Source organism: Copadichromis virginalis, linkage group LG17 (genome assembly GCF_057382275.1).
Source record: "Copadichromis virginalis isolate Kocher_CV1m ecotype Utaka linkage group LG17, C_Virginalis_male_GT1.1, whole genome shotgun sequence".
Lineage (NCBI taxonomy): Eukaryota > Metazoa > Chordata > Actinopteri > Cichliformes > Cichlidae > Copadichromis > Copadichromis virginalis.
The window spans coordinates 37485481-37608071 of NC_140634.1; the positions used below are offsets into that span (position 1 = coordinate 37485481).

Here is a 122591-nt window from a genome sequence, read left to right on the forward strand (position 1 = left end):
AGGAGTTAAAGAGCTTCCTGGGCTTGGCATCGTACTACAGACGGTTTGTAAGGGGTTTCTCCTGCATAGCCACGCCACTGTTCCACCTGCTCCAAAAGGGTGTGACCTTCCAGTGGACAGCAGGCTGCCAGGTAGCTTTCACCTCACTGCAGGAAGCCCTAGTGGGGGCCCCAGTGCTCTCTCCGCCTGACCCCACTCTGCCCTTTGTCCTTGACACAGATGCCAGCAGTGTCGGATCTGGTGCAGTGCTAGCCCAGGTGACACCCGGCGGGGAGAAAGTGGTGGCATACCATAGTCGGGCCTTCAACAAACCTGAGCGCCGCTATTGTGTCACAAGGCGGGAGCTGCTGGCAGTGGTATGTGCCATACGCCACTTTAAGTACTACCTCGGGGGCCTCCACTTTACGGTCAGAACTGACCATGCTGCCTTGCAGTGGCTCATGTCTTTCAAGGAGCCAGAGGGGCAGCTAGCACGCTGGATTGAGGACCTGCAGGCTTATGATTTTGCGGTCGTGCAACACAGAAACGCAGATGCGCTTTCCCGCAGACCCTGTGCCCAGGATGGATGCCACTACTGTGAGAGGAAGGAAGCTCAGGAGGAGGACCAATTGGTGCCCGATGTAAAGTGTGCTGTGACGGGGGTGGAGGAATGGCCATCCAGTCAGAGGCTGGTTGCTGTGGATGTAACGGAGTGGAGACGTCAACAGGAGGAGGATGCTGACATCAAGCCAGTGCTTGGGTGGATTAAGGAACAGCGACAACCCCAATGGGAGGAAATCGCCATGTTGTCACGGGCCACAAAGGGACTCTGGTCCATGTTTAATGCCTTGCGGCGGCACGATGGAGTGCTACAAAGGGGCTGGAAGGAACCGGCTACGGGCGAGACGAGGTGGCAGTTGGTTGTCCCGCGGGCCCTGCAGGAGATGGTGCTTCGCGCAGTGCATGGGGCCCCAGGGTCTGGCCACTTTGGTGTCACCAAAACACTCCGCCGCCTCCGGCAGGGGTTCTATTGGGCCCGACATAGATGGGATGTAGAGGACTTTTGCCGCCGCTGTGACAGCTGTACAGCACGGAAGGGACCCACAGCCAAATCCCATGCCCAACTGCAACAGTTTCCTTCAGGGTACCCTATGGGGTATCGTCTGTGTCTTCTGTCGAGGGACGCTACAATATTTATATTATGGAAGCAGATTTTTGACATTTTACCTTTTTCCCGTTTTCAGATAAAAAATAAAAAATAAAAAAAAAGATAAAATAAACACGCACAAACAAAAGCAAACGGCCAGAACACAAAGCTGGAAAATCCACCCGATTGACAAAAATCAACTCAAAATCCTCCCACACAACAGAACCACCTCTATTCCTCGCTGGCTCCAAATCTCTCAGTGGAATGATCAGTGGTTCGCTATCCGTCACCATCAAAACACTCCACAAATCCCGCGAATTATTCGCTTTCTTATAAACCATTGAATCAGATACCGAAGCAGTTAGGTTCTAAATGAAGCTTCGGACGTCACTAATCACGTGACTCTGGCCAAATGAATCAAGCTTCGATACAGTGCTTCTGAAGCAGTGTGTTGATTTTTTTGACACACGCACCGGAGTTTCAGCTTCAGCGGGCCATTACTACTTTCTACTGTTGTGTAATGGTTTCTGTGTGCTCTCTCTCCTGGCCTTCACTTTCTCCTCTTCTGCTTTGAAAAGTGTGAAAGACCATGGCCAAAAACTGAAGTTCTCAGGCTGTACAAAAATGTGAGTACACTGGTGTTAAAACAGAAAAGGCTGGGTGGTGTGCAATGCTGTAGAGCTTTAAAAATGTGTCTCTCATCTCCAAACAAGCTCCTGTATCTTGGCCGTAAATACCCTTGGGGAGCAGCGTACTACAGACAGTACCTGAAGCCAGCCTTCAATTTTCAATTCAATTTATTTTATTTATATAGCGCCAAACCACAACAACAGTCGCCTATAATATAATAATACATTCAGAGAAAAGGTTTTACTGATGTTACAGTTAGGGTCACCTGGTCCAGCCCTAACTATATGCTTTAGCAAAAAGGAAAGTTTTAAGCCTAATCTTGAAAGTAGAGATACTGTCTGTCCCCCGAATCCAAACTGGAAGCTGGTTCCACAGAAGAGGGGCCTGAAAACTGAGCGGCACCCGCAATGACGCCTCGCCGCCCTTAGCTTTGTTGACATTTGGGTTTCTTCCCACTGTAACCAAAGTACTTGGTAATATGGGGGTCATATTGTAGGGTTTACCTTGCAATATAAAGCACCTTGAAGCTGTTAGCTGTTGTTGTGATTTGGCGCTGTACAATAAATTTGAATTGGAATGTTTATCATGTGGCTTTTTATTAATAATTTGTTAATCTAAACAATAGAAACATGCAATCATCATGTACACAAGTAGATATTTGAAAGAAGTGCTTTCTACTTTTTACTGAATCACTGGAAAAATAAAAACATTATTTTCTCGCTGACAACTCAGTTCCTTTGGTCTCATTTCTTATGAAGTCAGATGAGTACAATCCTGGATTTGAGCTTTACAGCAGCTTTGTTGTGAAATTCTTCAGCTGTATCAGTCATTAAAAAGATGAGACACGGGTATTGTTGTCAAATTTCCCTACTGCAGGTTTATTGATTCCATCCTCCTTGTTTGGCTGACCAACATTGTCTGTTCCTCCCATGACCTAAGGAAGGAAAAGTACAAGACAGAATTGAGCGCCTGTCATCAGTCGGTTGCTTTTGATACCTTTGCTCTTCAGCACGTACCCCATCTTTGACACGTTTGAACAGGTGATAAGAAAGAGTGTCTTCTTTCATTAGCATAAGTCTTGGGTCCACCGTCTCCCTCAATCCCCCTGAAATGATGAGTGGAAGAACAAATACAAAAAGTCCTTATGAAATAATAAGAAAATGAGATCACAGATCCATTCCCAAGTACAGGTAATTAATGACAAAATCTTTATTTATTTTATTTCATTTGTTTTTTACCTGTCAAGAGACTGATGATTATTCCAACAATAACAGATGTTAAACCTCCAATGACACCGAAGTAAAGGTAGGATGGAGAGTGCCACTGAACCGCATGTCTGGTGGTGAGAGATTAGTAGATATCTTGTTAACAAATGTCTTATTAATGTAATTACACCATATTATGAAAGTATTCTGAAGGCTACAAAGGAATTTGTGAAGACAGTTTGCAAATGAAAAATATATTCAACAAGACTAGGGCACATTTATGCTTTCCACCAGGTTTATTATTATTATTATTATTATTATTATTAATGACCTCACAACATTGCCCCTTACTATATCACTTTTTTTTAAATCATATGGCCTTTTTTTTATTTTACTATACTTTCGTTCATTATAGGAAAGCTCCGTCATCCCATCTCACCAGATAATATTTCATTCATTCAAGACAGACCCGACCACACTTACATGTCATCAGTATTCTGTCCTGGGGTTGTGGTAAAAAGAGTTGGTTCTGTTGGCAGTGGGGTAGTCCAATTGAAACTGCTACCAGTAGTAAAGTTACAACCCTCAGTGCTCAGAAAGAGAGGTCGGGTCATCTCAGGAGGAGAAGGGGATATCATCCCTATAATGCTCACAGAGACAGCTGCAGCCAATCCTGTCACGAGACCACATAGACCTCCCTGTGGACAAATATCAGAATCAGAATCTTTATTGCCATTGCGCTTTTGAACAACAAAAACTGCATGTAAACCCATTCAGTACAAGTGGAAGGGGGCACTGTTAAGAGAAACAAGTATAGATGTACGATAAATTTTAAACAAAGAAAAAAAAATAGTATGTACAAGTCTGTCTGTGAAGGTTCTCAGTCATCCAGGTCATCGTAGTCAAAGGAGCTTGCAAAGAAAAGCGTCTGGACTTCTTTAAGTTGCTTGAAGACGTTTCACCTCTCATCCGAGAAGCTTCTTCAGTTCTAAGGTCAAATGGTGGGGAGTCCCAGATTTAAACCTAGTGGGAGTATCCCCCCGCAGAGGGACAAAAGGACCCCCTGATGATCCTCTAATCGCCTGAGCCAAGGTGTGAAACTGGGTGTGGGTCCCAATCAGCCAGGGTTTCGGGTGAGCTCGTTGCACCGGCTACATAGGGGATGACAATGTTGTTGCGTCTGTCCTTCTTATCAGAATCTTATCGGTGTATCAGAAAAACTCAGGAGAGTTTTCTCCAAGCATGACATCCCGGTGTATTTCAGACCCAGCAACACGCCCAGACAAAAACTGGTTCACCCCGAAAGACAACACCCCAAAACACAGACTTAACAATGTGGTGTATGCTGTACAGTGCAGCAAGGAATGCCCAGACCTCTACATTGGAGAGACCAAACAGCCACTTCACAAGCGCATGGCACAACATAGAAGAGCCACCTCCACACGACAAGACTCAGCAGTCCATCTGCATCTTAAGGACAAAGGTCACTCTTTTGAGGATGCCAATGTTCACATTTTGGACAGAGAGGACAGATGGTTTGAGAGAGGAGTGAAAGAAGCCATCTATGTCCACTGTGAGCGACCATCTTTGAACAGAGGCGGTGGTTTACGACACCAACTGTCTGCCATTTATAATCCAGTTTTGAGATCCCTCCCCAGACGCCTTAACGCCCACTCACATCCTGGGCCATCTGACCTCAGGAATTCGCATGATAAGGTGGGGCCAGGTTTCACAATGAACTCACCCGAAACCCTGGCTGATTGGGACCCACACCCAGTTTCACACCTTGGCTCAGGCGATTGGAGGATCATCAGGGGGTCCTTTTGTCCCTCTGCAGGGGGACACTACCACTAGGTTTAAATCTGGGACTCCCCACCATTTGACCTTAGAACTGAAGAAGCTTCTCAGATGAGAGGTGAAACTGTCACGGTGTCCTTCTGGATGCTGTAGGCTTTCCTGTGGCAGCAGGACCTGTACACCTCCTCCAGGGAAGAGTACAGCTCTTGATCACAGCTGATGATCCTCTGTGCTGTGTTGATGACCCTCTGGAGTGATGCTTACTCCTAAGCAGTACTGCTGGCAAACCACACTGGGATGCAGTGTGTCAGTGTACTTTCAATGGAGCACCTGTAGAAGGACACTAGCAGCTCCTTGGCTAAGGCGTTGTTCTTCAGGACGCTCAGGAAGTGGAGTCGCTGCTGTGCCTTCTTGATCATAGCTGTGGTGTTTGTTTTCCAGGATAGGTCACTACCCAGGTGCAGGCCCAGGAGTCAGAGACCCTCTCCAAACAGTCCCCATTAATGTGTATGGGCTGGGGGTCAGATTTGTTCCTTCTGAGGTCAACTACTATTTCTTTGGGGTTTTTTTGGTATTGACGACCAGATTGTTTCAGCTGCACCTTGATGACATATTTTCGACTTCATCCCTGTATGCAGACTCATCTCCCGTCATGATGAGCCCAATCACAGTTGTGTCATCAGCAAACTTGTTAAAGTTAATATTTACAGCATACGAATGTTGGGTGGGTGGGTGGGGGGTGCAGTCGTGAGTGTATAGAGCGTACAGCAGGGGACTCGGCACACATCCCTGAGTTTGGTCATTATTATTTTTATCCTGCTGTTAACATTTTTTTAAAAACATTAAGCATTTAATAAAGTGTTTTTTAATACTGTTAATAAGAAAAATGCTCCCGTACTATGTTATACGATGATAAATTGATGTTAGGTTGATTTAGGAAAATACCAAAATGAGAATGGACTTACTTTGGAGTTGACAAATGGACAGAGGACACCCAAACTGAACAGACCGAGTAAAGGACCCCCAGTGACCCCCCAAATGATGGACACTGCCTGTTTGAAGAGACCTGCAGCTCAAAAAACACTTTAAGAATGGTCGTATTTACTGAGGTGAAAAATTTACTTATTTACGTAACTAACATGCTTTCTAATAAACAACAACAACGTTCCTGGATGTGTTTGCCTGAACACATTGACAGCTCTGCATTAACAGATCCCTCTACCTGCATAATATGTCCCATGAGTGATGCCAGTCCAGCCATGGCAACGCATACAATTCCAAAAAACACACCTGCAAAAACATCACATCACAAAATGACATTTTTATCGACTACCAGCCGCATCCATGTAGCAGTAATTAATCTAATATAACATGCAGTCTGTGTTATAAACAAACAACAGGAAACTCGTTATTTACTCAGCCCTTTGGAGATTAAGAGAAGCTTTTTCTCAGATAGTTTAATGCGTGGTTTGATCAGGTCCTCCGTGGTCACTGCAGCCATTGCGTTGATTGAAGTAGAAACTGTGCTGAACATGAAGAAATGAACCATGTTTACTCTGGACTAATGGACATAACTGACACTTCAAATGTGGCACAGCTTTAAATGTTACATGCAACATGAATAAAAATATATCAAATTATGTTGTATGAACCTCAGAGAGGCACTATATACTGCAGCAAAAAATAGTCCTGGAAGACCTTGGTGATCTGCCAAGATATCCATCACCAAATAAGGCAACAGCTGTAAAGGAAAAAAAGATTTTTATTTTAAGATCATAAAATAACTTGAATAAAAACAAACATCCTGTGGTTTCTTTGTTTATGTGTATGGACCTGATCAGGTGATGAAACTTGTCCAGCTTTCCATGGGTCACAGTTCTTATAGAACGAATAAAGACACAGCCCTGAAATCACTGACGATGTCAGGGTGCAAGCTAGGCCTAACACGTTGATGAAGAGAGCTCTGAAAAAACACAACACGAAAAAGTGACGTATGCAAACAAAAATCAGTGTAGCATAGCAAATGAGATTATATTTCTTATCACTGTATGCTGATGATGTCTAAAACGATAACTCAATATGAAGAATGTGAATGAAGTTGGAGTTAATTGAATAAGGATCCATTATTTTTTGTTTCATTTATTTTATTTACTTATCTTTTCTCCTCGTTACTATGTGGAGTGTAGGGCCGTGCAGAGAGGTTTAAAGGGGCGGATGCTCAAAGTTAAAAAGGGGCACATTGAACCAGGTTGAATAACAACAACACACATTCATCAAGAATCTAATATGGGAAGGGCAGGGCTGTGTTGATCTGAGACTGTAGACATTAAAAAGTCCATAGGAGAGATGGTAGCTGATTAAACAAGTGTCATGAGATAATAACAAAATGCAAAGATTGGTGACAGCGCTTGGGACCATAAGGCAACAAAAAACTGTGAGAAATAATTTAGGCTCTGCCTGTGATTCACTCTTTGCTTCTCTTCTTCCTTCCATCCCATCATTTCATATATCACTCTCCACTTGCTGTCTATCTGAGAACAAGGCACAACTTGCTATTGCAATAAACTATAATCTAATTATCCACACCTAACAACTCTTGCACTTAATCTATAATAAAATGATGACAGAAAAATGTTATAGCACTGCCTTTAGTAGCCTCACACAGCTCCTGCTGTTTCCTCCTCATGTCCTTACCAGGCATGTCTGGACAATGTTATATCATGAGTAATATTTTTTTTAAAAATCCATCTAAATGAAACACACACATGCACGCACACACAATGACATTTTAGACCTTCTTCAGAATACTGTATATACTATGGGCATCATGGTGCTGATCCAGAATCTTTTTTTTTAATTTATTTATTACTAGAGCTACAATAATAAAGCAATGAGGAGGGGGAAGTAATAAATATGAAATAATGTCATTATGATGATTCCATTTGTTTCACTATCCACTCTGTGCAGGGGCAAAGCTTATTACATTTTTAAACTGTAGAGATACAATCATTTTACTGCTGTAAAATCCAAATTTTGTCTTATTTAAAATATAAATCTAATATAATCTGCTTCTTAATGTATGTTCTTTAAAATACAGCGTGTGTTTTTTTAATGTATTATAATTATTATAATGCATAATTATGTGGACATGCATATTAGATCGTTTTTTAGTGAAATATAATCCCTCCAGAAAGGCAGGAAAAGCCCGGAAACTTACTTTAAAACTAAATATGTTCTAAATACTTTAAAACTAAATATGTTCCCTAAAACGGTGACAGAGCTACAGACCCATGACAGCCTTACACAGGTAGCCAGCAGCTATGACCAGCACTACTTGTGCAGTTAATAAAAGGACAGGTAATGTTTGTCACGTTGTTGCACACACAGCACGCTCGTTTGTTTCAGTTCGTCATTTGACACAAGACATCTTACCAACGTGTACGTAATGAGCTAATACTCCTGGGTGCTACACACTACAGTGTACGCTGTACACCTACTTACTGGTTTTGTCGCATCAGTCTGTGTCTCTGAGTTAACTTGTGTTTCTCCTACAGCTCCGGACCACTAAAAATGCGCGTGCTCTTTGTGAGCTCGTTCCCGTCTCGTAACCAGCGCGTTCTGCCGTCGAGGGCGATCATTGGTTAAATGTGATCATGTGACTGATGCAAGCCAGATCCTTTTATTTAGCAAAACTGTGATTAATAGTTAAATATTATTGTTGAGGGGCACAGACAGGACTCCGCACGCACACACACATAAAAAAATAAATAATTTTTTTTAAAAAGTTGCCTTATCAAAAGGGCACCCATCAGGAAAGGGGCGGGTGCTCAAGCCCCTCTAGCCCCCCCTCTGCACGTGCCTGGTGGAGTGGTATATTCTGATTGTAAATTTGTTGTTTGGTTTGAGTTAGGACTGGAAATAAGTGTTAATGTTAGTTTGTTCCTTGACTTTTGGTGCCCACTTGCGAAATAAGTTGGATTGTAGATAGGGGGCAGGGTTTAATAAGAATATATTCTTCTGCCTGCTCCTTTTCACACGTGGTTGCAGTGCTTTACTGACAGAAAGTGTAGTTGGTTTGTTTGAAAGAACTAACTGTGGAAACTGTTGACCAAGTGTGAAATAATTAAATTAAATTAAATTAAATTAAATTAAATTAAATTAAATTAAATTAAATTAAATTAAATTATGTCATCATTTATAATAGCTTCATAGCTATCTTTTCCGAGTTTATGATAAGAACGTGTCATTTGCCAGCAAACCCCACCAATGTAGTGTCTTTGGCTGAATCAGAATTTACATAGATGTGGAAATAGACGTGTCATATATTGTTGCTTTTTAAAAAAAAAACTTTTTATTATTATTATTTTAATTATTAGTTTTGCAAGCTAAACAGGAAGGAAGGAATACATTCCTTTGAATCACTCACAATCTGGCATGTTTAATGCTCTTGCAGGAGTTGTATCTCTGAACTTGAGGTTGGTAGGTCCCATAAACTGCACTCCAACCAACTGTCCCTCCGATGACTAGTGTCCAAAAAGTGTGTCTTCTCAGAGGGTTTATGTCAAAGCTGGGATTACACAATGAAAGGATGATTTTAGTATAACACACACACACACACACACACACACACATACACATACACACACACACACACACACATATACTCACTCCACAAAGTTAATTCTTCCTCCTTCTTGGGCATCTGACAAGATAGTGGAGATTCCTCCTTTTAAGATCACACTTTTGATTATAACAGACATGTAGCCTGCAAACATTATTCCAATCTGGAAGAAAAATCAGAGATTTGTTTGGTTGGCAGATCTGTATTCTGTAACTATGTTGACAGATTTTGGTCCCAGTTATCAAATTCTTGCTAATTTACATGAATACTGCAAAGAATCAAGACATGACTCAAACGTGGTTGTGGTGTCGATAAAATTAGACTGAAACCTGATTGCAATTTAATTCAGTTTTACTTACATAGAATATGGAATATATTTATATGGTTCCAAATCATAACAAAAGGACATTATATTGTAAGATAAAGACGCTACAATCCAGAGAAAACGCCAGCAATCAAATGGCAGTGTGAACCAAAAAACTCCCTTTTAACAGGAAGAAACGTGAACGTCAGGAAGGGGCAGCCATCTACCACAACTATTTGGAGGCATTTGTGTATTTTTTTTTCGTTTTATTTGATCCAGAACCCTACCTGAACAACATCTGTCCACACCACAGCTTTCAGGCCACCCTGTAACAAACGCCACAAAACAAGAAAAATCTCTGTCAAAAAGGTTAGGAAGCTGTATTAATGAACAGAATGCATAACGTGGAAATATGTGACCGTATTCTGTAGTAGAACATTTTCAGAAAGCACAAGTGATGGGAATAACGGCGTCACTAACGACGTTACTTTTTTCAGTAACAAGTACATTAATAAGGGGGGGACAGGACAATGGACAGGCGAAGGAAAAGTGCCAGAGATTAATAACAACTAATGCATCCACAGGCAGCTGTATACCTCTGTTTAATCTGCAGTGGAGCAAAGTGAAAATTTGTCCTGTCTGAAGAGTCACATTTTTTGTGGAGACTGTTGAAAAGCTGAAGTCCTAGATTACCCATGAATGAGAAAACACTGTGCTCTGTAAACTACAGCAACTGGTTTCTAAGCTTTCAAATGTTTGCAGACTTTTAGAAAAAAAAAAAAAACAGGTGACGCAACACATTATGCAATCACGGTTTCAACTTTTGACCCTTAGTGATTGCAGGTGAAAACATCAAATTTTAAAAATGGGCACATATTTTTCATGAAACAAAACAAATCATTTGAATTAAATCATCCAAATGAAAACGTCAAGAAATCAGAGGTGATGTTAAATGAGAGATATTTTGTTTTAAAGGGTAAATGGGAAGGGGACCTCGTGAATTTTAGGAAAATGTAAATATTCTCATTTAATCTCTGCTGAATGTGAAAGTGGGGGTCTCTTAAGGTTCCTGGCTTAGTGATGCTCGATGAGGTTCGACTGACAATGTGATGCACTGCAGTGTGTGTGTCGTATGTAATAAATGTTTTACTAACCAGTGCACAATACAAAGTACAAACAGTGGCTGTTGAAATAATCCCACCCCACAGGTTCATACCAGTCACTGCAAAAAGAAGGGAAATTCATTAACAGGGGAAACACTCTTGTTCAAGATCCCTTCACGAACTTAACTGCTGTGAACTGGAGCTGACATACCTTGGTTCAAAGCCAGAGCTGGAGCATAAATTACAAGTCCAGTGTAGAGCAACTGTGGCAAAAAGTTAGAAAGTCACAGCAACAACATGTCTCTGCTGATACCAACGTAGTTTTATGTGCAGAAGTCAAAGCACTACAAAGATTGAACCACTGGCTTCTTACTGCGTTAAAAAAGAAGATCAGCATTCCCAGGAGACGAGTGGCTCTGCTGAAACGCAGCTCCAGATACTTGGCAGAGACCAGACAGAGAAAAGACGCATATTGATACTGATACATGAAACTTCTAGTTCCCCTCACTCCCTCCAATTCAAAGCTAGTACTTTGTACACTTACTGACAGGTGTAGCCCAGACAACAGTTTAAAATATAGCAAAAATAATGTTGAAAACAAAACCACAGTTACCTCATATGTGCTGTTGATGGCCAGTCTGTAGAAAACTGGGAGAAAGACTTCGGATGTGTACACCACTGCTATTACATAGGAAATACTTAAATAGCCAAATATGGCTCCGTAGCGATACACCTACGGACAGGTTGAAAAAGATTTATGGAAACACAAAATAGCAAAACAGCTGGTTGGCTGGTGAAACTTTGCCGGAGATCATTTGAAACGCTGATGCTGCTGATACTGAACGAGCTTTGGAGCAACATATGAACAGTGCTGAACTCTGGTGAGTAACACGAAGACTTTAAATTCGTTATTTGATTTGTTTGAAATTGAAAGCGGTGCACTCAAAGTAATGCTCGGTTAGCTGACTCCAGCCGTCTTCTAATGCACAGAAATCACAGTTTTACGCATTTTATAAAATTCTAATTTAAGCTCTGAATAAATGTTTGTGCGCTGAGGAAGCTGAGTGCAGATCCAGGACAGTCCCGACACGTTACCTCGGCTGGGTTGGAGAGCACAGTGACGGATGACATGTAGCTGGCAGTGAGGGACATGGAGACAGCCAGGGCATTGAGTTTTCGGCCCCCAGTTAAAAAGTCCCTGGAGGTTCCTTGTTTCCTGCTTCTCCAGGCGTAATAAAAACCAACAGCAGCAGACAGGAGCAGAACGACAGCAAACACCACATAGTCTGCTGCCACGAGCAAGTGAGCATCCCCGGACATTTTATCAGTCGGAGCAAAACTGAAATAAAGCTAAAGCGTTTATCAGGCAGTGCTTTGTAGATCACTGGGAAGGCGGTGTCATCACCTCCAGGTACTCTATTAAATTGTAAGATAAATTATTCCAGGCGGTGCGCGCACGCGTCCTTTCAGGTTAAGCTCAAAGTTAATGAATAAAGTTTAGAATTTCGAGTGTGAACCCAAACACATAAAACTTGGGTAACAATAGTGCTTTGTGCCACCACCAGAAAACTGGATGCATGTTTAAAGGACCTCTTTCTTGTGCTGTGGCTGGTGGATGTCAGATAGGGACGTGCTCTTTGTCCTGGGATTTGGGTCGTTTCTGCAGATTACGCTGTGTTTGCATTTGGAACACCATGTGTATTTGTTCTGGGCCCTCTGTGATATTGTGTTAAAGGTTTGATAATCAGTTATTGCAGACACACTGTTATAGTGTTAAGGTTCAAAATTGAGGAAGGAGAATACAAACCACCCATGGTCCAGGAGCTCTTGGTCAAACAATGATTTTAATGAATACACACGTGTGGGAAGAACACTCTGTACGCCGACAGCAAGTGATCTCCGACTTCCTCAAAGCATACACAGATTTTATACCGTCAGGACTTGTTTACTGACGCCCCTTCATGCGTCACAGATACATTTTATACATAGATCAGATCAACACCACAATGACTTTTAACCCAGAAGATCATCTTCTATTTTCATGGCTGGTACTTTCCGTTCTTGCCTTAAAGTGAATTGTTCCTCTTTCTTGCCGAGACACGACTAATCTCTCCTCTAAATAAATCTAACTCGTGTGTGTGTGTGTGTTGACCCCACATGCTCTTTGTGTCACCTCTTCACCTACTAACTGTCTGTGTCTCGTCCTCAAATGCTCTTTCTTAATTCACCTGTTGCACTTCTGACCTTTCACTAGACCAGAGGCTCACGGAGACTATGTGTATGTCTTCTACTAAATAAATGTTTTAACCAAGAACCTCTACTAAAACCTTAATATGAAATGACCTGATATATAAGTGTTTTGTAAGCATGTATTGCAATTCCTTCTATGGCTCCAAATCACTTGCACAATAGATTGTCCGGACATCGCGCCGAACAAAGCTTCCAACCCCCAATTAATTGACCGAGCTCCAACTCTTTAATAAGCACAGATATGCATTGTGTATAAAATAGTCATAACTGCACCTGAAATACAAAATTAACATCATCATAAACATCTTAAGGCCATCTTAAAGCTATCTGTTACATTGTTAAAGCCTCGTCTTAGCCTGCTGCTCAAAATAACTTCTTGCTTCTGCAAACTCTCTGCAAGCCTGTTTCCTGTCAGCCTGTGACTTTTAGCCTTTCTGAAAGACACACTGTTCAACCCCTGAATGCAATATAAACTCCAGATTATATTATTAATGCAATGGTAATGATGACAATTATTTAACAATAGCAGTAAAATAATTTCCCTGCTCCACAATAGCCTCCTAAGCGCCTTTATTGAACGTGTTTAAACATTGTGCTTCTCCAGTAAAAGTAAAACAAACAGACCAAACAGGACTTCCACTGACCTCACCGATGATTATTCTTCATCAAAACATCCTAAGTGAAACCTTAAATGCTTTATATACACACGCACATGTTTAAAAAGTCCAAGTGTTTGGTAGGCCACATTTAAGATTTATGTATTTTCATGTTGTGACTTGTATCAACAGATTCTCACTACCTGAGCAAGTAGTCCCATAAGTGATGCCAGGCCAGCCATAGAAACACACAACCCTCCAATACTGCAACCTGCAACAACTTCGTGTAAAAACTGACATTTTAATCATGAAGATTTATAACTAATTCAGCTTTAGCCTCAGTCACATACCAGTGCTCAAAGGACAGAGTTCACCATGTACTGTGAACAGATCAGGTACGTACTCAGTGCTCTGGAGATGTAAAGCAATTGTCTGTCAGTCAGTGTGACATTTGGCTTGATCAGGTCCTCTAGAGTCACTGCAGCCAATGTGTTGATGATTGATGAGACTGTGCTGAGCTTAATAAAAGTTATTAAAAGGTCTGCAACCATTCACGTAACATTTGACAATCATTTAACTGATGGAACCAGCTAGGAAACAAGATGCATTAAGTACAGGATGAGGCCCAGCTTTTGATGTTGGAAACTGCAATACTTTATTAGCAAATAAAAGTATAAAACCTTAAGGTGCCACTGTAAACTGCTGCAAGAAAGAGTCCTGGGAGGCCAGGGTAGCTTTTCAGGATATCCATTACCAAATATGGCAGCAGCTATGAAGAAACAAAGATCAACTTGTTGCTTGTAAAACCACAGGCAGATCCACTAGTACTTTAAGGGAATAAGTTATGACACAGAACCTCAATACCTGATCAGAAAAAGAAATTGTTCCAGCTGTCCATGGATCAGTCCTTATAGAAAGAGTAGAGGCACAATCCTGAAAACACTGCAGATCCCAGGAACAAAGAATAACTTACCACGCTGATGAACACAGCTCTGAAAGAGACCAGGTGAAACAGTTGAAAGGATAAATTTCCATTCTTGCCAGGCTGGCATTAAGAAAAATCTACACTTGTTTATGGATGCACTGTATCCGGGTCCCATTAGTTACAAGACTGAGGGTCCTTAAATCATACCAAGTCTAGACTTTGAGTATTCTATGGTCCTGCTTGCAAGTACACTGCACTTAATAGATTAGACAAGCAGAAAGTTGACTAGCACATTTTTACACTTCCATATGCAAGCCTGAAAATTTTCCACATTTTAAGTGATAGTATTGTTTCAGTTATAAAATCCTCCCATTAAATTATGACTCACATTCTGGCATGAGTGATACTCTTGCAGGAGTTGTATCTCTGAACCTGAGTCTGGCTAGTTCCACTGGTCATTGTCCAGCCGAGTGTCCCACCGATGGCTATGGTCCAAAATGTGTGCCGCCTCAGAGGGTTCAAGTCAAAACTGGGAAAACCGTATACCTATGAATCATCTAAAGTGAAGTGACAATTGTGCAACTTTATTCATATTTAAAAAACAGTAACTACAGACCCTAATGATTTCACGCAAATGCATCAATATGACCCGTAACTCCTTATATGACTGATGATGGATGACTAAGAGCCTACACAGATATGTCAATGAGGTTTCCAGGAAAAACTGGCCTGGTGTTTGTCACAAGACAATACTGTAGTGAAAAGGCAGAATAATATTTGCTCAGAAAAGTTAATGTGATTTTAAACCCCAGCACTGTAACATATTCAGCATCTTTGCAATCTATCCAAATAAGCCCGAGTAAGAGTAGATTAGAGTACGCTAATATGGTCAAACATGTCAGAAGTTGCTGCAGGGATGTCAAAGCCTTAGCACTGCAGGAGACATGGGCTGAACCAGTCACTTCCTTTCTGTACAGTTTAATTATACATTTAAATATAGCTGCAAATCCATCAATGGACCATCTTAAAATGTAAGAAATGTGTAAAGTTTAAAAATTGTTGGAGGTCTTTACTGTTGACCCACTTTTAAAAAAAATAATAATAATTGATTGTTCTTTCTTATCTACTTTGGTCAGAGTCTCTGGTAGACCAATTATGGCCCCTTGGCCTTACGTTTGACACCCCTGGGCTATTGAGTCATTTTGACTTATTCATTTAGAGCGGTTTAAAAAAAAATAAAAAAATGTTTGCCTTTACCTGGACAATCACTCCCTATATTGGGGTTCAGCCAGAGTTCTTTGGCTTATTTTCAGACTATAGTACAGAAGCAATTTGTTTCCAGAAGTTCAGTCTATCAACGTGCCTAGTTCAAGTACTGTGATTTAAATCCAAGTAAAGAAAGCAGTGCTTTTGTTGCACTCAGTTCCAACAGTGGGGCTCAAATACACACTTTAATGTACTGTACATTTCTATCATTTGAATTATGGTGCAAAATTGTACTCAATTTCCCAAAACAATTCCTCAGTATTGAAATGCAAGGGTTTGAATATGCAGGCTCTTAAAGTTACTTTACTTTCTTCCCTTATACTCACTCCAGAAAGTTCAGTCTTCCTCCTTGTGAATTGGACAGAATAGAGACTCCTAAGGAGAGACACTTGGATATGACACAGAAGGCCGGCTAACATTATTCCAACCTAGAAGATAAAAATCGGATTATATCAAGACATTTACCCCACTGCTACAACTAGAATTCAAGTTTAATTGTGATTTAGAATTAAAGCCAAATGTCCTGGCACTCGAAATTGACTCATTTGATATTCTTCTATGTAGGCTATGTAGCATTAACAGTAATCTTGCGTGTCGAAGCCTACCTGGAAAACATCTGTCCAAACCACTGCCTTCATTCCACCCTGAAATAATGAGCCCATTTAAATCCAGACAGTCAAAGCAAGAAACAGTTCAGTTTAAGGGAAATGTATAGCAGAGAGAGAGATGACTTTTGCAGCTTTTGTTGTTCCATACCAATGCGCAGTATGCCGTACAGACCATTCCTGTTACCACGATTACCACCCACAGATTCCAGCCAGTCACTGCAGAGAAGTGGGAACATTTAAGATACTGGTCACTCAAGTACCCACAAGTTTACTTGTGCAGTAATGTTTCCTGAACCTGTCAGCTTTGGCCTGACTATACCTTGATTTAATGCGAGGGCTGGAGCATAAATTGCAAGTCCAGACAAAAGGAGCTGTGGTAAAAAAAAAAAAAAAGGACAAATGGCCATCTGGTTACAGATATGTGGCCCTAGCCAAACACGTCTTAAAACTTGCTTACTGCCATACTCGCTGTTTGAATAATAGTGAGGAATGTTACCAGCAGACGGGTTACTTTGTTATAACGCAGCTCCAGATACTTGGTAGAGAAGACAGTTACTCATACAGCATCCAAACAGACTTTTTTTAAAAAACAAACAAACTAGTGGTGCATTTATTGTACCATAGAGCAGTCTAATTAAAAAACAAACAAACATTTTATTACACAATAAATCATAACTGGTTTAACCAGAAACCAAATAAACTGATATCTTCCCTTTAAATTACGGACGCGCTTCTGGTTATTGTACACAATCTGCAAAAAGCTACTACACATACCTGAAAAGTGCTGGTAATGGGCAGCCTGTAAAAGACTGGGAGAAAGATCTCACATGTGAACACCTGGGCCAGAAAATGCCCGAAGCAAGCATACCCTATGATGGCTCTATAGCGGTACACCTACAGACAAGCAGCGTTTCCAATTTAACAAACAGGAAAATGAGCAAGACCATGACACACATGCAGGTTTATAAAGTTTTAACAATTCACACAGTCGGGCTATTGGAGTTGGTGCAGTAGACTTGAAATACTAACAGGAGTCCAACCCTGAATAAATGTTTTTATTACAGCGTGGATATTAGATATTTTAGTATTATGGGAGCATTTACTGGGTACTTTTTTTGATGATATTAGACAGAAGATTCTGTGACTCAACAAGGCTCTTTATGTTACCGTCATTTTCTCTTGCTGTGTCAACTGAAGATTTTATGGTGTGAAAGTAGATACTAAGGTTTGAGGGAAAACACCAACAAATCACTCTTTTACTTATCACTCCCTTGCAGAAGATGTTTATGTGAAGACCATCTGGGTTGTGTCAGAACTCACGGATGTAGGAGACCTCTGTATAAGATTTATAGGCCTTGTGAGTGTATCTTTATTGCCCTTGCTGAACAAAGGATTCCAACTGTCGAAGGACACCACCCCACCCAGTGGGCAGGGTCTGAACTGAAACCTGTTGTCTGCCTATAAAAACTGCTGCACAAAAGAATAAACCGAGTTAGTTTGGGATGACAATCTAGAACAGTCTCCGCGTCTTCTTGTTCTTCCAAACTGCTCCCGGTACTCCGGCCGGTGCCGTAATTAACTGTTGATCATATTTGAGTGTTACTTGAGAATATTCTAATTGTTATAGGTTAAAGGCTGAACTCTGATGATGAAAGCCCAGGCCTCAAAGAAACCCAGAATGGAGTTTCTTAAAATTATCAAACTCATTTTTCATCGTGGGCCAAATGGACTGGACCAGTTAAACTACCGTCAGTGTAAAGACATGTAATGCACATTTCATCTGAGATATTTTAAATATAAAAGTCATACTTCCAATAATACAGCTTGGAATATTTTATTAGCTAACAGAATGTTTTTACTATAAACTCAAAGTTCTATGCAATTAGTTTTTCTGTTACTTAAATGTTGTATTAATTGCCACGAGGAAGGTCCTTATACTTATGCAAGTACAGTTTAAAGTCAAATATTCGCGGGGAAAGCCAATCACAGGAAAAAATGAAAGTGCAATGAGAGAATTTTAATCTGAGGCCAATCCCGCACATTACCTCTACCGGAATGGATATCAGTATGATGGACGACAGGTCGCTGGCGGTCAGTGACAGGGAGACGGGCAGAGCGGTGAGTTTTCGATCTCCGGTTAAGAATTCCTGGGTATTTTGCTGCCTTCTTCCGATCCAAGCGTAGTGTAAGCCGATGGTTGCGGACACCAGCAGCATCAACACAAAAACTGCATAGTCCGCTATGTGCAACGAGTCAGCTCCAGCCAAGTCCTCACACATTTTGTTACAAGTCAGAGCAAAACTAACTATAACGCCAGATAGGCCTTTACAAATCACTGCGAACCCTGCTCTCCATGACGCACAAACTCGCTATGTGTCCGAGCTCTTCAGCTTATATATTCCTAAACACCTATAGTTATGTTCGTTGTTAGCCACAACCTCCACAGGTGACGCTGATTAAGACTCCTGATTAAGGCCGTGCACTGATTGGAAACAGGCGGGTAATGAGGGAGAACATGTTTTGTTCGTTTCTACATGAGCTTTGTGTGATTTGATAAGTATCTGAGGCTGAGACCACAGGACTGTAAAACATGATTGCTGGGCTTCATATCTGTACTGAACAGTCATATAAGTAGTGATGGGAAGATGAAGCTTCATGAAGCACTGAAGCTTTTCATCCAATTGGTTCATCCCAGCGCAAAGCTTCTTGAAGCTTCATTTGCTCTAGTAGGAGACCTACTGGACGTAAAAATATTAGTTGGCATGAATTTGAAGAGTGTGGCCTTTTGCACACAGCCTGTAAATGTCAACAACACAAGGAGTGTGTAAAACATGTATATTGTAGTGATGGCAGGATACTGTGTATATTTATACTGGCAGTATGGAAAATGATTATTTGGAAATGCTTAAAATGGAAATGATCATTTACTGTGAGGTGTGGTTGGGGTGTGGACAGTAGTTGTGCTCCTCTTCTTAGCTGGCTCCATTCTCTCCTGACTTTCTCTCCTCACTCTCATAAACCTCCAAACTCTCACTAACCGCAACTCTCCATCAAACACCCACATTTTTGAATGAAGTCTGAGGGGTTTATATCGCTGTCATATCTCGCGGCAAAGTTCGAACCACTTCATGAACCAGTCACGTGGTACAGCCGGGCAGCGAGGCTTCGGACGTCATCATTTTCAGCTCCTCCCATAAATGAAGCAAGGCTCGATACGCGCATCGCGGAAACGCCCCCTCAATTACTCGACACATGCAGGCTTCGAAGCCTCGATACAGAACGTCACATCACTACATATAAGATTAGCTAGTAAATAACAATTAGTTAATGTTGTTCATGTTCACTAAAGTCAGTGTAAATATGAGATGACCAATACTATAGTTATTATATTAATCATTATAGGTTATTACAGCAGTGAGTTTGAACTCTCAAATCAAATCACTTCTATTGTGACATCACATGTGCAGGTACACTGGTACAGCACATGTGAGTGAAATTCATGTGAGTGAACTCTGTGTCAAATACTGAGCTTCAGTAAAGATTCAAGTTGCAGTTATTTATATGTCCTGTCACCTTAAATCTTCACTCAAAGACAATTATCTTTGACAGTGTATATGTATATGTATTATATTTAACCTCCTAAGACCCGAACTCTTCCATGACATGCATTTTTAATTTCTCTTTGATATCTGGGCATATTGGTGCCTGATGAATGTAAAAACAGAGAATTATCAGATTTTTTTTTACCTTATTTTTGTTTTTAAGAACAATAAGAGCCACATATGAGGATATCCGTTTAAAATATTTGATAGAACAGTGGCAGTATAATGTCCTCGTACGTGGATATCAGGCCCATGTAGAGCAAAATTGAGTATTTTGGTCTAAATAACCCAAAATGTGATGTCCACATGGGGCAGCACGGTGGCACGGTGGTTAGCACTGTTGCCGCACAGCAAGAAGGTCCTGAGTTCAATTCCACCATCAGGCCGGGGTCTTTCTGTGAATAGAATAGAATAGAATAGCCTTTATTGTCATTGTACAGAGTACAACGAAATTGGAGTGCCACTCCCTTGGTGCAAGTTTCAATAATAAATATAAATGTAAAATATAAAAAGTACAAAAAAAACAATCGTAAGTACTCAAACAATAGTATGTACAATATATACAGGATAGCAGCATTAATATAATGACAGTGACGGTATGGAATAGGTTCAGTTGTTTTTGTGCTTATTTACTACGGTGATAGCTCTGGGAAAGAAGCTATCCCTGAATCTGTTTGTCCTGGTTTTATGTGACCTGTACCGTCGGCCTGACGGTAATAGTTCAAACAGTTGGTTGCTGGGGTGAGAGTGGTCCTTGATGATATTGCCAGCTCTGCTGAGGTACCGAGAGTTTGCAGTGACCTCCAGGCTGGGCAGAGAGCAGCCAGTGATCTTCTGGGCTGTGTTGATGACCCTCTGCAGTACTTTCCTGTCTGCAGCTGAGCACCCTGCATACCATGTTGTTATGCCGTACGTTAGGATGCTCTCTATGGTGGCTCTGTAAAATGTCACCAGCAGCCTCTCCTCCAGGTTGTTCCTCCTGAGCACTCTCAGAAAGTGGAGACGCTGCTGGGCCTTTTTAACCACCGCTGTAGTATTTGCAGTCCAGGAGAGGTCATCAGATATCTGCACGCCCAGAAACCTCATGGAGTGTACCCTCTCCACACAGCTCCCGTGAATGTAAAGTGGGGCCGGGTCTGCTCTGCCCTTCCTGAAGTCCAAGATAAGTTCTTTAGTTTTTGTGGTGTTCAGTTGGAGGTTGTTAACTGAACACCACTCAGTCAGTCTGTTGACCTCATCTCTGTAGTCTGACTCATCCCCCCTTGAGATGAGTCCAACCACTGTGGTGTCATCCGCGAACTTTATGATGGTGTTTGAGAGATGGGTAGGGGAGCAGTCGGATGTGTAGAGCGTAAACAGGAGGGGACTCAAAACACATCCTTGTGGAGACCCGGTGCTGAGTGTGATGGTGCTGGACCGGTGGGGGCCGAGTCTGACAGACTGTGGTCTATTTGTCAGGAAGTCCTTGATCCAGAGGCAGATGGGGGTGGAGAGTCCCAGGTGAGACAGTTTCTGGACCAGGATCTCCGGGATGATATGATTGTGTGGAGTTTACATCAGAATCAGAATACTTTATTGATCCCTGGGGGAAATTATTTTTTGTTACAGTGCTCCATTTTAAACCAACATTAAGACAAGACAGACAATACGCTAACTAAGAATAGTACAATATATACATATATATACATACATACATACATACATAAGTCACTTATAAATAAATATTTGGAAAAGAAACATGTGTAGCTGTAGCAGCAAACAGTGTGTTAAGTGGATGCGTTGTACAGGGAGATGGCCACAGGCAGGAATGATTTCCTGTGTCGTTCAGTGGTGCTTTTCGGTAATCTCAGTCTCTCACTGAACGAGCTCCTGTGGCTGACCAACATGTCATGGAGTGGGTGGGAGGTGTTATCCAACATTGTCTTTATCTTGGACAGCATCCGCCTCTCCGACACCACCTTGAGGGAGTCCAGCTCCATCCCCACAACATTGCTGGCCTTACGGATCAGTTTATTAAGTCTGTTGGCATCTGCGACCCTCAGCCTGCTCCCCCAGCATGCAACAGCATAGAGGATCGCACTGGCCACAACAGACTCATAGAAAATCCTCAGCATTTTCTGGCAGATGTTGAAGGACCTCAGTCGCCTCAAAAAATAGAGACGACTCTGGCCCTTCCTGTAAAGTGCTGTGGTGTTTTTAGCCCAGTCCAGTTTATTGTCAATGTGTACTCCAAGGTATTTATAGTCCTCCACAATGTCAACACTGACCCCCTGGATTGAAACAGGGGTCAAGTGTTTCCTGGTCTTCCTGAAGTCCACGATCAGTTCCTTGGTCTTTGCCACGTTGAGCTGCAGATGATTCTGCTCACACCACGTGACAAAGGAGTCGACCACAGCCCGGTACTCTGTCTCATCATCCCTGCTGATGCATCCAACCACCGCAGAGTCATCAGAAAACTTCTGAAGATGGCAGGTCTCTGTGCAGTGGCTGAAGTCTGTGGTGTAGAGGGTGAAGAGGAAGGGGGAGAGGACAGTCCCCTGTGGTGCCCCTGTGTTGCTAATCACCTTGTCAGACACACACTGTGGGAGACGTACATATTGTGGTCTTCCTGTCAGGTAATCAACAATCCAGGACACCAGAGAAGCATCCACCTGCATCGCTGCTAACTTATCACCCAGGAGGGTCGGCCTGATGGTGTTGAAAGCACTGGAAAAGTCAAAAAACATGACCCTCACAGTGCTCGCCGGCTTACATGTTCTCCCCGTGTCTGCGTGGGTTCCCTCTGGGTACTCCGGCTTCCTCCCACCGTCCAAAGACATGCAGTTTGTGGGGATAGGTTAATTGGATAATCCAAATTGCCACTGAGTATGAATGGTTGTCTGTCCTTGTGTGTTAGCCCTGTGACAGACTGGCGACCTGTCCAGGGTGTACCCCGCCTCTCGCCCCATGACAGCTGGGATTGGCTCCAGCACCCCCCGCGACCCTGAAAAGGATAAGCGGTAGCGAATGGTAACACGTTCTCACTCCCAACTCGTCAAACGTGTGACGCATGGTCAGGCTCCCTCTGCTGCACTTATGGACGCGCAGGGTACCCCTCTCGCGTCGGGAATTGACGTGAAGGGTCCTCCGATTGAAGAGATTGCCGGGAAGTGCCTGTTGTCGGTATATTTAGACATTTTCCAAATCACATTGTAGTGACGTATACAGAACACAATAAATTATACAATGTAAACAACTACCTGAAAAACAGGTAGAACAATACTTTTGTATGGTTTATTGCATTTACGGAGGGAGTGATGTATGCTGGGTAATGGCACAGCTAGCGACTGGGTGACTTTATTCACCCGCTTCGGCTGTTATCAGTCCATACATTAGCGTTATTAGCACAAACCAGTCCCATAGATATGGGCCATCTCCTGCTAGATTGTTCAGAAGGTTGTTCTCATCCATCCAGATGGAGGATCACTAACAGGAGCGTGGGAAGACTCCAGAATCCACTCTGGCTGGAATCCGGTGGATATGCAGTGTGTACAGGTAAGACCATTTAAACGGACAGCATTTATAGAATGACTATTAAAAGTCAGCGAGTGTCAATAATGTTAATGTGGTTATGTTAGTAATACACCGAGTGCTAATATAACAGCTTTAAGATGCATTTGTAGATGTTATTACGTGTTTTACCGTCTTTATGGTGCTAGCTTAAAGTTACGGTGTAAACGTTAGCTTATATTGGAGGAAAGCTGTTACTGGTTAAACGATGTTAGCACAGAAATATTAGCTTCTGTCATGACTGATGAAGTTACTAGTTAATAAAGTTTCCAGTAAAGTGATTAATCGCAGCCACAGACTGACAGCAAATATCTCGATTAGCTTCAGTGCATCTATAATAAATATGTGCAAGTTTCAGTGCTTCGTTTAAACTGTATGATACTTATACTGACCCAGGGTCAGTGTAAAATACAATCCTAGCTGTGTGAACAAAGCCTGGCTCCTTTAATCCTGCATGACAAACCTCAGGATGCAGGTTATTATTACTCTTTCCTGCTGGCACACCTGTCACACCTGAGAGTCAGCTAGAAACGTACAGTGACGTGGACATCATGCAAAGACTGCCAGACTCTGTAATACTGCAAATGATCAGTGACTCAGGTTAACACTAAACTTTAAACAGTACCTCTGTGTCTCTGTGTGCTGAACATCTAGGATTGAGTCAGGCTGCATCAGCTGAAGCTGTTATTTGTATATATCAGTATTTTTTATTCAGGTGTGGGGAAAATACGTAAGACTGCAGTGAAGCGATGCACCAGATGAATCCCTGGCCAAAGGTATCGTACTTAAATCAGACTACTGATCCAGCCACATCAGCCTTTTGTGAGGTCTGTTTAAAGTAGACTAAAAGTGAACTGCAGGTTCCTGAGAGGTGGACTGTGAGCACAGAAACACATGTTCATACATACAGCTGCAGCAAACTTACATTAATTTTAAATAGATTTGTTACTCTGATGTCTGTCTCTGTGTTAGTCCTCTGACAGACTGGTGACCTGTCCAGGTGTGCTCTACCTGTGACTACTGGGACAGGCTCTAGCCTCTGTAATAGAAATGTTCTGTTATTCTCATTTTAAGTATTTAAGTGCTTATGCATATGCTTAGTTGTGACACTGTTATAGACTGTTCAGTGAAAGTTTCTAAAACTAGATGAACTTACTTCAGCGTCAGCAGTTTGAGAAAACAACTCCCTTTACAGGTGCTGATAAGGCCAAGGGCACAAAACAGCTTAACCATTGATCCGTTGAAGTGTGGTAGGATCAGTTTGTAACTTCCTCCCTTTTCCTTGGAATGCATAAAGGAGGAGGAGCACCACTTCTGTGGCAGCGCTGACATGACTGAACTGTGATGTTTGATGTGTGTTGGCGCAGTAATAAATAGCTTGATCACAGCTCTTTCTGTGTTGCAGACTTTATTTCAAAAATTCCACGACCCCCCCCCCCCCCCCCCCCCCCCCACCCTCCCACTGTGAACCTGAATTGAATATTCAGAAGACATTTGTTTAAATAGTTCTACAAATCTGAGCTGTCGGTGTGTCCTTGGATTGTGTGGTAATAATATTAGAGCCTGCAATCTTTCTTACTGAATCTCTACTATGAGTCATGTTACCTGAGATTAATTCTATGTTTACCTGTCAGCCTGGACGAATGTGCTGTGTGAAGGAAATTAAATTAAATCAGATCTGAACATTTGAGGAACCTGGTCATATTTAATTGAAATATGAACCAGTGATTTTTTTGATTGCTGATTCCAAGATAGTCTTTGTGGAAATCCTGTTTGGCTTTTTGTCATTTTAATTCTCTTCTCTGTTTTCCAGAACAGTTCTCCACAGTCGCTGTCCACATGGGTCAGTGGGACCAAGAAGCACTCTGCTAATGTGGGACTCTGACCAGCAACATCCAGCAGGACCCAGACAGCGTTTTCTATCTCCCAGCTGGAGTTTTTGTTTGTCAGTGACTGGAGAGTCAGATTTTTGTTGAGCTTCACACTTGCAGAGGTAAGTCAGTTTGCAGAGATCCCTCCCACCCTGGCTTTTATGTGCTAGATTTCTTATCTGAAACGGTAATATTTCAGTGACTGCTGCTTCTACACTCTACTGATCCCTGATGGGAGAATCATCAATTTTGGCAACAAAGAAGCCTGGTGGATGTTTGTTTACAGTCTGATGATGGGACATCATGCTCTGCATCTTCAAAGTTTGCCTCCTCATTATTATTCATACCCAGTAATGTGAAGTATGCTCATATCTACTATAACTGAACCAACCTGGTGCTCTTCATTTATGGAGGCTGTTGAGTCTGAATGTTGGATGTTGTGTATCTCGTGTTCTCTGGGCTTTGTTGTCCTCAGTCTTTTTGCAGGATCAGAAAACAAAACCAGGAGGCGCGTAAATGTTTCTTTTCCATGATGTTTCTTCAAATGTTTCTTCTGGATGATGATAAGACTGTGACACAGGATGCCACCTTTGGTCTTGTGATGAAGCAAAGCTCAGGAAGAAGTGTGATTAAATGGTACCCACATGTGTGCTGCTGAGAAGGATGTACAGGGGCACCTGCAGCCAAATCCAAGCTTCAGGTTAGTTGTAGTTGCAGAACGCTATAGACTGAGACAGCTGAGGCATCAAATGTTTGATTAAACGGATGAAAAAGAGAAGTTTCTTCCCTATAATTATCACTTCTTAAAATCTGTAGCAACTTCAAGTCTGTCAGCGTGCTGAGCATGCTCAGAATGTGACAATATATTTTTGTTCAATATTTAATTTCTTTCAGTTGCAATTGTTAAATGAAAAAAAAATAAAAATATATTCTTATAATTTAGCAAACTAATTTATCAAAAGAAATATACATATATCTGTATTAGTTTTAATAAATTAATTTGACAGCTGTATTGAAAATACCATATTGTATTCATACAGAATCAGTTTGGTATCATTGTTTGTCTGCTCACTGATTGTTGAAACTAAGAGCTACTTTGATCTGTTTAGATCTAAAGTATCCAAAGTTGAGCTCTGATGTTTCTTCACCCCTGTGTGTGTGATATGTGATTCCTACATGCTGGCAGAGCAGCAGTTTGTGCTCACAGATGGTGACGGTGTGGAGAGACGGTGGTGTTTCCTCAGAAGAACCAGCAGAGTCACTCGCTGACTGATGCTCGTCTGCACTGCACAGAGGAAATCAGCTGACCGAGGTTTGTCCAGTGACGTGTTATGAATGTATATTTGTTTTATGCTTACAGATATGTTTTTCTTGACAGAGGCTCTGCAGAGGTTAGACAAAGCAGAGAAAACATGTGCTTTACATTTTACTGTGATTTATTGAGATATTTGTTGCCTGATGTTCAGCAGGAATGGAGAAATGGAATCAAAGGGAGATGTTTTTGCTGTTTTTGTAATGATGTAAGTAAATCTTCAATATTATTTATTTGCTTGGTTATATTAGGAGTGTTTCTGAGTGAGGGGGGAGGAGTCATCATCCAGGTAAAGTGACGTGGATCAGTGGATACACTTGTCTCCCCTTTAAAGGAGACACTCTTAGAGAGAGACGATTAGAGTCATCCTTAAATGTTAGTGCTTTCAAATACACAAACATTTTTAAAGGACAAAAATGAACATCCAACTTTGACTGTAATACAAAATAAATCTTTGCATGTGTGTTTTCAAACTCTCAGATGGGCAGCATATCAGTCTTGGACTGTCTAACCTGCCGGAGCAGCACTGAATGACCACCACACATGAGCATGTTCCTGCAACATTCAGCATCTGATCCTTCATCTGTGTGCTGCTGCTTTTGGTAAGTAGAGTTACCCAACTACAGTAACTCTAAACACATGCCATCCATTTCTAATGGCCTGGTTACTTCCTGTCAGTTACTTTAGAAACCAAGTGGTCACCTGACCTAACACTGTTTCTTCTTCTTCCCCTTAATGTTCAAGTGTCACATGTCAAACAGCTGGAGAGGAAACTACACCAGTGTACTGGGATGTTTCACCAACACGTGCCAGATGCTGTTCCTTCATGGTGACATCACCAGAGACAGCCCCACCCACCTCAGGACCTCGCCATTGATCATGATGATTATAATGATGACAGCGAGCGGAACTAAGACTGTAAAAATCCACGACCAGAATGTTTCTTTCTAATTATTAATGAATACTGAGCCTCTTTCTGTGTTTTGTCTGTTTTGTTTTTTTTTACCTCATTTGTTACTAACAAAGTTCACAAACTCACACAGTTTACATTCTGTATGTTTCCATCTTTACCAGCCACACTCTAACTGCATTTAAGAAAATGATCCTTAGAAATCGTCCTTTTTCTCTTTTGTAATTGATGATAATTCAGTGAATATACTGCGCTGCTTCCTTCTATTGCGTCACACATTGCTTTATGTTTTTCAGTGTCCAGTTATTTTTTACTGCTGTTTGAATTCTCTGTATGTTTGACCCTGTAGACTGTTTGATGGACTGCTTGTCTTCCTGTTTGTAACCGCCGCCTGTTTTTTAATAAAGATTTGGATTTCTGACTTCAACACAGCCTCTGCGTGTCCTCCCTTTGTGTCCTCTTCCTCTGTGAATGTGTTGCATGTGTCACAGATTCATTTTATTAACAGCTTTCCCACAGTGAGTTGCATCAGCATTCATTCACAGCACATTTCAGAAGGATTCAGATTAATACAGTGATCTTACAGTCAGAATGATCCTGACAGAGTGCCACTGTAAATGATCTTTCATCAGGTAAATTTTAAAGTTCAGTATTTCAAAGCAGGAGTTATGAAGAATCATGCTGGCATTGGGACTAATAATATGTACTTAAAGTCAAAGTTTTTTAATTATGCTAGAATATTGGAAGACAATCAACTTTTAGTGTTTTCCACATATTAATTATTCTGAAATAGAGACGGTGACCCTAACTGTACAGAAGCACTAAACAACTGACAATCTAACAGACATCATTGGCCTGAGCTGTCATGCACAGTGAGTCTGATCCTTTGCTGTGAGAGTCTGACAAGCATGTTTCTGGTCAGTTTGGAAGAAATAATATCACAATGTTGATCTTTTTTCCAATATTCCTTCTCTTTTAAACTGTGATCAAAGGTACTTATGTTCACAGCATGTAATAATACTGACAGTCCAGGGCACTGTGGTCTGTTGAGCTAGGGTTAGGGTTAGCAATTCAGACATATGTAATCAATATTAAACGTCTCTGACGTGGGCCACTGTCTGCAGTGTTGGGAAATCCATACCAGGCTGGAACGAGTCAAGGTAAGTGAGCATCCACGAGAAGACACAGCAGATGCATCCTACTAATACTGACAGGACCAGGAGACTCCAGAAACCGAGCATCTTCTCTTCAGTGCCATCCTCTCCTGTCACCCTCTCTGCCCGCAGCTCTTTGAGTATGGGGTAGATAAGGGCGCAGAGAAACCCTTATTACTAATTCGTATTATAATTCAATTTTCATGAAATATTCATATTCAGTATCGGTCCTTTTATATTATAACCACGTATCCACCCAGGCTCATGGTGGGGCAGGGCTCTGTCCTGGGATGCTTGAGTACAAGGTAATGTACACCTGACCAGGTATCCAGTCTGTCAGAATTGTTTTCAATATTTGGTTCAAAAACACGAGTGACAACAAAAATCCAACTAGGATTCTTGCATATGATGAATGAAGTCTGACTTTGACTGTATTGTCCAGCTGATCCATCAAACCCCCAGCAGGTGAACCTTATTCATGACATAACACGGCAACAATGTAAAAAATTAAACAGCAACGGTCTAAATGTAAAGTGCATTCTAAAGTCCTCTTCAATAAATCATATGCAAAGAGTCATTCAGGACTGTAAAACGTGAACTACAGAACCCAGAGTCTTCATCATTAAATCTCTGGTTGCTTCATTTTTCTATCCTATATCAGATACTTTAAGGTTAGGTTAGGTAAAGTTGCATTCTCATGGTGAGGCAAATGCTTTATGTGTGTGTGTGTGCGTGTCATGAACGGCTATAAAAGGCCTATAATTAAAGAACAAAGTGGGGTTTGAGTTCGAGTTGCGGCAGACTGTCACTACTTGTAAATGGAACGCAGCCTTCCTGCGGCGGACAGCTAATAACAGGAATCGGACGCTGTCCAGCCAAGTCCACAGCAACCACCATAGCAACCGCCTAGCATGACCTTAAAAACATATTCTGTCTTCATAACGATCAAAAACATGAAATGATTTGCAAAGTGTTTAAGTGTTACAGCTGCAGAGAGCTATGGCGGTATCTTTGGAAGCTGTTTGCATAGCTAATAATATACGATGTAACCATGGAGACAGTCAGTCACGTGAGCTAGCGGTGCACGTTTACTACAGTGAATAAGGTGATTGTGTGCACAGCGTCCACACGCTGCAGAGGGTAAAGACATTACTTCAATATTGTTTTATATTTGCCTTCTGTTGACCATCACCATCAGGTTCACCATTACAGTTTCAGCAGACAGATGCACACTGTGTAAATATCAACACATTCAAAAACTCATGTCTCAGAAATAAGCACAGCTGTTCATGTTTGTCATTAGAGTTTTATTTGTAAGAAAATTATGAACTTCATATTGTGCATCAAATAAAAGAACATTTCACAACTCTGAGTCAACAGAAATGTCTCTAATGTAGACGTGTACAGTGTAGTGTAAGCATTAAAAGATCATAAAGGAAACACTAACATTCATGTGAAACTAATTGTAATAAAAAAATGAACAGGTGGTTTATAGATGTAAAAGAAAGAATCTGAAAACAACACTTTTTTGGTCTAAGTGATCAAAGTAGAAAACAGAACTGATGTTCAAGAACAAACCGTAGCTGCACTAATATTACACATCTCCATTGTTGTGGTGAACAGACATGTTGCTTTTAAAACCACATGCAGTGTGTGACCGTGACTGTTCACTGAGACCATGAACGCCACTTTGCTGAAGCCTTCGCCTTCTTCTTCTTCTTCTTCTAAATTGGAAGCAGAAGGAGCACGAGCTGCTTTGATCTACTGAAAGGAAAAAGCAGAACATCTGAGCTGAAACCATTAAGACAGGAACAATCATTCAATGCAGTGTCTCAGGTGGCTTAGCCTGTTACAACTGTTGATACAAGCTAAATACGGTTAACACACAGTGTCAGGGAGCTCCAGTGTGGGAACTAGTGGCTTTAGGTTTGTAGTCATTTAACTTTCATCCCTTCATTCATTTAATTCAGGAGGAAGAAATGTCAGGTTGATGCAGGCTGGTTACATGCATTTGGTCCCATGCTGTCTTTAACTAAATGACTTGGTTCATTTTATGGCTGGGCTGTATGTGGGGTTATATCATGTTATTTGGGCAGGAGTACCTGTCCCCTGTTAGACTTAGAAAGTTTCTCCATAAGTAGAGTTTCTAACTCTTCTAGCACATCTGTGGCTGACAGCTTTTTGGTGGCTCTTTTTACCCCACACTGGTTGTGAGTGTGTAAATAGCCCCACTAGTTCTTTTGGGTTGCAGTTAACTTGGGAGGAAGAGGTAGGTCTGCCATGACTAGATGTATAACAATTATCTGGGATACATAAATTTCATAATGCATGCATATATCTCTATAAACCTGCCTGAGGGCTGCCATTTTTTTACATTCAGTTATTTCTTTGTTGAATCTAAATAATGAATGTGTTACAGTTAAACTGACACTGATCAGTGTGAATGGCTCATTGGGACACAGAAACCTTTAAATTAAACCCATCACCTGATATCGAGTGTCAAACAATATCAAAGCTGTAAAAGCTGTTTACAGTCAGAATTTATAAAACTATGATTGTAAATTAATTCAAACAAGTGAGCTTTTCTCTTTGTGCTGAATATCAACACTGTGATTTCTTAGACTGTAAGCTTTACTTCAGCACAACCAGTTGTAGAAGCTGCCACTCCAAATGTCTTTTGATAACAAGAAAAAAATACCTTTTCAGTCCACGGCCTGAAGTTCTTCTCCGACATCTTCTGCCATCAGCTTTGTCTGCTGGTTTGAAGACAATAAACCACAAAAAAGATGATTTAGTCACTTTGTCTGCATCATGCAGCTCGAATGTGTCGTGTAACGATGTTGAATAGCCGTCGTTATCCCTCTGCTGTGTCAGCAGGATTGTACTGTACAGCATCTCATTGATATGTGAGGAATGCTAATGTAAACAGACTTACATCATTAAAATATAAAGTGCAGGAGATATTTAGATATTTTTATATTTATATTACATTTTATAGCTGACGGATATTACTAAATAGATAGAATTTACTAAATAGCTGGATGAACATGAAAAATATGTCTATAATAACAAATGACCATGAGAGCCAGTAGAATTAATTCAGCTGGACACTCGAAAGACGTCCTTAAATGCTCTTTAAGTGGCAGAACAAACGAACAAACACTTAATTGCTTACTTTAGATGAAATCTGCTCAGCTACTTTGAAAACAGCTTCTAACTGGTTCCTCCTGTAACAGGATGACTGCTCAGGGGTAAGGCCATCATGCAATCCAGCAACCTTTATGGTTCTGCTTTGATTCACCAGGAACTATTAGGGAAACCTTCCAGCGCCTCCTGTGAAAGACACAGGCATAAACACACAAACATTTATTAACATGTTCCACAGTGTTCCAGTTTGATTTTCTCATCCTGTGGACAACAACGTACATGGATGCAGGTTTATTGTTGACTTTTGGAAGGTTTATTTAGTGAACATATCCAGCTGCAGCTCCACTGTGGTCCTGAGCTGGATAAGCACTTAAGAAAATGTGTCAATAAATGGACATACATCAACTTACTATATTTATCCAAACAGACGGGACCAATAATGCTTCACTGAGTTAGAGACTTTAATGTCTCTTCTATGTAAGAAGATCTCGTGCTGATATACCAGCAAACTTGACAACAAAGGTTTTTCAGACTACATGTAGCTGTCCTCTATGTCAGCTCACACATTTACATTCATGTCACACTTATTTCTGCTTTCCCATTTTATAATTATTACTTACATTTTGATTATAAACCTTGAGTTTGTAAATGATCAGATTACATAATTGGAATACAATGTATCCAATTCAGGGTTGCGGGAGGATGAAGCCTATCCCAGCTGATACAGGACAGAGACAGGACAGGCTGCCAGTTTATTGCAGGGCTAACACAATATGTGTAACAGAAAATCCACTTAAATTTTTGATATTTCTTATAATAATCATAATTATGACTATTATTTAAAGGTTTCTTTATAAATACATTTTGATTTTTTATAACCTCTAAAATATAAACCTGAGCTGTTTCAGATTCTGACCTCTGACCTCACTGCAGCTCCCTCTTGGAAGTACGTCTGCTTCTTGTCTTCCCCCAGTGTTGACCGCCTGCCCTTGATATCACGTACTGTACCTGAGGAACAAAACAGGACAAACACTTGCCTTCATTTAAGAAGTACATTCATACAGAGGTAATCTATGGAAACACACTAGTTCAACCTTTGGCAGAAATCAGTTCCTGTGAAACATTTCTGTAAATGAACATCATGTGGAGAATGAATGAAATGAGTTCTTCAGGTGACTCAGCAGTCCCACACTGACAAATGAAATCTAGTTAAACTATTAAGCATATTTGCTCTTCTGAAATCTGTGTTAAACAACAACAAACATAAATTAGTAACAAAAATACAGCTGAGTAGAGGCTTTACAAACCACCAGCAGCCATAATGCTAAATTTTAATCTTCAAATGTTTCTGAGCCGTCTTCAACCTGCTTTTAACACATTAAAGTCCCACAGTCAATGCAGCCTGACTCAATCCTAAATGTTCAGCACACAGAGACACAGAGGTACTGTTTAAAGTTTAGTGTTAACCTGAGTCACTGATCATTTGCAGTATTACAGAGTCTGGCAGTCTTTGCATGATGTCCACGTCACTGTACGTTTCTAGCTGACTCTCAGGTGTGACAGGTGTGCCAGCAGGAAAGAGTAATAATAACCTGCATCCTGAGGTTTGTCATGCAGGATTAAAGGAGCCAGGCTTTGTTCACACAGCTAGGATTGTATTTTACACTGACCCTGGGTCAGTATAAGTATCATACAGTTTAAACGAAGCACTGAAACTTGCACATATTTATTACAGATGCACTGAAGCTAATCGAGATATTTGCTGTCAGTCTGTGGCTGCGATTAAACACTTCACTGGAAACTTTATTAACTAGTAACTTCGTCAGTCATGACAGAAGCTAATATTTCTGTGCTAACATCGTTTAAACAGTAACAGCTTTACTCCAATATAAGCTAACGTTTACACCGTAACTTTAAGCTAGCACCATAAAGACGGTAAAACACGTAATAACATCTACAAATGCATCTTAAAGCTGTTATATTAGCACTCGGTGTATTACTAACATAACCACATTAACATTATTGACACTCGCTGACTTTTAATAGTCATTCTATAAATGCTGTCCGTTTAAATGGTATTACCTGTACACACTGCATATCCACCGGATTCCAGCCAGAGTGGATTCTGGAGTCTTCCCACGCTCCTGTTAGTGATCCTCCATCTGGATGGATGAGAACAACCTTCTGAACAATCTAGCAGGAGATGGCCCATATCTATGGGACTGGTTTGTGCTAATAACGCTAATGTATGGACTGATAACAGCCGAAGCGGGTGAATAAAGTCACCCAGTCGCTAGCTGTGCCATTACCCAGCATACATCACTCCCTCCGTAAATGCAATAAACCATACAAAAGTATTGTTCTACCTGTTTTTCAGGTAGTTGTTTACATTATATAATTTATTGTGTTCTGTATACGTCACTACAATGTGATTTGGAAAATGTCTAAATATACCGACAACAGGCACTTCCCGGCAATCTCTTCAATCGGAGGACCCTTCACGTCAATTCCCGACGCGAGAGGGGTACCCTGCGCGTCCATAAGTGCAGCAGAGGGAGCCTGACCATGCGTCACACGTTTGACGAGTTGGGAGTGAGAACGTGTTGAATGGATGGATGGATGTGATGTCCACATATGTGGACGCCAGGTCCTAGGAGGTTAAGAGACAAATGTTCCTTCAGTATGTTGGCATTACTAAATTTGGCTCAATGCTTACATATATGTATAAAAAGAAAATGTACGAGCTGTGATAACTGTTTCTGATAAAATGAAGAGTAGACTGATATATTGAATATTTCTTTATTGGGTGAGAAAATCAGACCATGTCATAACTGCTTTAAGTCACACAGAATAGATATCAGAGCCTTAAACAGGCTGACTTCTGCTAAATGGGTCAAACTGGGCAGAAAGTATACAAACACATAACATCCTTATAGAATATGATGTAACACTATAGATCAACTTACCTCAGAATATATAAAGCATATAAACAATTACAGCAATATGATGCAACAAACACAGCAGTGCTACTAATCCAAAATACTCAAAGCTTCATAGAACTGGAACAAACATTTATTTTTAGGTCCATTCTGCTGCTGATACAGACTTTAGGTTTCTGAACATTAAACTTGGTGCTGCCTTTCATAGTGTGTAACTTGAAGGCCCTGAGTACTTTCTCCCACACTGAAAACACTGGAATGATGAAATCATTTGAACATTATCTAACAAGACTGATTCAGGACAGACAATTAATTATTTTGAACTTTCCTAACAGTCCTTCACAAACAGGGAACAGTCTGTCTATTCTCTCCATCTGTCAGCTGCTGCTGGCTCTTCCTCCTCCTCTTCCTCACACACTGCTGAGTTTGTCCTGGTGGATCATCAGGGCTGCAAAGCCTCACAGATGATGTGCAGCTGTGGGTCCCTCAGTCTGTCCTCACTCTGGACACTTGCAGTCGTCACACATGGAAATCAAATGTGTGATAAGCTGCAGGATTCAAACACAAGTGTAACTTATAAACACATGTTCATACTTTTATTACACAATCAGAGAGAAAGAAACAGAGAGAGAGTGCAGGACAGACAGACAGGTGACAGTCTCAGGTGTACACACTGCTACAAAACAGCACCAGAGAAGCAGGATTTAGTGTTTGTGTCATTACGAGTGTAAACAAGAAGAGTTCCCAGATGGTACAGTGGACACATGTGTGACTCCTGTGATTAAAGCATCTTTCTTTCAGCTTAACGAGTGAACCGTCAGCTCGTTTAAAGATGTGTAAGATGTGAGCCTCATCTTGGTGACTCCCATTTAGACCAAAATTATATGGCCAATTGCATTTTTCATATAACCTCTGGGATCTCCTGGTCTAACAACACTTTCAGTCAAAGGCTCTTGGGACACTTTTTCAATCCTTTGAGGCATCAAGTCTAGACGTGGCTCCTTAAAGAGCCAAGTTTCCAGCTATAAGGTTGCCCAAGTCTGTGATTGGTACCCTGTACAGGACATCAACTCTTACTCTCAATGTTACCATATTTATATATACATATTAAGCGGAACTTAATCTAGAAACTGAGGCTACAACCACTTTAAAAAATATTTTTAATAAGATTACAATAGAAGTGAGAATTTAATAATTTTTTATAAGCAGTCACACTAATGGCCACCACAAAAAAAATGCAGGTTTAATGCACTTACACACATTTAATTCATTTTTAAGACCTAAATGCCACGTTCATTCAGAAGAAGGGAAGAAGTAAGCAGGGTAGCCTCTGCAGAACTGCATGCACATTGGACATGGGGCTCTGCCCTATGGGCCACGTGGCACGGTGCATGTTCTGTCCTCACTAAGTGTTGTCCTCGTGAACGTAGACTCAGCTATACAGACAGCTAAACACTCTCCTAATCAAAATCCAAGGAACAGTTGAGTTGGATGATTTAATAAGGAAAAAGTGTGAAACTGTTGACAAAACCAGAAATAAACCAATAAAAATGTTGTATCAATATAAAATATAGCAAACACATATTCAAAGATATAAGAACACTATATTTATCTGCTTACTGAGTGGAATATGGTTGGAATATGGCATTTTGCAGTTAATTTGATGAATTTTCACTGGGCTCTGCTGTAGCCCAGGAAGACAGAGCTTGAAACATATCAGCATGGCATATTGGCACAATAGTAACATTTTCCACCAAGACTATGAAGATAGTTATTTTACTCCCATGGCACACAAGGGATCACACTGGAGAGAACCAGGCTGAGAACCTAGCTGTCTTTTCATGCCTCCGAAGCAATTCAAAAATACAGACTCTAATCAATTTAATTACATGTAATTTTATTACATAACAATATGTTAACTTTAATGGAATCTGATTACATGAAAAATGATTTAAAAACTTTATTACTTAAATAAATAGACCTTTGATTTTTATATATTTCTGTGGCATCATTTAAAATTATTGCTTCATATTTATTGCTGATTGATCAGTACATAATAACTATTGCACAATTTAAATTCAAACAAGTGCTAGTCTGCATTTGCAAAAAGTCCCACCACAATTCCTCTTCTACATTGCATTTCCTGTATAAGATCATAGAGAAACAAAGAAGCTTATACTTTAAAAAAGCAGCTACATTCTTAGGTGGAAATGCTGCTTTGTGGCAAATCCAGCTCAACATCACAGAAAGCAGGATTAGGATTGCCAAATGTCTTCTTCCTGTCCTTTTTCAGATCAAGCTTTCTTTTTCGTCTCATGGCCTAAAAAATGGGAAAACAGGGCAGAAACTCAGTAAGTTAACCTGTCATATATGACATTCGCTTACTGAAGCAGTACTTACTCTGTCTTTGATCAATTTAAACAAGTAGTAAAGACTTGTGTCTTCTTTTGTCAGCCTGAGCCTGGATTCTACATTCAGCTTCCGACCTCCTGAAATGTTCAATAACAACACACAAAAAGCATCAATGACCTCCTAAGAGGACAGCGTTAACCATAGTGCGCTGAATAAAGATGTTATTTACCTGTCAACACGCTGACTATCAGACCCACACTTATAGTTATTATAGTTCCAATTGGACTGAAGTAAAGGTAGGAGACTGAGTACCAGTCTGCCAGCGCAGGCCTGATGATGGGAGTCGTGAAACCAGAAGTGAAATCTTGCTCATACCATCAAAAGAACAATTGTCATCAAGATTTCTAATGTCTACTCATCAGTGTGCTAAATTTTTTTATAAATGTTCATCCAGGGCATTAAAAAAAAAGTTACTTTATGGATCTTTTCTATTAGCTACACTTACTTGCTATTGATAAGTACTGGGGCTGTTGTTGTGGAGCTCTGCAATGTTGGGACATGAGTGGAGGTCCAGCTGAAGCTGTCCGTCATTGTAAAGTTACAGCCTTCAGTGGTCAGTGACAGAGGCCGACTCATTTCAGGGGGAGGAGGGTATATCTGCGCTCCGATGGCCACCCAGAGAGACACAGCCAGCCCCAACACAACACCTGACAAAGCTCCCTGAAAAACATTTTAATGAGTGCAACATGAAAAAGTGTACAGTTCCATAGAAAAAGATACAAAGGATATGCAAACGTTTTCATTTCATTTCATTTTCATTTCATTTTTATTTATTTCACACTTGGTACTACAAATCAAACAAAACAACCACATCTTCTGTCAACAAAACACAACAACCATGTGTGAAAAGGAGCAGGAAGAAGAAAATATTCTTATTAAACCCTGCCCCCTATCTACCATCGAACTTATATCACCGGTGGGCACCAAAAAAATCAGGAACAAACTAATATTGACATTTCTCTCCGGTCGAATCCCAAACCAACATCACATTCATTCGCATTCTTCATACTGAGTTATCGTTTTAAACATATAACACTTTTTAAAACATTGTAAATTTATACAATTCTTTAAATTATAATGAAGTGAATTCCACAGTCTTATACCCCTAACCGTTGTGCTCATTAATCTTTGTGTAGTCCTGGCTAACTGATGTTTAAAATAAAATTTCCTTCTATTCTCTTCTCCCCTTGAACACATCAAAAATACTCTTTGTAACTTAAAAGGCAAAATATTATTTTTAGCCTTAAACATAATTAATAATGTCCGTAATTTCACTAAATCTCCTAATTTTAATAATTTTGATTCTATAAATAATTTGTTTGTATGTTCTCTATATTTAACATTATGAATTATTCGTATAACTTTCTTCTGTAATAGGTTTAAAGGTTTTATGGTATTCTCATATGTATTCCCCCAAACTTCAACACAATAGTTGATATATGAAAAAAACAAAGAAAAATATAAAATACGCATTGTTTTATAATTTAATAAATCTCTTATACTACCCAAAATATAAATACTTTTGACCATTTTCTTTCTAATATGTTCAATATGAGATTTCCATGTCAAATTCTCATCCACTATTACACCCAAAAAACGAAATTCAGTAACTCTTTCAATCAATTCTTCCTCTATAAACATAATGACTTTATCCTCCTTTACACGATTGCCAAATATCATATATTTCGTTTTTGTCAGATTCAAAGATAATTTATTTACATCAAACCATTTTTTTATTCTTAACATCTCAGAAGTCATAATTTCAACCAAGTCTTGCAAATTCTCTCCAGAGCAATAAAAATTTGTGTCATCTGCAAATAAAATCGAATTTAACCTTTTAGATACGTCACAAATATCATTAATATATAAATTAAAGAGTTTAGGTCCCAAAATAGAACCTTGAGGAACACCACATACAATCTTCAGTCTTTCAGAAGTATTGCCAAAATAATAAACATATTGCAACCTATTCTCTAAATAACTCATTAACCAATTCAATGCTACTCCTCTCACTCCATAGTTATACAATTTAGAAATCAAAATAGAATGTTGTATCGTATCAAAAGCTTTTTTTAAATCAACAAATACTCCCACTGTGTATTTATTATTATGTGTTGCAGATGAAATATCTTCAATAAAAGTCAACAACGCTAATGCCGTTGACCTATTTTTACGAAATCCAAATTGGTTTTCATGTATTAGTTGATATTTTTCAATAAAACTATCAAGTCTTTGTGCAAAGAGTTTTTCTAGCAATTTTGAAAACTGTGATAAAAGAGACACTGGCCTATAATTGTTAAAACTATGCTTATCTCCTGATTTATATAATGGTATTACTTTTGCCACTTTCATTCTGTCAGGGAATACTCCTGACTGTAGCGAAAGATTAAAAATATAACAAAGAGGAGTACTTATACAATCTATTGTCTTTTTAATTATGACCATGTCTATACCATCACAATCAGTAGATTTTTTATTTTTACAATTTTTTACGATTGCTACTATTTCTTTTATGGTAGTATCGGCTAAAAATATGGAATTAACCATTCTATTATCACCTATCCAGGCTTCCTCATCTCCTGGATCATCATTTTTCCTGATTAGATTTGCTAAAGTAAGTCCAACATTTACAAAAAAAGAATTGAATTCGTTTGCTACTTCGGTCTTATCTTTAACAACTTGATTATTATTAATAAAATAATTAGGCCGAACTATGGGTGTGTTCTTATTACCCAATACCTCTTTAAAAATATTCCAAATGCCCTTAATATTATTTTTGTTTTCCTGAAAAACTTTATTATAGTAATCTTTCTTAGCTTTCCTCAATATTAATACCAACTTATTTTTATATAGTTTATATTTCATTTCCGCATTTTTAGTTCTATATATTATATACTCCCTATATAAATTATTTTTCTTTTTACACGCATTTGCAAGACCCTTAGTTATCCAAGGTTTCCTATTTATATTCTTTTTCTTATGCTTAAATGATATCAATGGACAATGTTTATCATACAAGGCCAAATATATATTTAAAAATACTCCGTATGCAATGTTGACCTCATTAACATAAACCTCCTTCCAGTCCGTTTCCATGAGATCTTGTCTAAACCTATTAATTGCTTCATCATTTCTTAACCTTCTATAACTCACAAAACTAGCTTCTTTCTTTCTTTTCATTTTTAAATCGAAAATAAAAAAGACTGGTAGATGATCGCTTATATCATTTATGATGAGGCCACTTTCAATATTATTCTCCAAACTATTAATAAAAATATGATCAATTAATGTTTCTGATTTATCCGTTATTCTACTCGGCTTTATAATTAAAGGATAAAATCCTTTACCATATAATAATTCAAAAAAATCTGACGAAGCCTTATCATTTGTCACTTTACAAAGATCAATATTGTAATCACCACACAAACATACAGTCTTATTTCCCTTAACCTTACTCAATAAATTTTCTACTGCTTCTGTAAATAACTCAATCTGTGATCCCGGTTTCCTATATATACACGTTACAATTATATTACTTCTCTTTTCTATATCCAATTCTACTGTCACAGACTCCATTAAATCATCCATAACAACAGACATACATTCAACTTTTTTACATTTCAAATCACAATTAACGAAAAGTGCCACCCCTCCTGCCTTTGTCTTAATTCTATTCACAAAGTACAAATCGTATCCTTCAATACAAAAATTACAACCCTTATTCTCATCTAACCATGTTTCAGACAGAGCAATTATTTGAAACTTGCCTCTCAGACTATACAGAAAATCTTCAATCGAAGCAAAACTTCTATAAAGACTTCTGCAGTTAATATGAATTAAAGAAAATGTATTGACTATATCAACCTTATCCCTGAATTGCTCCTCTGTAAAATAATCACATGTGACATTAATTGTATTAAGCACATTCCTTTCAGGGTCAATACCTACTTCAAAATCATATGATTTATAATCTGTGTCGTCAAACATAATGCATAAATTATTCTAGCGCTATCTATTACCTCATAAGAAAGAGAAGGAAACAAAAAAAGAGAAAAGAAGGAGAAGAAAAAAAAAAAAAAAAAAAAAAACTGAAAAAGGAAAGAAAAGATCCTAAGCAATCTCACATTCATTTATCAACATATTTTAAAGTCCGTTGATCTTGTTATCTTCCATATCCAATTTTACAATTTCCTTTTGTCCTTTTCCTCCCGAGGTAGCATTTGACCTTGCCAAAAATAAACTAGTTATAGCCATAATTGGTCGCAACCATTTGTCTATCTTAATCATATTATCACGTATAATTGTCCAATTCCTCAAGTTCCTTAATCGTTACAACCTTGGCTTCTTCTGGTGTTCCATTCAGTTTAATCATCACTTTGCAATTCCTGGTCCAGGTTGCTTGAATCTTTTTCTCCTTCCGTAAAATACGAGCTTGTCTTGCAATATCTGCATTTCTTTTTGTAAGATGTTCATTCAGATATACTCCACTTCCTTTCAAAAGGCTGGACCGTCTCAGCAATTCTACTTTGTGTTTTCGATTAACAAATCTCACTACAATTGCTGGAGGAGCATTTTTGTGCCTTCTAGGAAGAGTATAGCATGCAGATATATTGTTACTATGCAGGGGAAGATTTTTACTCGAAAAGAATTCCACAACCTGCCGTTCCAACGATTGTAGCTCCTCCATCGGGGGCACGTCCTCTCCTCGTTTTGCACCAGTCCCAGATTCGGTAACTCTCGCATATGTTCTGTGTTTAGTTTCCAGACCTGTAATGACCATTTCCTCGAGTCGAGCCTGCTGTTCTAGGTCGTCCACCTTCCTTTCCAAAAAATGGATTGTCTTATCTTTCTCCTTGACCAGATCTTTTAGTTCTTTGATTTGCTCCATCATCGACATTAATATTCCTTGTTGCTTATTTACTTTTTCAATTTCCGACGTCAACGAATTAAGTGAATGCTTAATCTCTTCCAGATCTTCTTCGACTTTCTTCATCTTTGCCATTTTGTCTCTCTTTGATGTCAATTATTAGTACCTTTGTTTGCCCAAACAAAATCTAAAGGGACGATTAAAGATGAAGCCTTATTAAATAACAGGGATATATGTAGTATGAAGGTAGATAAAGTACTGTGGGGGTTTTAGCCTCTGTTGCTCTCAATTCAACTTTTTTGAGACGTGTTGCTGCTGTCAAGTTCAAAATGAGCTGTTATTTTTTTAAGAAATGGCACATTTTCTGGGTCTCTATGGTCTAATGTGACTAAAACTTTTTCCTGAATCATTTTTTTTAATCTGAATGTTTATTGACAGCCTTTTTTGGAATTAGGTGTAACAGGGATATACTTACTTTTGACGTGGCAAATGGACAGAGAATCCCCAAAGTGAACAGTCCAAGTAAAGGACCTCCAATGACCCCGGATATACTGATGACTGCCTGTTTAGAGGAAAGCACATACCAGCTAAGCTGCAGACAGCATATTCTATCATTAACAAATGCATAGATCCTGTAATAGTTTTCCTTTCTTGATTAAATAAACCGTGGAGTTTACACACTGACAGATTTGTACCTGGAAGATCGGTCCTAGAAGTGAGGCCAACCCAGCCATCCCAATGCATAAAACTCCATACAGGAGGCCTGCAAACAATAATGGTAAAATATTGGGCGTTCATTTGTTAATAATTTTTCATAATTGCTTTTTAGCGATGCCAGTCTTAAACTGAACACAGTGATTATCTACTTACTCGTTCCTTTTGAGATCCAGGCCAGTTGTCTCTCTGACATGCTGGCATATGGTTTGATTAGATCTTCCACTGTCACTGCAGCCAGTGCATTGATGCTAGAAGAGACTGTGCTATGGGTTGGAATAGTAGGAAACCCAAGAACAGTCGAGTCAAAAACAAGGCACGATACAACTAACCTGCCTTTTAGATAGCAATCACAGCATTATACTGCAAGCTGCTACAGTAAACACACTAAATTTTCATTGTGTACTTAATCTGTTGAAAGTATTATCTTAAATATTCAATAACCTTAAAGATCCACTAAATGCTGCTGCCACAAACAGACCAGGAAGGCCAGGATAGTCTCCCAAGACGTCCATCACCAAATAAGGCATCAACTACAGAGGAACAGTGAGACTGGGTTAATGGATCAAGAGGGCCAGAGAGTCATACCTTATACAAACTACTGATAATAATGATATTAAACTGTTAGTTCAACAGTATTCACACAGTTAAGTAATTAAGTAGCTACTATTTACCATTGATTAGTAATATTCAAATTTTTGTTACTTTGTAACTTTGTTACTTTTGTAAGGTTTTATCACTGATAAGACACACCCATGATTTCAAGTACTGTTTATTCAAAGATGATAGTGTCTCAAAGATTAACACAGGGTGTACTTTGGCACTGGTGCCATTACACATTTTTCATAACAATAGTGAGTCTAACTATCAAATGTTGATATAAGGGCCTTGGTTAGGACATTTTCATATTACAGTTTAATGAAGTGAATTCTCAGTCTTGAGACACTCCTCGTTTCTTTAAATGCTACTGGGAAAAAATGGGAAAAAACCATAAACCACGACTGTAGTTTTCTGTAGTTTCTTGGGCCTACCACTTTTTTATCATCTAACACCTAACACAGGCCTTTTGTTTCCACCCAAAAGAGCACTCTGCACACCATGCTGAGATGAAGTTTCTGACTAGTAGCTCTTTGGAAATCACCTTGTTGGTTGGAAAATACTATTTTTTGCCTGAGAAACTGTGTTAGTTTTGGGATTAAGCTAAAGAAACTAGGAAAATGATGTGTTTTTGGCACAAATTTCTGGTAATAGAGTGCCTAAAGATATCGTTTAAAATGGGTTCTTACTGGTTTATTTCTCAAATTAGGTGCCTTGATGCTTGTTGGGGCAGTTATATAAGAACTATAAGAAGTAATATGAGGTAAACTTTCTATCATGCGTGAGTGTAATTTGTTACAGTGTAACTCTCAGCTATGTCATACCTGATCAAGTGCAGAAAGCAGTCCAGATGTCCAGGGGTCGCAGCTTTTATAGATTGAGTAAAGACACATTCCCGCAAACACTGCACACAACAGTATCAACCACAGACCTAACAGGTTGATGAACAAAGAACTAAAGAAGAAAACAGAAAATAAATGTACTTGCATCCATTTATTTATATAAAAAAAAACATTTATATAATATATATATATTTTTTTATTATTATTATTATTTTTTTTTAATATAGCACCAAATTACAACAACAGGTGCCTCAAAACAGTTTATACTGTAAATACAATATACAATAATACATACAGAGAAAAACCCAACAATCACATGACCCCGTATGAGCAAGCGCTTTGGCAACAGTGGGAAGGAAAAACTCCCTTTTAACAGGAAGAAACCTCCAGCAGAACCAGGCTCAGGGAGGGGCGGGGCCATCTGCTGCGACCGGTTTGGGTGAGGGGAGGAAGACAGGATAAAGACATGCTGTGGAGGAGAGCCAGATTAATAATAACTAATAATTAAAGGCAGACAGGTATATGAACAAAAAGTGACTACAAAAGGTGACTGAAGAAGAAACACTAGACCTACTGCAGCATAGGAATGAAGGATTCGGGGTTACCTGATTCAGCCCTGACTGTGTTTTATGAAGAAGGAAAGCTTTAAGCCTAATCTTAAAAATACAGAGGATGCCTGTCTCCTGAATCCACACTGGAAGCTGGTTGCACAGAAGAGGAGCCTGAAAGCTGAAAGCTCTGCCTCCTCGTCTTTTAAATATGGATGAATTTCTATATTAGTCTCTGCAGTGTAACATATGACTGACCGCTAACTGGCATTTTTAAGGCAAGCTTTTTGTTGAGAAGCCCCCACCACCACCACCACCACCATACATACATCGTGCAATAAAACAAGACTCACAGTCTAGCATGAGCAATGCTCTTGCAGGAGATGTATCTCTGAACCTGCGACTGGTTGGTCCCATATATACTGGTCCAAAAAAATGTCCCTCCAATGGCAACAGTCCAAAAAGTGTGTCTTCTCAGAGGGTTTGTATCAAAGCTGATGAGACATAAAAAGGGAGAAATTTGAGTTTATTGATTGCTTCTGAATTCAAGAGGCTGGTTAGCTAATCTCCAATGTGCACCATTCACAAAAATGTGCTTTAAAGGAGTTTACAACAAGTGAAATCACTAGCAGTACACTGTGGGGATGAACAAAAAGTATTTGACCAGCATAATATAATCTGCAGTATGATCATTGCTTTAACAATGTAACAGATAGCTTTAAGATGGCCTTAAGATGTTATGCATATAGTTATTATGTTGACCTTGTATTTCAGGTGCAGTTATGACTATTTTATACACAATGCATATCTGTGCTTATTAAAGAGTTGGAGCTCGGTCAATTAATTGGGGGTTGGAAGCTTTGTTCGGCGCGATGTTCGGACAATCTATTGTGCAAGTGACTTGGAGCCATAGAAGGAATTGCAATACATGCTTACAAAACACTTATATATCAGATCATTTTATATTAAGGTTTTAGTAGAGGTTCTTGGTTAAAACATTTATTTAGTAGAAGACATACACATAGTCTCAGTGAGCTTCTGGTCTAGTGAAAGGTCAGAAGTGCAACAGGTGAATTGAGAAAGAGCATTTGAGGGCGAGACACAGAGTTAGTAGGTGAAGAGGTGACACAAAGAGCATGTGAGGTCAACACATACACACACATTAGTTAGATTTATTTAGAGGAGAGATTAGTCATGTCTCGACAAGAAAGAGGAACAATTCACTTTAAGATAAGAACGGAAAGTACCAGCCATGAAAATAGAAGATGATCTTCTGGGTTAAAAGTCATTGTGGTGTTGATCTGATCTATGTATAAAATGTACCTGTGACGCATGAAGGGGCGTCAGTAAACAAACCCTGATGTTATAAAATAATTGTTTGTGCTTTAGTTAGTCGGAGATCACTTGCTGTCGGCGTACAGAGTGTTCTTCCCACACGTGTGTATTCATTAAAATCATTGTTTGACCAAGAGCTTCTGGACCAAGGGTGGTTTGTACTCTCCCTCCTCAATTGTGAACCTTAACATTTGGGGGCTTCGTCCGGTGGTTGAGGAGGGGTAGATGGAGAAATTTGGTCTTAGGTGGTCTGACGGGCAGACATGAATTCCAGTGGTCGAAGTGAGTGGGCATAAGCCGGCTTATCCAAAAGGTAAGGCACTACCTGTTGAATTATTTCCAAAGTGTGCCAAATTGGATATGATAAAATTTAAGTCTACTCACTGAAGTTACTGGTGGATGTCTGTTTTGATTTTGATGAAAATTTCATGAGTTGAAGCAGTTAAGAGTCTGATAAGAAAAGTTTAAATACTGGGTTGAAGTCCCAAAGAAATTGAGTTAGAGTCTCAAGTAGTTTGGTAGGGAATTGGTTATTGTGTTGGTTAGAGTCCAAATTTGGTCATAAGAGTGGACCTGAGCGGTCATTTTGTGAGTTGGAGTCTCCATTGACCACTAGGTTGCACCTGCCTCAGTTATACACTTGTTTTGGGTGTTGATTGTTGTTTCAAAGTATTATAAATTATTTTAGAACGGAACCGTGGGGGTTCTAGGAAGCGCAGTGCTCAGAGGTAACGCTTGCCAATGCCAAGGACACTTAGGCATTGTCCTCGAAGAGGGATAGTCAGTTGGTCACTGTGGAGCTTGGGGCACTCCAGAATAACTAGGAGATAGAGTCTCCTTACCGTTTGGAACGGTAGTCTGCGCTTTTTTGGACAGGAGAAGTTGGACTTCGGGCGTGTAACTTTAACCTAACACTTCGGGGTAAGCCTTGGCTGTGAAACGCCAAAAATAGAGCTTCAGGCAAAGTTTGGGTTGGTTGACGCTTTTAAATTGAGTTAGGGATTTTAGAGATGAGGCCAGAAACAGTAGAGTCTGATACTGGTTAATTGGTCGCAAAAAACTCAGGGAGTTTATCCGCTGGGCGGTTATTTTAAATTTGTCGAAATTGTGTAGGCGCTAAAGCTGACAGATCTGACAGTGGTTGTAAATATAAGACGTCGTTGTAATATAGAATAAGAAAATTTGGTGTGAGAGGAGGCTGTGTGTCGAGTCAGCAATGCACTGACTGCCTGCTGCCATTTTTAGATGGAGAGTGTGTGTGCATGCAAATGAGGCAGCTGATGCAGAGCGCATGAGAGGACTATGCTTTCGGTTTTGTGTGTTATTCAGCTCTATAACTATTGTTTGCAAATGTGGATAAATGTCTGCGATTAAAATGCTGGCTTAGTATATAATAACATTGTAAATATATGAATGGTGACAGCGTTTCAAAGTAGAATATAAGAATTGTTTGTGTTTAAAACCAACGTTTAGGTAAGAAGATTTAAGGTGGATTTGAAGGCATAAACAAAAAATAAAAGGGTTACAGTCTGCAAGTGTTGTTAATTCATGAGCTGACTGGATGCAGAGTAAGTGGAGTGGTCATCCTGAGAGGATTGAATGATGCTCTAACTCTGTGGTCAAGTCAGACATAGGCTTTAAGCAACCATGAGCCACTAATAAGCGTGACAGATTAATGAGTATGTGTAAATTGAACTTGTTAAATAGCCTTAATAGAAGTAACTCAATGAACACGCAATAAAGTGGACTTTTTAGGGGTAGTTTACCACTGATACCATAAAAAGCAACTTAATTAGTAGTTCAATAACAAATTTTAAAGATAACCTTTGTTATTTGATAAGAGAGAAAAAATTCAGGTTACATATAGTAAATAAAAAAGGGAATGTTAATCTCTGCGTCATTCCACACTGAAATTTCAATTGTAGGGGATCATTTGGAGGTGAATTGTGTAGGACACGGGGAGACAGAAGAATCTCCCCATGAGTTTTCGGTGTGCATAGAAATTGAGGAGGCTGAACTGGAAGCCTGCCTGGGTCGTTGTTTTTGTTTATTTGAGGGTCTGCTGGAAATTTGTGAGAACGACCACCTTGATATGTGGGAGCCTTCTCGGGCAGCGATTTTTTTGTTAAACATGTGGCAGGCTGTGCAAAATGGAGAAAGCTTTGACACAATGACATAAAGGTGATTTCTTGGTTTTAAATTTATTAGTACGGGACAAGTTGAGGGACGCTTGAGGGTGTGTTGCTGTAAAGTATATAAGGGACGCGCAGCGCCGTTAATGGGTTTAAAATAAATGAAAAAATGAAAAAACACTAATCCGAGGAACTATTGGAGAGGTAAGTATACGGAGGTGAGCGCGTTGCGCATAAGGGTTGCTGGTGTCATATATTAACACTTTGAGGGCGAATAATTTTGATTGAGTGTCAACGCTTGAGAACGCGAGGACAGCGTCTAAAGTGCTGGGTTAAACTTTGTGTGTCACCGAGCAGGGGAAGAGGAGCCAGTGGTTGCGAGAACAGCGAGACGAAGACTGAAACCGAAAGTTAAGCGTGTCTGGGTGACCTAGACCTAGAAGGTGGAGTCGACCAACGCCATTGGAAGAGGTAAGTCTGTGTTTCAGAGAATGGCTGACAGCTCGGGTGCGACACCTAGTGGGAAAAGGGGATGCAAACCTCTGAAGGATCAGCTTGAACAGCTTAAGAAAGCTATTCGTTTGGCTTCCCCTGGAGTATTAAAATCAGCAGAGAAGGAGTGCCAAGCGATGGAGGTTGAGGTAAGCAAACTTATTACATCCCAACAGAAAGGGCTGGGTGATAAAATAGCTCTGAGCTTGGTGTTAAAAACTGAAGGAGAAGTGTATGGACAAATGCATGAGGCCCTACGTGCGTCAATAGAGGCATTAACGGCATTGGAGGTTATAAAGCAGAGAGTAATGCAGGGAGGGCCAGAAGAGGAGAATGAAGACCGTGCGACGTCATCAGAAGAAGAGGACGAGGAGGAGGACGAAGATGGAGGCGCTGAACCCCAACCAAGTACAAGCCTAATTTTGAGGAAAAGAAGTGTGAAGAGAGACCAAGCACAGAGACGGCCCATATTTAAGAGCTCAAAGGGAAAAGGAAAGTTGAGGAAGAGTAGAAAAGTGAGTTTTGAACAAGGAGCTCCTGACCCTGGTTTAAATCTGCCTCTAATAGCAGGTCCAAAGAACGAACCAGTTTATCACGCCTATAAGGTGAGAGATTTGGAAGCATTGGTTAAACAACTTCCACCAATAACCAAGGGAGAACATTGGGAAGGAGAAGAATTAGCGCTGGGCGATTTTCGCGCTTTGGCCGGACGTTGTATGCTGGGTGGTGGGTTAGCAGATGTAGAGCAGATAGCTCAAACAACCAGATATGCAAATGACCTGCCATACCATGAGGTGCAGAATGACTTAGCAGATGCAGTCCGGGAGAAGTACCCAACTCCTAACTCTGGAGCCATTCCAAAAATTATTTGGGATCCCAAAAACACACCCAGAGAGTGTTTAGCTAAAGCAAAGGAACAATGGTTGTTAGAAACAGGAATACATCCGGGGAAGGAGGGTGAAAGTAGAGCGTGGTTTCGTTCGGCAGTGCTGGCAGGGCTGCCCAACCAGGTTGCAGTTGACTTGGAAAAGAACCCAGATTTTGCCGTTGCAGACTCGGTGCAGTGGGATAGACATGTGACCCACAGACTTCAGCAGGAACAGGATTTGGCAAACAAACAAAAGAAAGAGTTGGAGGAAGCCCAGGCGTGGCTGGTTAAGTTGCAGCTGGCAGAAGCAAAAAACAAAGCAGGAGACAGAAAGAAAGAGGATAAAGAGAGCGCAAGGAAAATAATGGTGGCAAGGCCTCAGCCCGATCCTGTGCCTGACTTGCCAGATCAGGATCCGGGTCTCTACCCTGATGACCGTTGGCCCGCCAATGCACCAAGGCAGCGTCAACCAGTAGGGAATTGGGGGACCGGTGGACCGCAGAGAGGGCGTGGTGGATCCGTGAGGGGAGGACAAAGGGCTCGGAATCCAGGGAATCCTAACAATGTGTCTTGGACTGGCTGTTACAGCTGTGGAGCAGAAGGACACTGGTCCCGAGAATGCCCTGAATCGCTGCGAAATTATCAGAGGCGAGGCTATCAACCCCAGGCACGAGGAGGCCCAAGACAAAGAGCTGCTTACAGGGGAGCACATCAAGCTCCAAACCCGAATGCAGCACCAGTCGCCCAGTACCCAGTAGCTGACTGGGGCTGGGAGGGGGAGCAATACTGACGGAGCCCGGAGAAACTGAACAGCGTGGGGACGGCAGAACCCATGCTGTCAATGACCGTGGAAGGCACTGAATTGCCCTTCCTGGTGGAGACTGGAGCAACATACTCAACACTGAAAGACACACCAGACAGTGCGACACTTTCCTGTCACACAGTTAATGTGGTAGGCCTTTCCGGGATTCCAATGACACTGCCATTGACAGATCCAGCATTGACAAAGCTGGGAAAACAGACTTTGAAACACCAATATGTGGTGTCCTCACAGGTGCCTGCAAATCTCATGGGCAGGGACCTGCTTGTGAAACTGGGAGCCACAATCATGTGCTCACCAGATGGACTGATGGTTACTCTGCCTGGAGGAAAAGAATTCCCGTGCCTGGGATCACCTTCAAAAGACTCAATATCTAGTCCAGAACTCTGAACAATCCACTGCCGAAATCTACTGGGGGAGGCTGGTGGAAGAAGGCATTTTGAGACATTATCAGCTGTGGAAACCCTGGATAATGAGCCTGGCCGTCTATTCCCCCGCGAGATCCTTTCCACGTTACACTCTTTTATGATAGGGAAGATAACGATATCTATCGGGAACAGTTCCAGTCTGATCTTGAGGGACAGACGTGGAATGTGCGAACACATAACATTTATGTTGGACCAGAAGGTGTGGCCGCGGCTGTGAAATTTACTGATGAACAACTGCCTTGGTACAATGTGGGAGAGGATTCAGCCCCTCACATTACATTGGCGGTCCACGAGGGTCATGGGCCAAGAGATCTGGGACCGATGGTCAAGCGGGCGCTGGACAACGCCAGCTGGCAAAGCACCCAAATTCCAAATGTCTGGTATGCACCAAAATGTAAAATATATCGCATAACTTGTTTGTCCAACGATGCAGTGATCTTAGAACATAAAGAAATCTCCAGAATACATGGCAGGGAAAGAATGGATCATCCTGATGCAGTAGCTGAGCTCTCAAAATTGCCTGATACTTTGTGGTCCGCAGGGCCCACAGATGTAGGTTTAGCTAACTGTTCGCCTGTCCTGTTCCAGCTGAAGTCTGACACACCAATTAACAGACCACAATATAAGCACAAAACTGAAGCAGAAGAAGGTATAGCTGAAACCATTGAAGGGCTGTGGAAGGCAGGAGTGCTTGAGCCCTCATGGTCATTTTGGAACACACCTATTTTGCCAGTGGAAAAACATGGGACAGGGAAGTACCGTATGGCATATGATTTGAGAGCAATAAATGCCATACTGAGGACTGACACTGTGTCTGTACCAAATCCCTACACAGCTCTGACCGAAATTACTGGGGACCAAAAGTGGTTCACATGTATTGACCTAGCGAATGCATTTTTTGTCTCCCACTGCACGAGTCACTCAGAGACATTTTCTCTTTCACATACAGAGGCCGGAAATTTAGGTACACACGCCTACCACAAGGCTTTGCACTCTCACCAGGAATTTTCAATCAGGTGTTGAAAGAGGCATTGTCCCCATGTCAACTGCCAGAGGGCTGTACATTAATACAGTATGTTGATGATCTTCTTATTGCAGCCCCGTCAGCAGCGGCCTGTACGGCAGCATCGCTCGTGGTGTTGAACAGATTGGCGGAGTGTGGCTTCAAAGTGAGTAAAGAAAAACTGCAGTTGGTCCGGCCAGAGGTAACATTCCTGGGCCGGGTGATCGCACACAGATCAGTGGGGTTAATGAACACACACAGAGACCAAATTCTGACACATCCAAAACCAAGAACTGTGAAGGAGTTGCTTTCCTTTCTTGGCTTGACAGGTTACAGCAGGCAGTTCATTCCGAACTATGCGGGTAAAACTGCCCCTTTAAGGGACCTGATCAAGAAAGTTGGTGTTCGAAATCTGAAGGCTGAATTGCCTTGGACGCCGGACACAGAGACAGCGTTCATTTCGCTAAAACAGGATTTGTCAAGAGCCACAGATCTGGCCACACCTAACTATGATGAGGCATTTTATCTTGATGTTTCAGAAACAAAGGGAGTTGTGAATGGTGTGTTGTTTCAGAAAAAAGGGGGAGGTAGGGATGTACTTATGTATGTCAGCATAAGATTAAATTCAACAGAAGCAAGGCATCCCACATGCACACAACACGCAGCAGGAGTAGCAAAGATAATTCAGAAAACAGCACACATAGTGAGGGAACACCCACTGAAAGTGCTTACCACACACAGTGTAGTGGCCTATGTGAACTCACAGGTATTCACAATGACTCCACTGACGCAACAAAGGTTGAGCAAAATTTTAGAGGCGCCAAATTTGATATTCACACATGAAGGAATAAATATGGCAGACCTAATGGGGTCAGGAGAACCACATGACTGTATTAAGAAAGCCCAAGTTGAAGGAAAAATCAGGGAAGACCTGAAGGCAGAGCCCATATATGGAGCTGAGGATTGGTTCACAGATGGATGCTGCCACAGAGATGAAGAAGGATTAAAAGCCAGCTATGCAGTAGTCTGTAGAGTAGGAACTGAGTTTCAGGTGAAAGAAGCAGGAAAAATTGAGGGACAACAGTCGGCCCAGAGAGCTGAAGTGATAGCCCTAACTCGAGCCCTGAGGTTGGCTAAAAACATGAGAGTGAACATCTACACTGACTCAGCATATGCGTTTGGAGCAGCTCATGTGGAACTGGCTCAGTGGAAGAGAGCCGGGTTCAGAACGGCCACTAATGCACCCATCTGTCACAAAAAGGAAATGGAGGAACTGGAAAAGGCCCTGGAGGACCCAGACGAGGTAAGTATTATAAAATGCAAAGGCCACTCACAAGCAGACAGTATGGTGGCAAAAGGAAATCAGAAAGCTGATGAAGCCGCAAAGGAAGCAGCGGGCTACAAAGGACAGAGACAAATGGTGCAGGTAACCCCAGAAGAGGAGGTTAGCACTAACAGCATGGAAGAAGTTAGACAGGCTCAGGAGGAGACATCCCCAGAGGAAAAGGGGGTGTGGGAAAACAAAGGAGCCTGGCAAGATGGCGGTTTGTGGAGGGGGCCAGATGGGCGTCCCGCTTTAACGGCCAAAATGGCGGAACAGAAGGTGAATGAGGCTCACGGGCTTGGTCACATGGGAGTGAAACAGATGGAGAGAAATTTGTGCCGATGGTGGCATCCTGATTTGAGAAGGATGATACTGGAAAAGGCCAGAACGTGCCTAATTTGTGGGGCACACAATCCAAAGCCAGCAGTAAAACCTGAAGCTGGTAAGTTTCTCATGCCAGAAAGGCCAGGAGAAGAGGTCGTGATTGATTATACCGACATGATTGATACAGGCCCAGGTGGGGTGAGGTATTTGTTGGTGTGTGTGGATGTTCTGACTGGATGGCCCGAAGCATGGGCGACCAAACGTGAAGACGCGAAAAGCGTGATTAAGTGCTTAATCAATCATTACATTCCAAGGCATGGGTTTCCCAAGAGAATTAGATCAGACAATGGTACTCACTTCAAGAACAAAGATTTTCAAGAGGTAGAGAGGATGTTGGGAGTGTAACATAAGTTCGGGATGGTCTATCATCCTCAATCTCAAGGAAAGGTAGAGAGGATGAACCTAAATTTGAAAAACAAGTTGGCTAAAATCTGTGCGCAGACAGGGCTAAATTGGGTCGCAGCCCTGCCCATTGCTTTGAGGACCATAAGATGTTCTGTTAACCAATCCACAGGTTTCACCCCTTATGAGCTGCTGACTGGGAGACAGTTTCCAGTGCACCCGCACACGAGAGCTTGGTGGAGGAAAATTCGTCTTCAAAGAACGCAGGTGTCAAGGAACAGAGGCAGAATAAACCTCTTCACCTGTGCAACGGGCCGACCAGTAGTCCACCTGGAAGGCCGAAGAAAGAAGAGCAGCCTAGGAGGAGATCGCCGCGCCTACAGAAAGGAGTGGTAACAAATTGAGAGTTTGAAAAGGGGTGGTTTAAATAAAAAGAGTAAAAAAGGGAAAGTGGAAGGGGCTTGCTCTGTCAATTATGTTGTCTCTATCTGTATTGGTGGGTATTTTGGTGACCTGTGGTTGTTGTCTCATTCCTTGTGCCCGAAGGTTGGTAGAGAAGGTGATTGTAAAGGCAGTGGACCCTGGGGCGGTGGCCCCTATGTCCATGATGCCGATGATGGATCTGGAGGTAGTCGAGTGGACTGAGGAGTGAACAACAACCTATGTATCGACCTCTGGTGTGCCAGAGGTCGAAAGGGGGATTGTGGGGATGAACAAAAAGTATTTGACCAGCATAATATAATCTGCAGTATGATCATTGCTTTAACAATGTAACAGATAGCTTTAAGATGGCCTTAAGATGTTATGCATATAGTTATTATGTTGACCTTGTATTTCAGGTGCAGTTATGACTATTTTATACACAATGCATATCTGTGCTTATTAAAGAGTTGGAGCTCGGTCAATTAATTGGGGGTTGGAAGCTTTGTTCGGCGCGATGTTCGGACAATCTATTGTGCAAGTGACTTGGAGCCATAGAAGGAATTGCAATACATGCTTACAAAACACTTATATATCAGATCATTTTATATTAAGGTTTTAGTAGAGGTTCTTGGTTAAAACATTTATTTAGTAGAAGACATACACATAGTCTCAGTGAGCTTCTGGTCTAGTGAAAGGTCAGAAGTGCAACAGGTGAATTGAGAAAGAGCATTTGAGGACGAGACACAGACAGTTAGTAGGTGAAGAGGTGACACAAAGAGCATGTGAGGTCAACACATACACACACATTAGTTAGATTTATTTAGAGGAGAGATTAGTCATGTCTCGACAAGAAAGAGGAACAATTCACTTTAAGACAAGAACGGAAAGTACCAGCCATGAAAATAGAAGATGATCTTCTGGGTTAAAAGTCATTGTGGTGTTGATCTGATCTATGTATAAAATGTACCTGTGACGCATGAAGGGGCGTCAGTAAACAAACCCTGATGTTATAAAATAATTGTTTGTGCTTTAGTAAGTCGGAGATCACTTGCTGTCGGCGTACAGAGTGTTCTTCCCACACGTGTGTATTCATTAAAATCATTGTTTGACCAAGAGCTTCTGGACCAAGGGTGGTTTGTACTCTCCCTCCTCAATTGTGAACCTTAACAACACTAGGAATGCTCCACAGTATGAGACATTAAATTTCCACAGAACTGCTACGGTGCTTAGCTGCATTTGTGGAAAGAATTGTTCTTATTGCTGTGTATGTATATTGTTGTTGATTTAGTGATGATATACTGAGTCAACCCATAGCATGAAAACTGTCACTGTAAATTAGTGTTACTGTTCCTCTTCTGCCGACAGTTGACTCTTTTCCTGCTGCTAAATTGAACGTTCATTTTAATGTTTTGGTGAATACTCACTCCCAGAAGTTGATTCTCCCTCCGTGTTGTGAATCTGAAAAGATGTTGATGACTCCACCTTGTAGGATCACAGATGCGATGATGACAGACAGGAAACCTGCGATCATTACACCGAGCTGGAGGGAAAAAAATACCACTTTTAGTTTGCTTATTGAATGTTGATGGAAACGGTGATAAAAACTAGTGTTTGACTTGTAAAGAAGAGCAGAAAATGCTGGTGTTTTGAATGAAGCAAAACACCAGCATGCTGATGTGGTGTGCAGTTACTATTTATGAAACACCAGTGTACATTGTTGTCTCTCCAACCACAAGCAGCATGAGGCATAACGGGTGAGCTCTGATTTAGTCAGTACCACACCAACCACCTGGTGTGTTATTATTTCCCCGAGGAGCCTACCTGAAACACGTCTGTCCACACCACTGCCTTTAGACCACCCTGTAACAATGCAGACCAAAGTCAGATTTCACAAAGGGCTGCTGTATATTTCCATTTGGTGGTATGACTCTTTTAGACCTTCAAGAACCAATAACTGCAGATATAATACTGATTACAATTATTGAGTCAGACATTGCATTAAAAGAAGGTTGAAAAACTTCCACATGTGCATGAGTCTAGGGAAGCTTAAGTAGTGCACACTTTCTGAGGTTTCCTAGGTGTGCAGAAGTGTATCATCATGATGACACTGGGATCCTCTGATCGATGGTGATCGGGGCTGAGCTTGAATGAACCCATTTTCTCATTATTTAATCATTCTTGTCAAAATGCATTAAAAAATTGGGGACCGCAGAATTCATTCAATCAAATTTTGTTACATACCAGTGTGCAGTAAAATGTACAGACCACTCCCGTGGAAATGACCGCACCCCACAGATTCATCCCGGTCACTGAGGAATGAACCACTGGTCAGTCAACTGGATAAAACCGAGTACGCGTAAGTGCCCTCGTGCAGGAATGTTTTATGAATGTGACCACTGTGTTGGACCGCAAGCAAACATACCTTGGTTTAAAGCAAGAGCTGGAACATAAATGACAATTCCACTGTAGAGGATCTGTCACAGGAAAAAAAAAGTTCCCCGAGTGACTGATATGTGGTTTTACCTACACAGGTCAAAACCCTGTAATTATGTGTAGACAGGCCTCTTACTCACTGTTTGGACAATGAACAGCAGTGTGCCCAGCAGACGGGTTGCTCTGTTAAAACGCAGCTCCAGATACTTCATAGTGACAGAAGTAGAGAGACAAGATAAAAGTATGAGTAAGGTGATGCATTTCTATCAAGTCATAAAATGTTTTCGTCTCATGTTTACAAATTAACCAGCGCCTTAAAGTCGAACCCAATCACTCCCTTTACTCCTCTTTGGTTTGAATCTATCGATAATCTGTTTTTCATCTCCATGCACCATAGTTCATGACATAAAGTGAGACAAAAGCAACATCTGAAACTTGAAAACCACACACCATAATGTTTAGTAGCCGGGGCTCTCTTTACAAACCACTTTCGACTTTCTTTGACTTTTACCAAGTTACTTGGCCATATTGTATTTTATCTATCTCAGTCCACAAAAACGACGTGCTCTTTATTCTTTCAGTGTCATTCTTGTTTTGTTTTTTTACCAAGCCTAACACAGGCCTTTTGTTTGCACAGTAGTGCAACGGTGATCAAATGTCTCTGTCCCTTTCTCGATAACAGTTTGTGGCGTGAATAAGGCACGGCGGGACCACGGAGCAACGTTCAGAGCCAACTTTATTTAATTCACGTCACACCACACACCCACCAACCCCTGAGTCCCCGTGTTTTAACACGGCCGGCGTGATTGCGGATGCCGTGCAGGTGCGTCCGCACGGCACCGCAAACCACGCCCCACCACACAGTTCAAAATTATCTTTCACATGTAGACATTTCATTCCTGTGTAAACAGAGTCTGGTGGAATTGCAAAACAGAAATCAGACGATCCACACAGCACAGCACTGAAAAAAGGGGAAGAAAAAGTACTCTTACCTCAAAAGTGCTGGTGATTTCCAGCTTGTAGAAGATGGGGAGGAAGACCTCAGATGTGATCAGCATCGCCATTAAATAGGAGAGACCGTAAAATCCGATATTGGCTCCGTATTGGTAAACCTACAGAGGGATTGTATGAATTATTGTAGCTATTTAAAAAAAAAGAAAGTTCAGCCTTGCTTCCATTCAATAACCGTCACATTTTGGATTTGTCCCTTGTGAATCTGCGTTTTACCTTACCTCAGCTGGAAAGGACAGCACTGTGATGGCTGACATGAAGCTGGCGGTCAGGGACAGGGAGACGGGCAGAGCTGTCAGCTTGCGGCCTCCAGTTAAAAAGTTCCCGGGGTTTCTCCGGCTCCTGTCCACCCAGGCGTAGTAGATCCCCACAGCAGCGGACACCACCAGCATGAGAGCGAACACCACATAGTCCGCCAATGCGAAGGAGGTAACTGCCATTTTAGTCAAAGTTGGAAACAAAGCTTTGAGATTTATTCAGAAAGTTATTCAAACCTCCCCCATGTGTAGAAGTCCTGGCACATCACCATCTCACTGAACACTGAGCTGAGAGCAAAATCACACCGCTGTGGGTGTGTGTGAGGGAGGCAGGGAGGGAGGGAGACAGGTGGATATAGAGAGAGAGTTAGTTCCAGGGAAGTACAGTAGCTGCAATATATGAAAAATCCACAGGCCAGCAAATATTTGTGATATCAAGTCTTCGTGACCGCAGAAAAAGTGTTTTTTATCAACCCCATGCTTGTGTTTCAAGAGGTTTTTTTTGAGAAAACTGTGTGTTTTTGACAATGTTTTCGCCTTTTTATACTTCAATTTGCAGAAATACACACTTAAAAAAATGATCATGCCACTAACACAAGAAAATGATTTTTTAATTAAAATCTATTGCAGCGTGTCATAGAGACAAACGTTTATTATGTTTATCTTGCTCCTCATTGCTGCTGTTTCAGTATAAGAAAAAAGCCCCTCTTCAAATCATACTAAAAACACTACTGTCCACCAATGTAACAATAACCGGAGCTAGCAGAGCGTAACTTTTTGAGCGTGTCTGAAGAGTGTGTGGTAGTTTTTGATAAGGGATACACGGCTCAGAATTCAGCAAAGCAGATAAAAAGAGGGAAGGGACTTGAGAAGTTGTGTAAAGTGTGATTTTACTGGCAGTTTTGAGAATGTGGACTAGATTTTGAAAGTTATGGGACTGGATTTTTCTGGATTTGAATCCTTGTTGTTGCTGCAGCACCAGAGTCAGCTGGGCTACAGTTTATCAGACTTTATCTTTATCAAACCTTGTGTGGGATTCATTAATCATTTCAAAAATAGGAATATAGCAATATTCATTTTTCTAGAGTAGACTATGATATAAATGAAAATAATATCTTATGTTATTGTCTATAAATATATGCTATAGTAATGAAATGTCTGCACACGCACAGACTGTAAACACCTGGAGAATCAGAATCTTTAATTCAGACCTATATGTAATAAATGTTAATAAAGATAAATAAATGAATATGAAATAAAAAAAGAAAGACATTATATTCAAATGATGAGAAATATTGATCATTCCCTGTTTGAAACTCAGTAGGAGGTAACACATGCTTATTAAGTCCAACCCCTATTTAGCTGATTGTATATATCTGTTTTGATTATACAGTCTAATATATACATAGACATTATCCATAAATAAATTTACATTTTTTTTTATTTTACCACGTGTGACCTTAAAAATAATGAATGTTTGTGCTACAACCCTTGTTAACTATACTTAAGCACCCTTATTTCTATTTTGTATGACATGGTGTACTTTTGTAAATGGTAACCCAAATCTCCACATAGTAACTCAAGTATGATAAAAACCAGTGAACTACATCAGGTATGCAATGATCTTTGGGGAGTATATAAATGATTATATACATATCATCCTTTATATAAATTCACTCCCAACATAGTCCTCACAAAGGGGAAAATATGTGTTTTTGTATGAGGCTGTAAATAAGTTAATTTATGACTGAAGATGAACATTTTAAAATTGGGGACTGACTAACTTTTAAAGCCATCTTCAAATAGCCACTCAAGAAACTAAACTCTTTCCAAAAAAAGCGCCACTACCATGAAAAAATAATATAACTCTAACAATGTATACATTAATAATAAACCATAAAGTATGTTTTTTTCTGTTTACAGCAAGCCTCTCACTTTTGGTAAAGACTCAGATGTTATTAGTGTGAATAGTTGCTTGAGTGGCACGTTTACCAGTCTGGTCACGTCTTATTTGGATGGATGGGCAGATATGATGATGTCCTTTATGAAATAAAAATGTTGCATCCACCATAAATATTTTTTCTCCAGTCAATTAAACCTTTAAATGAAACATAACCCATAACGCTTACAATAATGTGAAAGTTTAGTGGACACCAAACTCTGTTGTCTTTGTTAAATGTAGGTAATCGGGATATGGTCATATGATTTGGACCCAGTGGCGCTCCGTAGAACGATTTCAGGCAGGTTTCAGTTAAATTATTTCAGATAAATACTGCTTTACTATTGTTTTCTTTGTGTCGAAGTCTATTCTGGCATGTCTAACAAAGTCTAAAAAAATCCTTATTTGTTCTTTTTTTGTGCATTTAGAACCTAAATAACTTGAGAAGCAGAGAGACGAGAGAGCACAAACGAAACCGGAAGTAACTATGGGTTACTTCTCTCGCCTTTTAGCTTGTCTTCGGTCTAACCACGCGGAGAGAGGAAAACTTCCCATAATTCTTTGCTCAGCATGGCTGCCTCCTGTTGTCGGCGTGTGTGTAAACAGTTGTAACATTAGCTAAAAGAAAGAAAGAAAAACAAAGTGCAGTTTTCATGAGTCTTTTAAGCCGCACACAGATCTCTGGAAATCCGCTCTTTTCTTATCAAGCGACGAGGCCAAGATGAAGATCAAATCCAAGTCTTCGTATCACAAATCTGAGAACACCTTCAGGGTAAGAGCCCACAAACACTGCGGCGTGTTAATAGTACAGCAGCAAAGACAGAGCTGGGGAAAAGCTAGTTTGGTATGACTCTGTCACATTTAGAATAATTTGTGTACCATCTGCAGCACGTTTAAAGTCATGTGATCTGGGTTTGTTTTGTTTGTTTGTTTGTTTTTGTCTTTTTTAAGTTTCTCACATTTGCTGAAAGACTCGCCAACGTCAACATCAACGTGATCCATCGCATTGACAGAACTGGATCTTACGCTGAGGTTTGGAATCAAAATGTTCCGCTTCTTATTACGAACACCACTCTCATCCATTCATCTGTGTCTTACTGGTGAGGACTGTTTTGCTCTCTTTGCAGGAAGTAGAAACATACTTCTCTGAAGGACTGACAAAATGGAGGGACCTCAACTTGACAGAACATTTCAGTATGTATAAGGAAACATGAAGTATCCCATACTCAGGGGGAGCTTGTGTGTTAGTATTTTATTGAAGAGATTTGCACACAAAGCTAATACTTTTCCTTCACAGCCACGTTTCTGAAAGAGGTTTCCAACAAGAGCCAGTCATTCAACATGCTGGTTTTCCATCAGAAGTCCATCGTGGAATCTCTGAAAACCCACCTGGCCGTCCAAAACAGTCTGGCCTACCAACCCCTGCTAGAGTAAGAAGTATTTTATGTTATTTTTTGTAGCTGTAGGCTTGCATAGAATCATCAGGCTGCAATCTAAGCGCCTAATTTCTTCCTCCAGCCTCGTGGTGCAGCTGGCCAGAGACCTGCAGACCGACTTTTACCCCCACTTCCCAGATTTCTTCCTTCTGATCACCTCACTGCTGGACACAAAGGACACAGAGCTCCTGGAGTGGAGTTTCACCTGCCTCTCCTACCTCTACAAGTACCTGTGGAGGCTTATGGTGAAGGACATGACCAATATCTACAGGTGAGGCATTACATAAAGTCAGAGGGGCGAGTGATTTTTATTTTTTAATGAAATTTGAGATAATCAGGAATCTATTTTTAAGACTTAAAACGACCTAAGGAGCTAGTTTTGGGAAGCAAAGTGGGTGAAAATGGGTGTATGCTTTGTAATTTGACCCTAGAAGTGCTCTGGTTTTCCTTCTGCATCCTTCGCAGGTTACTTGTGTTACTAGAGATCAGATGCACATATGATGGTTAAATGTGAAACCTCTTTCCACCCCACAGTTTGTATAGCAGCCTGCTGGCACACAAGAAGGAGCACATCCGCATGTTTGCAGCAGAAAGCTTCTCCTTTTTGATGCGAAAGGTTGGTGATTTGGGTTCATGTCTCCACTTCTTGTTACTTTTGATTTACTTGTCATCTGCTGCGATACATTTCCATTGAACATCTTCTATTATTATAGACGGTTCTTGTACAGCGCTTTTCTCCTGTCCACTCAGCACTTATTTCTACCTCTAAGTGCACCTTTATCTAACACTCACACACATTCACACGCCGATGTACTTGTTGGGAGGGACTTGGGTTAGCATCTTTCCCAAGGATAGGTTGGCATGCAGACTGGAGCATCCAGGGATCGAGCTGCCAAACTTCTGATTACCGATGACCTGCGTTAACTCCTGAGCTTGTAGCAGTTTCTTTCCTTCTACTGTATTTCTTTATTTGTTGTCGTTTTCCCCGATGAACTGGTGTATCACTTTGTCTGCAGGTTCCAGATCTCGATGCTCTGCTCACCCACGTGTTCTCCGACCTAGAGGAGCACCCTGAGAAGGTGGAGGGAACGGGCCAGCTGCTGTTTGAGATGTGCAAAGGAGTGCGAAACATGTTCCACTCCTGTGCTGCTAATGTGAGTTAACAGAGTGACTGCGCGGGATGGACGTCACTTAGGTTGAATTAAGCACTTTTAGGTGTTGTTTATATAACCTGATGTGTTAAGCAACCTTTTTATCTTTCCAGGCTTTCTCTGTGGCATTGCGTAAGCTTGGCCCAACAATGAGCCGTGGAGTCTCTCTCCCGTGGACCTCTGTTAGGGACGCTCTGGATCACATGGCCCAGGCAGCAGCCGATCACGTGGACAGAGAACACATGCTGGTTTTGTGGGAGTCCCTCCAGGTAAGGCTGGACTCTATTTTGTGTCTTTTCTGCGCCTTTTTCACGTGTTTTGATGGCGCCGTGTCCTCTTCTTAAGGCCAGCATGTCAGAGGTGCTGGATATTATGGAGGCAAAGGGGAAAGACGCAGACCCGGCAACAGAGCAGCTGGAGAGCCTTCTGTTCATTCTGCACACCCTGGCATCCCACAAGGGTGGAGCCAAGATTACCAAACCGGAGTCTGTCTGCCAGGTGAGAGGAGAATCTAAGAGATTGAATTATATATAGAAATGCGAGAAATTCCATGGATTATGTGCGGGCATATGAAGGTGGCGTCTCATGGTACGATCTCGTCCTCGCAGACGGTGTTGAGGCTGATTCAGAGCTCGTCTCTGTCAGCTTCCTGCTCCCGTCTTCTTCTCCAGATCACATCCTCTCTGCTCCTCGGGGAGAACGTCAGCCTGCCAAACTCACTCATCCAAGAGACTGTGCAAAAGGTTTGTGCATGTAAAGATGGGTTTTTTGCGTCTGGTGTCACAGTGTGCGTAAGGACTGCATTATAAACACGACCAGAAAGAGAAAGTTGCCCGTTGCTTACGTGCAGACTTTCTGGAAATCTTCTTTATTAGATATTTCGGAGCACTGTGGGGCACGATCTGATTCTGGAGTTCACCAAAGAGATGTTCACCATGAAACAGTTTGAGCAGGTGAGTTCACTTTTTATTTTCCTCTGTTTCTTTTAAATCTCGCGGACTAACTGGCTTCCTCCTCTGCTGTCCTCCAGCTCTTCCTCCCCACCCTGCTGCGCTTCACCACAGGGCTGTTCAACCAAGGTGATGCCCTCTCTCACCACAGCAGCCTGGATGTGCTGGTCAGTCTCATCCTCGCTAAAGCTCCGCCCCCCACAGATGGCTCCATGGCCTTTGAAACCTACCCACTGCTTTTCACCGGTCAGACAACAGGGTGAGATTCTACGGTGAAATGTTATTTTCTACTGTTGTCGTGTCATTTTCCACGAGGTAAATCTGTTTTCTCCTCCAGCAGAGTGTTTAGCAGGAAGGAGGAAATTCAGCGGAGCCATGCGGAGTCAGAGACACTAGCTGTGCCTGAGCTGGTGCTGTCAATGATCAAAATTCCCGATGAGCCGGACCAACCCGTCAGTAACCTCTCGCTGCCGTGGGCTGCACTTGTACTGCTGCCTCATCTCAGGTAACTCCTCCCTGCAGGCAGACTCCTTTTGGTCACGTGTGCAACAGCATTGGTCAAAATGAGGAGGTGGTCAGGAGAGAGCTACAACAGTGAGTGTCTACAGGCATTTGTAAAGCGTCTTAGAGGCTCTGTCATGGTTTGGGGCTTTTGTCAGCCAGTGCTGTTGGGATCTTGTCAAAATTGATAGAAATATGAACACAGAAGCACATCAGTCATGGATTGGCCTCCCCTGGAGCTCGAAGCTCAACGTTGTTTAAGTCATCTTAACCGAGAACAAAACAAAAGGCAGCCAACATCCAGAGAAGATGCCTGGAGAGGATTAGTTTTGGTCCTGCATTGTAGTTTCATACATTCCTTTTTCTCCTGTCTGTTCAATGCGTAAAACTGGCTTTTGTCTGGCTTTTGTGCTGGGAGCCTGTAGTTTGGACAAAGGTTGCTGTGAGCTAACTTTACTAGTTGTGGCTCAAAGTTGCTGCTGCCAGGGAGCAGAAGTGAGGCATTCAGGAGCCAGGGATCCATCACTTCCTCTGGATTTTCATGGCAAACCCGACCCGAGTGCTTAAAATAAAAACCGACCACACCTCAGAGGCAACCCAGAGCAGCGGTCCCCACCTTTTTTGCGCCACGGACCAGTTTATGTCCGTCAGTATTTTCACGAACCGGCCTTTAAGGTGTCGCAGATAAATATAACAAAATAAAACCAGTACCAAAAAACAAGAAGATTTAGTCGGCGTTGGGGGCCCCTGACCCAGAGAGTTGGGGAAAGTTTCAGTTTTTTCTTTGTCAGCTTACAGTGTATTCATACACAGGCAAAAAAAGAGAGAAACATGTTAAATGTTAATATTTACACTCTTTTGCTTCAGGCCTCTGGCTCCAGCCGCTGTCGTACCTGATGTGACAGCTTTCCTAAACCGCCTCCTGTGTGAGATCGAGGCAGAGAAACTAGGGAAAGGTTTGTGATTATTTGTGTGGTTGGTTTTTTATTAACACAAATGTTTTCATTTGGTTGCAGTTTCATACGGCTCAGTGGGGTAATTAACAAGTACATCCAGAGCAAATAAAATAAGGACTGGAATTAATCATTTACCAACAAGTTAGAATGACTGGTTGTGATTTTAGTTATTTTTTAAAAGTCTGAGTTAACCTTAAACTTCATGTCTGGGATTTCTACAACCCTAAATTTGGGCACCAAAACAAAAACAGATTAAATGAAGGAAAAAATTAAAATACTTTATATATTTAATCTCCCAAAATTTAATGAGGTTTTCCCCAAAACTGGTGAGGGGTGAAAAAGTAAACAATGATTTTTTTAAAATTGCAAATTGAGTGACTCCTTTCTTTCCTGTCCTCTCTCCAGCTGCTCTGTTCGTAGCCAGGCAAGCCCTGAGCTGCCTCCTGTCTCTGGACAGCTCTGCCCAGCTTCTCTCACTGGTCACGGTGGAAAAAGTCAACTCGATCCTACAGTAAGCTCTGCGTGTGCGACCTAAAACACATTTAGCACCCTTTCTCTGTTGCCGAATGAGTTTCCATCTATTGCATCAGATCAAAACACCTTTCAACAACCTGTAACCGCTGTCGTCGTGATTGTCACAGGAAATTTCCCACAGACCTGTCAGCTCTGCTGCTAGCAGACTTGTACTACACCCGTCTGTCACTCAGTGGGGTTTCAGAGCACCTATCCCACAATGCCTTGCTTGAACTCTACCAGATGCTGTACTGCAACCTCTCGTCCAACATTTCTAAGGTTTGTGCCAGATCACGGGACATTTCAGAATAGTTTAAAGACCAAATTTTCCCCCCTTAAAGTTAAGATATCTCACAACCTGAAGGCGCTGGTGGTTTGGGTGTTGGTGAAAACAGACATATTTAAACACAGTTTTGTTCTTTTTTTAAAATTCAGATTCGTCTGCTGACTCTGAGGCTCTTCTCTCAGTTCGATGCAGAGCTCCCTCCACAGACTGAGGTACAACACCCGCAGATTCTCATTAAACACATTTAAAGTTTGGAGTTATTGGAAATGTTGTTCGACTGTCTTCGTCCAGGGTGAGGATAATGTGGAGGTGCAGTCGGTGTTCGCAGTGTGTCTGCAGGCGCAGTTGGTGCCGGCTTCAGTGCACGACTACAGAGAGAAGCTGCTTCACCTCCGGAAGCTGAGACACGACCTGGTGCCGCGCAGCCTGCCCCGCGGACCTCCTGGCACCATCCAGCAGGTGTGGAGAAGAGCAGTGATGAAAACATGACAGGATGAATAATGATGCGTGTTCTTTATCATGTGATAAGTTTGTTTTTTTATTGTTGCAGAGAGTATAAATACAGTATGTTGGCATATATAATAATGTTACGGTGGCCCTGAGAGGCCAAATGGGCCGCAACTTAAGAAACACCAGCAATAAGATAAACGCTGCAAAAGCACAAAAACACAACGGAAATAGGAAAAAACAGTTTTCCAAAAGCACAAGGGAAGTGTTTCTGGGGAGACAGTAACCCTGACGGACCAGTTGTAGAGGATTCATCGGTTTTATGAGCAAAGTAAAGATGAGAGGCAAGTGTGTTAGCCTAACTATTAGCCTAAAAATCCATCATCAGCATTATGTGAATGATGTGATTAAAACACACTTACCTAGCATGTTTTGGTTCCTGCAACTGGTCCGTCAGATTATTGTCTCCCCAGAAACACTTCCCTTGTGCTTTTGGAAAACAGTTTTTTCTATTTCTGTTTTCTTTTTTCCTGTTTCCGCTGTGTTTTGTGTGCTTTTGCAGCGTTTATCTTATTGCTGGTGTTTTCTTAAGTTGCAGTCCGTTTGGCCTCTCAGAGCCACCGTATAATGTAGTTACAGAGAAGTTATACGAGTCCCGTTTATTTTTAGATGCTTGGGTGGATAACCTTCCTCTTGTTTGACTTCAGGTTCCTCTGCGGTACCTCATTGCAATGCTGTTTGTGAACTTCAGGCCACTGTGGGACCCAGTCATTGAACTTATTGTGTGAGTGTAAAATAATCACGCTTGTTTATACTTCAAGAACCATGTACGTTCCATCATCTATGCTCCAGTCTTGTTACTTGGGCCTTTCTAAATGAGTATGCTGCTATCGAATGCTGGGGATTTGCTCTAAGCTGGCCTTTCTGTCAAATTACAGACATTTGTCTGCATTTCCTTTAAAACTACATTGACACTTTGAGGTATCCATGGAAAACATTTGGTGTAAATGGGTTTCTGTCTTTCCTCGTTGCAGGAGCCATGCCAAAGGCATGGACAACAAGGACTTCTGGATGGTGTACCATGAACATCTGGAGATGGTGGCCGGGCTGGCAGGTAAGGCTGTTTGGTACTTGTGTCACAGCATGTAATTATAATGGCATTTATTTACCTATGAATCCCTTGAACTGCCAAAAACACGTTAAAAGGGAATTCTGCTTTCTGCATGTAACAGAGAAGGAATTGGAAGAAGAAGAAGACGATGATGATGAAGAAAAGCTCAGTGTTCAGAGCGAGCCAGGCTGTGATGTCATTGAAAGCGGGGATGTGGGGACTCTTTTCCTAGAGCAGCTGAAATTGGCCTCCGACCCCAGTGAAAGGACAGACTTCACTAACTTCCGCAGTTTACTGTGGCGCGCTATGGCCCAGTTTACCGACAGAGTGGAGCCACGCAGCCGGGAACTGACCCCGCTGCTGCTCAGGTTTATCAGGTCAGTGTCAGCTGATTGACCATTTTCCTTAAATTCCATCATAAGAATATGTTCTGTTATCTGATCTTAAACTCGGCGCTTGTTTGCAGGAATGAGTTTTATCTCACAGACCTGCTGGTGGCGCCCACTCAGGACCTGAGGAAGAGAAGCGATGCTGCCCTGGAGGATAAATCAGGGATGACTGAGCACATGGAAAAAGGGGAAGAGGAGGAGGAGGCAGAGGAAGGAAGCAAACAGCTGAGGAAGTCCCTTCCAAGAAGAGCAACGGCCAAGTAAGAAATATTTGTAATACTGCTGTCCTCAAAGCGATGACGTTGTTTTCAGGGTTCTGATTTGCAAGCTGTTTTTGATTTTACCATAATTGTTTTACCCACGTTATTGCTCTGATGTCAAAGCGATAGCTGCTTTATTATTTGTAGTTACTAGTGTCATGTCTGGTTTCCATTTTCACTTTAGACTTCATGTAAAGTGTGTTTAAGGTATTTAACTGCACAGCATTCAATTTATTTGTTGGATAATTGTCTAAAAATATCTCCCAAAAAGCCACCTAAGTTCCTTGTTATTAGAGACCACTCTCCTAGATTTCACCTTGATGTGGTTTAAAAGAGCAAGTTATAAAAATACATTTCTCTCCAGGTTTTATGGGGTTAAAAGTGACCAAGAGACCAAAAATGTGTTTGCACCAAACCTTTATCAGATGTTATTTCTGCTTTGACGTTTGGCATTTTACCATGGAAGTCTATGTGGATCGAGTCTCTTTTGGATTCAGCCTCAAGTGGCCAATCAGGGAACTGCAGCTTTTGCCACAATTTCTTTTTTTTTTCTTTTTTCTTTTTTTTTTTTTAGCTCTATGGGTTACCAGTTCAATTTAATTCAGCTTTATTTTTATAATTCCAAATCACAAAAACAGTTGCCATCTGGGGCTTTAGACTCTACAATAATAGAGAGAAAACCCCAGCAATCACACTTCCCCCCTATGAACAAGTACTAGGCGACAGTGGGAAGGAAAAACTCGCTTTTAACAGGAAAGAGCCTCCAGCAGACTCAGGGAGGGGCGGCCATGTGTTGCAAGTGCTTGGGCATGGGGGTAGTTTTTACCCAGTGTGCAGAATTAAATAAAGACTTCATAGAATAGAATAGAATTCAACTTTATTGTCATTGCACATGCACAGGTACAGTGCAACGAAATGCAGTTTGCATCCATCCAGAAGTGCTTTAGTGATATAGATATATTACAATATATATTAGCAATAATAAAGATATGTGAGTATATTACAGAAATGGGTCTATTATGGTATGTTATAATGTACACGGTATGAAGTATGTTCATCAACTTATATGTACCAGAAAACTTTCATTTTTTAAATAAAACTTTGATATAACTATAATATAATTCTAGTGTATTGTACAGTAAGTAGAAGAACATAATGAACTGAATTTGTCTTTTGTTTCTCAGACAGCTCATCGCTCATCTGAAAGTATTTGCCAAGTTCACCAACCCTCGAGCTCTCTATCTGGAAAGCAGCCTCCGTGAGCTCTATAATCAGGTAGTGCCCAAGTCTGTAGCACACCCTGTCCTTAAAACATACGAGTTGTTCCCTTACTCGAGTCATTTTTGAGGCAGTTGCTATTTTCTTGCAGTTGTATCACAGATTTCTTCTCTTATCTATCTGTTGTTCAGCTGCTCACCCATCAGGATCAGCAGATTCAGCAAGTGGCCCTGGAGTGTGTCATCACGTACAAGGACCCCAACATAGTTCCGTACAAGTAAGGAAACTACCTTAATCACCTCAGGAGACGGAGAGGACGTGATTACAGTGCAATTTCTCTTTGGCAGCAGCTCTCTCTCCCTCCGTCTCTTCTTCAGTGGTTTTATTGTTAAGGCTCTTATCATCAGCCCTCTGTGGTTACAGATGTAGGAATGCTGAGTTCCACCTCCGTGCTGTTTCTGTCTGACATTATGTTCTCTGCTGTCTGTTATCAAGATATCCATTTACCACACATTCAGCCAAGCTGCAGACAGACGGTCTGATCCAGGGGCCGTTAGCATTACAGACACGTGTGTGTGTGTGTGTGTGTGTGTTGCTTTGTTCAGGATCAGCCTGACACACTGAGCTGCTTTCAGAGTCTTAGTTACATTATTTTGTAGATGGAATTCTTATTCTTTCATATGACACATGTATTGTTTGTGCTTATGAAACTTATTACAATATGGAGAAGATATTTTAGCAAAGGTTCTGCAACACCTTTACAGAGTGATTAGACCTGCGTGTGTGTGTGTTTGCATTTTTTCAGGGAGAATCTTGAGAGGCTATTGGATGACAAACACTTCAAAGAGGAAATCGTCCATTTCAACATCTCTGAGGAGACCGGAGTGGTTGATGCTTCCCACAGAGGCAAACTTATACCGCTGCTCATGAGGTACTGTACAAGTTCCACTGTAAAGGTAGAGGCAGCATAAGCATGCATGAGCAATATCATCATTTTAATTTACCACACAACAACAACAAAGAGAAGGTGTTTTGCCCAAAACTTCTGACTCTTGCACAGTATTTTTACTTGGTTGTTAAATAAGGTTACATATTGCGTTTTTAGTTCATAGATGAACTCTGGTGTCCTCGAGAAAAAGAGGATGTTGCTTTTGTTCAGATTCTGGCTGTTGGTCTGATAACCTCCAGTTACTGAACATTTCTTCTGTGTTTTGCTTTTTTAATAGTGTGTCTGATAGCAATTACAGGGAACAAGCTTCTTGTTCTGCATTACATCCGTCCAGTGTTTTACATAAATCAGTATGATCACAGCTTCATGCTGTGGATTTGTGGAGAAGTAGTAAAACATTTTTACTACCTTTAACTTTCATTTCTACATTTATTTTGGCTTTAAGGGGAAAATTTCTTTCAGATAATCCCGTATTTTATCGTAAGTTTGTACAGCTCAGTGTTGTGTTGTGTACGACGCAGGATCCTGTTTGGTCGTCTGCGCTCCAAAGCAGGCAGCAAGTTTCAGGGGAAGGCGAGCGCTACCTACCGGTCCTCCATCATTCTACGCTTCCTGGCAGGATGTCAGGCTGAGGAGCTGGAGATGTTCATTGACCTGCTTTTTGAGTCAGTCAGCCATCACTGCCAAGGTAGGATATGAAAACGTCACAAGTAATTTATAAAAACAGACAGAGTGTCAACGGGTAGCAATTAATCCGAGTCAGTTTGTGGTAAAATGTGCATCTTGTCTGCAACGCATCGCTTTGTAGTGAGGGACTTGATTCAACTGGTGCATTCCTACATAAAAGGAAGGTTGCAGAGTGCCTGCATCTATTTACAGTTTATATATACATTTTCTATGTTTGTAGAACGGCGACAGATGCTCGACTTTTAAGGCTTTATTAGAAACAGATGCCATGTAGTTTTGTTGAGAGCCCGAAGTAATATTGGACAACATTGTTGCACATTATCAGATAATCCAAGCGAGATCATCTAGCAAAGTGCTTCCACAGACTATTTGGGTACAACAGGCACTCGCAGAGAGCTGCAAACCAATATTTCATTCATCGTTTCCTCCTCCTGTGTCCTCAGGTTCATGTCTGGCTGCAGTTCAGAGGGCGGTAGCAGAGACCGACCTGTGTGCTGTCCTGCCGCTGGGCCGTCTTCACAGCCTGCTGAACACTATAAATGTGGTGATCCAGAAACTGGGCCACCTCATCCACGTCTACCTGCCCAAAGTGCTGCAGATCCTAGTGTGTGTCACAGCGTCCGTGTCCACCATTTTGGACCAGAGAGAACAGGTAATCAGAATTATTCTTTCAGGGTTGAAGTTGTTTAATAGTCCTAACACTTTTTAACAGTCCTTATTACTTTCTGTAAAACATAAAAATAAAGAAGTTCGTATCTGCTTCCTCAGCTGCGAGCAGGCTGCATCAATCCTCTGAAGAACCTGAGGAGACTCGGGATCCTGAGGATCCTGGACTTCTTCAATTGCTTCGACACCTACAGCTTCAGGCCGGATGAGATTGATGCTGTCTTTGAGGCAGCGGTCTGGCCTCAGGTCAGAGAAAGATTTTTGTATTCTTACTGAGTATTTCTTTACTTTGTCCCGGCTTTCTGATGAGTTTAAATTTGTTTTTTATATGCAGGTGCGCCGTCTCCCAACAGAGAGCACCTACTCCCCCACCCCTCTGCTGAAACTTATCCATGTGTGGTCCAAAGATGCCAGGTCAGCATCCTTCACAAATGTTTCTGAGTGTCGGCTGAAAGCTTCATCCAGGCTTAGTAAAGCGTGCTCAAAGATATATTTTTTTTACCGTCTCAGGTACTTCCCCCTCCTTGCCAAGCAGAAGCCGGACCACCCAGAGTGCGACATCCTTCTAAATGTCTTCGCCCTCCTCTCAGCTAAGAAAGTATCTCCAGCAACCATCGCAGTAGTAATGGACATAGCCGAGTATTTGGCAACAGCTGCAGACTTTGTTGCCTCAGAAACTGAGACGGAGCTCAGTGTCAACGGCTGTGTGTTTCCACAGCCTGCAGAGGGAGCTCTCATCGCAGCAGGTTAGCAGATCGTGACAGGAATTTGATGGCGTTATTTTTGTGCTTCTATTCAGAGTGCATGTAAAAAAAGTTTGCAAGCACAAATGTTGCATTTTGAGGAGAAAATTATTTTGCGTGAAGAAAAGTTTAATTTGAGCAAACAAAATTAATTTCCGCGTGCAAGAAATGCATTTCAGTGTTTGCTATTATCCATATACACACATATACACACACAATAACAGCCCCTCTCGCTCAGTTGTTGCCACAAAACTAACCAATCACAGACTGGCAAAAATTCTGATTGGCTGTTACAGTCTCCGATCAGCTCGCTAGCTACTGCATTCCGGAAAGACGGTCCAAAATGTAGCTAAGTCAATTTTTTGGTTAATATGTTTAATTATTTTATTTTAAAGTATTCTAATTTTTTTAAGAGGATTGTTAGTTTTAATCTAGTTTAAACCCAACCACTCCACTGGACTTAGCTACATTCTAGGATGTAGAATAGGATTCATTTCCCTCTGCTGCTGATCACCGTTAAACGTGCACATGTTGTATCCTCCAGATTCACTTACTCAAGGCTCCAGATTGCTGCTGCCTCACATTCCCACGCTGCTGCGCTACTTCAGCGGAATTGTACGCAACACAGACAGACTCAAGAAGAAGAAGTTCAGGGCACAGGTGGCCAAAGAGCTCAACATCCTGTCCAAGTGAGTTGAATGTCAAGTGACTCATTTTGGGTTGAGATAAAGGTTATGATTATGATTGTGGTTGTGGTTATCGTTATACACGCGGTTGACTCTTCCCCAGCTAACAGTAGGATGTGTTACTCTCTCGCTGCCAGGGTCAGCCGATTCGTGAGCAGCAAGGAGCAGAGCTCGATGCTTATCAGCCTGCTGCTTCCTTACCTCCAGAAAGGCAACAAATCACAAGTAAGACTTACAACTGAGTTTGTTGAACCTTGAAATTACAGTCATTTAACAATCTGTAGTAATTAATTAATTAATTTATAAAAACTTTTACATAAAAGCCAGAGTTTTGCAGTGTTATGGTGTGTGCTCGAGAAGTTCCGCTCAAGATAAACTTTGTTTCAGGAGACAGAAATCGACCTCCTGGCCACCATACAGAACCTGCTGAGACAGTGTGACAAGCCCTCCGCCTTCCTCCGGCCGCTCAGCAAACTCTTCTCCATCATTCACAACAAGCTGCCAAGGCAGGCCCTCACCAACGTCTTCAAGGTACAGCAGAGAACTAATGCAGCGTTACGCTGTCTGGAACTTATAATATAGGCATGGTGAGATCAACCATCAGCCTGTGGACAGATGCAAAGCAGGCCAGAGCACTTAATCTCACCATTTTCTCCACCACAGTCCTGTTAGCCACTGTGTTGACATGTGTTTGGCTTTGGGTTATTTTTATTTATTTATTTATTCTTATTCATATCGGGGGGAGGTGGATGACTGTATTTGAAGTTACCAGCTAAGAGTAAATGATACTCAGCAAAAATAAAATAAAAATTCGACTACTTTTCCAGTTCACTGCACACCTAGCTAGCTAGCTGCTATAGCGGCCATGTGTTGGCTCCCGCCTGTCGTTCTGTCATTCAAAGCAGCCACGCCCCTATTTAGGCCTAATTTTAAGCCTTAGTTGAAAGAGGTGCATTATGTAAAAATTCAACACCCTGTCGGCTGTTATGAACTGAGAATTTTGTACCAGACATGTGAGTTGGTGAATTTATCATGAGAGTCTATGGGGATTGACTGGTTTTTTAGAGTCAGCCTCAAGTGGTCATTCAAGGAACTGCAGGTCTTTAAATTTCTTCTTGTTTTCACTTAGCTACACCGCACTGAATATCCTTTATGTTAGCTAAACTGTTCTGTGACAGTGCATCAAGCCACATAAAATAAAAAGAGAGATGTGTTCACTCCTGTACAACATTAGCTGTGGGAATTATTGTATGTCGTTACACTGGGTGTCCAAAAATAGCATAAAACAATGGTGTGAAACATAAGGCCTGGGGGCCAGAAGTGGCCCGGCACTGGAAAATGTGAAGGGGGAAATCAAATTTGAACTTTGAACTGTATTTTCACAAGTTTTGCAGATTTTTCTACTGATACAGAACTTTCCCATAACCATTCATACTACACTAATGTAATCCAGTAATAGATTTCTGTAATTTTAAATGTTTACTGCTTACAGTTTAAGCCGGTATTCCTTCATTGTGTAGAAAGTACTGCTGAAACTGCACTTCTTTTTCTAATAATAAAATATCTCAGGGATCGAATTTGTAGTTAAGCTTTTGTATACTGACAGAAAGTGGAGTTTGACCAGTCTGGTGGGCTGTATGTGGCCTGCGATGGCCAGTGTAAATGAAGAAAAATAACCAAAATAGCAAATAACCAATGTTCTTATAAAAAAGAGTTAAAAGAAAGTTGTTATTAGTTTTTGTAGCCCTTTTAATTGACTCCTCCTGTGCGCTGCTCTGTTCTCAGACTCTGTCGGATCTGGACCCTTCACTCACATACATCACTGACTTGGCAACAAAGGTGAGATGACTGTGATGAGGAACATTAGAGAGGAAATAATGTCCAACTTTTCTACAGGTCTGAACTGTAACCTCTGCCGTCATGTTCAGTCTGGGTCACGATACAAAGAGCAGCAGCTAACGGGCTTTTCCTGTGCTCACCTTTGCAGCTGAACGCGTTTGACAGTCGACACTTGGATGAGATCCATTTTGACGTGCGTCTGACGGCGTTCCAAGACGCCACCAGACGAGTTAAAGGCATGCAGACTCTGGACCTGGACTACATCAGCACTGTCATGCACAATTGTTTCCACACCTATGAGGTAAATAAATATTCACTGTTACACTTTAGAAGTTGTTTACCTTCAGGATAAACATTTCATTGGCTGATGTTTTGCTTCTATTCTCATCTCGCTCCTCCGATGCAGATCGGGGACATGTCACTGGGAGACAACGCCACCTTGTGTCTGTCTGCAGTGATCGCCCAGCTGGCAGCGGTCGGGCCCGGAGAACAGATCTACAGGGACGTGGTGCAACACATCATCCTGGACGCTGTGCACAAGGGCCTCCGCAGCAAAACGGAGGTAACAGCTGTAACTATGGTTACCGCTTTCTTGTTTCTGTCAAATGACACAGATGCTGTGAAGCCACTAAACTCACTTGCTCACTCTGTTGTGCTTCTTTATCTTTCAAGAGTGTGCAGCATGAGTATACAACCATACTGGCCTGCCTGGTGAAGACCTTTCCTTCCAAGAAAGAGTTTAGAGACCTGGTGCAGCTCGCCAACTACAGCGACCCCGAGTCTGACTTCTTTGAGCATATGAAGCACATCCAGGTAAAAGAGGGAACACAAAAGCTCACACTTCTGCCTTCTCCTCCTCCTTTATCCCACTGATCACCTTTTCTCTCTGTTCAGATCCACCGTCGGGGTCGTGCCCTGAGGAAGCTCGCCAAACAGCTGACCGAGGGTACGGTGCTGTTGACGCCTCGTTCCCTCCAGAACTACATCATGCCGTACGCCATGACGGCCCTGCTGGACGAAAAGATGCTGAAGGTTACTTGATTGTGGTTTCATTTTAAAAGTTAAGGACGTATTTTTTTCCTTTTTCTTTGTGTCTAAAATCTTTCCTCTTTCTCCTCCTTCCATACTGCAGCATGAGAACATGATATCAGCATCGGTGGAGGTGGTGGGTGCGGTATGTCGCAGGCTCACCTGGTCCAAATACCTCTACTACCTCAAGCAGTTCGTCCACATCCTGCAGACAGCGCAGGCTGAACAGAAACTGGCTGTCAGGTAAGGTTGCATATATTTGTAATCTGAGTATATCTTTTTTGTCTTTTCTTTTTACACTACCTGTTGTTCTGCTTTACTTGCTCCAGTTTGCTGGTCACAGTCTTGGAGGCTTTCCATTTTGACCACCAGACCCTCAGCAGAGAAATGGAAGCCGCCAAAGCCAGAGAGGGTGAGCGGCTCTGGGGGGTGACATGAATTTTCTTGACTAACTACATGAATAAATGAAGTAAAGAAATATAAATGTGTGTCTTTGGGAAGCTGGGAGTGTGGAAATCAACGCAGACGACGAGAACGTAGCTGCGGATGACGAATCTGACGCGAGCGACGATGAGGAAGCGATGGAAGTCGATGGTAATGCTTCCACTGATGTCACCATGGAAATGGAGGAAGCTCCTGCCACTAAAGTCAAGGCGCAGGCAGCTCCTAAATTATCCACGGCAGTGAGTGGACTGCCGCAGAGCGCGGAGGAGTTGGAGTCTCTGATTGGTTTGATCCATCAGACTGTTAATGAGAGCGTCCTGCCCCGTCTCCACAAGTGTCTCAATGCAAAGGTACGATGCACACGAACGTGTGGATGTGTTGGTAGTTTTTCTAAAAACCTTCAGGAGCAGAGTGTTGGTGATAATGTGTGGGTTTCCTCCAGGTGAAGCGTGACGAGGAGCACAAGGTAGTGAAGTCAAAGGATGTGAAAGACGAGGAGGTGGTGCGGATACCAATCGCCTTCGCCATGGTCAAACTAATGCAGACGCTGCCTCCGCACGTCATGGAGGTCAACCTCCCCGGGTACGCAGCCGTGTGTCCATAAGCACAAAAAAGATCATCTGCTGTGTATTTCAAACCTTAGACAGTAATATGACATCCGATTGATTATTTCTGCTTCTGTTACAGGATTCTGATCAAGATTTGTGTTCTGCTGAGGAACCGTTTCCAGGAGATCCGTGACGTGGCAAGGGGAACTCTGGTGAAGATAATCGAGACTTTAGGCTGCAGATACCTGCAGTACCTGCTCAAAGAGATGCAAGGCGTTCTGGTCAAGGGATACCAGGTAGGAACACACACGCAACAATGCAGTCCTGCAAACATCAATAAATGCTTCAGGTCACCTTAGCTTTAATATAGCGCACGCATCATGCAGCAGTATGTGCTTAAAAGAGTACCTCAAGTAGAAGTATGCCAACATAAGTACAAGTAAGTAAAACGTGATAAAAGAGCGTGACAGTTATGTTTTTATGTGCATGCTCAGACTTGTATGAGTACATGTAATTGAGCTAACCCTAGACAGGAAATATAATCTAATGTTACAGTTGATGTCATAACAGTAGAAACCTTTGTTGACATGAGGCAAACCTGATCAGCCTAATATTTGTCTGTTTTTGTCCCTCCTCCATCCAGCTCCACGTGTTAACATTCACAGTGTACCAGCTGCTCTCAGCTCTCACTCCAACCCTAAAGAGTGGAGACCTGGACCCCTGCATGAACATGCTCATTGATGTAAGCTTGACGTCTTTCAGGAACATTTTTTCTTTTTACTTTTTTGTGTTTATATTAATCTCTGTCCCCCTATTACACTCTCCTCCTCTCTGTTATTGTTGCTCCACTGACCAGATCTTCAATAACGAGCTGTTTGGGACGGTCGCCGAGGAGAAGGAAGTGAAGGGTATCGTTTCCAAGCTGATGGAGGCCCGCCACAGTAAGAGCATGGACTCTTACGAGCTACTGGCACAATTCTGCAGCAAGGAGAGCATCACCAAGCTCATACTGCCCCTGAAGGAGGTGAGGAGGGGTTTGAACTTAGAAACAGAAGATAATTGGTAATCAGTCACAGTGGCGGATAATATTTCCAAGTGGCCAACAAGATTTTTTTGTTTGTTTTTTGTCAGTTTTAAGATTACCCTGACAGGATGAAGATGCATCTAAATGTGCCAAATAATGAATTATTGACTGATTGTCAGGTTATCAAATATAAAATGTAAAAAAATATTTTAAAAATCAATAATTATAAAAAAGCTAAAAATAAAGATGGTTACATTCGGTTAAATTTTTTAAAAACTTTCCAGCAGACTTATTGACATGAAATATTTGGCAATCAGGCGCTACTGATCACATAAATCATGTTTCTTGCCTTTACTAAGACTTTGATTAATGTACAAACACAAGGTTACCTGCCTAGCTAAATACCCTTTGTGAAGGCCTCTAATAATGACTTTTTTTACAATTAGTTTTCTGTTATAACTTATCTGCACTCCAGTAATGTTTTCGGGATGAAATCACCTGAGCTCTTTTTCTTCTTTTTAACTTATAGCTTTTAAAATCTCTAAAATCTGTTATTAAGTAACAAAGTAATTAAGTAACAACTTTAAACACAAAAACATATAAACAATAATCATAGCTAGTACTTACATGGAGTTTACAAAAAATTGCAAAGCATTTCTTAACATCAGTGAAGTAACAGCCCTACTGTGTGGCTAGTTTAGCTTCATTAAAAATGCTATCTAACATACTTGAATTGTCAGCTAGTTAGCTACCTAGGTAGTTAGCTAACTAGCTGCTGGATTGAATTAAATATAACCATATATTTAATACACATCCGTTTTATATAACTCTTGTACATAAATAAATTTTGTTAGCTGTTTTAGCTAGCTAGCGTCTTTAACATTACTTAATAGTATTTCTTTCTTAATTTTTAAGTCCATGTTTTCTTTCGTTAGCAACAACATTTTTAACTAAATTGTTAATTATTAACAACAAAATTCATACGTCGAACAAAATGCCGTTGTCGATACAAATTTTGGTGAAATTTGGTGACGGGTATATTACGCACGTATATAACTTTTATTCTAACGTTTATTTTTCTCAAACCAGATCTTGGAGGCTACATCGAGTTTGAAGGTGTGTAATCGGGTGGCTGCAGTACTGCGGCGACTGGTCTCAGGTCTGCTTGTCAACAGCGGCATGACTTCGCAAGACATCCTTCTGCTGAGCCATGGCCTTGTCAGCCAGAGCCTGCCACTTCTAACAAAAAGAGACCGGTACACACACACACACACACACACACACACACACACACACACACACACACACACACACACACAGTCTAATATCAGAGTGCAATAAATTATTTCTAATATTTTGTCCAATTTCCTGCCTATGTCATGTTTGCTTGTAGGGACAAAGCATCAGCTAACCCTCCCCCAGATCCCAGACTGCCCCCTCCCAGCTGTCTGCTCCTGCCTCCCACTCCAAAGAGAGGAGGTCAGAAAGCTCCCGTCAGCAGCCGCACCAACATGCACATCCTGGTGGATGCCGGCCTCAAGGTGCGCTTTCTCCAACAATACGAATGATCTCTGTAATATGGCACCCTGTACTTTTATCTCAAGAAGGAATAAATGTGTGTTAATGTGTGCACGTGTCTAATGCTCAGCTGCTCCACCTGAGTTTGAAGAAATCCAAAGTGACATCATCCGATCCCTCAGTCCTGGAAATGCTGGATCCTTTTGTGCACTTGTTGCTCACCTGCCTCGACTCCATGCATGTCAAGGTACCAACACTTACCTGGGCATCTTTTTATTTCGTTTATCATGGATTGCTTAAATAAACCTCCATCAACCTCTGCTTGTGTCCCTCTCAGGTGATCACAGAGGCTCTGATAGCGTTCACTTGGCTGTTAAAGTTCCCTCTGCCAGCAGTAGAGCAGAACGCTGGGCAGCTGACCAAGCAGCTCTTTGTCCTGCTGAAGGATTACTCCAAGGCTGGAGCCGCCCGCGGGGAGAACTACCACCTGGTCCAGAACTGCTTCAAGGTATAAAATGCATCGTACTCTTTAAAGTGAGGTTTAAAGATGATCGAGAATGAGGTAACATGTTTTCTTTTTCCTAGGCCATGACAGTTCTGGTGAAGAATGTGAAAACCAACAACATCTCTGAGACGCAGCTGCAGGTGCTTCTGGGATACGCCGAGGAGGACATCTACGACCAGTCTCGCCAGGCTACTGCCTTCGGTCTGCTCAAGGTAAACCAGTGGAGCTGTAGTCAGAAACATTTCTAATGTAATGTGCGGTGTGCTTACGTGTGTGTGTGTGTGTGTGTGTGTGTGTGTGTGTGTGTACACTCCAGGCAATTCTGTCCAGGAAGCTCGTTGTTCCCGAGATGGAGGAGGTGATGAAAAAAGTGGCCAAGTTGTCGGTTACTGGCAGCAACGCTATGATCAGAATCCACTGTCGACAGGTACAAACTCCTTTTCTGCTTTCACACCGACTCATTGGCAGACTCTCAGGTGCAGCTTCTAAATGATGTTTTTATGTGGTGCAGATCTATCTGAAGTACCTGCTGGACTACCCGCTGGGGAAGAAGCTGAAACTACACCTGGAGTTTGTGGTGGCACAGCTGCGCTATGAGCAAGACACGGGCAGGGAGTCAGTGCTGGAGATGCTGGCATACATCTTCCAGACTTTCCCTCAGGTGTGTAAAAATATACAAAATAATAGAAACGGCATACTCTGCAGGATAATGAAATCCAGCCGCACTGCACATTCACAACATCGGTCCTGTTGTCAAACATTGCTTCTTCTTTTCTTTCCCTCCCATTCAGAAAATTCTCTTGGGGCACAGCGCTCTGTTCTTTGCCCCGCTTGCTCTTGTTGTGGTCAACGATGACTCGGCGCGGTGCAAGAAGATGGCAGCCATGGCCATCAAGACTCTGCTCACACAGTTGGACTCGAACAACCAGAACACGCTGTTCTCCATTGTCAGCACTTGGCTGAATGCAGAAAAGGTACATACAAAAACGCTTTACTGGTTTGGAACTCATTTGCTCTTCATACGTGCTTTATTTCTTGGTGGAATAGTTTCCAGTTCTTAGCTGAGAGGAGTGGCCCTCGCTGCGGTCTTCAGTTGCTGTAACCGATCTGCTTCATTGTTAGACGTGTGCGTTCAGAAATGCTCTTTTGCATTTTGGTTGTGTTTTTATGAGTGACTGTTTCCTTCCCATCTGTTCAAAGCACTCTGGCCGTTCTCCTGAAACAGGATGTTTTATGTTTATCGGATTATTCTCTGTAAACCCTGTTGGTGGTTGTGTGACCAGCAGCTTCCGAAATACTCAAACCATCCCTTCTCGCACCAATAACCACGCCACGTTACTTAAATCATCTTTCCTCCCCATTCTCATGCTCAGTTTGAATTTCAGCGGGTTGTCTTGACCATGACTACATCCCCAAATATGTGGAGTTGCTGCCATGTGATTGGCTGATTAGATATTTGAATTAATGAGAAGTTGAGCCGGTGTACCTAAAGTGGCCCGTGATTGTATAGATTTTTGCAGGGGAACAGTTTTACAGTTTGCTTGTTTTTTAGTTAAAGTGAACCGTTATAATAGATAATTTTTAACGTTTTGTTTATATTTTATAGTGTAGTAATGTCAAAATTAGTGCAGTCAGCGTTATTAACGCGGCTAATCCCCGCTAGCGAGTTAACGCGGATCGCCCCATTTAGCCCTCGCATGCGGTGATCCGCGTTAACTCGCTAACGGGGATTTGCCTCGTGAATGCGGTTATGGCGTTAACGTCCTATTAACGAGATTAACGCTAACAGCACTAGTCAAAATTTATGAAGGGCCAAAATCCACAATAAATCATTCATCGGTCACATTTATTTACTATAAGCAGTTAGGAGATGGTTACATAACTGACTGGTTGATGTAATTTGTTTAATTGTGCATGTAGTGGCTACATTTGGAAATAGTGACATTAAATTAATAAGCTGCATGAAAGATTACATTTCTTCAACAGAAAAACAAACTTGATGCACTTATGTCTTGTGTCAATTATTTATTTATTCAACATTTGGCAGTTTTGGCCCTCCATATATTAAAGGTCCTATTACAAAATCTGTCCTTGTATAAACTGAGAAATGTTCTCCTTCCCAGGTCAGCCTGCGGCGTCTCGGGGCACAGATATGCGGCCTGTTCGTGGAGGTGGAGGAGGAGAAATTTTCCCGTCGACTGGAGGACCTGCTGCCGTTGCTGGAGAAGGAGATCGACCCCGACAACTATGAAGATGTGAGTCATCACACAGGGAGGAGCAGAAGTGCGATTGAAGGCAGTGAGTTCAGAATAAATGATTAATTTGTAACCTTCTCTTTCAGATCGAAGAGGAGCAGGAGGAGAAAGGAGCTGACAGGCTGCTCTTCAGTTATCTGACTCTCCTCACTAAGCTGAGCAAACACTGTGGATTCCTGGAGCTCAGCAAGCCTAGTGACACACTCCGGAACATCTGGGGTAAAGAGCGCACATGCATCACCTCGCCGTTACTGACAAATGCATTCTGCACATGCTCATTAAAACATGTCTTTGCCTTATTTTAGGTCACATCGAAGCCCACCTGCGGTACCCTCACTGCTGGGTGTGGCTAACGGCCTCACAGCTTTTCGGCCAGCTGTTTGCAGCTCACCGGGCAGAGCAGCTGGTCGCCGTTTGGAGAGGCGAAGGAGATGCTTCATCAGAGTTGGCAGCCACCGACTTTATCACCTGCAACCTGGATAAGAAGGTAGAGCCAAGATGCTTGTTTTTGTTTTTTTCCCCTCTTGCAGCAGACTTCATTTCTGCATCTTATATTTTAAATGAAATCTTCTTTCCCTTTGTTTTCTGAAATCTAGATGAGAGAGTTGGCGCTGTCTTTTTGCTATCAGCTGCAGTCCAAGTACCTGGACACGGCGTCAGGAGAGCAGGTGCGCAAACCCCACCGAGCCACACACCTGCCTTCCTGCACCTCATACATTTAAAGATCAGCTCATACAGGTGTTTGGCTAACAGAGGCGCTTCTGCTTCACCCACAGGTGATCAAGAACTTGCTGTTCGTCGGCAAGGTGATCTACCTCATTTCCCCCGAGTCCCAAATCATAACTCCTCAGGAAGAAGAGAAAGAGGGAGAGGATGAGCAAATGGAGAATGGTGATGAGGGAGATGAAGAAGAGGAGGAGAGAGAGGAAGAGGGAAAAGAGGAGGAGGAGGAAGAAGATGACAAAGAAGACAGGCCTCCTTCCCTGCTGTGGCTGATGAAGAAGCTGTCTCTGATGGCAAAGAGAGAAGCTGCATATGCTCCCAAAGTTCCCCTCAAGGTAAACTTAGAAACACTTGTCTTGTTTTTTTTAAACCCAGTGATGATTTGAAGTGCCCGTAATGTGACACTGTTTGTCCTTCACTGTGATTTCTCTCAGAGAACGTGCGTGTTTAAGTTCCTGGGAGCAATGGCCATGGACTTGGGGAAAGAACGGCTCGCCCCGTATTTGACCACAATAATCACGCCACTGTACAGAGAGCTGGACAGCACATACGCAGACCAGGGTAACTGCTCTGAACCAGTGTTGCCAAGAATAAAAAAAAACCATCCTGACAAAAAGTGTTAGATACACCGAATGACCCCTGTTGTCTCCTAATCTCTGATCCAGATCCCACACTGAAGAACCTTGCTCAGGAGCTCATCGAGCTGATGAAGAAACATGTGGGCCTGGAGAGATTCTCCCTGGCCTTCTCTGCCGTCCAGAAGGAATTCTCACAGAGACGAGCGGCACGCAAACAACACAGAGCCATGCAGGTATGATAGACATCGCAATGAGACACACACGAGAAACAGCTTTAATTTGCCATCGATCGTCCTCACAATTTCTCCTCCGGTCTCTGCAGGCGGTCGCAAACCCAGACATCGCTGCAAAGAAGAAGCTGAAGAAGCACAAGAACAAAATCGAAGCCAAAAAGAGGAAGATCGAGTTCCTCCGGCCTGGATATAAAGCCAAGAAGCAGCGAAGCCACGCGCTCAAAGACCTGGCCATGGTGCAGTGAGCCGAGGACGCTAGGAGGGGATGAAAGCTAGGCCAGCTGATGCAGAACAGACTCAAAAGGAAGCATGGATAAGAGTATACCCAGAATCCTGTGGGCTTCCGATTCAACTTAACACAAAAGACCAAACAGAAGCTTGACTGTGTGTACAGAGCAAGGACGCTGTGGAAAAACCCAGAATTAACGTCTGTTACACGTCACGGCGCAGCACTCATTCATGTGAATTGCAAAGCTGGAATCTATTTTATATCTTCTTGCTGTGAACAGGCTACAGTTTTGCCCCAATTTCTATCCCGTGCAGTTACATGTACATGTATTTGTAATTAAAAAAGATCCATCTGTTTATTGTCATGTCTAATGTCACTCGATGAAAAGCAAAAAAACAAGTCTCAGTGCTGATACAATCACTGAAAGCAAACTTTACTGAGAATAAGTTTCACTGTACAAGCAGATACAACCATAAAACTTTGAGCATACAGTTAGTGTTCAGTAGCTGAAAGACTAATATGCCAAAGCTGCACCCAAAAACGTAACCCCTAAATTATTTAAAACAAATCAACAGAAGGAAAAATAGAAACTGGTGACAAACCATCTGCCTGCTATATAGTACAAAAAATGGTCAGGCTGCAGTAACACTTGGCTAGACGATGGCTGATACAAAGAAACGTGTTCTTCCACATTCTGAGTCAAAATTATTTTTTTGCGATTTAGTGAATGTTGTTTTCAACGAGGAATGGAAAATCAATGCGAGTCCAGTGTACTATAAACATTCTGCACTGAGGTGGACGTTCACCCTCTCAGGAGCAGGACTGTCGGGTCTTGTAATGTTTGTGCCTTTAATGGTCAAACGCTGCCTCCTGGTGGATATTTGCTGGATCTTTTCAGTGACTGTAGTGCTCGTCACATGGTAAATGCTGTCTGGCTGCAAAGCATCCTTCAAGAGGATTTAAAACTGAAGCTGAATGAATATTTTTAATCCATGATGACTTCAAAACTACCGTAAATGTATTAATAAAATTAGCAACATTTATTTATATATGTCACAGTTATCAGCTGTCACTTTGTGTTGCCAAGATATAGGAAAATGTTGACACCACATTTAAACTGTTGCTCATCCATTGCTGCAGTCTTACAGTTCTCCCAAACCTTCATTTGTCTGTGTCCAGTCCACATGTTACTGCAGCCTCTGCTGCTCGGTCCCAGGCTTCAGAGGCGTTTGGCATGGGGAGGACTCGGCCAAAGGCTTCAGATGGGTCAAATGTAGGGAAGGTGATGGGGAAGGGTAGGAGTGCAATCACCTGTCCAATGTAAAAAGGGAAATGGGGAGCAGTCCATTACAAGACTTCTGACAGAACAGGTGCCAGCCTTTTACTGCCGACTCTTCAGGGAATCCACCAACCTGCAAGCAGTGAGAGTAAACCGAGTTCAGAGGAGAACACGTAAATGATATCCTTCCATTAGTCTCATTGCTCTGTGTGATTAGCAGCCTACCACTCCATAGCCTCGTCCAGCCCTGTGCCTTTGGTGGCTGAAGTCTTAAAGATCTGCCATTTTCTGTCTTTAAGGGCAGGCAGGCCCAGGGCGTTGGCCACCTCGGTCGGTGTCATGGCCTGATCCATGTCCTGTTTGTTTGCAAACACCACAAGGATCGCCTTCTTCAGCTCCTCTTCCTGAACAAGACATGGTCACAAAACTCCAGCGTGAAAAGTGGACCTTTTTGTTCCAACTTTCAATAAGCAGCTGCTGCACATTATCAGACAAACGGAAACAAATGACGGAAGCCGTTTACAGCTCCAGCTGCTGGGTTCATTATCACCTGCTAGCTGACAGTTAGCACACTTACCTCCAACATAGCAACCAGTTCAGACTTCGAGATGCCCATCCTGTCACGGTCACTGCTGTCGACGACGTAGATGACTGCGTCTGTGTTTGAGTAATAACAGCGCCAGTAGGGCCTGTGAAGCAGAAAATTAAATAGAAATGCTGATAAACTGGAGACAGGTAGGATGAGAGGAAGGAACTCCATCAAAGAGCGAGTGAGAGGTGGAGACTGAGTGCAACAATCCAAAAATAAAGATGAAGGCAAAGATACCAAACACTTTGGAAGGTGAAAACACTGAGAAAATAATGAAAATGAATGATGGCGAGCTAATAACACAACAGCTTCTTACAGCAGTAATCTGTGTATGGTCTCAACCAAAGATGAAATTGTTTTGCTTATTCAAATGAAAAGAAAAATGTAAATCTCCAGTTAGAAACACACGCAGGCCTCAATTCTCTACTCTTAACAAATCCACAGGAGGCTGTTTTCTTGCATTTTCACAGCACCACCTACCTGATACTCGTCTGTCCTCCCAGATCCCACACCTGGAACTTCAGGTTCTTGTACGTGACCGTCTCAACGTTGAAACCAATTGCTGCCGACAAAAGAAAATATTATTCATATAATCAAGTTATGCACTATAATAACGAGATGAGGAGAAAATGCATACTGCAAAGATATTTGTGGTGCAGTTTAAAGATGACATAGAAAGACAAATAAGGCTCAATATTAAAACACTTTATTTAGGAAAAGAAATATGTGAAAGCAGCTGAGTAGCTCCAATCACTTCAGGTGTATTAAAGGGTTTTTATTGTAATGTTTTATCCAACGGTTTCCTGTTTGTTATGGGAAACAACAAAATACCCTTATCTTTAAATAACAGCTAAATAAGTCAGGTATCTTACAAAAAAAGAAATAAAAAGATTCTCACTCACTGACGCAACATGGCTTTGAGGGAAGTTTGGGTGGAACTGTGATTAAGAACTACTAAAAATGTAAACAACCTGTGAAGTGAACTTCACACACAGAAGATAGTTTGAGTTCTTAAAACTAAATTAACCAAAATCTGATTAAAACCAGTCTCGAGGTCAGCTGAACATTTTTGGATATTTATGGTGTTGCTCTCGATTGGTTTATACAGACACCTCTGTCTCCATAGCAATACATTTAAACCTTTTCTGTCCCAGCCACAACTCAACTCAACTCAAGTCAAGAGGCTTTATTGTCACTCCAGCCATGTGCAGTACACAGTGAAACAAGACAACATTCCTCCAAGACAAGACCACGGTGCTACATATAACAGACAATCAACACAGGACTACATAAAGTGCAATGTGCAAAAATTGCAACAAAAAAACCCCAAACCTGTATTCATATCTACTTACAGTAGCTTCCATGTCATCTGACATGATGCCAAGTCAAATCCGCTGTGATTGCATAAAACAGGTTTCTCACAGAAGGGATGTTTGGGGTCAGAGTGCTTCGTTAGTTTGCTCGGCTCGCTGGCCTTTGATGTGTCAAACTCTGATAACTCCCACTGTCTGGCAGTTGATTAAAGGCATATTACACGAATTACACTGGTTCTCTCTTTTTCTCTCACTGAACCACATTACATTTTCTTATCATTCGCCAACATAAAACCTGAGCCATGGAAATCAGTCAGGCCATTCTTTGCCAAATGCACTAATTTTATCTGGCTGTGGATCAGGTCATCTGTGCTGGAGATGCTGGGTTATCTTAGCAGGGAGGTAGTCGACTAGTCACGATTACGTCGACTATTAAAATCGTCGACGACTGATTTAATAGTCGACGCATCGTTTGAAGCTTTGTAAGATCACAAAAGACGCAGGAATAAGTAGCAGGATTTAAGAGTGTAATAACGGACTGAAACAGAAGATGGCAGCACTGCACGTACAAGGATGCCAGCTCCCGTTAAACCCCGAAGAAGAAGAAGAAGAAGAAGCAGTGTCCCAGAATTCATAGCGCGGCCCTGCTCAGTAGTGATGGGATTTCCGGCTCTTTTTAGAGAACCGGCTCTTTCGGCTCCGAACCGGCTCTTCAGGTTGTTTTGTTGCTTTAATTAATTTATTATTAACAACAATATAAAATTATGCACAAAAGGAATTACTAATGTAAAAAAAAAGTGGTTTTATTTATATGTTTATATATAAATATATGCGGTGGCCCCTAAAGACAAAGCACGTACAAATGAAACACTTAAAGCTGTAAGCTAATGATAGTTATATAAGAGCAGATGCTGCTGGTGCAATAAGCTGTACATTTTCCGTCCAATGGATGCATGATCTGATTAGTCGACTAATCGCAAAAATAATCGGTGACTAGTCGACTATCAAAATAATCGTTTGTGTCAGCCCTACAGGGAGGCACTTCATGTAACAGTTAAATCCACCTATAATATCTCACCACTGTTCCAAAATCACAGTAGAGGTGACCAATCATAAAACGGTTTATGTATTTCCACCAGCACAGCGTACCACATAATTGCTGGGCCCAAAGTCAGTGGCACAGTTCTTTGCTGCATGATTCATCTCACATGGATATCAAAGCTACTTGTGCAAGTAATGCCATGTACAAATCATTGGCAAACCTGTCAAAATATTGGCTGGCTTTCAAAAGACACCAAGGCAGAACAGGCTCTGCATCAGCACCGCGCTGGTGGAGCATGTCTCATACGGGTACAGGTGGAACAGGCACTGCAGCATTTTTCTTCACAATAACAATATCGGTAGCTTTTTTTCACTTTGAATTACTGGAATGTGGGAGGAGGGGAGGGGGTGTGGTATTGCTTATACAAATATTTCTCGAAGCAGAAAAACAGCAGGAGTTTGGAGCTCCTGAACGTCAGGCACACGAGTGTGAAAATTTAAAGTTGAACTTGACACAGCAGGAAAATGAAGGCATAAAGACATTCAGCTGCTCCCTTTTTTCAAAGGCGTCACTATAGCAAATCTATACATGGAGACCCACATTGTATATGGCAGATTTAATGATGGATGCCTCCCAGGCTTGGGAATACCACAGGAGAACACTAGCTTGTGACTCCCTTGAAGCTGGGTTTGACTCCCCTCTTGATATCAGTCTAGAATCTCTAAGGTGAATACGTTAACCCCTACACTATGGAGCCACTAAATGTGCAATCGAGATACAGACAAAACAAATACGTACTGGGAATTGTGGTCACCACCTCTCCAACCTGCAGTCTGTACAGAATTGTGGTTTTCCCGGCACCGTCCAAACCCAGGATCAAAATCCTCATCTCCCTGGTGCCAAACAGGCCAGAGAAGAGACTAGAGAAGAAACCACCTGAAGAAGAAGAAAAAGAAAGGAGTAGTGAGAAAAAAGGATGAATGTGCAGAAATATTTACTTTTCATCAAACACCTAGTTCCCTTGGACTTTTAGGGGTAGTATTGCTTTTTCTTTTTTAACATTGACAGAGTGCTGGTGTTGCGCCAAAAAGTCATTTCCGATGTTTATGTGTTTTTTTTAAATGTGTAATGTCTCTGCTTGCATTGGTTAAAAGATTGTAGTCAACAGGATTTATATGGGGTTTTATGAAAAACAGAGAAATTAACTCGAAAGTATCTTTATGACTTTGTGACATTGTACCCACATTATAACCGATCCAGACCTTTTTAGCCACTTCAAATATCTTTATACAAATTTTATGTTATATTTGTTGCAATTTCTCCTACCCCTTTATCCATATCCTTCTTAAAGGAGACAATTTCAATGTCAATGATAGTTTTTAACTGGGTAAATAAAGGATATATAAAAATCACTTTGCCAGAAAGTGATTGCAGCTTCTCCCTTGTAACTTAACTTCACTCATGGCTATGGATAAATTTGACATATGTTTAACATAGTTATTTATCTAATTGTAATGTTATTTAATCATTTTTTGACAGACGATCACTTTTTGGCACAACACCGGCCAAAATAAAAATCTTCATCGACAGAGACCAAGCTAGCAGTTAGCAAAGCCCGAGATTAATTGCAGAGTGTATTAATGATAATACACACACATACTACATACTGTAGGTATACTGAACACGTGGGAGCTTAGCTGCAGATGCTTTAACGCAAAGACATAATTGGACAGATAAAATCATGCCTTTTTATCACAACCATAAATGACCAAACAGGTACAGAATACCAAATACTATACAGCCCCCAACAATGGACGCAAGTCTTTGCTTTTCACTTTTAAGTAGGTGAAAATGTATGATGCCCTGTGCGAGAGATTCCACTGCTTCAGTTCTTAAAATCTTTATGAAAATGTATATAATTTATGATTTTTCCCACCAAAGTTAAAAAGCTGTGTAAATTATAAAATAAAAGCAATTTCTATTGGTTTTAATTTATCGTAAGCGCCTTGAGACAACTGTTGTTGTGATTCGGTGTTATAAATATAAAATTGATTTGATTTGACAAGCAGAAGTGACCAAAAAGGCGAATATGCCGAATACATTTAGGCTTGTAGTTCTTTACTCTCTTCCTGATTTCCATGGAAGCTACTAACCGATTTACTGTCACTGTCAACCAGGCAAACTGCAGTTAGCTTAGCTACACACAGTGTTATGGAGTTTTGGTATTAGCAGAAAATAAAATGCATGTCATCATTCATGATCAATGCCAGTATGTTCATGTTTTAATTACAACAGAACTGTTTGGTCGGGGAATATTAACAACATGCTGTTAATAAAGAGCAAAACATATTCACTGTAAGTTGCTAATTTTGGCAGGCAAGCTAACTGGCTACACTCGCACATTAAATTAAACAAACAAACAGGGATATACCGGGATATAATCATTAATACACACGAAGATTACATGTAACTACACAAAATCACGTTTTGCTGAGCAATTGTGAAAATACTCACCCATTTTGATAAAGCCAGGGTCCTTATTTCCACACTAAAGTGCCAGATTTCACAGGATGCGGATCTTCTTCCGTGTGGTTGACGTGTCGCTGAACGACGTCACCAACTTGTCGCTTGGAGTTTGCTTAGCAACATTCGTCACACACAAAAGCGCTAATAAAATATAAAATAAAGAAATCGCGACAAATGGAGCAAACTTCAGTAACTCTGGCTAATAAATTAATAATTTGACCGTTTATAAAAAAAATATTACTATAAAATGTGTCGTATTGGCTACGCTGCTTTATAAAAATATAATCGTAGTGATCGAAAGTGCGGCACGCGAAAAGAAGACGTTAAAGCGCAGGCTACATTCAAGAAGACAAAAAGCAGTCGCGTTCCTAACTGTTTTGAAGCCAGTCTCAGCCAAGGGAATGTGACAAATAAAATTGCGAAGAGTTTTGAACGCAACTCGCATTAGACGAAGGAGTTGCCCTCTCTGAACAGCATCAAATTTATGATCACCAGATACTGGAAAGATTTTAAAGCTAGGCTTTCAAGCTGCTAATACGTAATGTTTATTTAAAACGAGATGCAGCCGTTATGAATAGCCGTTATGAATTAGGAGTAACTTCGCTGTGAAGAAATTGCTCTGAGTTCTAGTTATCCACGAATGGACCTGGTCACTGTCGGCTGAGACATCATTTACAAATCCGCGGTGAGACTGAGACGGGACCGCCAGGATGGTGGAGCGGTCGGACCGAGCCCCTTTGCTAGACTGGGAAGAGGTTCCGTCCGCGGAGAAGACCGGAGGTACTTCTCCGACGAAGGAACGACTGTCGAGTCCCTCCAACAGCCGTGCCTTAGGATGCTCCGCGCCCGGGTTTGGGTGGAGCAGCGGACCAGGGGGTCCCATTGCCAGCAGGTCTGTCTCCAACGCAGACGGCTGCAGCGCCCCGCCCGCGACCTCCAGCGATCTGGCGGGTACAGACGAAGCGCTGCCACCCGACAAGGAGGAGCATCTCTCGGATACAGGACCGAGAGAGGTGTCGCTAGAAGACAGGATGGTGAAATGGGAGGAAAAGGACCAGATAGTGTCGGTGTTTGTGGTTACATTCAATACCAGATCAGGTGGGACATCAAATGTACTTATATGGAATTTATTTAACCTTATAAAAACAAATACAGGCAGGCTTTAAAAGAAGGGCAATGATCAGCTTATAGACAGGTCAGAATAAACAGATGCAGCTGTTGTGTCTGACGCTCAGAATGACCAAGTCTGCAGACCACCACAGGTGTGGCTTTTTCTGACCTGCAACAGTAGTTTGGAGACATTATCTAAAGGCACGACATCTTCTGCAAGCCTAGTGGCAGAATAAGCCATGACAAAATGTCAGGAAGAGTGCTGTGGTAGAAAATCAATCAGCTGGTGCTTTATGCACAGTAGAGCCATACATTTTTAATGACAGATATGTTAAAGACAGGGGCGAACCCACTATGAAACAGTTACTTAGGAGGCAGGAGATCAGGTTACGATTCACTGGATTTAAGGCTTCATGATGATGCTTTGGAGGCATGCAGTGCAGGATATTCCCTACAGGGTGGAGCTGGCCACTTTATGATTTTGCGGTGTCTGGTTGAGTGAAGACCAGGAGCATGGTGTGATGAGCAGTTTTATTTTCTAGATTTGACGAAAAGAATCATAAGTACCTGTGTTACAGGGGCTTCACTGAAAGACCTCAATTAGAAACCAGCAAGCTACCAGATAAGCTGAAGCTGAATCAGTTCCCACTCATCAGTGTTACCGTGGACTTCCAGGCCACTCATGACCCGATCCCACATGCTTGCTTATTGCTGGAACCACGTGATAAAGCTAGGCTGACATTTTTATCTCCACAATATAATTTCCAGTTACATCATTCTGTTAAGGAGTCTAGTCTGTGGTATGATAAAAACAGGATGACACAAAAGATGTTCATTTGTAGGATTTTAAAAGAAAACCAGATCAAACGAGCAGCGGCACATTGGACAAATTCTTCTTTAACCACCACTTAGAAACATCAGTGCCCTTCTAAGTCGAACGCCACCCAGATATGTTTATAAAGGAAGGATGCATCAATATAGAAGTATAGTGTCTTATAATGGTAGAGTTGTCACAACATAATATAATGGCAAATATTTTTATATGAAGTCAAAGGAGCTTGCAAAGAAAAGCGTCTGGACTTCTTTAAGTTGCTTGAAGACGTTTCACCTCTCATCCGAGAAGCTTCTTCAGTTCTAAGGTCAAATGGTGGAGAGTCCCAGATTTAAACCTAGTGGGAGTATCCCCCCACAGAGGGACAAAAGGACCCCCTGATGATCCTCTAATCGCCTGAGCCAAGGTGTGAAACTGGGTGTGGGTCCCAATCAGCCAGGGTTTCGGGTGAGCTCATTGTGAAACCTGGCCCCACCTTATCATGCGAATTCCTGAGGTCAGATGGCCCTGGATGTGAGTGGGCGTTAAGGCATCTGGGGAGGGAACTCAAAACTGGATTATAGATGGCAGACAATTGGTGTCGTAAACCACCGTCTCTGTTCAAAGATGGTCGCTCACACTGGACATAGATGGCTTCTTTCACTCCTTTTTCAAACCATCTGTCCTCTCTGTCCAAAATGTGAACATTGGCATCCTCGAAAGAGTGACCTTTATCCTTAAGATGCAGATGGACTGCTGAGTCTTGTCCTGTGGAGGTGGCTCTTCTGTGTTGTGCCATACGCTTGTGAAGTGGCTGTTTGGTCTCTCCAATGTAGAGGTCTGGGCATTCCTCGCTGCACTGTACAGCATGCACCACTGATTGGGACCCACACCCAGTTTCACACCTTGGTTCAGGCGATTAGAGGATCATCAGGGGGTCCTTTTATCCCTCTGTGGGGAGATATTCTCCCACTAGGTTTAAATCTGGGACTCCCCACCATTTGACCTTAGAACTGAAGAAGCTTCTCGGATGAGAGGTGAAACGTCTTCAAACAACTTAAAGAAGTCCAGACGCTTTTCTTTGCAAGCTCCTTAGACTATGATGACCTGGATGACTGAGAACCTTCACAGACATTTTTATATGAAATAATCAAAATCATTATTTGTAAGATGAAATTATTTACACATACATATACAGTTACTTACAGTGAATATATTTATTTTTGTCATTACTCATATTTTGAGTGTTATTCATTATTCATCACATATCAAACAAAGCAAAGTTACTGGGGGAGTTATTATGATTATTTACCATGATTTCTTTCTTAAAGCTTCTATGCACATTACTGTAACATTGTTAGAATATCGATGTGTATATATATTTTCTTGTGACACAGCTATCTATACACTACACCAGTGAAACTAAAGGATTCCCCATGCTGGTTTGACCTACCACCTGGTATGGCCCGGATCTGGCCCCACACAGTGTGCTTACACATGGCCCACATACTGCGAAGAATGACGGCCCTTTGGTGGCCCAGATCTGGTTTGACAGATGGGGCCCACACATGGGCCAGCACAAGGCCAGTTGCAGACAAACTGGTGGTCCTGTGCTGGCCCATATGTGGACTACTCTGGCAAACCTGATCTGGGTCACCAAAGGGCCGTCATTCTTTGTGGTATGTGGGCCATGTCTAAGTTGTGTGCAGCCACGGGCCAGTTGTAGACACACTGCTGCTGGCCCTGTGCCGGCTCAGAATAGTTTCAGCTCTGGTCCCAGATGTCAGCCTAATGTGTACCTTAATCAAGCCATGTAAAAACAACATGTGCCAGAACATGCAAAACAGTGCAAAAGTAACATGACAAAACTCTGTTCACACAATGAATGGACTGATTCTTATATAGTGCTTCTAGTCTCCCTGATTACTCAAAGTGCTCTATACAACATGCCACATTTACCCAATCACACACTTTCTCTAAACTGAGTTCTTCCTGACTACATTCATACTCTTGACATGCAGACTAGAGGAGCCAGAGATTGATCCACCACATACGTCTTATCATGCCAGAAGTCAGCCAGCAGTGCCGGCTTGATACCAGATCCGGGCCAGACCTGCTTGCTATGTGGGCAGACTCACTTCGGCGTGACTCCCATTGGCAGCACTTATCAGATGAATGAGAGCGAAGGGAACTGAAGTGAAAAAAATTGTACTGGATAAAAAGGTTAATAATGGAAAAATGGCAGACAGTGAGGAACAGCAAAGTAGAGCTAATTACTTGAACTGATATACCGTTATAATTGGAAAATAATAACACGTATACAGACAAACAACATGGTGAATAAATACATATATTTCTCCTCCTTAAGTTATAGAAATATATGTGTCCTCTGGATCTTGTGGTACTCTGCAAATATCGAATTTTAATACTTTATAATGTTTTTTTAGAAAAGGCACTGAACTGAAGTTATATAACACGAGTTCTTCATCAAGGTTGTTTTCTGATACACAGCATTTGATGTCAGATACGAGATGAAGCGCCGTTTTATGACTCATTCCTTACATCGAAATGAAACATAATAACACAGAGGCAGATGGACACATGAAAAAAAAATCATCATTAGTTTGTACTTGAAGGTTCAGTCCCTGAGCTCATATGTGCTCATGTTAGTAAATAAAGCAGTTTATCGCAAATATGCTTATGAAATTTGATTTAGATTATCATGCAATATATTGAGCATCACAGAATCGCTGTATTGTCGTTGTGGGCAAGTGTTCGTGATTTTCATTGCTGAGTAACTTCTCTCGTATTTGTATCTGGTATGTGGATGCGTTATTTGGGCAAATGTGTTCCTGGAAAGTGTAAGTGTCCTAAGGTGCACCAGGTCCTAGACAGAATTCAATATAATTCAATTTTAGTCATATAGCATCAAATTACTGCAACAGGTGTCTCAAGCTGCTTTATAGCAGCTTTAGGCACTCAGACGACCCCCTATGAGCAAGCACTTGGCAACAGTGGGAAGGAAAAACTCCCTTTTAACAGGAACAAACCTCAGGCACACCCAGGCTCAGTGTACAGGGATTTTGTTATTCCACCTATAATAATGCTGTAGGATGCTGTGAGAATGTTTAGACAAAATTTGGATTTTAGGATAATTCCTCCCGGATGTTAGTTGTGCATCCACACCCATAGATCATAGATCAAAGCAAAACCAGATGTTTGTAAAATTACTTTGACTTTCCATTCTTAGCAAGACCCATGAGTAACATCTGGTCCATACACCTAGCACTGCATGAGAGTCAAAGTTAAACACTTGAAGTCACTACCAGCTGTCGGTAAAGCATCTTTTCTTCGTGGATGACAGACACCAGCAACTTCATATTAAGCACTGATCAGCTCATATTTCAGCAGAAACTCTTACGCAGAGATCTCATGATGAGATTGAAAGGCACACTGGCTGAGTCACCTTCGGTTTCTCAGCTCCTGTCAGCTCATATTTGCTCAGCTGCGTCAACCAACAAGTAATGAATTCCAGGGAATATAGTTGGACTCCTGAAAACACACTGTCTGTTCCTGTATCAGCCTATATCCATTTATTCAAGTTTTATCATTATTATTGTCTCTGTGCTGTTTGGGTGTGATAGGAAACATGCTGGAGTGGTGTCTGCCCAAAGACATGGACCTGGATGGAGTGGAGTTCAAAGCCATTGCCAGCGGCTCCCACCGAGTCAGCACAGACTTCATGTAAGGATCAGTATCTGTGTCTCTTACACTCTTACACAGCCGAGTCGCTAATTTTAAGTATTAGGATGCACCCCCATGTCCTCATCCTGGCAGGACAGAGCCGAGGAAAGTGTTGCCTGACAAAAAAAAAAAAAAGGAACAGCCATCTGGCAGCATCTTTGCTTTTTCATGACTCACGGCCTCATCTGTGTCCCTCTCCCCTCTTTCCACAGCTACTTCCGTAAGGGCTGCTACTTTGGCCTCGCCTGCTTTGCCAACATGGCAGTGGAGAGCACGGTGGAGAGGGGGGCCAGGATGAAGTCGGTTGGGATCCTGTCTCCCTCCTACACCCTGCTCTACCGCTACATGAGCTTCCTGGAGCACCAGGTCAGGTAAGAGCACTGAGCTTGTACAATGGAGAGCTCTGCTCATCAAGATCTATGACTTTCTATCAACGAAACATTTAGACCAACCAACTGAGTGTACTTTTTAGTTTTTTAGTAAAGAAAATAGCATATTTTTGGGAATTGTGGGTCACTCTTATTTATATTGCATGTTTAAAAGCAACAGAAGTTTACCCAAAGTGCACATGAATTAACAATGTAATTATCCCTGCAGTGTGCAAGCAGGGGGTGGGGAGGGGGGGCTGTTTTCCTATCTGTTTTTGGCCCGGCACCTATCCCCTTTCTTTGGTAGGAGTGTGCATGTATTTTTCTAGCTTTCATAATATTTTGAATAGAGAATACTTCAAAAACAGTAATGGCAACAAAATAAGATGAACATCAAGCTACAGTTGAGAGAAATATAAAACCCCTACCGAACGGACACAAAATGCAAAGGAAACTTTTTCAAAGACAGTGGAAATTGGAGTTATGTGATGTGATGCCTATTTTGAACTGGTTTAAGGCCAGTGAGTGAGTGACTTTTTGTTTATAATGAAAAAGAGTTGACCTTCGTTTTAGTCGACTGTTCAAGTTGAACTCTAAGAAAACTGGTTTGAAAATTTAAAAGGACCTAAAATAGAACCCTGTGGTACACCTCAATTAATGTTACTTGTACACAACATGTAATTACCTGTAGTGACTGAATGCAGTGTTGATTAAAAGTCTTGACCCCCCCCCCCCCCCCCTCTGTTTTTTTTCTTCCTAATAGCCAGACCTGTAATTTTTTAATGTCTGCTTAAACAATAGTTCTGCAGGGTTTCTGAAGGTCTTTCAACACATTTCCTTTGGAGTTTCACTGCTTTTTAACTCATTTTTAGTCCCTGTGCCCATCCGTTTCAGGGGAATGTTTTAAAGCCACTTGACACTTTTAATTACTCAACTATCTAAACAGAATAACCAGAGTTTTGTCTAAGCATAACACCCATCTTCAGATACTTTTGTTATCAGCAGCACGTCACATAACACATATTTTGTTCACTTTTTTTTTTTTGTTGAATCTACAAAAATGCCAAAGATAAGCTTGAAATAAGTTTGCAAACTAAGTCAATCACAAAGGGTCATTAGCTGAAAATTTGGCATATCATGGCACTGTGTGCAATGCGTCCTTAAAAAAATCTGGGGAAACTGGATAAGTGAAGGATAGGAGAAGAAGTGACAGGGCTAAAAACTAAATGCAGCAGACAAACGGAATCTGAAAGTCATGTCCTCAAGGTCAGTGTCAACATTTTCAAATTCCAGATGACTAATCAAACAAATGATAAGAAAGCTTAACTTAGAGAGTTCAGGCTAAAGAATAAAGGTGGGCATACCAAATATTAACTTTAAATCAAGAATTTGTATTATATAAAGTATTTCCTGTTATGATTGGATGTTACAATAAATTCCTGCACCTATTACCAGCTGTTCTATTAAAAAAACTATAAAGAAATGAGTACGCAGTACTGTAGGTTCTTTTTGGTCACTTGTTAATAATCCAGATAAATGAAAGGATAAATATATCAGAAGAAGGTTTTGATCAGACCACATGTCTTCTCCCAGAGAATAAGTATGTCCTGATCTCAGATCAGATGTTTAAATGTCCATGTTTCAAGTCAGTGTTTCTCTCAGTGCTGAGATCAATCGATAAGATAGTGAGAAGTCATAAATTCAGCAAATCTTCCACTTTGAACAAACTGCAATGAGTTATTCATTGATCGATAAATGTTTAGTGTTATATTGTGTCTTTATTAGAGATTAGACTCACCCTGGGTCAGTATGATTATTCACAACCAAATGTAGCATTAAGAAAATGGCAGATTTTGGCCAATTCTGAGTGAGTTTTGCTCACTAGAATAACAAACGGTTTAAAAAGATTATCACTAAGTGTCCTACAAAGAGACAACATCAGTGTCTCTACAGCTATTTTTGGTATGTGGAATGGAATCTTGTGCTTGGCAGCAATGAAGTGCTAATTTTCACCTCTCTTCACTGTTAATCTGTGCAGTTGTGCAGAGTGCCGTGCAACATGCTCTGAACAGAGATACCCTGAGTCCATGTGCACAAAGACTAAATTGGCACAGAACCAGGCTTCCTTGTTGATCCTCTGTCATGTGATCTGCACCAGTGTATCCCGTACAGTCTTATCGCCTATAGTTCACCTCTCATTGTTATCACACAGTGCAGTTTTGGTAAGGAGCTGCAGAAGAGCAGTGACACTGAGACTAAAGGCTAAACGATCATTTCTGTATATCATTATTTCATTAATCACCAAAAAAAAAAATCAGTAGCTTAACAGTGAGCATTCAGTGTCCATGTTTCCTTTCTGTGCTGAAACAAGTCTGAAAAGATGTAATCATAAGAAATTTCTGCCTGATGTGGGTGTGCAAACTTGGCTAGTGGGAACACCCTTAGCACACAGACACACCTGGTGCAGACTGGTGTGTTTGCTGTCGAGCAGCTGCACAGGGAGCAGTTTGGGGTTAAGGACAACGTGGAGGAGCCGGCGGCGCCGTTTTACTTCCACCGCTCAGAATCGCTCGATCTCTTCTATACAAATAAGTGAGAGCTCTACATGCAACAGAAGACACCGGCTTGCTTACAGCAACAGCTCGCACTTTCCATGCTTCCTGTTTTCTCTGAAAAGAAGCACATTCCTCCAGACAACACTTCACTTCCCTTTATTGTTACTAGTGGTGTGCACAGGCCCTTTTACTCCAGTGCCTCATCCCAAGCCGTGCCACACTTCCTCCTCAGCAGCTCCTCGAACACGTCTCCCTCTGTTCTCGGACTCTCTTTCTCCCTGCTTTCCCTGACAGTCCTCTCTTCCTCTTTCCACAGTTCCCACACTCTGGCCTCTCCTGGCCTCCAGTCATGCAGCGGTCATGCTCTTTACTCACCAATTCCAACATAGCTCACACCACATTCCCCATCTGCTGGCTGCCATTGTAGTCATCTGTTTCTTACATAATGGCCTCTCTTGCTGGTCACAAGGCAATTAAGATATTTAGCAATTTGCGAAGAGTTTCCCCCCTCGCTCGCTCGATCTCGCTGCTTTTTTAAACATGTTCTGTTATTTGTTTTCTCTTTGCACTCGCAGCTTGTGGAACTCATTAGTTTTGCAGGGAAAAGCTAAAAAAAGAAAGGTGTGATGAATGAAATTGTGTCTTGGCATAGAGTAACTGCAGCCTGAAAACTCTAAGCAACTCCCACTGCAACACAAAACACATTAAAAACATTTACAGGTGATAAATGTGACCCTTTATCTTGTAGTAAAACCCGACAGTGGAGCCAGAGCGACTAGAATTCTACCTTGATTTGAGATTAAGCACAAACAGCTACTTGATAAGTACTTACCCTGTGTGATGAACCTTTGAGGCCTTTAATAAGATTCATTGCTGAAACTACTGTTTTACTAGTTGAGTCACAGAAAATGGATCCACAGTAGGTTTACAACAACAATAACAAAAAAGATTTATCAGGCCAAAAAGGAGCATTTGGTAATTTTAGTTTCTAATTTGGAAGAAATAAAATTTGAAAAAAAGACAATATTAAATCATTTCTGAGGTTCAGGAGTTAAGAAACATGATCAACTTAAAGTTTAGCTCAAATCCATGAGGAGTAAGCTGCATATTGGGAAAAAAATTAATGAGCTAGCGTGACTTTCCCCCTTTTTTTGACAGAATGGTAGCTTTGGCAGCACAGAGTAAGAGTTTAATGCAGTTTATTAATGTTAAAACTGAATATATTACATTGCTGTTCCAATCTAGTTTATCAGTGAAAACTCAATGAAACTCATAGACTGTATATAAAAGATGGATGCAGTTGCCCTAACTTTACCCACGACCCCTGGTAAACGTCAGCATTATCATTTTGGCTGCTGCAGCTGAGGCAGGTGCTAAGTTATCAGATAACACCAGCTAGCTGATGCAGACCAGATGAGTGCACGATAAAGTTACCAGTTGAGGGATTACAGATTTTAGCATTTCTGCAGTGACTTCATTTTACAGAGGTTCCTGCCACCAACAACACTACAAATTAAATAATCAGCTGATCTGAGCAGGGTAAACAATTTAATAAATCACTGAACATAACACGTTTTTTTTAGATAGCTTTTATTTCTTTCATGTGTGAAAGAAAAAGATATTGTCTAAAATATCAAGATATCAGACTTTTAAATCACCAAATATTGGTATCAGTATCAGGCTTCCAAAAATCCGGTTGGGCTCTATTTATCCTGATGTGCTAGACTAAGGTTGATACTACTTGGAAAGTAAGTCCTGAAAAAACTGTGAATAGCTTTCATTTGGCAGCTTTAAGTTAGTTATTGAGACTTCTTGGTAGCATTTTCTTTCCCTCAGACTGACGTCCAGTCCACCGCATATTGATGGGAATTTGAGCCACATTAAAGCATGATTTAAGGGCCATACAGAAATTCATTTGTGTAACAAAACCCTGCAGATGATCATTTGTTTAACAACACCGCTGCACTAATGAGCGAGAGTTATGTGTTCCACATTTTATTTTGAAATCACGGCTCGCTCTGATGAACAGTGTTTGCGTTTTAACTTAATTAGCTGATGGCCTGAGCAGCACCATCTGTGCAGACACAGAGCAGTGAACTGATTTGAGACGGTGTCTGTTAAACTGATCATATGGAGCATTTCTTTTTAATAACCCGCTGTTTTTTTGTTTTTTTTTACCTCTTTCTTTTTTTTGGATGCCATTGTTACCTTTCTCTAGGCTCCAGCTTCAGTCCCCGGGCCACTACTCTCACCTTGAGGCCTTCTATGAGGACAAGAGAGCACTTCTGCCCCCTAGTGGAGACGCTGTTGTCACTGCGTTACCAGCCAATGCTTGGAGTGCAGCAATCAACCACAGCATGCATCCTGAGATGAAGGTGGGATGGACCATTTTATTCCTAAAACAGCTTAAATGATTATTTGTTCTTCAGTAATGCATATTTCTTCACTTGGATACATTTGGAGCAGATCACCCACCCGGCCGGCTGCATGTCCCACTTCATCCGCTTCTTCGGGGAGCAGATCATGGTACTGTGGAAACTGGCTCTTCTCCGCCGACGCATCCTCATCTTCTCTCCTCCACCCGTGGGTGTGGTCTGCTACAGAGGTGAGAAACATCTGGATGAAGGTTGACTTCCCTGTTATTGCTTGTCATCTGGTCCTCAGCAAGGTAGTGAAAAATGTTTCTTTCCGGAAATGTTAATCAAGTCCTTAAAAAACAGAATCAGCCAATTAAATCTTTGTTGTTTACTAAGCTGTCACGGTGTGGGGATTTCACATCACAGGACAAACAGTTCCTTTCCAGCTGTAGCAGCTTTTGTTAGCCCACACATCACGCGCACATTACCTGCTCTGCTCCTCTCGGTCTCCCCCACACTCGTGCATCATTTCTCTAATTTCTCCCTCCACCCCGTCAGTGTACTGCTGCTGTTGCCTGGCAAACATCTCTATCCCCGGGGTGGGCGTGGCCGTGCCCGAGTTCCGGCCCTTCTTCTACGTTAATGTGGCTGATATCAGCGCCCTGGAGAACGAGCTTTCCTATGTCGCGTGTAAGTAGATGCTCAAAATAAGTTGACGTTTGTTAAAAACAAAAAGCCTCACTAAAAAAACAGACTCATCGGGCTGATGTGTAACCAGGAGAGCTGAGCATGTTCTTAAATTTGAGGGATTCTGCATGTTTGTATGTTTAGGCACCACTGAGAAGATCTTTGAGGAGAAGAAGGATCTGTACGACGTGTACGTAGATAACCAGAATGTAAAGACCTACAGAGACGGCCTGAAGCCGCTGCTCCGCCTCAGCACAGCCGACAGGGAAAAGTATCGTAAGCTCACCGAGCAGAGGTAGGCTAAAGTCTGCTTTTTAAAACATTAACAGGCTCAAAAGTTTGAGTTTTGTTTTGGGTTTTTTTTTTTTTTACAAATATTCTTCTTCACTTGGTAAATCTTGCTTTTAGCTTCAGAACGGCCTTAGTTTTTCATGGCATACCTTCATTAAGCTGACAGGAGTGACTATCGGTGCGGTCTTCTGCTGCTGGAGCCGATCTGCTTCAAGGTTCAATGAATTGTGTGCACAGAGAGGCTCTTCTGCATACTTTGGTTGGGCCCAGCAGGTATTTGAGTAAGCTCAGAGCAGTCTGGACATTCTCCTCTGACCTCTGACCTCCGTACAGCATTTTTGCTCACAGAACTGACCCACTGCTGCCCCTACTGTACTTACATGTAGCAAAAGTTAACATGATAACCCAGGAGAAATAGTTTGCAGCTGTAGCGTTATGATTTAACTCTATACATTTAGTCGTGCTAATGTTGGTGGTTCGGACCTGCTGGCTGGTGGGGTTAGCATGTTAAGCCTACATACAGCCTCACAGGGCTGCTAGCCTGGCCTTCGTTTTACTGCTAGCAGCTGCATGTGTGCACGCTGGGATGACTTTGTCTTATGAGAACCTCTGTAAATTGTGTGTGTGTGTGCAGACAGATGCTGCTGTACTCCCAGGAGGAGAATGGAGACTGTGTGTCCAGTGAAGAGGATCTCTTTATTCTGTGAGTACAGAGCAGTTTATTTAATCGGTCTAGTGACTAACTACAGTACTCGGAGCAGACACGGCTCTATCTTATGAAGATTGTAGAGAAAGAACAGTGAACAGGCAGTGAGCCTGCTTTATTATCCTCATGGTAGCTATTACGTGTCACAGAGGGTCGTTTTGTGCTGATTTTGTGATTTCTCCACAGTTACTGTTATGAATAGTGGAGGAAAAAAGAACAGATTGAACAGATTTCAGTGACTGACTCGTCTGCCTTGTCTGCCTGGTCTACCCGAGGTTTTTCCTGGAACAGAACAACAGGATTTTCCAGACGCTGAGCGAGGTGGCAGGAAGCCCCGACCCCACCGTAACCCAGGAGAGCGTGAGGGCCATGGGCCTGGATCCGCACGGAGACAGGCTCTTCCTGCTCCACCTTCTGGAGATCTACGGCTACGACACCCTGCTGGTGTCAGAGCAGCTGTGCTGCAGCTGAGAGTCGCCACTGCTGGTTTTAGAAGGTGGGCTGACTTGCCTCGAGCCAACTGAGAGTGCTGCACTTCATGGAGTCTTCAGGACAGTTTGAGCGTCCAGAAACATCTCTGGAGCTTTTGTTTCGTTTTGTTTTCTATCTCCACCTGCTTCTTTTGTTTGCTGTAGTTTTGCTCCTTCATAACCTGTTGGCAGGATCAACAATAAGTCAGCTGCTGTGGTACAAACGAAAGTAACGTAGTTAGTTTTACTCAGCACAGCTTCACAGAGGAGATAAAGTAACTGTTTGAATTTCTCAAACTCGGCCGAGGAAAGAAACGCGTCGTTTGAACACCGTAGGAAGCCTCTCCGAACCCAGGATCGATGATATAACTGATGCTAAACTGGAACAAACAGAACTGGGGCATCTAGTGGAAGATGAAGACAGAGAGATGGAAACTTTTATTCAAACTTGTTCAAACTGAAAATTAATGTATCTAAGTAAAAGAGTTAGGGTTGTTGTATAAAATATCGATTTTTCCTTTGTGTCGTGTGTCCATGTGTGTCTGGAGGGCCAAATTTCAGGCCACTGTTGCTCTCCTTGTATCAAGTGCTGGATTTAAACATCCAATTAAGAAGCCTCTTTGTCGATATCAGGGCCTCCTTTTTTGTATCCTCACTAACAGGTCAAACTGCCTTCCTCTTAAGTCCGTAAGCATAAGCGTTTAAGTGGCATTTAAAGCAGCTAATGGAAGATGTTGCTGAGTAATTTCATTGACATCTCCCAGGCAAAGCTAAGACTACAGATCATTTGTCTCCATGCACACAGAGGAGTTTTGAAATGGCTTGTTGGCACCCAAAGTCTCTTTCATTTTTCATTTTAATTTACCATCTCCAGTGTCAAGAGAAAGTAAGGAAGAGAATGAACTCACTATATATTTTCACCTCCAGCAAGTCAGGGGGTGAGTGCTTTAGCTTTTTATTGCCTCCTTTTCTGGATGCTGAGTATGGAGCTTGCTGGCAGGAGGAAAAGAAGGAGACAAAGAAGATTGATGCAGAGGGTTGTTGTGACAAGAGGATGCTAGAGATAGGGTGAAATGGAGGCAGACGATTCGCTGTGGCGACTCCTATAGAGAGCAACCGAAAGAAGATGATACTGTGAAATACTGAGGTCAGTGTACGTGCAAAAAAAAAAAAAAAATCGCTTTAAACAAAAGCTCAGGTCTTAGACTGATCCTGGCTCTGTATGATGTCAGTAAGAGAGGATATTCCTAATATGGTAGCAGATGCCCCACCCACTTGCTGTCCGGAGGGGCAGCCAATCAGAAGAGAAGGTGAAAGTGAGCTAAAACTTCAAACACAGGATGAACTCAAGGGCTACACCAAGGCCCCTTATAAGTTGAGCAAGGATCCTTCAAGTACATCCTAGTCCTAGAGCTGAACCATTTAGCTGGAAATGAGAATATAGGTTCACTTTATTTAAAACACTAATGCATTTTTTATAATTATACATTTGTTTGTTCAGGTTTTTTTTTTTTTGGTTTTTTTAAGAGTTCCTGTGTCTTCAAAAGCTCACTGCTAAAATAGCATGAGTTAGCTCTTTTAGCAGATAGGACCACGGCACCAGCTAGCAGCAAAGTTTGTAGAGCTGTTTTGTAAGCTGCACACTGGATTGATCAGTTTTTGGTTAAAACAACTGTTGATCGTAGATAAAAGCTGGCTTAAATGTGAGGTTCTACTGCACAACCAACATGTATAAAGGACATCAGAGCTCTGGTGGCAATTTTATCAAAAGGAAAGCTTTTCCTGTCACAATTGTTCATGTAAAAGTGAAAAACTATCCTAATGGAGCTTCAAATCTGCTTTCCTTCTTGTGGGATGTTTTCAGGTTTAGCCTGCACGTTTCCACAAGTCAGATACAACTGCCATCAAACACTACAGCCAATGTGTGAGGAAGTTTCTTTATTGTCATCACATGACCGCTTCATGGACATGCAGTCAGACAGGAACATTTGTATTCATCATCTCAGTGACTGAAACACACTGTACAGTAAATGAACCTGGTGCTTTTGGTTTCTATGTGCTGCAGACATGACAGGATGTAAACATTCCTTTTCCAGTTCTTTTCGTGTTTTTGTTGCTTAGCTGTAAACTGTTGAGTGTAAATATCCACTTACTGTAATAATATGTGAAGAAATGGGATCAGCTGAATGTGTTTTATAAGGCGATCGTGATCCCGCAGAGCCTCTGTGTGTCACTGGAACTCTTTGCAATCGTGTGTTCTACTGTCTGCTGTAAGAAAATAACCTTGAGCACATTTTCTCTCTCCACTTGGCACCTTAGCACTTGTACAGAGCTAAAGCAAATGCAGTCGTAGTTGAAGGGATAGTCTCACTCACGTTAAAACGCCTTCACTTTATTTATTTTACTGTAAACCATTTCTGAAATAAAGTGCACAACACTTTTAAAGACAGTTTTCAGAGTACTGTAACCTTTGTATTCATGAACTTTCATTTTACAACAATGGACATTTGTTCTGCTGTTGCATACGTGACACACTACAAACATTCAAGAGCGATGTTCCTTGTTGCCACTGACTACAAAGTTCTCACCACTGAGACTCCCATTAATGCCAGACCTGATTCCTCTGCTGTTGTCACAAACAGCCAGTGAGCATGCTGTACGCCATCCTGTCACAGCAACTTTCAGAGCACTCAGCCAGCTGCGTTTGATGTCCCGAGAATCGCAGGTGAAAGTGTGGCTGGTTTTGGACTGGGTCAGACAGAAGCAGGACTGACCCTGAAACGCCTGGGGGAAAGCCTCTACGCTGCAGCCCAGTAGAGGTATAGTGAAGAGGGGCTTTAAATCCTGGAAATGTAGGGACACAAACAATGATTCAAAAAGGGTTTGTTTTAAATGACAAGACCCATAGCAGGGCTGCAATAAAAGACTGGAGGCTGAACCCTTTTATAACATGACACCATCCTTCACCTGTGGGAGGGGCAGCACACCAACCAGCAGTACATTCGTTAAGAACAGAAAGAAAACCATGTGCACCAGGAGACCAAATGACTTGTGGAGGGATGTATTTAAAAGCATGTTTGGCATAGGTAGGCTCTCTTTGCCTTCACTGGTTTAATAATAACAGAAGACTCCAGTCAGACACGAAGGACGTTTGTCATCAAAGGGTTCTGTTGTACAGTAAGGAGTGTTTGACCAATTATCCAAACACTGGTGGTGGCCAGTCATACCCCTCAACCCCCTAGTGCAGGGGCGGGGGAACTCCAGGCCTCGAGGGCCAGTGTCCTGCAGGTTTTATATGTGTCCTTGATCCAACACAGCTGATTTAAATGGCCAAATTACCTCCTCAACATGTCTTGAAGTTCTCCAGAGGCCTGGTGATGAACTAATCATTTGATTCAGATGTGTTGACCCAGGGTAAAATCTAAAACCTGCAGAACACTGGCCCTGAAGGCCTGGAGATCCTCACCCATGCCCAAGTAGATGCACCTATGGTATCAATTTAAAAGTCCTACATTACTTCATTCTCGAGTTATCACTTTCGCAAACTTTGTGTCCGTGTTGCCCACCTGCCCGGCAGGGTGACCGCAACACCCCATCAGTCTTTTACAGCTGAGGGGCAAACACTGCTTGTACCATACCATCTTTACAGTCCCAGCTGCATTTCAAGTCTGTCTTCATTTGACTGTATAAAGTATTTGCTGTGTTGTAACATAATATCCTGGTGTCCCAAAGAAACACAGTTTTACCCTTATACGTAAAAGCAAAATCCCTTCAACATTATTATTATTCCTGACTTTTTCAGAGCACTTTACCTGTGGAACGGAGTACAGGTAAAGAACCGGAGGCTCAGCCCTGGTGAGCACGGACCACACTCGCTGCCAGGTCTGGGGGTTGTCCCCATACTGCAGGAAACCACTCATTACACTGTCAGTAGGCCCTGGAGATGCTTTGGACTGTGGAAAAACAAAAACCAATGATCAAAATTTGTTAGGTGGCCTTTTTGATCTAAAACAACCCATAAAGTTTAAATAGTTGAAACGACAAGGCTCACATCCAGCATTCTTCTCTTTTTTCCATCCAAGCCCTCCCCTCTCGGGCCAGTCAGGATGGCGTAACAAGCTTTACACACTTTGTTCAGCTTGTAACCGTCATACTCTAAAGCCACTTTGTAGTCTGAACACTTCCAACACACCACCTGTAGAAACAGAGAAACCATCATGTGTGAGCTGTTCTCAGATAAAGTTCAGTTTTGTGTGATACAAAGCTGCAGTTTATCATGTCACCCACAAAACCACAGGCACGGCAGTGATGTCTTCTTCTGGTAAGGGCGTTAAAAGGCTCCATGCAGGACATACACAGGATCACCTCATTGTCTCTGATCCAGCGAGGGGCTCGTTTGCCAAGCTCCTCTGTCTGTGGAACACATTTTGTTTTAAAACAGTCTCCAGCCCCCCGGCAACCTTGAATTAAATAAGCTGAGGAGAATGGATGAATAAACATTGAGGAAAGAAAATCCTCCTTTACTCCATATTCCTAGAATTGATACAACTTACTGGTTCTGCTACAGTAAGCTCCCTAGAAGCCAGTCTGAAGGTATCATTTTTCTTCTGAAACACATCAATGGCTTCACGAATCACCTGGGGACAAAACTTGCTTTAGAAGATGAGAAAACTCATTTTTTCCTAATCAATGTATCGTTTAATGTCTAGAAAATAGAATTTAATAAATAAAATCTGATTATACCTTTATCCATTCATCCCGATCTTGCTTGGAGCTTGGAAAACCAAAATTGAATGCATTTACAATTAATAAGTGTAACTGTTCAAAACAAAGTAAATAGTTAAAAACATAAACAAGAAGAACTGATGTGCTTCAATCATGACATCCACCTGGCCTGCAGCTCAAGGATCCTTTCCCTTCCAGATATTTGGAAGGTGTATGGATGATCCTCATTGGTGGTTTGCTGCACCTGCATCCCATCCATCCCGATCCTGCAGCGCACAGTGAAACGCTGACCGACCAGGCTGAACTTTGGAGAGCAGCACAGCAGGAAGTTGTTAAACTGTAGATAAAAGTTACCAAGCAATCAGTTATGCAATGAACTAGTGTTAGACTGATGACAGCTGGAGTGAAACAAAGATATCCATTTAAGCAAGTTATGTCTTCATGCAAGCTCAATCATCCAGGTAAGGAAATCCCAAAACGTTCATTCTGTTCATCTGGATGTAACATTTTCAATGGGAGAAATGTTTCGACACTCATCCAAGTGATGAGTGTCCAGGATGTGAACATCCTCATCATTGAAAGAGTGTCCACTGTAGGTGTGAATAGACTGCAGAGTCCTGGCCTGACGAGGTGGCTCTTCTGTGCCGTCTGCTTAGCCAGAGATTGTTTGGTTTCCCTGATGTAGAAATCCTGGCAATCCTCCTGCACTTAACAGCGTACACTATGTTATTCTGTTTGTGTTGGAGGACCGATTCCTTGGGGTGGAGGGATAACTAAGAGTTTTAGCTTATGGAGCAGTTGTCCTTTTCTCCTCGATCGGCTGGAGCTTTCTTTAGGTGCTCGCTCAGCTTTGACAAATGTCCAACTAGGATAACCACATTTACTCAGGGCCTTCTCACCAGGCCAGGACTCTTCAGACTATTCACACCTACAGGCCAGTGGACGCTCTTTCAATGATGAGGATGTACACATCCTGGACAGGGAGGAATGCTGGTTTAAGTGAGAGTCAAGAAGGCCATTCAAGTGAAAATGGAAAGACCATCTCTGAATTGGGGAGGGATCTAAGGGTGCAGCCATTCCCCAACTCTGAATGGTACTCATGGCCATTGATCAGTGTTCATGAGAATTTTCATAATCATGAAGGAGGAACTGACCTCCCAGCCCATTGTTCCTTCACTGGGCTGGTTTCAGTCATTACTGTACTGTTTATAAGATTGAAACCTGCAGTCAGCTGAGACTGAAGACGTCACTTGGATGAGTGACGAAACGTTTCTCCCACCGAAAACGTCCAGATGAACAGAATCAACTTTTTGGGATTAAGCCACTTATATTACTAACTTTACGACAGAGGTAAGAGAAAAATCAGTCACAGATAGGGTGTGCATGTGTTTCTATATACACCAACCAGGAACAGGTGTCTCTCCATGGCTGATGTGTTCCTGGCAGCAAGCTTGAGCAGACGACCTTCCCTGAGAAACTCGTTGGTTGGATTCACGACTTCCTCCTCTCCAACCATCTCATAGATCTCCAAGAGTCGCTTCAGACCCTCCTGTTAAGGAAATGTTCACAGATAAAATACTGGAACAGTTCAAGACAATATCAGGAAACCTTAGAGGTGGGACCAAGTCATTGTTTTGCAAGTCTCAAGTCTTTATCCTCAAGTCAAGTAATGTCAGGCAAGTCAGAGTCGAGTCTCAAGTCACTGGTGTAAAAGTCCGAGTAAAGTCACAAGTCTGAAACTTTGAATTTCAAGTCCTTTCGAGTCTTTTTAAAAAAATAAATAAATAAAATATAAAAAAGAAAAGTAAATATTAGACCATGTAATTTTTAAATCTTTGTTTTTCTCAACACATGACGAAATAGTGAACTTAGAAAATATACACAAATTGTGAAATTGCACCTCTATAAAATGCAGCTCAATTAAACCTAGCTCCTAGAATAATTTTCACCGACAGTTCTGAGATAAGCTGCATGTTATTCTTGGATGCGCTTGTAGGACCGGCTTTAAAATCGCATGACAAAAATATCATACACATTAAAAAAACAAAAAAAAAAAACCCACACGTATCACCAAGGGAGCCTGGACAACATTTGCTAGTTAGATGAAGTCAGCCATCTCATCGTAGCAAAAGCACCACCACCTACCGTTCTTTATGCAACTTCAACTGTCGGAGAAAGTTGGAAGTTGTTCCATCTGTCTGTGATTCTCTTCTTGCATGTTTTGCATATTGCATTTCGGTTTTTTGTTCACTACTTCATAGTTTATGTACCTGAAAAAATAACTCCTTGCAGCATTTTTGAAGTTTTTTTTTTTTTTAGTTTTTTTTTAAAAATCTGGTTAATTTGATTGGCTGTGCTACAGCTCACGCACACATATGTATGGAGTGTGGTTTGAATAAATGAAGTGAACTAATGGTGCACACTTTCTATATAATATGCGTGTAAAATTTTATATTTGGGGTGAAATATCAAGTCTTTTCAAGTAAACCGGTTCAAGTCCAATTCAAGTCCCAGGTCATTGGTGTAAAAGTCCAAGTCAAGTCACAAGTCTTAGAACATTTTTTCAAGTCAAGTCTAAAGTCATAAAATTAATGACTCGAGTCCAAGTCATGTGACTCAAGTCCACACCTCTGGAAAACCTTACAACATTGCTAAACAGTATCAGTAATGTTACATACGGCTTTTTGGATGGCACTGTTAGAGTGTGTGGCTGCCATGGAAATGGTCTGCAAGGACTCTGTTGGAGGAGACAGGAGGCATTACACACAGTAGGCAGAAAAATGGGGGACAGTGATGATGAATGTATAGTAATTAATAAGGCAACACAAAAATTCAACATAAGCATCCATTACTAATGGTGTGACAAGACCATCAATAACAAAATGAACAGGTCAATGGTATAAATACACAGACAACTTGCTCTGTGTAATCTCATAATCCGGGTCATCTTCAGGCAGTTTCTTCAGGTAAACCTTCAGCAGCATCTCATAACGTGGAACCCTCTGGATTGGCTCCAACATGTGGTGCTGCAGGGTGAGTTTGCCACAGATCCCCTGACTCTAAAACAGACATACAAAACCTTGTGATGAGAGAGGAATATGAATTTGCGATGATGTATACCGTGCAGAATATTTCTTACCTGTATGTCCTGGATGATGTTTCTGAAAGCAGAGGAGCGTTCGGTCCAGGTCCTCACCAGCTCCACTGCATGGTCGAAGTTTCTGACGTAGTCAGCGTACATCCTCAGGAAGGGTGCGTGCTGTAGAAGAACCTTACCCAGGCCTGGGCTCTTACACCTACATTTAAGCAGATGAGAGGGCAAATGTAGGGAGCCATTACATGTTGGTTCACATTGGCTTTAAAATGAAACAATAATTTGGACAAGAGTGCAAAAGCATTTAGCTTTATGATAATATGAAGGTTATGAGCTTCTCAGGTTAACTGTATAAATAGCAATAATAACAATAAGGCAGTTTGTATTTGGGTTGCAAGTTTATGAAGTGTACCAACTCTCTGAAAGACTCACCAGTGTGTGATGCAGTTCTCCAGGTCAGGCAGCAGAAACTGGCTGTGGAAAGAGTAGATTGAGGAAATGTTCGCAAAGATATTTCTTATCACCTCGGGAGGAAATGAGCCTCGACCTGCTTCTTCTGTTAGGCGTGAACAGAAAACCTGAGGTGGGAGGCAGCGAAATGCAACATCACATTTAGTTTCACAGATATTAATCTTCTACACAGCAAGTAAACGTCACTTATGAACAGCAGTGATAACATGATTATTCTACAGGATTAAACAGTTTTTAAGTTTCATTTCAATAACTCTCCGTTTAAGCATTGTGCACATATTTGTCTTTTAGACGTGCCAACAGCATAAACACTCACCTGGTCTAGCAGGTGGAGGCGGGTCACATAGGCCTTCTCTGTTTGCAGGAGTTCAGTAGCGATGTTAAACAGCTTCTGCTCTGTGCTCTCTTTATTGTTCGCCTCATCTCCTTCCCTCTCTTCTTGCTTCTGTTTCTCCTCCTCATTTTGTTCAGCTCTCTCATTGTGAATCTTCTCATCTTCTGTGGTTGCCACTGTCCACTGGCAGCAAAACTTGGAGCCATACCCTGTAGGTATCTTGCCTTCTTCCATTTTGTCATTTTGCCTCATCCCATTTGCTGCTGGCTGTTTGTTCTCCTGCACAATGCCATTCATTTGTCCTGGGAAATGCTCTATGCCGCTGTGTAACAGATGCTCTTCATTTGTGGTAAGACTGCGTCTATGCTTAGCTGATGCTTTGACGGTGATGGCAGGTATATTAAAATTGGGTGAGTGCAGCAGTTTGAGTGGAGAGCGCTCAGCTTTATCTGAGGGAATCCTAGAGGGGAAAAAATATAAATAAATAAATAAATGTAATCAATTAAAAAAAAAGAAAAAAAAAAAGACTTTTACACTTGCTATGCAACACGCACTACAAGAACATATCACAAACTGAACAACTACCTGCTCTCATCCAAATACACAATCAGGTCAGGCACACTCAGAGACTTTCCTGCTCTCTTCTCCCGTCTTTCTATTTTCTCGCTTGAGATTCTGTGCAGTCCTAGCAAGGATTTAGAACTCTTGGCAGGGCTGTAGCTTCCCATCTTCCCTTGAACAGGGCTCGAAGCACGTAGTTTTCCCGTGAGAGGTCTATAGTTTCTTGGGGACAGCTTACCGGGGCTGTGGCCTTCTTCTCTCAGAGGGCTACAGCTCTGAATGCCTCTTTTGCCTGGGCTTGGAGATCCTGATAGTGGCCTGCTTGTAAGATTCAGAATCCCCTGAGGATGTCTGGCAGGGTTGATGTGTGGATCCAAAACCCCATTCAGAAAATAACGTCCCCCTTCTTTACTTGGAGAGTCTAAACAATTCTGTGGGCTTACACAGGAAATAGAAACGCCATTGCATCTATTCTGGTTCTCCTCTGTTCCATTATTTTGCTGGGGTGGCACTTTTCCTGGAGTGAGACTGCAGGCTTGATCTTGTCCTACCCTCGGAGGGCTCTGGAGGTGATCTGGTTGAGGAGGCACTGCAAAGACAGACATTGTGGTTGCTGAGCATCTTTGCAGAACAATGAACAGCTACAGTAACAAATTTGCCATGTGAGGCAACAACATTGCAAGTTGTGTATGCAGTTTGCAGGATTTTAAACTTACCTTGGGGTTTAAAAGGTGATCTCTTCGTTGGGCTTTTCTCATCATCTTTTTCTGTAGCAATTTTTGCGATCAGTTCTGGTCCAGAAACTCTGCCATGAGCATGGCCACCGTTGTATGAACCACTCACACCACTGCTCACATCTGAAAACAAACACTGTTATTAAACCACACATGCTTTCTGCATGTTGTAGTTATTGTAGTCAGTTGGTTACACATTCAGAAAACTAAACATTTAAACATTGTAAAATCATTGAGCCACAATTTAAACTTTTCACTAGTATCAGCTACAGCCAACGACCAGGAATCTGCCTCACAGATCCTCCTTTTTGCTTTCGGGGAACAACATAAGACATCTCTAAACTGAAGAGGATGATTCAAGGTCATTTTCCTTTACCAAAATTTCTACTATAGTTGCATTATTAAAAGCTCTGATTTTGTTTTTTTAATCTCGTTAAATGTTTTTATGCATGTTCACTGGACATTTTTCCTGGTTATTTTAAAGCATTTCTTCTTCAGCTGCTAAAATTTTTATTGATTTATGAAGAAGAGTGCAAGTGTCATTCAAATATTCTTAGCTTTTTTTTTAAGTTTTATAAATCAAGAAAAGTTGTTTTTATTTCTAAGTAAAAATATTTTTTTCATTTTCTGAAAACGTTAGCTGCCCCCTCCAATTCTTAACTAACGTACTTAAAGGTTTTATTTAAAAAAATAATAATAAATTTTAAAAAAAAGTGTGCTAGTCCATTTCATGCTTTCTATCAGGTGGTGATTTTCCCACAATGATATTGTTATTAATAATCTTGTTAATATTAAAAAGTCAAGTACCTGAATTCTCTGCAGTGACTGAATAAAGCTCCCTTTTCATGCATGCACACACAGTAAGGATTCTTTTACTTTCCAAATCCTCCACAAGCATTTTTCATTGTTAGTTAAACTGGTCGTAATAGTTACGACCAGTTTAACTACCCCCCCCCCAAAAAAGTCCCATTAAAACAAACAAAACAAAACAAAAGAAACCACACACAGTATTTATGGCTTCATTGAAATCTGACCTCTAACTGTATTGACTGACATCCTTACCCAACAACAACTACTTGTAATTGTGTAACTTATCGTTTCCTTACCTGCACATTATAGCCAAACCTACGCAGTAATATTAGCTACTTGTTAGAGAGTGTAAAGCTTTCCAACTAACGCCTTGCTGAAGTGTGGTGGATTGATTGGTCACATGGAGGGGCTAAAGCCGACATTCTCTATGTAATACTTCCTCTTCTTACTTCTGGGTATTTCATCACAGAGTCTAACCTTTGCCAGTTTTATTAGTTACATCAGCGTTTACAAGACAACATGAATCTGAGAGGAACTGCAAAGAAACACACTGACTTTTTTTTTTTTTTTAAATAAACTATCATAAAGTGAAACTGTGTCTATGAGGTTTTTAAAGGGCACGTAGGTAGATCATTCAACAATACAATTCTTAATAACAATCAACAACTAATTTGGGAAATTTGTTATTTTTTCCTCTACCAGCTGAAAGCTACTGTTAGGTTTTCTTACCTTTAGATAGAGCCAGAGTGGGTTATTCTGCCGTGCAGAGGGCATGGCGCTGAGCATAATTGCATCATACAGTAAAGGCAATGTTTTAAGTTATCTTAAGGAAATCTTTGCCTTTTCTTCCCATTTCTGAACATGCAATAAAAACTACTCTATGCAAAAAGCTGTGTTCTAAAACACAGCTTTTTGCATAGAGTGGTAACCTAAAGAATAATTTGCATTCAGAATATGGATGCCACTCTTGCATGCGACAGTACCATTGACACCAACATACTTCTAAGCACATAATTCTGCCTCAGTGAGGGAACAGTAAGACTTTGTGTGGACGCTTTTGAGTGGAACTGACAAATGGTGGTCTCAAAGAACAAACTGCCAAAGTCCAGGCTGAATCAGGGGGAAGAGATTTCACATCAGTAATCCAACAAGCTACGGTGCCAAATGTGGCTAAAAAAAAAATTCAAATACACACAGAGAGAACAATCCAAAGGGACTGGATTTACAAAGCAACCAAAATAGTATTAACTGATGTAATCCGTGCATAACAAGGAGGGTCAATGCCCTTACCCTGCTGCCCTGGTCACCCTCATACAGAGCCAGAACTGCCAGTGTTAGCTGTGCCTTTTTATTTTCAATGCATTTTCTTTGCTCTTAAGCGTTTCGACTTGCAGACAAAATATTAGAAAGCCCTTTAAAGTATAAATATTATATGCACAATTACAGCACCACAAACAATGGCCTCCGGAGGCTAAACATTATAAACTTTATAGCATGCAGTCTCTACTGCTGGACTGATAATTTAGAGTTCACTAGTATTAGCTTATAAATTTGTAAAACTGGCAACTACACATAGAAACGGTATAATACAGAATACAATAAGTACTGGTTATGAGTATGAGTGTAATATGAGTTTTATTGTGAATATTAGCTTATATCTACCAGCTTTCACTGCAGTTTACATTTGCCCCTTGAAAGGATAAACTACTAGCATCAACACAAAAGCTAAACTCTCATCTGTTTATTTATTTTTAATTAACACCCAAAGTTGATGCAGTCTAGAAGCCAATAACATCATAAAGCCTTCCAAAGCGCAAAGTATCTCACCTGAGGTTTGACAGTCACCCACAGGACCTTGGACTTTCCGTCTGACCGCCACTCGTCTGAACTCCTCCGTCCCACGGCTGTCCCTCAGAGTCAAACTATTCCTCTTCTTCAGGTCAAACATGGTGACAGAGCAGCCCTGCTTTCAAATTCTGCCCACTGAAGCAGACGCTTCACTGAAGTCCACGAGCTCTTAATCAATCGGAGAGCAAACGCGAAATACCAGCAAATACAAGATCCTGCTTCACCTGTTTAATCAGCGTCACTAACGTCACGTACAGCTGCTGATAAATCCCCGCCTCTAATTGAAGTCCACTGGAGGAGGACGCAGACCAATCAGAGAGCGCAATCACTTTCACCACTGTGGATGGAACCGCGGAACTGAAATGACTGAGCAAGCAGCCAATGACCAAAGCAATATTGCTTTGGTCATTGGCCATCTATATATATGGTTGGTCATCTATATATATCTATAGATGGATCGATAGATGAGGGCTGCATTTCACCCAGTGCTATTGGGGGTGTTGTCAAAATTTATGGAATTATTAATGCAAAAACTGCAAAAAAAGTACAATCATGTTTTAATCGACCTGGACTGGCCTCCCCAGAGCCTGGAAGTAAACATAAGCCATTTGTATTTGAAGCTGTTTATTGACACGCTGCCTTAAACACACACAAAAAATGTTTTTTACAATGAGTCCTGAGGCGAAGACAGGGGGATAAAGTGGCAGTAAGCCCTTCTCCAAATGATGTAACACAAGGTGAGCTCATAAAGTGGCAAATTTATTTTAAGCAGTCATTTGTAGCGATAGCAGTTACAAATGAAAGTGCACTAACAACAAGCCGCCTTCAGCTTTACTGCATGTTGGCCCAGTAAGACCGTGAGATGGGCGAGGCGTTTTGAGGAAGCCAGTGGGTTTAAGACTGATGAAACAGCATCATACCACGATGACAGTGCTTATTGATTACAACATATTTGTTTGTAAGTATTACCAATACACCCACGAGAGCATTAGAGCGCCATACATGGTATCTGTAATTTTTGTGTTTAATAATGTCAAAAGAATGCTAACAGAAAATGGCTACTAAATGTCGTCTAAGGATCTTGGAAAGAAAAGCGTCTCGACTTCTTTAAGTTGCTTGAAGACATAGATGGCTTCTTTCACTCCTCTTTCAAACCATCTGACTTCTCTGTCCAAAATGTGAACATTGGCGTCCCCGAAAAGTGTCCTTTAGTGTCCTTTGTCCTTTAGATGCAGATGGGCAGCTGAGTCTTGTCCCATCGAGGTAGCTCTTCTATGTTGTGGCAAGCATTTATGAAGTGGCTGTTTGGTTTCTCCAATGTAGAGGTCTGAGCATTCCTCGTTGTACTGTACAGCATACACAACGCTGTTAAGTTTGTGTTTTGGAGTTTTGTCTTTGGGATGAACCAGTTTTTGGCTGAGTGTTTGGCTGGGTCTGAAGTGCATCGGGATGTTGTGCTTTTCCACTGTGAGCGACCATCTTTGAACAGAGGCGGTGGTTTACGACACCAACTGTCTGCCATCTATAATCCAGTTTTGAGATCCCTCCCCAGACGCTCAATGCCCACTCACATCCTGGGCCATCTGACCTCAGGAAATCACATGATAAGGTGCGGCCAGGTTTCACAGTGGGTTCCCCTGAAACCTTGGCTGATTGTGCCCAAACCCGCATTCACACCTTGACTCGTGTGATTAGGTAGAGGATCAATAGGGGGTCCATGTCCCTCTTGTGGGGACACTCCAATAGGGCTTAAATCTGGGACTCTCCACCATCTGAAGAAGCTTCTCGGATGAGAGGTGAAACATCTTCAAGCAATTTAAAGAAGTCCAGACGATTTTCTTTGCAAGCTCCTTAGGTTGCGATGACCTGGATGACTGAGAACCTTCACAGACACTATTAAATGTCATATCACTGCACATTTCATAAACCTAGAATAGAAAAGCCATTGTCATTCAGTAGATTTACCAGTTTCTGTGCATTGACACCTGCACCCCCCATGTATTAAATGAAAAACTGTCCAGTATCTTTTAAATAAATATATTGAACAGCAATATAGGGGAAAAAACCAATGCACCAGTTTACCCAACTTATTCTAATGCAGTGGTTCCCAAACGTTTTTTGCTAGGCCCCCCTTTGTTTTTACAATAACCCCCCTCTCCGGCACAAAGACATCCTCCAACCACACACACCATGGTTTGTTTTCAAACTCCATTGCGGTTCATTTCACACCTCGAACCTTTTGTAAACAATGAAACACATAAAAGTAAACTGTAACAAATCACAGGTAGCAATAAAATAAAGTACTACCTCTTTTAAATAATGGAAAAGCAAACCATCTTTATGGTGTAATTATTTTACGTGTAGTTGTTTTGTTTGTTTTTTTACTGTGTAAGAATATTCAACATTGCATTTTTTTTTTTAATGGGTTTAAAAACATAAATTTGGACAGCCCAGTTCTATTCGGGATTCCTACCTTGGCACCACCGTTGTGCAGCCAAAGGCAAGATATGCTTCATCATATTTTCTAGTCTTTGGCTTGGAAGGACGTTGGTTTGGAAGCATATTTGGCGATGCTTCATCTTCTGCTTTGCGGTTGTAGGAGCCCCATTAAAAACCTGTCCATTATGCTAGCAGTGTCCAACCATTCTTTTTTTTTAATCATTCATATAGGGCTCCCCTTGCGCCCCCCACTATGAGAACCAATGCATTTTAACACACACTGTAATTATAGTGCTAGTGTCATAGATTTGGACACTTATTTAAACTTTCACAGTTATCAAGATAATTACACTATTTTAAATGTTTATGTTGTGCCCTGATGATCTGGTTTTACCTCTGATGTGCTTTAGCACCAAACGTGCTGTAAACAGTATGAGAGACAGCAATGACGATGCAGGCGTCCCTGAGGGTGACATTTTTTTGCCAGTTGTGCGTTTGACCCATGACATTGTAGGTCAGGAAAGCTGATGCTTTTCAGTATATGCCAGTATAAAACACTTTAACTTAGTGGGGCCAGAGCAAGTTTAGTCACAAGTATGGGACACAGGCCAGTGTTGTCTCCATCTTGGACCTCGCTTGATTTCTCAGTGCTTTTTATTTCTGATATGATGACAAAGTTACGGATCTCCTGAGAGAGCTTTTTGGATCAAAAATAAATTTGCCTTTTTGATCACAACAGCTGAAGCGTCGAGAGCTAGTACTAATCCATAAATGACAACAAAGAACAGAAGTTTGACAGAAGCAGCAGAAAATGAAACAAGCACCCAGAAAGAGGGCTGAGATTTCTCTGCCTGGTAATAACATGTGTAAACAGTAGACAGAGTGGAAGACATGGCTGTTAAAGAACATAGAGCATATATAAAAGACACACTCTAGTTTCTAGATCTGAAAAGTTCAAATTCAAATTCAAATTTTATTTGTCACACACACACAACCATACACAGTATGACATGGGGGTGAAATGCTTGTAGCTGTACAATGCCCGACCATTAAATGACAGAAGAAAAGTTTTACAATATTTACAATTTACTACAAAAATTTACAAATTAACTTAGGAATTTACAGTAAAGAATGTGCAAATAGCAGAAGAGATTATAAAGATAAGGATTATAAATTATAGGAATTATAGGATTATAGGAAATGTGTGGTGGTGCGTGTGGTGACGTGTGTGAGAGTCCAGTCTTATAGTGACGTGTTTGGGAGAGTCCAGTCCTACACCTGGTTCAGGCCCCGAATAGCCTGGGGGAAGAAGCTCCTCCTCATTCTCTCTGTTTTGGCCTTAAGGGAGCGGAAGCGCTTCCCAGACCTCAACAGTGAGAAGAGTCCATTGTTGGGATGGGAGAGGTCCATCATAATCTTCCTAGCTTTGGACTTGCACCGCTTGGTGTAGATGGACAGCAGGTCACGGAGCTCTGATTGAATGATGCGTTCTGCCGAGCGCACCACCCTTTGCAGATCTCGTCTGTCCTGCTTGGTGCTGTTCCCAAACCAGGTGCAGATGTTTGACGTCAGGACGCTCTCGATGGTGCAGGAGTAGAAGTTCTTGAGCACCTTCAGTGGCAGATGGAAGTCTCTAAGTCTTCTGAGGAAGAAGAGACGCTGACGGGCTTTCTTAACCAGGGTGTTGATGTGACAGGACCATGACAGGTCCTGAGTGATGTGGACACCCAGGTAAAAGTGCCGTCATTACAGTGCATTAAACCTGAATTCTTTCCAAAAGCCAGCAGGGGGCAGCTCCTAACGGATTAGGATTAATTAAATCTCATTGTAAAGAAGTACGTGGCATTCAGGCATCTACTGCCTAGATCTGTGATTTAGAACAAGCACTTTGTGGATAAGTTGTATTGTACTGTTTGGTATACAGCATGAGGATTACTTTGTAATTGATGGTCACCTCTGGACTTAAAATGGAGGGTAAACTTCAAAGTAACGTCGTGATTAACACATCACTACCATATGAGACTTCAGTAGGTCAGGATCAGATCCAACACTCGCTTGTCATGTCCATCTTTTATATACAGTCAGTGTCAAGGATCAAAACACATAATTAACTTACTTTAACAGTGAAGACCAACAGATGCTTAATACATGCAGTAATTACCAACAATATTGCTATTTTTTGTTTTTCTTTAGTGCTGTTACTGTTTTCCACCTTCATCTGTTATTATTATTATTATTATTATTATTATTATTATTATTCATCTGTCCCGTGGTTGTCACTATGATTCTTTGTTCCCGAGTGGTCTTCCATGTCCTCCTCATTTGCTGCAGCATCATCATCACAGACAGCTGATGATGAAGATCATCAGGAGTGTTAAAGCTACATTCATCACACATGTCTACTAAACTGCAGCACAGGAAATACTGTAATACTCAAAGGCTTGTTTAACCCCCTTTGGGATAAATGTTCTTCTTCAGTTATACTCAGTAAATGACAATAATCAGTGATGATTCACTATTTTCATTTGTTATCAATAATCTTACGAAGTTATCCTTCTGATAAGGATTGTATTTGTACTGTACTGCCAGATGAAGAAACAAGCAATCAAAACAAGTGCTAATCAAATGAATGTAACCGAGCTAATTTTACTGCCAGTGAATAGGGTCTTTCACTCTGGTTTTCCCTGCCCTCTAGTGGATTTATTGGTTAAGGGTTGAGGAAACATGAAGTTATATTACATTATATCGTGAGATTATATCGTGCACACCTTTGAAACTGCTCAGGAATTTAATGGCAATACCGTCAGTTCAAGCTTGTATAATTTCGCCTTGGTTCTAATAAAGTTTATTCAGTCAAATTACTAGTATCACATTCATATCTCATATGTCCCCTTTAAAGCTTCTCTTCAGGCTGATGTCATCAGAGGTTCGACTGCTGTACCTAAAAAAAGAAGCTGCATCATCAGCTAACTGACTAGGCATCCTCACGTTAGACAAAACATGCTTCTTCTCCTTAAAATATACTTCTTGTCAGAGGTTGTTAATAAGGCTATAAAATATTCAGACAAAAAAATGCATCTAAACTTGTGATGGAAAAGGTGGAAATTACATGTAGTGAGCTGGTGATTGAACTTTTAACACAAAGCTCTTGTCCCTTGCTGAGAGTCTTTTTTAGTATGTCTTAGACCAAGTGCACAGATGTCAAGCTGCTTGATATGGGGTTACAGGCGTTGAAATCAAAAGTTCTAAGCAACAGCTTTATAATCAGCACAGACTCTAAATATCTACTTACATAAGAAACACTCCAGCTTCTAAACAGCCTGTGTTTCTTTTCTTATTATGAGGTTCCACTGAAATTTGAACTCAAATCATTGGATTCAGAGTGCCGGGAGCTACTCATTACACCACTAATGGCCCACTCAGGTTTGGTCTTCTTTATAAAGGCGGAACACGTTCCAGTCGCTCAGACTCAGTGTAACTCATGAGGCCCTGATATTATTTTCAGTGGAAGGAAAGCTGCTGGACTTGCGTAACCACGTACATAATTGGCCACACAAGATTTAAGAAGTAAGAAGCAAAGCCATTGCTTTGTATGTGTTTCCCAATAGACCTTGAAGGCCTATAGGCTGATATATGCTAGACAAAAGCAGATAATTCATGGCGTTACATTCAGCAACCTGGTCTGTAAAAACAGTGATATGCAAAATAGGTTTGTCACTGATTTTTGTGGTGAATGCACCATTAAGTAGGTTTTCTCAATGGTAATT

At 41.6% G+C, this 122591-nt stretch overlaps 6 protein-coding genes, 2 long non-coding RNA genes and 1 pseudogene across 22 annotated transcripts; 3 read left to right on the forward strand and 6 right to left on the reverse strand.

Annotated features, from left to right (window-relative positions):
* Nucleotides 1–2335: 2335 nt before the first annotated feature.
* LOC146689872 (sodium-coupled monocarboxylate transporter 1-like) lies at nt 2336–12346 on the reverse strand. 4 transcript variants are annotated; one of them, XM_085437684.1, is made up of 17 exons: nt 11882–12337; nt 11400–11519; nt 11160–11225; nt 10998–11049; nt 10838–10905; nt 9971–10009; nt 9427–9542; nt 9185–9325; nt 6592–6721; nt 6411–6499; nt 6175–6284; nt 5981–6048; nt 5724–5810; nt 3445–3659; nt 2995–3092; nt 2773–2861; nt 2336–2690 (listed from the first exon to the last, which is right to left on the reverse strand). In XM_085437684.1, exons 1-17 carry the CDS (start codon nt 12104–12106, stop codon nt 2586–2588), a joined length of 1818 nt encoding a protein of 605 aa, XP_085293810.1. In that variant the 5' UTR covers nt 12107–12337; the 3' UTR covers nt 2336–2585. The 4 variants fall into 4 exon arrangements, with proteins under 4 accessions (XP_085293810.1, XP_085293809.1, XP_085293812.1 ...); XM_085437683.1 differs by having other exon boundaries at nt 11160–11519; nt 11882–12340; XM_085437686.1 differs by lacking the exons at nt 10838–10905; nt 10998–11049; nt 11160–11225; nt 11400–11519 and having other exon boundaries at nt 11882–12334.
* Nucleotides 12347–13817: 1471 nt separating this feature from the next.
* Nucleotides 13818–18692, reverse strand: LOC146689873 (sodium-coupled monocarboxylate transporter 1-like; annotated as a pseudogene).
* Nucleotides 18693–23050: 4358 nt separating this feature from the next.
* On the forward strand, nt 23051–28106 carry LOC146689874 (uncharacterized). 11 transcript variants are annotated; one of them, XR_014916059.1, is made up of 7 exons: nt 23051–23195; nt 23488–23567; nt 25396–26153; nt 26645–26765; nt 27017–27140; nt 27246–27367; nt 27510–28106. It is a non-coding gene; the product is annotated as an uncharacterized LOC146689874 (long non-coding RNA). The 11 variants fall into 11 exon arrangements; XR_014916064.1 differs by lacking the exon at nt 23051–23195 and adding an exon at nt 24284–24358 and having other exon boundaries at nt 23298–23567; XR_014916065.1 differs by lacking the exon at nt 23051–23195 and adding an exon at nt 24284–24358 and having other exon boundaries at nt 23298–23567; nt 25401–26153.
* Nucleotides 28107–30115: 2009 nt separating this feature from the next.
* On the reverse strand, nt 30116–34575 carry LOC146689875 (uncharacterized). 2 transcript variants are annotated; one of them, XR_014916104.1, is made up of 5 exons: nt 34059–34575; nt 32893–32984; nt 32005–32162; nt 31528–31585; nt 30116–30590 (listed from the first exon to the last, which is right to left on the reverse strand). It is a non-coding gene; the product is annotated as an uncharacterized LOC146689875 (long non-coding RNA). The 2 variants fall into 2 exon arrangements; XR_014916103.1 differs by having other exon boundaries at nt 30116–30593.
* A 1483-nt stretch (nt 34576–36058) lies between these two features.
* LOC146689876 (sodium-coupled monocarboxylate transporter 1-like) lies at nt 36059–58344 on the reverse strand. Its single transcript, XM_085437687.1, has 17 exons — nt 58112–58344; nt 57872–57991; nt 57020–57085; nt 56869–56920; nt 56688–56755; nt 56268–56306; nt 55871–55986; nt 45249–45389; nt 44330–44459; nt 43353–43441; nt 43065–43174; nt 42890–42957; nt 42670–42756; nt 37773–37987; nt 37497–37597; nt 37316–37404; nt 36059–37235 (listed from the first exon to the last, which is right to left on the reverse strand). Exons 1-17 carry the CDS (start codon nt 58328–58330, stop codon nt 37116–37118), a joined length of 1830 nt encoding a protein of 609 aa, XP_085293813.1. The 5' UTR covers nt 58331–58344; the 3' UTR covers nt 36059–37115.
* A 1033-nt stretch (nt 58345–59377) lies between these two features.
* On the forward strand, nt 59378–84653 carry utp20 (UTP20 small subunit processome component). Its single transcript, XM_085437681.1, has 61 exons — nt 59378–60858; nt 61038–61118; nt 61214–61280; nt 61384–61516; nt 61605–61793; nt 62057–62138; nt 62539–62676; nt 62787–62942; nt 63019–63171; nt 63282–63416; nt 63549–63626; nt 63704–63882; nt 63964–64128; nt 64992–65080; nt 65486–65591; nt 65722–65872; nt 66029–66091; nt 66171–66338; nt 67034–67110; nt 67361–67440; nt 67559–67814; nt 67904–68086; nt 69271–69361; nt 69496–69581; nt 70110–70235; nt 70775–70941; nt 71384–71592; nt 71709–71852; nt 71941–72020; nt 72117–72352; nt 72894–73038; nt 73173–73260; nt 73423–73566; nt 74821–74874; nt 75023–75175; nt 75281–75436; nt 75547–75687; nt 75769–75906; nt 76007–76146; nt 76233–76315; nt 76405–76697; nt 76790–76929; nt 77035–77191; nt 77539–77637; nt 77752–77919; nt 79009–79175; nt 79313–79460; nt 79568–79684; nt 79775–79945; nt 80023–80154; nt 80259–80369; nt 80454–80603; nt 80734–80916; nt 82066–82197; nt 82284–82416; nt 82503–82684; nt 82794–82865; nt 82974–83255; nt 83355–83481; nt 83586–83731; nt 83821–84653. The coding sequence occupies exons 1-61, from the start codon at nt 60808–60810 to the stop codon at nt 83974–83976; spliced, it is 8427 nt and encodes a 2808-aa protein (XP_085293807.1). The 5' UTR covers nt 59378–60807; the 3' UTR covers nt 83977–84653.
* arl1 (ADP-ribosylation factor-like 1) lies at nt 84367–90804 on the reverse strand. The gene is made up of 6 exons (XM_085437689.1): nt 90698–90804; nt 88982–89119; nt 86309–86390; nt 85817–85928; nt 85465–85643; nt 84367–85372 (listed from the first exon to the last, which is right to left on the reverse strand). The coding sequence occupies exons 1-6, from the start codon at nt 90699–90701 to the stop codon at nt 85342–85344; spliced, it is 546 nt and encodes a 181-aa protein (XP_085293815.1). The 5' UTR covers nt 90702–90804; the 3' UTR covers nt 84367–85341.
* A 264-nt stretch (nt 90805–91068) lies between these two features.
* Nucleotides 91069–105012, forward strand: LOC146689879 (DENN domain-containing protein 11-like). Its single transcript, XM_085437688.1, has 9 exons — nt 91069–91807; nt 96275–96374; nt 96587–96745; nt 101516–101672; nt 101764–101902; nt 102213–102344; nt 102486–102636; nt 103267–103335; nt 103614–105012. The coding sequence occupies exons 1-9, from the start codon at nt 91420–91422 to the stop codon at nt 103807–103809; spliced, it is 1491 nt and encodes a 496-aa protein (XP_085293814.1). The 5' UTR covers nt 91069–91419; the 3' UTR covers nt 103810–105012.
* Nucleotides 105013–105904: 892 nt separating this feature from the next.
* LOC146689880 (FYVE, RhoGEF and PH domain-containing protein 4-like) lies at nt 105905–116604 on the reverse strand. The gene is made up of 16 exons (XM_085437682.1): nt 116365–116604; nt 113710–113850; nt 113018–113582; nt 112415–112892; nt 112060–112205; nt 111673–111829; nt 111454–111592; nt 111212–111270; nt 109939–110082; nt 108698–108870; nt 108552–108582; nt 108362–108445; nt 108096–108221; nt 107860–108003; nt 107621–107761; nt 105905–106652 (listed from the first exon to the last, which is right to left on the reverse strand). The coding sequence occupies exons 1-16, from the start codon at nt 116483–116485 to the stop codon at nt 106353–106355; spliced, it is 2949 nt and encodes a 982-aa protein (XP_085293808.1). The 5' UTR covers nt 116486–116604; the 3' UTR covers nt 105905–106352.
* Nucleotides 116605–122591: the final 5987 nt, after the last annotated feature.

Coding starts and splice junctions, on each gene's coding strand:
- LOC146689872 (XM_085437683.1), bottom strand. CDS start 12,106: ATGTCCGGGGATGCTCACTTGCTCGTGGCAGCAGACTATGTGGTGTTT. Junction 10,010..10,837: donor GTACTTTGTATTGTGCACTG/GTTAGTAAAACA, acceptor CGTTTGTTACAG/GGTGGCCTGAAAGCTGTGGT. Junction 3,660..5,723: donor GTCCATTTGTCAACTCCAAA/GTAAGTCCATTC, acceptor ATTTGTCCACAG/GGAGGTCTATGTGGTCTCGT.
- LOC146689876 (XM_085437687.1), bottom strand. CDS start 58,330: ATGGCAGTTACCTCCTTCGCATTGGCGGACTATGTGGTGTTCGCTCTC. Junction 57,992..58,111: donor TGCTGTCCTTTCCAGCTGAG/GTAAGGTAAAAC, acceptor ATCCCTCTGTAG/GTTTACCAATACGGAGCCAA. Junction 37,405..37,496: donor GATAGTCAGCGTGTTGACAG/GTAAATAACATC, acceptor TGAACATTTCAG/GAGGTCGGAAGCTGAATGTA.
- utp20 (XM_085437681.1), top strand. CDS start 60,808: ATGAAGATCAAATCCAAGTCTTCGTATCACAAATCTGAGAACACCTTC. Junction 60,859..61,037: donor AATCTGAGAACACCTTCAGG/GTAAGAGCCCAC, acceptor GTCTTTTTTAAG/TTTCTCACATTTGCTGAAAG. Junction 80,917..82,065: donor CTTGGCTGAATGCAGAAAAG/GTACATACAAAA, acceptor TCTCCTTCCCAG/GTCAGCCTGCGGCGTCTCGG.
- arl1 (XM_085437689.1), bottom strand. Junction 86,391..88,981: donor GGTGGTGACCACAATTCCCA/GTACGTATTTGT, acceptor TTTTGTCGGCAG/CAATTGGTTTCAACGTTGAG. Junction 85,929..86,308: donor GGAGGACAGACGAGTATCAG/GTAGGTGGTGCT, acceptor TCTGCTTCACAG/GCCCTACTGGCGCTGTTATT.
- LOC146689879 (XM_085437688.1), top strand. CDS start 91,420: ATGGTGGAGCGGTCGGACCGAGCCCCTTTGCTAGACTGGGAAGAGGTT. Junction 96,746..101,515: donor TTCCTGGAGCACCAGGTCAG/GTAAGAGCACTG, acceptor ACCTTTCTCTAG/GCTCCAGCTTCAGTCCCCGG. Junction 102,345..102,485: donor CGAGCTTTCCTATGTCGCGT/GTAAGTAGATGC, acceptor TTGTATGTTTAG/GCACCACTGAGAAGATCTTT.
- LOC146689880 (XM_085437682.1), bottom strand. CDS start 116,485: ATGTTTGACCTGAAGAAGAGGAATAGTTTGACTCTGAGGGACAGCCGT. Junction 113,583..113,709: donor ATCACCTTTTAAACCCCAAG/GTAAGTTTAAAA, acceptor CTGTCTTTGCAG/TGCCTCCTCAACCAGATCAC. Junction 110,083..111,211: donor ACAGTGCCATCCAAAAAGCC/GTATGTAACATT, acceptor TTTCCTTAACAG/GAGGGTCTGAAGCGACTCTT.